The sequence below is a fragment of the Macaca fascicularis genome, chromosome 19 (assembly GCF_037993035.2).
Source record: "Macaca fascicularis isolate 582-1 chromosome 19, T2T-MFA8v1.1".
Taxonomy (NCBI): domain Eukaryota; kingdom Metazoa; phylum Chordata; class Mammalia; order Primates; family Cercopithecidae; genus Macaca; species Macaca fascicularis.
This window is the reverse complement of record NC_088393.1, coordinates 2,572,353-2,709,461: the sequence shown is the minus strand read 5'-3', so window position 1 is coordinate 2,709,461 and position 137,109 is coordinate 2,572,353. Positions and strand designations below refer to the sequence as shown.

The following is a 137,109-nucleotide window of genomic DNA, read 5'->3' as shown; positions in this document are numbered from 1 at the left end:
TCTTGCTCTGTCGCCCAGGCTGGAGTGCAGTGGCGTGATCTCCACTCACTGCAAGCTCTCCCGCCTCCCGGGTTCACGCCATTCTCCTGCCTCAGCCTCCCAAGAAGCTGGAACTACGGGCGCCCGCCACCACGCCCGGCTAATTTTTTTGTATTTTTAGTAGAGACGGGGTTTCATCATAATGGCCGGGCTGGTCTCAAACTGCTGACCTCAGGCGACCCTCTTGCCTCTGCCTCCCAAAGTACTGGGATTACAAGCGTGCGCCACCACGCCCAGCCCTAATTTTTGTATTTTTAGTACAGACAGGATTTCACCATGTTGGCCAGGCTGGTCTCAAACTCCTGGCCTCAAGGGATCCTCCAGCCTCAGCCTCCCAAAGTGCTGGGATTGCAGGCGTGAACCACTGTGCCCGGCTGCTTTTTGTTTTCTTTATGTGAAAAATGTGGGCATTGGGTGAGTGAGTCTCTGGGGTCCCTTCCAACGTGAAACGTTGTGGGTCCGGGGCCTAACGGAAGACCAGCTTTGGCTCGCGATTTGGTATTTTGCGCCTCAGGGAGGGGCCGACCCGGGACCCACAGGGTGAAACCTCAGCCCTGTGCCCCTCAGGCTGTGCTGCCACACCTCGTCCCTAGAGGGCACCGTGGCGCTAGGAAGGGACGGGCTCCTGTTAGGCAGAGCTGGGGATTGGGAACCGCCTTCCAGAGAGGCTGCTGTTTACTAGGTTGTTTGTTTGTTTGGAGACGGAATTTCACTCTTGCTTCCCAGGCTGGAGTGCAATGGCGCGATCTTGGCTCACTGCAACCTCCGCCTCCTGGGTTCAAGCAATTCTCCTGCCTCAGCCTCCCTAGCAGCTGCGATTATAGGCATGTGCCACCATGCCCAGCTAATTTTTGTATTTGTTTTTGTTTTTGTTTTTTTGAGATGGAGTCCCTCTCTGTCACCCAGGCTGGAGTGCAGTGGTGCCATCTCAGCTCACCGTCACCTCCGCCTCCCGGGTTCAAGCGATTCTCCTGCCTCAGCCTCCCGAGTAGCTGGGATTACAGGCATCCACCACCACGCCCAGCAAATTTTTGTATTTTTAGTAGAGACGGGGTTTCACCATATTGGCCAGGCTGGTCTCGAACTCCTGACCTCAGGTTATCCCACCACCTCGGCCTCCCGAAGTGCTGGGATTATAGGTGTGAGCCACCACACCCAGCCAAGATTCACCATTTCTAAATTTAAAATTGGCTGGGTGCAGTGGCTCACACCTGTAATCCCAGCACTTTGGAGGCCAAGGCAGCAGGATCACTTGAGCTCAGGAGTTTGAGACCAGCCTGGGCATCATGGCAAGACCTCATCTCTACTAAAAATAAAAATAAATTTTTTTTTTTTTTTTTTTTTTTTTTTTTGAGACGGAGTCTGGCTCTGTCACCCAGTCACCCAGGCTGGAGTGCAGTGGCGCGATCTCGGCTCACTGCAAGCTCCGCCTCCCGGGTTTACGCCATTCTCCTGCCTCAGCCTCCCGAGTAGCTGGGACTACAGGCGCCCGCCACCTCGCCCGGCTAGTTTTTTGTATTTTTTAGTAGAGACGGGGTTTCACCGTGTTAGCCAGGATGGTCTCGATCTCCTGACCTCGTGATCCGCCTGTCTCGGCCTCCCAAAGTGCTGGGATTACAGGCTTGAGCCACCGCGCCTGGCCTAAAATAAAAATAAATTAGCCGGGTGTGCTGGTGCATGCCTGTAGTCCCAGTTACTTGGGAGGCTGAGGCAGGAGGATCACTTAAGCCTCCAAAGTTGAGGCTGCCGTGAGCCATGATTGTGCCACTATATTTCAGCCTGGGCAACAGAGCAAGACCCTGTATCAAAAAAAAACAATTTGAAATTCAGTGGTGCTGTGGACAGTATATTCACAAAGTGATGCAAATATCACTGCTGTCAAATTCAAAACCATTCCATCACCCCAAAGGGAACGCCGTCCCCATCAGCACTCACTCCCATCCCCTCCCCAGCCCCTGACAAACACATCCACCCTCCATCTCTGTGGGTTGCCTTATTCTGGGCATTTCTTATCTGTACATTTCTTTCCAAGGTAATTCGTAATTATTTTTGGTGGTTAATATGAATGAGATATTTTTCCATGACACCTTTTTTTCCATTATACTTCATAAACGTGGAAGTCTGGTATATATAGGAAATCTCGTGATTTTGAAATTAATTTAGAAACTGGCTTCTTTTTTTTTTTTTTTTTTTGAGACAGAGTCTCGCTCTGTGGCCCAGGCTGGAGTGCAGTGGCCGGACCTCAGCTCACTGCAAGCTCCGCCTCCCGGGTTTACGCCATTCTCCTGCCTCAGCCTCACGAGAAGCTGGGACTACAGGCGCCCGCCACCACGCCTGGCTAATTTTTTGTATATTTTAGTACAGATGGGGTTTCACCGTGTTAGCCAGGATGGTCTCGATCTCCTGACCTTGTGATCCGCCCACCTCGGCCTCCCAAAGTGCTGGGATTACAGGCGTGAGCCACGGCACCCGGCCATTTTTTTTTTTTTTTTTTGAAACGGAGTCTCACTCTGTCACCCAGGCTGGAGTGCAGTGGTACAGTCTCGGTTCACTGCAAACTCCGCCTCCTGGGTTCAAGAAATTCTCCTGTCTCAGCCTCCCGAGTAGCTGGAATTATAGGCACCCGCCACCACACCCGGCTAATTTTTGTATTTTTAGTAGAGATGGGGTTTCACCATGTTAGCCGTGCTGGTCTTGAACTCCTGACCTCAGGTGATCCACCCACCTCGGCCTCCTGAAATGCTGGGATTACCACGCCCGCCCTGAACTGTACACATTAGTGGGAGAATTTTATAAGGTGTGAACTATGTCCCCATAAAATTGCTATAACAAAGATATAGACTGGCAGAAGCAGAAGCTTAGGCAAAGTTTATATGTATATATATAATTTTTTCTTCAGACAGGGTCTTGCTCTGTTGCCCAGGCTGGAGTGCAGTGGCACAGTCACAGCTCACTGCAGCCTCAACTTCCTGGGCTCAGGTGATCCTCCCGCCTCAGCCTCCCAAGTAGCTGGGCCTACAGGCATGTGCCTCCATGCCAAGCTGATTTTGTTTCTTTTTTGTAAAGATGAAGTCTCCCTCAATTGCTCAGGCTGATCTTTGACTCCTGGCCTCAAGCGATCCTCCCTCTTTGGCCTCCCAAGGTGCTGGGATTGTAGACGTGAGCCACTGTTCCCAGCCAGCATAGGTATATCAAATAAAGCAAACCAGGAGGAAAAAGCAATTGCAACCTTTTTTTTTTTTTTTTTTTTTTTTTTTGAGACGGAGTCTGGCTCTGTCGCCCAGGCTGGAGTGCAGTGGCGTGACCTCGGCTCACTGCAAGCTCCGCCTCCCGGGTTCACGCCATTCTCCGGCCTCAGCCTCCCAAGTAGCTGAGACTACAGGCGCCCGCCACCACGCCTGGCTAGTTTTTTTTTTGTATTTTTAGTAGAGACGGGGTTTCACCATGTTAGCCAGGATAGTCTTGATCTCCTGACCTCGTGATCCACCTGCCTCGGCCTCCCAAAGTGCTGGGATTACAGGCTTGAGCCACCGCGCCCGGCCTTTTTTTTTTTTTTTTGAGATGGAGTCTCACTCTTTCACCCAGGCTGGAGTGCAGTGGAACAATCTTGGCTCACTGCAACCTCCGCCTCCCATGTTCAAGCGATTCTCCTGCCTCAGCCTCCTGAGTAGCTGGCACTGCTAGCACCCGCCACCACGCCCAGCTAATTTTTTTGTATTTTTAGTAGAGACAGGGTTTCACCATGTTGGCCAAGCTGGTTTTGAACTCCTGACCTTGTGATCCACCAGCCTCAGCTCCCAAAGTGCTGGGATTACAGGCATGAGCCTCCACACTTGGCCAGCAATTGCAATCGTAATGATCAAGGTGAATCAAAATGTATATGGGACAGGCCGGGCGCAGTGGCTCATGCCTGTAATCCCAGCGCTCCCCGGCACCCACACATCCCCTCCATGCCTCTGGATGGGCCTGTCCTGGACAGTTCATAGAAATGGGATCACACATTGCATGGCCTTCTGAGTCTAGCGTCTGTGACTGAGCATGATGTCCTCCAGGTTCACGCTGTGGCTTGGCTCCTGTTGGTCATGGGATAACGTTCCAGCATGGATGGACCACGCTATGCCCAGCCATCCCCTCCTGCCGGGTGTTCAGGCCGTGCCGTCCTCTCAGCCGCTGGGCATCAGGTGTCCATGTGTGCACTCGGCCTGTGTCCCACGTGGGTGTTTTGTGTGGCTGCTGTTTATGCTCTGTCTCTGCTGACCTTCTGGTGCCGCCGCCAGGTGGCCGCCCCGGGGGCGTGGCCCACGTTCCTCGGTATTTCTGGAGCTGTTTGCCCTTCTTTCCAAGCCAGAGAAGCAGATGGGAAACCAGAGCAGCTGCCCTCCTTGTCCCCACTGCAGGCCTCGCGTCACTGGATGGGATCCTGCTCCCAGGAAGGCCGGAGGGAGAAGGGCTCCATCTGTCTGTCCTGGAAAGCGGCTCTGCGCTGCCCCACCTCTGCCGCCAGGCCACTGTGTCCTCGTGGCTCTGCTGCCAGCCTCAGGGATCCCCTCTGAGCTTTGACCGCAGGCAGAGGTTGGACCTGCCTTTCCGGGCAGGTGACCCATGACACTCCTCTACTTTGTGGGATAGAGGGACATGGGGTCAGGTGTGGCTCCCTGGACCCCTCAGCCCAGACCCCCAGCACCGATTCACCAAATAATTGGAAACCGCTTCTTATCAGGCACAGGCTGTGGCCCTGGTCCTGACCTCAGCGTGTCATCAACAGAAGGCTGACTGAGGCCCCGTGGCAAGGTCCCTGGTAGGTCACATCGCCGGGAGGGGGATGCCAGCCCTGGGTCACCACAGCTGCCCTTCCCGTTTCTCTCCACCTGCAGTCGGTGTCCTGGCATTCTGGAAGCAACGTCCCCTGCCTGCTTCTCCCGCTTGGCCGCAGGGCCACAGGGCGCTGTGACTGCACAGGAGGCCTCAGAAGGAGGGGCAATTTTTAAAATTCTATTTGTTTTATTTTATTTTATATTTTATTTTATTTTATTTTATTTTATTTATCTTATTTTTGAGATGGAGCCTCGCTCTGTCGCCCAGGCTAGAGTGCAGTGGTGCGATCTCGGCTCACTGCAACCTCCACCTCCCGGGTTCAGGTGATTCTCCTGCCTCAGCCTCCCAAGTAGTTGGGATTACAGGCGTGTGCCATCACACTGGTCTAATATTTTTATTTTTAGTAGAGACGGGGTTTGGCCATGTTGGCCATGTTGTGCCCGGCCAATGTCATCTGTTTCTTTTTACTTTTTTAAATATGTGGGTCTTGAACATTTACACACGTGTTGGTCAACATCCATGGAGAAGAGATGGAACACACAAGCCTTCAGGGAAATGCAAATAAAAACCATCACCAAGATGATGTCACTCAGAAACTGGACAATAGCTGCCAGCACGGTGGCTCAGGCCTGTGACCCCAGCACTTAGGGGGGAGGCCAAGGTTGGCGGATCACCTGAGGTCAGGAATTCCAAACAAGCCTGACCAACAAGGTGAAACCCCATCTCTATGAAAAACACAAAAATTAGATGGGGATGGAGGCACTCGCCATAATCCCAGCTACTCGGGAGGCTGAGGTGGGAGGATTGCGTTAGCCCAGGAACTCGAGAGTGCACTGAGCCGAGATCAGGCCACTGTACTTAAGCTTGGGTGACAGAGCAAGACCCTGTCTCAAAAAAATAAAATAAAGCTGAGTACTGTGGCTCACACCTGTAATCTCAGCATTTTGGGAAGCTGAGACCAGTGGATCACTTGAGATCAGGAGTTCAAGAGGAGCCTGGCCCACAAGGTGAAACCCCGTCTCTACTAAAAGTACAAAAATTAGAGAGGCCGAGATGGGTGGATCACCTGCGATCAGGAGATCAAGACCAGCCTTTAACATGGTGAAACGCCGTCTTTACTAAAATTACAAAAATTAGAGAGGCCAGATAAGTGGATCACCTGAGATCAGGAGTTTGAGATCAGCCTTTAACATGGTGAAACCCTGTCTCTACCAAAAATGCAAAAATTAGCTGGACATGGTGGCAGGCACCTATAATCCCAGCTAGTCAGGAGGCTGAGGCAAGAGAATTGCTTGAACCCGGGAGGTGGAGGTTGCAGGGAGCCGAGATCGCACCATTGCGCTCCAGCCAGGCTGACAGAAGCAAAACTTCACCTCAAAAAAAAAAAAAAATTAGTTGGGTATGGTGGTGCCTGCAATCCCAGCTACTCAGGAGGCTGAGACAGTTGAATTGCTTGAACCCAAGAGGCAGAGGTTGCAGTGAGCTGAGATTGCACCTCTGAGCTCCAGCCTGAACGACAGAGTGAGTCTCTGTCTCCAGAAAAAAAATTAGCTGGGTGTGTTGGTGCAGCTACTGGGGACGCTGAAACACAAGAGTGCTTGAACCCGGAGGCAGAGGCTGCCCGGAGCTGAGATCGTGCCACTCCACTGCAGCCTGGGCCACAGAGTAAGTCTGCTTGTGTATTTCTACAATGAAGAAAACTATTGCAGAAAAAAAAGTCAAAGAGAAATGCAGACCTTTAAAAGGTCTATCTGGAGAGAAGCAGGAATGAGGAACTCGTGGGGTCCTGGGCTGGCCGCAGACAGGAGACCCCAAGGTCCCAGCAGGAGGGCAGTACTTGGTGAAGATGGGGTCCAGGCTCTTGCCAGGAAGCCTGAGACACTCTGTGGTCGGCTAAATAACAGTCCCCAAAGATGCCCATGTCATTCGCAGGACCTGTGAATGTACCACTTCCCATGGCCAGAGGGGCCACCCCCATTCTTTTAGGCCAGCCTGGCAGGGGTGCCGGGCTTCCAGCCTGTCCTCGCCCTGAGGGCTGCCACTGGCACACTCCAGACTTGGGATGTAGAGGGTGCCAGACGGGTGGGTTGGTGGGGCCACCTCCCCTGCTGTCTACACCGTGGGTCCTTCAATCTCATTTCCTGGCCCTCACTTGTGATTCATTGATCAGGGCTACAGTGGAGAGTGAGGCCTGCCTGGGGTGAGGGGTTGTGGCTGTGGCTGCTGGATGTCCGATCCTGACCACCTGCCTCTGTGCTTTGACTCAGTTGCACAGCGCCTGGGCCTTGGGGGACCAACCCTCCCACCCCCTCCAGTAGGGGTCCTTGGAAGGAATGTTTCCTGGCCACAGAGGAAGAGGTGTTGGTGCAGGGCCAAGGCGTGCGGCTCAGTCCTGCTCATCCAGGCCTGGTCACTTTCTGGGGTCCCCCAGCCCCCCGGCTCCTCTGTGACCTTCAGAGAGACCGGTCGTTGCAGGGGGTCCTAGTACAAAACGTGGGCGCTGCATAAATGCAGGGGCGCCGGCCAGGGGAGCAGCGCCGTGATTGCACCGCCCCTACAACTGTCGCAGCTCCCCAGCTCTGAGCACCTGGAGTTTGAAACTGAAGCTCGGGAGACCCAGACCAGACCCAGAGTCACACAAACGGGCAAAAGAGGAGGACGTGGGGCTGGGCCCGGCCCGCTGACCTCCAACTGCGAGCTCCGCCCTCCATTCCCTCTGCCCCCCCGCCAGGCCCACTGACCCCCAACCCTGAGCCCTAGGCCTCCGCCCAGAACACAGTCGCGAGCGAGGTGTGGAGTAACGCGCACGGTCCCCTTAAGAGGCGCACGCCCTGCTAGGGCGCCCCGACAACAACAATTCCATTGGTTGGAGCGCGGCCTCTGGCCACGCCCCCACACAAATGTCTGGAGCCCTATTGGTCCAGAGCCCGGGCCCCGCCTCCCTCGCCCTATGAGCCCGGGCGCCGCGCCAGGTTCGCTGACGCAAACGCGTTGCCTCGGCAACCGCTCCCCGCCCCCGGGGCAAAGGGGCCCCGGCCCCGGAACCAGTGCGCAGGCGCGCGGCCGCCGCAGGGGAGGGGGTTCCCAGGGCGCGCGGCCGGGACCCCAGACTCCGTGCTCTGCGCCACGCCCGTCACCCCGGGGCACCGTGCGGGGGGTGCCCAGAGCCCCGGCCGCCCGGAGGAGGAGGAGGCGGCGACGCCCGGGGACGGGTCTGGCGCGGGTGCGGTCGGCGGGCGGGGAGGGAGGGCCCGACCCGTTGCTCCGCGGATTTCAAAGGCGCGGGGTCACACGCCCAGCAGCCGATCAGCCCCGGCATTTGGCGACGCAGCAAATCCAGCCCTGCGGGGAGGGGGCCCTGTCCCTGCGCCCGTCCCATGCCCAGGCTGCAGGGCCTTGCCCGCCCGCAGCCGCATCTCTCTGCCCCTGGCGCCTCCCAGGACCTGTGACAGTCCGCGGGGCCTGGCCGGGGCTGCCCTGGCCTCAGCATTCTCATCTGCACAGTGGGAGCTCAGGAAACCACCGCCTGTGTGAGCCTCCTGGGGCTGTGCAATGAATCACACACGTGCAGGGGCTTGAAACGACCCACATCTGTTCTCTCACGGTTCTGGAGGTCAGAAACCCGACACGGGGGCCTCACTGGGCTAACATCAAGGTGTGCGCAGGGCTAGTCCCTCCTGGGGGCTTCCGGGAGAATCCAGTTCTTGCCTTTCCCAGCGTTTAGAGGCGCCCACATCCTTCAGCTCGGGCCCCTTCCCACTCACAGCCAAGGGCAGCCTCTTCCAGTCTCTCTCTGACTCTCACCCCGCTGCCCCCTCTCATGAGGACCCTGTGAGGACACTGGGTTCCCCAGTCATCCAGGGTGATCTCCCCTCTCAAAATCCTAACTCAGTCCCACCTGCAGCGTGCGTTTCACCTTGGAAGTTCCATGTCCGTCCCAGGATGTGCACCCTGAAACACCCCCCAAAAAACACCTAAGGCCTTGTGTCCGGGTGGGGTGGCTCACCCCTGTAATCTCAGCACTTTGAGAGGCTGAGTTGGGTGGATTTTCTGATGTCAGGAGTTCGAGACCAGCCTGGCTAACACGGTGAAACCCCGTCTCTACTAAAAATACAAAAATTAGCCGGGTGTAATCCCACCTACTTGGGAAGCTGAGGCGGGACAATTGCTTGAACCTGGGAGGCGGAGGTTCCAGTGAGCCGAGATCCTGCCACTGCACTCCAGCCTGGGTGACAGAGCAACAGTCTGTCTCAAAAAAACAAAACTAAGGCCTTGTTGGGGAACAGATCAGCTGGGACCAGGGCACAGGGCACCAGGCTCCCCGTGTCCCTCTGAGAGCCATCTGGGTGTCTTCTGGGCTCCACCCCCAGGTAATAGGAGGAGGAGACGACACCAGGTGACCAGCAGAGTGCTTTGTTCACAGTCACTGGGGCAGGGCGTTGGCCTTTGGCCATCTCCTAGGCCAGCCCAGCCCCACACTTCCCTGGGGACTGTGCAGGAGCTGAACCCCAGGGAGGTGGGGCATGCACGCTGCCTCTGATACCACTCCGTCAGAGCAGGGTGGATGGCCCCGTGGCTGCCCCGGGCTCCTGGCCAGACACCCACAGCCAGGGCAGGTGGGCAGCCCCGGGCTCCAGGCCACACCTGCCGTGCCCGCTCCCTGCCCCCACTGGAGGACCGCGGGTCCTGGCTGTGTCCCCAGGCAGGCCTGCTGAGCCACTGGAGTGGAGTGAGTGTGAGTCAGCCGGCAGGAAGGGACGCTTGCGGCCACTTGCATCAGATGTTCCTGCCGCGTGGCCCCATGGCCAGAGGTCTCAGCCCTGCAGGGGTCCCGAAATGACCCTGCCCATGGCCCTTCATAGCAAGGGACGCCCCTTAGGCTGTGGTTCTGGTCCCTGGAGGGCCAGGCAGGTGGGACTGTGAGGTGGGGTCTCGTGGCACCCACTGCACTTGCAAGAGTGTGCAAGTGTGCACAGCCTACCCCCACCTCTTCACTCCCACACGGGCCCATGGCTGAGCCTGCAAGGACCCAGGCTTGGGGCCTCTCCCAGGGACACCTGCCTCCACCAGGCACACAGACACACGCCCCGATCTGCTCACACTCAGACCACCCACACCAAGTTTTTTTTTTTTAATGTTGTAGGGGAAAGGTCTTTATTGTCACCCCCCCGGAGGGTTGTCCGATACAATACGGACACCAAGCTAACTTTGAATTGAAGATAAACAGTGAATAACTGGGCCTGGCGTGGTGATCCCAGCACTTTGGGAGGCTGAGGCAGGAGAATCATTTGAGGCCAGGAGTTCAAGACCAGCCTAGGCAACATGTTGAGACCCCCCCCCCCATCTCAGAAAATAAAATTAGCTGAGCGTTGCCTGGCGCGGTGGCTCACCCTTGTAATCCTAGAACTTTGGGAGGTGGAGGCGGGCTGATTGCCTGAGCTCAGGAGTTCGAGATCAGCCTGGCCAACATAGCAAAACCCCATCTCTACTAAAAATATAAAAATTAGGCCGGGCGCGGTGGCTCAAGCCTGTAATCCCAGCACTTTGGGAGGCCGAGACGGGCGGATCATGAGGTCAGGAGATCGAGAGACGATCCCGGCTAACACGGTGAAACCCCGTCTCTACTAAAAAATACAAAAAAATAGCCGGGCGAGGTGGCGGGCGCCTGTAGTCCCAGCTACTCGGGAGGCTAAGGCAGGAGAATGGCGTAAACCCGGGAGGCGGAGCTTGCAGTGAGCTGAGATCCGGCCACTGCACTCCAGCCTGGGTGACAGAGCAAGACTCCGTCTCAAAAAAAAAAAAAAAAAAAAAAAAATTAGCTGGGCATGGTGGTGCGCGTCCCAACTCCTCAGGAGGCTGAAGCATGAGGATCACCTGAACCTGGGAGGCGGAGGTTGCTGCGAGCCGAGATCGAGCCACTGCACTCCAGTCTGGCAACACAGCGAGACTCCGTCTCAAAAACAACAAGCAAACAAAAAGCCTCCAGACAATGGAACCCCCCATAGGATCCCTTGCTGCACACACCCCGCCGGGCCCTAAGAGGGGTGGTCAGGGTGGGCTGTATAGCCAACCTGCCTCCCCGGGCTCAAAGGAGATGGGGGAGGAAGAGGCCCAGGGCTGGCAAGTCAGGACCTGCCTGGGCACCTCCTCTGGGGCTTTGGGGACACCCTACATCCAACACAGGCTGAAAGTCGCTTTGCATTCTGCAGAACTAAAGAAAAAAATAAAGAAAAAAGAATCACTCTACAGAAATGAGGAAACGCTCAAGGGCTGGCAGGAGGCAAACAGGTCGCCCCCAAGGAAGCGGGCGCTCTACACCTTTGGGCTGAGGCCTGCCAAGGCTGCTCCATGACCAGGGGCAGGACCGGCCACCTCTAGGAAGCTGCAGGACCCAGGGCAGGCTGAGCCTATGGGCCTCCATCCCTCCGGAGTCTCGCAGTGGGGTGGGTGGTGCGGCCTCCACTGTCACCAAGCGTCTGTTGTCCCAGGAAGTAAGCAGGAGTGTGTCCCTCTCCTGGATGGAAGGCCATGCCACCCAGTGGCCGTGGGACCTTTAGGAAGTACCCGTGAGGGCGGGAGGTGGCTCGGGGGTCTGGGTCACCCCGGGGCCGGCCTGCAGGGAACAACTCAAGCTCATCCCTGAGCCTTCTGTGTGCCCCAGGCCACTCTGCCAGGGCCCCAGAAGGCCGCGGGAGGTGGGACCAGTGGTGGGACAGCTGGAAAGGAACTGGGCTTGCTGGGGGTCTCCTATGGGAGAGGAGCATGGGGCCAGCATGGCCCAGACAGCTGGGATCTCCAGTGCGGGTTGCTGGGTGCACACTGGGTGTCTGTGGGGGCCGTAAGTCGGGGTCAAAGATAGAAATTGGGCAGAGCCAGCTCAGTCACAGGTGAGTCCTGGAGCTGTGAAGATCCCGGAGCCCGTCCCCCCACCCACCACACCCTCAGGTCCGTCACCCACCTGTGTGGCCAGTTCTGGCTCCGTTCCATCAGCACCTCCCTGGGCCTGACCTGCTCCCAGTGCACCCAAAACAGGTTCTGGGCTGGGGTCGACACTCACCTGTCCCAGCTAATGAGGCTAGCTGGTGACGAGGTGAGGTGGGGCTGGGGTGTCCCGGGAGAAGCCACCAGGCCTAGCTTGGGGTGGGGGAGCCCACAGGGTTCAGGGCATGTTCTGACCCCTCCTTAAAGGAGCCACAGCCCCTCCCAGCCAAGATCAGGTTCACCTTGGCCCCACAGGCTTGGCTGGGCCCTGCCGTGACCTCCTGGAAGAGGAAGCCACAGCCGAACCCCTAGTTAGGCCTGGTGAGGGCTCCAGGGTGGGGGACCTGGGGGGTGAGGAGAAAGAAAGAAGCCACCTGCTAGGCTGGGCGTGGTGGCTCACGCCTGTAATCCCAGCACTTTGGGAGGCTGAAGCAGGCAGATCACCTGAAATCAGGAGTTCAAGACCAGCCTGCCCAACATGGAGAAACCCCGTCTCTAGTAAAAATACAAAAATTAGCCAGGTTGATGCTGTGTACCTATAGTCCTAGCTACTTAGGAGGCTGAGGCAGGAGAATCGCTTGAACCCGGGAAGTGGAGGTTTCAGTGAGCCGAAATGGTGCCATTGCACTCCAGCTTGGGTAACAAGAGCAAAACTCCGTCTCAAAAAGTAAAAATAAAAATAAAAAAAGAAGCCACCTGCTGGAGATGCTGCCCCCCCCCAACCTTGGCCAAGTCCCAGGTGACCTGGAAGCCATTCCAAGCCACCCCAGGGCCAGGCAAGACACTGTGGTACAGGGTGGTGGCCGTGCCAGGAACGCCGCAGGGGGAGCCCACTGGAGAGTGGGAGGGACGTCAGTGCGTGGGGGGAGTGGGGGTCTCTGTCCTTGTGTCTAGGGGGCATGGGCATTTTCAGGTGTGGATTTGGTAGCGGTGCGGCAAGGTGCTGGGTGCTGGGGCGGCAGGGGTTGAACTGCAGCAGGAGAGGAGGAGAGAGGAGGGAGAAGGGGAGGAGAGGAGGGGGAAGGGGAGGAGAGGAGGGGGAAGGGGAGGAGAGGAGGGGAGGGGAGGAAGAGGAGGGGAGGAAGAGGAGGGGAGGAAGGAGAGGGGAAGAAGGGGAGGGGATGAGGGGAGGAGAGGAAGAAGCAGTGGAAGGGAGGAGAGGAGGGAGGATGGGGAGGAGGAGAGGGGAGGAGAGAGAGGAGGACAGAGGGGAGGGGAGGAGAGAGAGGAGGATAGAGGGGAGGAGAGGAGGGGAGGAGGGAGGAGAGAAGGGGACGAGGGGAGGAGGGAGGAAGGGGAGGAGAGGAGCCAGAGCTCGGCTCCAGCTGATGCTGATTCCAGCCCACAGCCACACCTCATTTCCTGTTTGTCCTCCTTCTGGGGCCAGCGTCTCCCAGGCCCTCCTCCTCACTCTGGTGCTCCTCCAGGGCAACCCTGAGCTCCCTCCCAGGCTGGCTGACCCGCCCTGCAGTCATGGAGCTGCTGTCCTGGCCCCAGGCCCTGCCTGTCCCACCCACCTACCTCCGGGCTGGCTAGTGCCCACCCTCACTGCCCCAGCCCAGACCACACTGCGGGAGGACCGGACTGAGGAGACGGTCACCCGGGGCACGGACCAGGCTTCCTGCCTCCTGCCAGAGAGGCTCTTCCCCGCCCCAGGCAGGTGGAGGTCTGACTCCCAGGGCCCCAGCTGGGAGTGGGGGTGGGGGCAGGGGGCGAGGCTGGCAGGGGTGGCCAGCCTCGTAGGGCCCCCAGGGGCTGGCACAGCTCACAGCAGGGCAGGGCCAGGCACGGCCCACACAGGCGGGTGGGTGACCCTCCCCTTCTCCAGGGGCTACTGGCCATCTCGTGCCGCCAGCCTGGGCCTGGCTGCCTGTCCAGGGCTGGTCTAGGGAGAAGGTCGACTAGAGAGGACTCTACCTCTGCTGGGGAGGAAAGGAAAGGAGAGGGTGCCAGCGCCCATCCCTGTTGGTACAGCCGCCAGCACGCCGAACAGTCCCGCTCAAACGTCCAAACTGTTGAGGCTGACAAACCCCTTGCTGATTATTTGGAAAATACTGAGTTTTCTCCCTGCTCACACCAGACATCAGATAGAGGCCCCATGGGGCGGACAGCATAAACCAGGGGGAACCCCGCTGCTGGGATTCACCTCCTTTCTCTCTCCCCACTCAGGGTGTGGATTTCAATGTCTGCAGCCTCCTGGGACCTCACCAGGTCAGAGCATCATGAGATGCAGAGTTTCTTGGGGGGTCCATAGAATCCCCTAAACCAGGGGGTCTCACCCAAGGCAGATCCTGTCCCCAGGGGACACTGGGCGACGCCTGGGGACATCTGTGGTTGTCACAATACTAAGGGGAGACCACGGTTTCAAAATTCTAAACCAGTCAGGCGCAGTGGCTCATACCTGTAATCCTAGCACTTTGGGAGGTCAAGGTGGGCGGATCACAAGGTCAGGAGTTCGAGACCAGCCTGGCCAAGATGGTGAAACCCCGTCTCTACTAAAAATACAAAAACTGGCCAGGCGCGGTGGCTCAAGCCTGTAATCCCAGCACTTTGGGAGGCCGAGGCGGGCGGATCACAAGGTCAGGAGATCGAGACCATCCTGGCTAACACGGTGAAACCCTGTCTCTACTAAAAATACAAAAAAATTAGCCGGGCGTGGTGGCGGCGCCTGTAGTCCCAGCTACTCAGGAGGCTGAGGCAGGAGAATGGCGTGAACCCGGGAGGCGGAGCTTACAGTGAGCCGAGATCGCGCCACTGCACTCTAGCCTGGGCGACAGAGCGAGACTCCGTCTCAAAAAAAAAAAAAAAAAAAAAAATTAGCCGGGCGTGGCTAACTCAGTTCCATCTGCAGAATCCCTTTCACCTAGGAAGTTCCCCTGGCCATGCCCGGCCCAGGATCTGCACCCTGAAAGACCCCCCTCAAAAGAAACGAAGGGCTTGTTAAACGAAGGGCTTGTTAAACGAAGGGCTTGTTGGGGAACAGATCAGCTGGGACCAGGGCACAGGGCACCAGGCTCCCCGCCCATGTCCCTCTGAGAGCCATCTGGGTGTCCTCTGGGCTCCACCCCGGGGTAATAGGAGGAGGAGGAGGAGAGGAAGCCAGGTGACTGTCCAAGTGCTGGCATGGAGTGGGTGGAGGCCAGGGATGCTGCTCAGCTCCCTGCAGTACCCAGGACGGCCCCGCCCCAGAGGATGACTGAGCCTTGAGCGTCCACAGGGCCAATGGGGAGGAACCCTGGGTGGAACATCCCTAGAGCCGGAGGTCGTCTTCCTGTGTCTGAGCTTCCTCAGTTTTCCTGATTGCTGCGTGAGGCTTTTTTTTTTTGAGACTGAGACTCGCTCTGTCACCCAGGCTGGAGTGCAGTGGCGCGATCTCAGCTCACTGCAAGCTCCGCCTCCCGGGTTCACGCCATTCTCCTGCCTCAGCCTCCCGAGTAGCTGGGACTACAGGCGCCCGCCACCACGCCCGGCTAATTTTTTGTATTTTTAGTAGAGATGGGGTTTCACCGTGTTAGCCAGGATGCTCTCAATCTCCTGATCTTGTGATCCGCCCGCCTCGGCCTCCCAAAGTGCTGGGATTACAGGGCTGAGCCACCGCACCGGGCCATTTTTTTGTATTTTTAGTAGAGACGGAGTTTCACTATGTTGGTCAGGCTGGTATCAAACTCCTGACCTTGTGATTCGCCCGCCTCGGCCTCCCAAAGTGCTGGGATTACAGACGTGTGCCACCGCGCCCAGCCTGCATGAGGCTCTTGATGGCTCCCACCTACTGGGGCTGTGGGAGGGGGACAGGGCCCAAGGCAGGGCCTGGCTGTGGTGCTGGGAACGGGCCTGCCCCTCTGGCTTGGCTCCCAGATCAGCTTTTCCTGTCTGGTGCCTGAGCCTGGCTGGACAGAGAGCCCAGACACGGGCTGAGCCTTGGTTCAGGTCTGCTTCTTGTAGTCAGGTTGAATGTTGAACCCATGTGGGTCCACACTGAAGGATGGACATAGCTCCACACCTGCACCAAGGACAGCGTATACACAGCCGCACACCAGGAAATGGTCTCACTTCCTCTGTGGACTGAGCTGAGTACCCCTGGAAAAACCCGTCTATGTCCTAACCCTGGTACCCGCGAACGAGAAACTATTTGAAAATAGGGTCTGGAACCAAGATGAGATCACACTGAGTGGGCCCTAAGTCAATGACTGGTGTCCTTAGAAGAAGAGGAGGCCGGGCGCGGTGGCTCACACCTGTAATCCCAGCACTTTGGGAGGCTGAGGCGGGCAGATCACTTGAGGTCAGGAGTTCTTCGAGACCAGCCTGCCCAACATAGTGAAACCCCCATCTCTACTAAAAATACACACAAAAAAGTTAGCTGGGCGTGGTGGCACGTACCTGTAATCCCAGCTACTTGGGAGGCTGAGGCAGGAGAATTCCTTGAACCTGGGAGGCAGAGGTTGCGGTGAGCCGAGATCGTGCTGTTGCACTCCAGCCTGGGCAACAAAAGGGAACTCCATCTCAAAAAAAAAATGAGAATAGGCTGGGCGCGGTGGCTCAAGCCTGTAATCCCAGCACTTTGGGAGGCTGAGACGGGTGGATCACGAGGTCAGGAGATCAAGACCATCCTGGCTAACATGGTGAAACCCCATCTCTACTAAAAAATACAAAAAAGGTCGGGCGCGGTGGCTCAAGCCTGTAATCCCAGCACTCTGGGAGGCTGAGATGGGCGGATCACGAGGTCAGGAGATCGAGACCATCCTGGCTAACACGGTGAAACCCCGTCTCTACTTAAAAAAAAAAATATACAGCCGGGCGCGGTGGCTCAAGCCTGTAATCCCAGCACTTTGGGAGGCCGAGACGGGCGGATCACGAGGTCAGGAGATCGAGACCATCCTGGCTAACACGGTGAAACCCCGTCTCTACTAAAAAATACAAAAAACTAGCCGGGCGAGGTGGCGGGCGCCTGTAGTCCCAGCTACTTGGGAGGCTGAGGCAGGAGAATGGTCTAAACCCGGGAGGCGGAGCTTGCAGTGAGCTGAGATCCGGCCACTGCACCCCAGCCTGGGCGACAGAGCAAGACTCTGTCTCAAAAAAAAAAAAAAAAAATACAAAAAACTAGCCGGGTGAGGTGGCGGGCGCCTGTAGTCCCAGCTACTTGGGAGGCTGAGGCAGGAGAATGGCATAAACCCGGGAGGCGGAGTTTGCAGTGAGCTGAGATCCGGCCACTGCACTCCAGCCCGGGCGACAGAGCGAGACTCCGTCTCAAATAAATAAATAAATAAATAAATAAAAATAAAAAGAGCAGACAGCAGGCTTAGTGGTTCGTATCTGTAATTCCAGCACTTTGGAAGGCCAAGGTGGGAAGGTCCCTTGAGGTCAGGAATTCTAGTGCAGCTTGGGCAACACAGTGAGACCCCATCTCTACAAAATGTTTAAAAATCAGTAGGCAAGGTGCCGTTGTCCCAGCTACTCAGGAGGCTGGGACAGGAGGATCGCTTGAGCCCAGGAAGTTGAGGCTGCCATGAGCTATGAATGTATCCCTGCACTCCAGCCTGGGCGAAAGAGTGAGACCCTGTCTCAAAAAATAGTAAAATAGGCCAGGCACAGTGGCTCACTCCTGTCATCCCAGCACTTTGGGAGGCCGAGGCGGGTGGATCATGAGGTCAGGAGTTCAAGACAAGCCTGGCCAACATGGTGAAACCCCATCTCTACTAAAAATACAAAAAATGATCTGGGTGTGGTGGCACATGCCTGTAATCCCAGCTAGTTAGGAGGGTGAGACAGAAGAATCACTTGAACCCAAGAGGCAAAGGTTGCAGTGAGCTGAGATTGTGCCACTGGACTCCAGCCTTGGTGACAGAATGAGACTCTGTCTCAAAAAAAAAAAAAATAAATAAAAAGGTAAAATAAGAAGAAAAGACACAGACACAGAGGAGGAGGCAGAGACTGGAGCGATGTGGCCACCAACCGAGGACCACCAGAGCCCCCAGAAGCTGGGAGAGGCAGGAGGCATCCTCCTAGAGTCCTCGGAGGAAGCAAACAAAGCTCTGCCCACACTTCTAGACCTCTGGGTTCCAGGACTGTGAGAGCATACATTTCTGTTTTTTTTTTTTTTGAGACGGAGTCTCGCTCTGTCGCCCAGGCTGGAGCGCAGTGGCCGGATCTCAGCTCACTGCAAGCTCCGCCTCCCGGGTTTACGCCATTCTCCTGCCTCAGCCTCCAGAGTAGCTGGGACTACAGGCGCCTGCCACCGCGCCCGGCTAGTTTTTTGTACTTTTTAGTAGAGACGGGGTTTCACCGTGTTAGCCAGGATGGTCTCGATCTCCTGACCTCGTGATCCGCCCGTCTCGGCCTCCCAAAGTGCTGGGATTACAGGCTTGAGCCACCCCGCCTGGCCCATTTCTGTTGTTTTAAGCCTCCTGGTTTGTGGTTCTGTGTTACAGTGGCCTCAACAGGCTCACACAACCACACAACCCCTACGTGAGCGCAGGCGCGTGCACACACACACACACACACACACACTCTCATCCTTTCCTCAAAGCACTATTTAGTCGGCACCCTCCGTGAGCCAGGTCCGGGCAAGCAGGTCTAGCAGCTCCACCCCAGCTGGCACCTGGAGCTAACGTGTGTCTGTGTGTGTGTGTGTATGAACCCACACACACACAAGCACGCACAATAAGGGGGGCCGGGGAACCTGGTTTTCTGTCCCCCCATTGCCAAGAGTCAGGGCAATGCCAGGCGCTGGGCTGCATTCTGGCTGGGAATCCCCCACAGCCTCCTCACAATGCCCCAGGGGTGGCTAAAGCCAGGCCCCCCAGCCATTGTGGCCTGAGAGCCGTGGCCTTCGCAGGCAGGGGTTCCCAGCTTCAGGTCAGTGGGGCTCCAGCCTCTCTGAGCTCAGGGCCTGGTTGGGGGCTGTGCGAAGTTTCTGGAAACCCCTGCAGAAGAGGAGACCACAGTCCACCCACGGTAGGTGAACCCCCACTCCTTGTGTGCCCAAGGCCTCAGGCCTGGGGAGGACTTTGAACCAGGATGCTGTGGGTTGGGGGACTGGCAGCTCAGGACGGGCTGATTCTATCTAAGCCCGGTTTGGGGCCCCAGCCAAAACGGGACTGTGTTTTACTTCCTGTCCTGGCCACCATCCACCCCTTGGGCTTTTTCCCAGTGAGTCTCAGGTCCCAGTTCTCCCTGAAACGCCATTCGAGGACAGAGGAAGGGTCCTTCACAGATCTCGGTCCCCACCCTCTACTCTGGTTCCTGCCAACCACAAAGCAAACTCAGGGAGCTCACTGCTCCCCAGGCAGAGTGGCCCAGGGGAAACAGAAAGGTGGTGGTGGTGGTGGTGGTGGCTGGTCCCCCAGCACTAGAAGGGAGTGGCTGGGACTCCAAGCGTGCTGGTGGTGCACGAGGTGGACAGCTGGAGCCAGCATCGGAGAACTGCAAGAGGGAGCCATGGCAGGTTCTAGAGCGAGGGCATGACCCAAGGGAGTGGGGGTATCTTAGGCCCGGGTCGACAGGCCGAGGGAGTTGCCCTGTGTGGGGCCAGGCGACAGGACTCAGCCCAGTGCCCCGCAGGTCCCCCGTGTCCCGCCAGCCTCAGGTGGCAAAGACAGGCCAGCTCCGGGCCGTGCAGCATGGGCGCTACGGGGTTCCGCAAGACCCCAGTTCGCCGCACTGCGCAGGCGTAAGCTAGCCGTTTCGGACACGGCCTGCCGCCGGAGAGCGCAGCCGCACTGGGCTCCCAGAGAGTCCACTTCTGGCTCCGCCCACGTCGTGCGCAGGGGGCGAGGCCGGGCGGAGCCTGCGTCGGAGGCGGGGCCAGAGCGGATCCAGGCCTATAAAGGTGGCGGCGGCGGCGACGCGCCCGGCTCCTCTCAGCGGCGGCGGCCCAGGAAGAGGGGTCCGCGCTGGCGGCGGTGGCGCTGTTCCCCGCGCGGTCCGCGGAGCGGGGTCCGGGCTGCGCGACGTGGGGCGGCGGCGGCACTGCGGCCCCGGCCCGAGCCCGACCCCGGTGAGTGCGAACCACAAGGCGGCCCCGGGGACCCCGACCCGGTAGCGGGAAACGGGCCCCGCGGAGCCCCCGCCGCCCCCGCCCGGTCCGCGCTCCCGGCAGGCCGAGCTCGGCTCACCGCCCTCCCTTTGTCTGCTCCCGCCCGCAGGGTCCCCTCCTCGGCCGCCCCCCGTCCGGCCGCCCGCCCTCGGGCCGCCCCCCGGGCCCTCGGTCCCCTCCCCCGCTGGCGGGGCCCGGACAGAAGATGGTGCAGAAGAAACCAGCCGAACTTCAGGGTTTCCACCGTTCGTTCAAGGTGAGGCCCGGGGTCGGTTTGGGGGCGCTCCGGGCTGGACCACCGGAATGGCCGGCGTGGGGGGCGCGCGGCTCGCCCCTAAGATCGGCTCCCGGGGCTCGTGCTTGGCCCCCGCCCTACACCCGGGGCTGCCCGGTCCGGCCATGCGCTGAAGCGGGGTCGGTATGCGAGGATGGGGGGTCAGCAGGCCGCAGTCCTCTCCCCAGCCTTGGCCACCGGGTCCTTCCTCCAGGATCCCCAAGTGAGGCTGGGAGCAGGAGCCCCCTCCCCGTCAGGGGGCCAGGCCATGTGTCCCCTGCAAGCCCCTGCCGGCTGTGTTCTGGGGGGTCAGCAGGCTGCAGTCCTGTCCCGGTCGCTGCATGTTGCTTATGGGGGGTGTACCCTGCAAGCCCAGCTGGTTGTGCCCTGGTGGGGAGAGGTCAGCGGGCCACAGTCCCATTCCCACCTCCGTGTGGCTTCTGGGGACTTCCTTTCAGAATCCCCAGGCCGGGCTGGTCAGGTGCACCCACCCCCGGGGGGCCTGTGCTGTGGGGGAGGGGAGGGGATGTCCCCTCAGCCCTGCACTTTGCAGACACCCCAGGCCCAAGCGCTGTTTCCTGTCGGAGCGGGAAGTTTCTGCGCCGCCCGGGCGGTGACTGCTGTTGAGTGCTGGTTTCAGATGAGCAAATCTGGGGGGGAAGGGGAGGGCAGGTGCTGGGCAGGGGCCCCGCAGGACCTGGCCCAGGGGACGCAGTGATGTCAGCCAGCCCGCCCCACCCCGCAGGCCGGGGTTATGTAATCGCTTCACTGGGCTTCCTTGGGCAGGGACCTGTTGCCCGGTAGGGAAGGCAGGACTGGAGAAGGGGGGAGAGAGAGAGTGTGTGTGTGTGTATGTGTGTCTGTGTCTTGTGTGTACACACGCGCTGCTCCAGGGTGGGAGGAGCAAGGGGAAACTCTGAGAAGAATTCCCAGGTCTGTCCAGCCAGCACCCCAGGGCACCACTCACCCCTGCCATCCATGCCCAGTTTTCCCCTAGGGCAGCAGGCCTGGCACCATCAGAGTGTCGGGCTGGGCGGGAAAGAGGAGGACCTGACAGCGCAGTGGTCTTTTCCCTCCTGGGGTCAGGCGTGAGCTGATACAGGGTCAGTGCATGGGGCCAGCCAGGCAGCCAAAGCACACTTGAACTTTCTAGATGGTTCCAGCCGCCTCCTGCCAAGGCCTGCTGACTCGAGTCCCGCAGCCAGACCTAGAACAGTGGGGCCAGGACCGCCCACACTGCCCGGGACTGTGGGCCGGCCTCTGCATGACCAGGGCAGCCCGGTTGGGAGCTGGGAAGGTGGGCATCTCGGTGGAGGAGGGCCTGGCAGGCAGTCCTGGCTGTGAGGTGTTTCTCCAGGTGGCCGGGACCGGTTGCTCTAGGAATCTGCCCCCACAGCCCCCACCACTCACGGCTGCTCCCTGGACTGGGGCCACGTCTCCTGAAATACCCTCCCTGCCTCCAATAGGCAGCAGCCCAGCAGGAAGGCACGTCTACAGGCGCCTTGGGTTTCTTTCCGTTTGCAGACAGGAAAGTGAGGCTCCGAGACGGCAGGCGTGTGTGCCCGGGGTTCCCATGTACATGGGCGAGGAGGCCGTGGAGTCTCATGGTGGAGTCTCATGGTGCCCCTCCGCCGTGGTGGCTCCGGCTGTCCATCTGTAGCTTTGCTGAGTTGCAGGCTGTGGCTGGCACGGAGGAACGGTGGCCAGAGAAGGCCAGGGGCTCACGCTTGGCTCTGTGGCCCCTCAGGTCCTTTCACTCTTCTGAGCTCCCACAAGTTGGGGGCAGCTGCCTCCTGTCTCACCCGTGACAGACCTCGGGGCGAGGTCACTAGGCCAAGGTCAGACAGCAGGTGAGCGCCAGTCTGGCCTTAGACCCTGGTCACCGGCCTTGTGGTGGCTGCCCCGGGGCCACCAGGGGCCTCCAGACAGGAGCCTTATGGGAGTGCTGACTCCCCATGGGGGCTAGTTGGAGCCCCCCTTCCCTCCTCCCCCAGCAGCCTCCTGGCAGCTATCTGCCCAAGCCAGGGTGGGTGGGGAGGCAGGAGGGCAGCTTGGCCCTCGGCCCCTCCCAAACTCTGCCTTCTGGCCTCCACCCATCTGCTGGCCTCGGGTCTCCCATGGGCTCCACTGGAGTCTTCTGCTGAGCCCCACTCAGGCTGTCTGGGGCCCGGACAGGGGCAGTGACCTGGCCCAGAGCACCCAGCATCCTCACTGGGACTGGGACCCCCACCACCTGTGCAGGCCCCTCCCGCATGGTTCACCTGGACAGGTGAGGCTGAGTGAGAGCTCAGTAGTACAAGGAACCTGACTGGGCCTCAGTTCCCCAGCTTCAAAGGCCTGGCCCCTTGTAAAGGGCCGGAAGTCCCCATGCTGGGCCACGCTCTGTGGAAACGTGCATATGTTCCAACCATCTTCCACGGGGGCAAAGTCTACGTAACCTGCACTGTTCCTGCCCCCGGTCAGGGTCTTGCTCCCACGTTCCTGGGGCTGGGTCGTTTCTTGACCCAGCCCCAGCCTGCCCAGAGCAGCAGGCCTGGATTTGAATCCTGGCCGCCAGGGCCCAAGGCGGGTTCCTTAGCTGGGTACCAGGGCCCACCAGGGGCTCCCTCCAGGAGTGTCTGGCACTGAGATGGGAGTGCAGGATGTGGTCTGGGCAGGGCCTGGCACACTCGCGCCTGAGGTTGCCTCTCCCGTGAGCCCCCAAGACCGGTACAGCACCGTGTGTACTGACTCAGTAACTGGTAGCTGCCAGGTTGGGGGGCTGGAAGCAGATGAGCCTCTGGTGGGTGAGGGTGGGCTTAGACGCACAGAGCTGCGGAGGGAAGGTGTGCCGGGCAGCCACGGGACACGGGCGGAGGAGGGCAGGTGCCCAGGCTTGGGTGGGGCAGAAGGCACGGGTGATGGAGGCAGAGCCCCCACCTTCAGCAGGCACCAGAGCACCAGGCACTGAATTCTCACCCCGCCAGCCCCAGGCACTGAGCAAAAGGGAGGGGAGCAGCTTAGGGGAAGGAGAAGTGGTGGTGTGCCATTTTACATGGGGGAAACTGAGGCCCAGGGAGGAGGACTGAGCTTCCCTGAGATGGTCCAGGAGGCCGTGGGAAAGCAGGCACAGCCACCAGGCTGGCAGCCCGCCCAGTGACTCACCTCCCTCCCTCTGCCCCGCCGCCTTTGATCCGCACAACCCGCCCCAGAGGTCAGCCATCCCCATTCTGTGGACAAGCAGACGGAGGTGCAAGACATGGCTTGGGCCCCACCGTGACTCAACCCTGGCATCAGAGGCAGGGTTCCCAAGAGCCATCTGCTCGTGTCTGTCCTCTCCCCGCAATGCACCCCTTTCCCAGAGGCCCCCAGGGCTCTGTGGGTGGGAGGAGGTCTTCCCCACGGCCCCATGTCCCTGTGGCCCATGTCCCCGCGGCCCCGTGGAGGTTGGGGCCCGTCTTTATCTGGGGTGGGGCTGTGCTGGGCACTGCAGGGTGCTGAGCAGTGTCCCTGGCCTCCACCCACTGTATGCCAGGAGCTCCCCCAACCAGCCACAACCACAGATGTCCCCAGACATGGCCCAGTGTCTCCTGGGGGACAGAATCACCACCCGGGTTGGCAGATTCCATGGACCCCCCCAGGAGACTCTTCATCTCCTGCTCTTTCCTTGCTGAGGTGCTAGGAGGCCCAACACCTTCCCCATGTGGCCACGCCTGTGATCCCAGCACTCCGGGAGACGGAGGCAGGAGGATTGCTTGAGTCCAGGGGTTTAGATCCCAGCACTCCGGGAGACGGAGGCAGGAGGATCGCTTGAGTCCAGGGGTTTAAGACCAGCCTGGGCAACATAGCAAGACTTTATCTCTACAAAACATCAATTACAACAAAAGAAATCCACACACACACTGAGTGTGGGGCAGCGAGGAGGTGAATGCCAGGAGCTGGGGGTCCCCCGGTTGATGCTGCCCGCCCCATCGGGAGCTGATCCTGGTGTCGTGTGAGCGGGGACCGAGTTGATTTTTTCGTCATGCTCAGCACAGGGCTTGTCAGCCTGGGCGCTGTGGCACTGGGGCAGGAGAGGTCTCCCTGCTGCGTGGGGAGGGATGGGGTCTGAGTGCCTCTCCTCTCCTCTCCCCTGCAGGGGCAGAACCCCTTCGAGCTGGCCTTCTCTCTAGACCAGCCCCACCACGGAGACTCTGACTTTGGCCTGCAGTGCTCAGCCCGCCCTGGTGAGGGGCCTGAGGGGGAGGAGGGCACGGGGCAGCCGCTGTCGCCGCCATGGCAGTGGCCAGCCCCTGCAGGGGGGTGGGGACCAGCCGGCCAGGGCCATGTCCTGAGCCCCCTGGGCGTGCCTCCTGGAACAGACATGCCCGCCAGCCAGCCCATCGACATCCCGGACGCCAAGAAGAGGGGCAAGAAGAAGAAGCGCGGCCGGGCCACCGACAGCTTCTCGGGCAGGTTTGAAGGTGAGCAGGGATGGCGGGCATTGGGGGAGCCGGGAGCGGGGGACAGCCGGGGTCCCTCTCACGCCCGCCTCGCTGCCCGGCAGACGTCTACCAGCTGCAGGAGGATGTGCTGGGGGAGGGCGCTCATGCCCGAGTGCAGACCTGCATCAACCTGATCACCAGCCAGGAGTACGCCGTCAAGGTGGGCCCGCGGCCGCGCCCTGGGGAACCCAGCGCCATGGGATGAGTGCGGGGAGTGGGGGGAGGTGGAAACTGTGTGGCATTCCGGCTCCCCGTCCTAGAGCCAGGAAGACCAGTGTCTAAAAACGGCCACCGGGCCCTGAGTCCAGTCGGGAATGACAGCGGCGGGAGTGGCCCTGTCTGGTACCAGAGTGGCCACCCAGAGTGGCGGCTTCAGTCAGAGGCACTGTGCCCACTGGGTCCCCTGGGCAGTCCCTGCCTCTGAGCCATCCCTGAGGGTACGTGACAGTTTGGTTTCAAGGATCAAAATACAACGTCATATCCCAGGGCCCAGAGGGGCTCTGCGTTTGGAGAACCTCAGTGCAGGCCCGTGAGAGCCCCGTGTCACCCTAGCCCCAGGCGGCTGCCAAACCCAGGGTGTGACCGAAGGGCTGGGAGCAGGAGCTCTGTTGAGGCCCTGGTTGTCACCCTATGACCTTGTGGGCTGGTTGGATCCTGTATTCCAAGAAATCTTCCAGACTTCCCTCGTGACCTGGCATGCGGCTCCGGGGCTGGGTGGGGTCCCGGGAGGGCTGGCTGCCTGGGAAAGAGGGCCAGGTGTGCCCTGGCGAGCAGGGCTGGCCAGGAGCCTGTGGGTCCTGGTGGACGGCCAGGCCAGAGCTTTCCTCTGAAGAGGAGGAGGTGGAGGAAGAAGAGGGGTGGCCAGCCTGGGGAGGTTACTGGCCGGGTGCTGGGACCACAGTGGCAGCAGGCGGGGACAGGCGCAGTACAGTCCCTGCCTCCTGGGAGCCCCCAGGCAGGCCAAGGCGATGGTGCAGGAGCACGAGGCCCCTCCGGAACACTTCTGCACAGCAGGCGTCCCTCTGAGCACAGTCCTCTCCTGGCGGCCCCACAGGCATCCTTGCTTCCTGTTGTTTGACAGATAGGGACACTGAGGATCGGGGGTTAGGTAGCCTGACTCATGCTGTGTGGCCTCTGGGGGTTCCTAATTGGTGTCTCAGAGCCACCTCCCTGGTCTTCTTGCCACCTTGACCTGGTGTGGTCAGTGCTGGGATCTGGAGAGCCTGGGGGACTTCCTGCTGGAGGTGTTGGCCACTGATGTCCAGGAGTTGGTCCGGCCAGGTGGCAGGGGGAGGAGGAGGTGTCCTGGGCAAGTCAGGCGAATCGCTGGGACCTGTGAGTCTGAGGAGCATTTCATTCTACGGGGACTGGGGTGTGGGCCCTCTGCCCTCAGCGGGAGTCATGCTGCGGGAAGCTGCCTGGGGGTCCCCCGGTGCCATGAGGCTGCTGGCTGGATGCCGAGCCCCTAAGCTGGGACCTCAGAATAGGCCCCTTCCATGCCAGGAGGGGCTGCGCCCCCTCCCTGAGGCAGCATTCTAGCCGGCCACCTCAGGGACAGGACGAGGTTCAGTTTTATCCAGAACCATCTGCAGTGCCTGCTGGGCTCAGCTTTTGGCAGTGGCCTGGGCGGTGGTATTTCAGGACACCCTGGCATCCAGTTGTTCTCTTGCCCCTCGCTGGGGCAGCTTTGTTTCTCAGTGTAGACACGGGACTGCAGAGACAGGAGCCAGGGACTCGAGTGGAATGCCACATCCCCACTGCGAGCAGGCCATCGCAGTGGGCAGGGAACCCTGGGCAGAGTGCTCAGGCAGCCAGCCACCCGCCCAGTGAGAGGGGCTAGCGTATCCAGCCTGGGAAGAGGGTCCCAGCAGGTGCCAGGTCGGGAGCTGCAGACACCTCCTGACCCCACCTCTGTGAGTGAAGGTGGTGGGGAGCAGCTGGAGCTGCTGGGGACAGTGGGGTGGCTTCCTGAGGCTCTGGGGCTCAGGGAGGCTGGATCCACCAGTGGCTGGGGCAGCCAACCAGGGCGGGCCCCAAACAGATACTGGCTGAGGCGATGGGTAAGTGTCTGCCCAGGCTGGCTCGGAGCCGGGGAGCAGGACTTGGTGCTGTGACCACATGTGAGGTGGGGCCTGGTGGGCTGGCAGCCAGGTGTCCTGAGGCCTCCCTAGTTCTATGGGTCACCAGGGATCCGCCTTGTGGAGACAGAGGACTACAGCTGACTGTCTCTGGGTCAGGAAGGGTGGCCACCCAGGGCAGGGGACCCTGACATCCTGCGGGGGTATTTTGCAGAAGGCCCAAGTATGTCTCTGAGGGCTGTCAGGGTCACAGGTGGAGAGCAGCCCCCACTGGCTTTTTTTTTTTTTTTTTTTTTGAGACAGAGTCTTGCTCTGTCACCCAGGCTGGAGTACAATGGCACGATCTCAGCTCACTGCAACCTCCACCTCCCGGGTTCAAGTGATTCTCCTGCCTCAGCCTCACAAGTAGTTGGGATTACAGGTGCCCGCCACCGTACCCAGCTAATTTTTGTATTTTTAGTAGAGACGGGGTTTCATCATATTGGCCAGGATGGTCTCAATCTCCTGACCTCATGATCCACCTGCCTCAGCCTCTGAAACTGCTGGGATTACAGGCGTGAGCCACCGCACCTGACCTTTTTTTTTTTTCTTTCTTTCTTTCTTATCCTTGACTTGCAGTAAATTCCAGGCCCTCCTAGGCGAGCCCAGCTTTCTATCTCTTTTTTTTATTTTTTATTATTTATTTACTTATTTATTATTATTATTTTTTAATTTATTTATTATTATTATACTTTAAGTTGTAGGGTACATGTGCATAACGTGCAGGTTTGTTACATATGTATACTTGTGCCATGTTGCTGTGCTGCACCCATCAACTCGTCATTTACATCAGGTATAACTCCCAATGCAATCCCTCCCCCCTCCCCCCTCCCCATGATAGGCCCCGGTGTGTGATGTTTCTATCTCTTTTTTTTAATTTAGAGACAGGGTCTCCCTCTGTCACCCAGGCTGGAGTGCAGTGGCAACATCATAGCTCACCACTAACTTAAAAAACATTTTGGGGCCGGGCGCGGTGGCTCACACCTGTACTCCCGGCACTTTTGGAGGCCGAGGTGGGTGAATCACCTGTAAGTCAGGAGTTCAAGACCAGCCTGGCCAAAATGGTGAAACCCCATCTCTACTAAAAATACGAAACAATTAGCTAAGTGTGGTCGCAGGCTCCTGTAATCCCAGCTACTCAGGAGGCTGAGGCAGGAGAATCGCTTGAACCCGGGAAGTGGAGGTTACGGTGAGCCGAGATTGTGCCATTGCACTCCAGCCTGGGCAACAAAAGCGAAACTCCATCTTTTTTTTTTTTTTTTTTTTTTGAGATGGAGTCTTGCTCTGTTGCCCAGGCTGGAGTGCAGTGGCCAGATCTCAGCTCACTGCAAGCTCCGCCTCCCAGGTTTACACCATTCTCCTGCCTCAGCCTCCCAAGTAGCCGGGACTACAGGCGCCCGTCACCACGCCCGGCTAGTTTTTTGTATTTTTTTTTGAGACGGAGTCTTGCTCTGTCACCCAGGCTGGAGTGCAGTGGCCGGATCTCAGCTCACTGCAAGCTCCGCCTCCCGGGTTTACGCCATTCTCCGGCCTCAGCCTCCCGAGTAGCTGGAGTTTTTTGTATTTTTTAGTAGAGACGGGGTTTCACCATGTTAGCCAGGATGGTCTCCATCTCCTGACCTCATGATCCGCCCGTCTCGGCCTCCCAAAGTGCTGGGATTACAGGCTTGAGCCACCGCGCCCGGCCGAAACTCCATCTTAAAAAAAACCAACAACAACAACAACAACAAACATTTTGGAGGGATGGGGTCTGGCTGTGTTGCCCAGGCTGGTCTTAAAACTCCTGGGCTCAAGCGATCCTCCTGCCTCAACCTCCCAAAGTGCTGGGATGACAGGCGTGAGCCCTGCTTTCTAGAGTTGCAGGGTGTAAGTGTGGTGAATTCCAGCCGTGGCAGTGGAGTTTCTGGCCCCTTCTCAGCTGTGAGCGTCCCGCCAACCCAGGTGCTGTGTCCTCTTGCCTGTTCCAGATCATTGAGAAACAGCCAGGCCACATTCGGAGCAGGGTTTTCCGGGAGGTGGAGATGCTGTACCAGTGCCAGGGACACAGGTAGGTGAGCCACCCTTGCCACAGCACTGGCCTGAGCTGTCTTTCAGTGGATGAAGGGCCTGAGCGCCACATCACCCCCAGCAAGCATCTGTAGGGCACCCACTTTCCCAGGCCCTGCGTTCCCCTCCCTGAAGAAGACTGGCTGGCAGCCCCAGGCGGGCAGCGTGAGGCCGGCCTATTGCCCAAGTCCCAGCCTCCAGTGGACCAAGAGGGTGGGCCCCTCCTAGGCTGAGCAGCAGGTACCCAGGGGCCTCAGGAAGCCTCAGCTCCTCTCCTGCCTCCCACCCCCCCCCCAGGAACGTTCTAGAGCTGATTGAGTTCTTTGAGGAGGAGGACCGCTTCTACCTGGTGTTTGAGAAGATGCGGGGAGGTACCTGGGGGCTCCAGGCTGTGGGGAGGGAGGGAGCTGGGAGGTATTATGGGATGGGGGCCTAGTGCCACCTGCAGGAGGGGGCTTGTGGGGTTTGTGTCCTGCCCAAATGGTGGCTCAGGGGTAAGGCCTTTGGGCCAGAGGAAGCCGGTGTTGGGGCGTCCCCTCCAAAGTGGAGGTGGGTGCGGGCCTTGCGGGGACTCTGAGGTGACCTGTGTGTTCCCCCTGTCCTGCTCTGCCCTGCCCAGGCTCCATCCTGAGCCACATCCACAAGCGCCGGCACTTCAACGAGCTGGAGGCCAGCGTGGTGGTGCAGGACGTGGCCAGTGCCTTGGACTTTCTGCACAACAAAGGTGGGTGGTGAGCCCGCCTTGAGTCCCCTAAGGCCGCCTGCCAAGGACTCCTGGAAGCCCCCCAGCCCCTCACCCCCTCGTGGTTCTGTGGCTTCTCCCCCAGGCATCGCCCACAGGGACCTAAAGCCGGAAAACATCCTGTGTGAGCACCCCAATCAGGTACGCCAGCCCGGGCAGAGTGGCCCCGCGGGAGGGGTGGCCGCGTGGGACCCCAGGCTCACGGCCCTCTTGGCCCCTCCCAGGTCTCCCCCGTGAAGATCTGTGATTTCGACCTGGGCAGCGGCATCAAACTCAACGGGGACTGCTCCCCTATCTCCACCCCGGAGCTGCTCACCCCGGTGAGGGCCCGCGGGCAGTACTGGAGGCTCGGCTGCCTGCTCTACGGTTGCATAACCTCGCGGAGCCTGGGCCGCTCCGCAGTTCCAGGCCGCGGAGCTCGGGCTTCCGCTTAGCAACAGCCGCTGATTGGTTGGGCGGGATGACGCGGCGGGGCCTCGATTAGGCGCCCCCACCCATCGGTGTTTGGACGGGGGGGGCGGGGCGGGGGCGGGGCGAGCTCTGCACCTGCTGATTGGGCGGGGCGCGTTCCCGGCAGCCGCTGATTGGTCGGGTGGGGCGGGGTCCGAGCCGGCTGGCGCAGGTGACCCGCAGTTACCCGGGCTCCCACGTGATGCCGGGAAGCCCCGGCTGACGCGCCTCTCCCCCGCCCGCAGTGCGGCTCGGCGGAGTACATGGCCCCGGAGGTGGTGGAGGCCTTCAGCGAGGAGGCCAGCATCTACGACAAGCGCTGCGACCTGTGGAGCCTGGGCGTCATCTTGTACATCCTGCTCAGTGGTTACCCGCCCTTCGTGGGCCGCTGTGGCAGCGACTGCGGCTGGGACCGCGGCGAGGCCTGCCCTGCCTGCCAGGTGCGGCGGCCCGCGCACCCTCCTCTCCTGGGCACCCTCCTGTCCTGGACACCTTCTTCCCCTGGGCCTGCCCTGCGCACCCCCTAACCCCAGGGGACCTGCCCTGGGCACCCCCTAAGTCCAGGGGACCTGCCCTGCGCACCCCCTAACCCCAGGGGACCTGCCCTGCGCACTCCCTAAGTCCAGGGGACCTTCCCCCGACCACCCCCTAACCCCCGGGGACCTGCCTTGTATGCCCTCTAACCCGCTGGGACCTGCTCTGTGGCTCCCCAGACCCCCGGGAACCTACTCTGTACTCCCCCTTAACCCCCAGGGACCTGCCCTGTGTGCCCTACTCCCTGATACCATCCACAGGGCAGTGCCGCCCTGTCCTCCAGTTTCCTGAAGGCTTTTCAGGTTTGCCTGCCCAAGGGAAAACGCAGACAGGGTTCAGAGAGCTGAGAGGTGGAGTGATGTTCCTGGTTTGGGGGGATCAGGCTCAGACTGCCTGCCCGCTGCTTAAGGCTCAGCATCTGTGGCCTGTGGCCCTTGGAACTAGGTCCTTCAGAGCTGCCTTTTTGTAAATCCAGCTCCACTTGGGTAGAGCCGACTCTCCTGGTCCGGCTCCCAGTCCCCTCCGCCCCAGGTGTGCATGGTCAAGGGTCTCCTGGTGGTTGGGGTCCTGATGGAGCCACATGTCAGTGCACAGTATCCAGCTCCTTGGGCAGATCTAAGCTCCTCTGTGTCCTGTGTCCCCAGAACATGCTGTTTGAGAGCATCCAGGAGGGCAAGTATGAGTTCCCCGACAAGGACTGGGCCCACATCTCCTGCGCTGCCAAAGACCTCATCTCCAAGCTGCTCGTCCGTGACGCCAAGCAGAGACTGAGCGCTGCCCAAGTCCTGCAGCACCCCTGGGTTCAGGGGGTGAGTGCCAGCCCCAGGGGCGCCAGGGAGGGTATGGGAGGCTGCAGGGTGGCCTCAGAGCAAGCACGGGAAGCCCCGAGGGTGTAGCCTGGCACTCTGAGATGCATTGAGGCCTGAGCACAGGCTCTGCCCTGGGATGAGGGTTGCAGCGGAAATCCCCGCCACCCACCTATGCGCGGTGCCCGCTGGCCAGGCAGGCAGCTCCCAGAAGAAGCTACTCAGAGAACCTTCCTGGAGGGTGGTGGGGACCTACACTCCGCAGCAAGCTGCAGTCAAGCAGACGGCGAGTCCAGCTCACAGAGACCCCAGCCTGTCGTCAGTTTCAGGCCCAGGCTCTGCCCCCACCCTTCCCTGTGTGGCCTCCGATCCAGGCGGAGTCGGGTGTTTCTCCTGCCAGAGGTCATCTGAGCCGAGCTGCCACCCCAGGGAGTGGGGATTTACTAAAAATAGAAGCTGGGGTCACTCTGTGTCCCCAGGCGAGGGGCTGGGGGCCTCCAAACTCCTTCCAGAAGCATCCAGAGACTCGTGGGTTAAGAGGGGGGCGGAGGTGGGTTTGGGCTGGGAACAGCCGGGAGAGGTAGAGCTTGGGGCTGTACTCTCCACTCTCACTGGGTCCTGCAACACCAGGCCTCAGCCTGGCCCAGCCTCGGGTTCCCTGGGCAGGTGGACATGGAGCCTCGCCATAGAGACCTTGGGACAGGGACTTGGCTCCCGGGGCACCCAGGTGCCCTTCTGGTCTCTCGTGGGGTCCTGGTGATGGGATGGGCACGGCATCCCTTGGCCAGACACCCCACCCGGCACCCCAGGCGGCCCCAGCTGCTCTCCAGCCCTGCCCCCTGCCCGCTTTCGTTGCAGTGCGCCCCGGAGAACACCTTGCCCACTCCAATGGTCCTGCAGAGGTGAGGCCTGCAGGGGTGCTCGGGACCCCCAAGTCCAGGGGGCGGGGTTTCCAGGCTAAGACACTTGGGAAAGACCTGGAGAGCTGCTTTGGGGTCAGGGATGCAGGCAAGCCTGGTAACTCAGTGGAGATCCCGGTGGGGCCCTGGCACTCAGAGGAGCCCCAGGGTTGGGGTGGGAGGAGGGCATGAAGCCCCTTCCCCCAGGGCCTTGCACAGACCCCAGCGGTCCCGTAAGGGATGCCTCCTTGGTGACCACCTACCCCCACCCCATTTCCCAGGAACAGCTGTGCCAAAGACCTCACATCCTTCGCGGCCGAGGCCATTGCCATGAACCGGCAGCTGGCCCAGCACGACGAGGACCTGGCTGAGGAGGAGGCCGCGGGGCAGGGCCAGCCCGTCCTGGTCCGAGCTACCTCACGCTGCCTGCAGCTGTCTCCACCCTCCCAGTCCAAGCTGGCGCAGCGGCGGCAAAGGGCCAGCCTGTCCTCGGCCCCCGTGGTCCTGGTGGGAGACCGTGCCTGACCGTCCCGTCTCTCCCCTTTGTACATAGGTCGCCCATCCCCCAATCAAATCTAAAGGTTTTAAGCTATCGCCAGCCGCTGTCCTGCGGGCTGCCCCGCCTCTGGCTGGATTCCCAGGCACTAAGCTCAGCTAGGGGGGCGTTTTATAGAAGGTTTTTGCTTTTGGGTTTTTCTTTCCCGTTTCTACCCCTCCCCCTTATTTTTTCCTTCGGACGGTTAAAAGCAATGCAGGCAACCGGGGAGGTGAGCAGAGGGTATGTGGCTGGGCTTGTCCCCTTCCCGGCCCCCAGCCCTGCTCACCTGTACTGTGAAGCCCCCAGGTCACCTGTACTGCCCGCCATCTGCCCACGTGGCTTGCAGTGACTCAGGAGAGCAGACCACAGCGTTCGCCATCTTCCAGAGCTGGGGAGGGGCCCAGGGCCCTGCCCCTGTGTTCCCTCCCAGCCCGCAGTATTTCAGGGACAGGCTCTTCCCCTCTATCCCTCACCCTGAGAGCACCCCTGGTGGCTTGGTTGGGGAGGGAGGACCTGCCTGTCTCCAGAGGGGCCAGGCAGGCAGGTGGAGGGCAGCCCAGCCACCCGCCCCATGGGATCCCCCAGCCCTTCACCCGCGCCTGCCTTGTCCCCATGATAGTTGACAATCGGGGCTTCCTGCAAGGCCTGTCTGTCTGCCCAGGACTCCTGGTGGCCAGATTCGGCCTCCAACCTTGACCTTAAACTGCAGCTGACCCCAGGGGCTCGCCGCTGCCCCTCTCCACCGCTCCAGGGCCTGAGACGGCAGGAGCCCCGCCCGGCCTGAGGCTATTTCCACCGAAGCAGGCAGAGGAACTGGACAGGCACTGTCAGCCAATGTGGGGGGTCCTGAAGACACCCCCTTGGGGCAACCGAGTGCCCCTTCTCAGGGCTCAGTCTGACCGTGGCCACGTCCTGCCTCGCGCCGCCCCTCGGGCCTGGCCTGGAAGCTCTGTCAGCTCCGTCCTTGTCCTTAGAGCTGGGCCCGGACCCCAGGGTCTGGCCGAATCCCCACCCCCAGGGCAGCGTTTTTGGTCTGCCACCTTCAGGAAAATGGCCGCGGCCTTGGCCCCCCTTCGGGCACCCAGGAATGGAGGGGCCTGCTCAGTCCCCCCACCCTCCACGCTCCAACCCCTGGGGGCTGCGGAGCCTGCCGCCCCTCCCTGCGGGTGGGGACGTTCTATGCAATACAGGGTTCCACTTTGGAAGTGTGCGGGGCTGTGCTGCGGGGGCAGCTAGGGTCACCACCCGCCCTTCCCAGCCCAGTCCCCAAACTCCACACCTGGGGCAGCCCCCTCTGGCTTCTAAATCCGCAGTCGGGATTCCTTGTGTTTAGTTTTTTAGTTGTTTTTTTTTTTTAAGGAAAAAAAAACATCGGTTGACTTTGCTTCCCTGTTGTTGAAGAATACTTGAATGTCGGGGGGTCTGGGGGTGGGGGCCTCGGAGACCGTCCGCCTGGCCCTGCTGCCCCTCCCGAATCTCGTACGATGGTCACAGTCCGGTGGCCGTGGGGGTGCTCTGCCCTCCCTGGTCCCCACTGCCCATATCTGTGGACTGCCCCTTCCAAAGACCCCTGGGGGGTGGGGCAGGCCGCCCACCCCCCTCCCCCATCATGTCTCACCCGTCAGTGATTCTATGTTTTGTAACGGGGGATTCTCTGCCTTTTTGTATAAAAGAACAAGCAAACAGACCCCCGCCCGCTGCAGGCGCCCACAGCCATCCCGTCTGAGCTGCTAGCAGCTTTTTTTTTTTTCCTGAAGGTGGGACAGTCACTTCCTCCTCCCTCCCCACCCCTGTCGCATCCATGTGCGACCTGGAGGACTGGTCAGAACCATTACTGTGAATGAGTGAAGATCCTGGAGAACCCTGGGCCCCAGGCCAGCTCCCAGCGCTGGGGGACAGTGAACGGCAATGTGTTAATGTTACGATGTTTTTAAAAGACAAAAAAAAAAAAAAAAACCTCAAAGTTTTTTTTAAGTGGGGGAAAAACATCCAAGCACTTTAATTCCATTGTACCAGGTGAACTGACGGAGCTCAGAAGTTTTCCTTTACACCAACTGTCAATGCCGGAATTTTGTATTCTGTTTTGTAAAGATTTAATAAAAGTCAAAAAACCTGCTGTGTGTGCCTGAGTTCAAGTTTTCTGTCACTGCATAAGGAGCCGCCCCCAACCTATTGTTGCAAAACCACGTTGTTGGCAGTGGTGCTGAGTCAGGAGTTTTGAGGTAGTGGCTCCTGTGGGGTCTGTCTCTGCCCCAGGATGCCTGGATGCACCGCTGGGAAGACAGCGGCCAAAAGCTGAGCTCGGCTGGGCGCGGTGGCTCATGCCTGTAATTACCCAGCACTTTGGGAGGCAGAGGTGGGCAGATCACGAGGTCAGCAGTTCTAGACCAGCCTAATCAACAGGGTGAAACCCCGTCCCTACTAAAAATACAAAAATTAGCCGGACATGATGGTGCACACCTGTAATCCCAGCTACTCAGGAGACTGAGGTAGGAGAATCACTTGAACCCGGAAGGCGGAGGTTGCAGTGAGTCAAGATCGCGCCACTGCACTCCAGCTTGGGCGACAGAGCGAGAGTCCATCTCTAAAAAAAAAAAAAAACGGGTGTGGTGGCTCACACCTGTAATCCTGGCACTTTGGGAGGCTGAGGCGGGCGGATCACAAGGTCAGGAGATGGAGACCATCCTGGGTAACAAGGTGAAACCCCGTCTCTACTGAAAATACAAAACAATTAGCCTGGCATGGCGGTGGTCGCCTGTAGTCTCAGCTGCTGGGGAGGTTGAGGCAGCAGAATGGCGTGAACCCAGGAGGTGGAGCTTGTAGTGAGCCGAGATCGCGCCACTGCACTCCAGCCTGGGTGACATAGCAAGACTCTGTCTCAAAAAAAAAAAACGGACAGGCTATCAGCCGGGTGCAGTGGCTCATGCCTGTAATCCCAGCACTTTGGGAGGCCAAGACAGGCAGATCACTTGAGGTCTGGCCAACATGATGAAACCCTGCCTCTACTGAAAATACAAAAATTAGCCCGATGTGGTGCAACATGCCTGTAATCCCAGCTACTCAGGAGACTGAGGCACAAGAACACAAGAATTGCTTGAACCTGGGAGGCGGAGGCTGCAGTGAGCCGAGATGGTACCACTGCACTCCAGTCTGGGCGATGAGCAAGACTCTGTCTCAAAAAACAAAACAAAACAAAACAAAACAAAAAACCCAGGCGTGGTGGTGCATACCCGTGGTCCCAGCTGCATGGGAGGCCGAAGCAGTTGGACAACTTGAGCCCAGGAGGTCGAGGCTGCAGTGAGCCGTGATCATGCCACTGACTCTAGGCTGAGTGATAGAGTGAGACCCTGTCCTTTTTTTTTTCCGAGACGGAATCTCACTCACAGCCCAGGCTGGATGGAGTGCAGTGGTGCTATGTCTCGGTTCACTGCAACCTCCGCCTCCTGAGTTCAAGGGATTCTCCTGCCTTAGCCTCCTGAGTAGTTGGGATTACAGGTGTGTGTCACCACGGCCCAGCTAATTTTTTGTAATTTTTTTTTTTCCTCTTTGAGACGGAGTTTCAATCTTGTTGCCCAGGCTGGAGTGCAATGGTGTGATCTCAGCTCACCGCAACCTCCACCTCCCAGGTTCAAGCGATTCTCTCACCTCAGCCTCCCGAGTAGCTGGGATCACAGACATGTGCCACCATGCCCAGCTAATTTTGTATTTTTAGTAGAGTCGGTTTTCTCCACGTTGGTCAGGTTGGTCTCGAACTCCCGGCCTCAGGTGATCTGCCCATCTTAGCCTCCCAAAGTGCTGAGATTACAGGCGTGAGCCACCATGCCCAGCCAATTTTTTGTATTTTTTTTTTTTTTTTGAGACGGAGTCTGGCTCTGTCGCCCAGGCTGGAGTGCAGTGGCTGGATCTCAGCTCACTGCAAGCTCTGCCTCCCGGGTTTGCGCCATTCTCCTGCCTCAGCCTCCCGAGTAGCTGGGACTACAGGCGCCTGCCACCTCGCCCGGCTAGTTTTTTGTATTTTTTTAGTAGAGACGGGGTTTCACCGTGTTAGCCAGGATGCTCTCGATCTCCTGACCTCGTGATCCACCCGTCTCGGCCTCCCAAAGTGCTGGGATTACAGGCTTGAGCCACCGCGCCCGGCCAATTTTTTGTATTTTTAGTAGAGACAGGGTTTCACTATGTTGGCCAGGCTGGTCTCAAACTCCTGGCCCAGTGATCCAGCTGCCTCGGCCTCCCAACGTGCTGGGATTACAGGCGTGAGCCCCACACCCAGCCAGGGCTCAGCTGCGAGCTGTGAACGGGGACCAGCGCCTGCAGGGAGCCTCCCCGTGTGGCTTGGGCTCCCTCACAACATGGCAGCTGTGTTCCCAGTCCGGTCTCCAGTAAGCAGGGTTCCAAGCGAACAAAGCAGAAGCTGCCAGGCTGACCTGCTGGGAAGTCAGGCGGCGCCACCCCGGCCACCTTCTCTGGTTTCACAGGAGGCGCGAGGCCCGCCCAGGTTCAAAGGGAGGGGGAGGGCAGAGTCTCCTCCTGGGAGAGGGTGACAGACGTTGTTGCCGCTACCTTGAGACTGTGAGACCTAACAAGTCCTAGTAATTCTAACCTTCCGCGCATGGCCGACCCCTGCCTGCTCTAGGGTTCACTCGCCAAGCTATTATTAAGTTTTTGTTGCAGTCAGGACTCTGTGCTGGGGCTGGTGGCAGAGAAGATGAGCTGGACGGCTAAGGGCTGACCTCACATCCCGGGATTGGGTGTAGACCAGGAAGGGCTTCCTGGAGGCGGGAGCGGAAGGAGGACAGCGAAGCCTGATGGTTAAGGAGGCCAGCCTGGGCTGAAATCCCAGCTGTGTCCAGGCTACTGTGTGCCTCAGTTTCTGGATCCAAGCGGGATCCAAGGGCAGCCAGGTGAGCTACAGGCTGGTAGCGCAGGGCAGCGACGAAACCCAGCAACAAAGAAACCGATGACGTCGCCGGAGGGGGCGGGACTTGGGGTCTGGGAATGGGGGTTTATAATTTGGAGGCGGAGCCGTGGACTTGGAGGGCGGAGCTTGGAATCTGAAGGGGCGGGGCCTCGTCTGGGTCGAGGTTTGGGGCCTGGAGGGCCGGGGCATGGGGGAGGTTCCCAGAAGGGGCGGGGCTTGCGTATCGGGTGAGGTCTGAGGCCTGGAAGGCAGAGACTTACGGCCTGGGGGGCGGAGCTTTTGCCCAGAGGGGCGGGGCTTATGAACTGGAGGTCGGGGTGGAGCTTGTGTCTGGGGCCAAGTCTGGGCCTGGAAACGCGGGGCTTGAGGTCTGGAGGGGCGGGCTTTGGAAGCGGAGCGGGTTGGAGGCCAGAGAGATGGCGCTCAGGACGGGAGGGTTCCCTGCCCTGCCCCAGGAGCCTGCGTGGGAGAAGGCGTGAGGAGGGGAAGGAAGGTTATGGTACCCGCACACCGAGAGGCTGGAGCGCGAGAGTAAGCACCGTGTGGGGGACACACTCGACCACGGCGGGGGAGGGGGCTGCACCCCAAAGGCAACAGGGAACCCAGGCAGCATTTTATTTTTTCGGATAACCGTTTTACTGTGATAAAACTCAGCACCTGGCCGGGCGCGGTGGCTCACTCTCCTAATCCCAGCACTTTGGGAGGCCGAGGTGGGAGGATCACCTGAGGTCAGGAGTTTGAGACCAGCCTGGCCAACACTGAAACCCCATCTCCACTAAAAATACAAAATTAGCCTGGCGTGGTGGCAGGTGCCTGTAATCCCAGCTGCTAGGGAGGCTGAGGCAGGAGAATCGCTTGAGCTCAGGAAGCTGAGGTTGCAGTGAGCCGAGATTGCACCATTGCACTCCAGCCTGGGCAACATAGGCAGACGCCTCAAAAAACAAGACAAAAAAAAAAAAAAAAAACTCAGCACCGTAATTCACCCACTTCGTCTAAAATTCAATGGTTTTTTTTAGCACATGTAAAGTTGTGCAACCTTTGCCTCTAATCCAATTCTGCAACATTCTCATCCCCCGGGAAAGCAAGCCTGTCCCATCAGCAGTCACCGCCTCTCCCCACCTCCCCAGCCCCCGGGGGCCACTAGTACACTCTCTGTCTCTGGGGATTTGCCTGTTCTGGACTTTTCATGTGAATGGCCCAGGGATGGATTCCAGCTGGGCCTAGAGGAGGAGGGCTCCTGGGAGACCCAGTTGGAGCAGAGACCACAGCCATGGTCAGGAGGGGCCCAGCCCTGCAGGGCTGACTGCTGGGGGAGGTGAAGGGTGGGCCGGGCACTGGGGGGGTCTGTCACCCCCTGCAGGGCACTTCGTGGCCACCCCATGGTCCTGACTGAACCCCACGACCCATGCAGTCCAGTCCTTCTAGCCCTGTTCTGCAGCTGCAGTGGGAGGGAGGGGCCAGGGTCCTCTGCTAGCTTCCCCCACAGCCTCAAGGCACAGACTGGAAATCGAGGTTCCGAGCTGTCCCCTGGAGCAGGGGTTATGGAGCTGGCAAGATAAGGACTGCCAACCCGGGCCTCAGTTTCCCCATCTGGAGAACAGAGGGCTGGGCCAGATGAGCACAGGGTGGGGTCTGGCCTCTACCCTTGACAGTAGCAGCCCCCAGAAACCCACAGGGCCCAAGCCCCCAGGTTTTCTCTGGGTGCTGCAGCCAACCTGGCTGAGCCTCATCCAAGCTGCGGACAGCACTCCCTCCTCAGCCCCATCCCTGGGGTCTCTCTTCTCTCCTGGCTCTGGTCTTCCCTGTCTTCTCCTCCTTTCCCCCCATCACACCCTTTGAATCTCAACTCCCAAGTCTCCTCTCAAAATCACCCCCACTTTTGTCCTCCCTGCAACTGCTACCCCAGGCCAAGGCCCCAGACTCCTTGCTGACCTTCCAGCTCCCATTCCTGCCTCTGCCTCCTTTCTCCTAGTGAATTAAAACCAATCATGGCGCTCCCCTGCTCTAATACCTCCCATGGCTCCCCATTGCCCACAGCACAAAAACAAAGTGCTCTTGGTTGCCCTGGCACCTAGTTTAGGTTCAAATAATAATAATAATAATAATAATTTTATTTAGTCTGGGTGCAGTGACCCACACCTGTAATCTCAATACTTTGGAAGGCTGAGGTGGGAGGATAGCTTGAGCCCAGGAGTTCAAGGCTCAGGGCTCCCAGCCTCCAAGCCTCCCCCTCAAACCCTGCCCTCCTCTCAATTTCTCCGGCCCCAGTTGCTTCTGGATGCAGGGTCTATGCACCTGCTCCCCCTTCCAGCGGGGCCTCCCCAACATCCTTTGCACTTGGTTTCTCCCCTGCACCCTTCAGCCGCGGATCTGGGAGCACTTCTGCAGGTGCTCCCTAGGAGTTCAGGCGACGTCACAGCCCGCATGACCATCTGTGAACGTTTCTCGCCCTGGGTTACTCATCCGCCACACTGGAAGGTGGGCTGAGCTCAGCTGTCTCCTCCTTTGTCCTAGTTTGTGACCTCACACATAACAGATTGAATGAATGAATGAATGAATGAATGAATGAAAGCGCACAGACGGCCCCACCCGGCCATCCTCAGGGCTCCCTGGCCTGCTGTCCTTCTCCCTTGCCCAGCCTGGCTTGTGTGTAGAAGTGTGGGAGGTCCAATAGGCCAAGTCACTTCCCTCCCGGGTGGCACCGAGCCCCGCCCGGCCCTGCCAGGCCCCCCCGCTGACCGCTGCCTGCCCCCGGCCGCCTGCCAGGAACAGCTTGTCTTCTGAGCTGCTGCTCTCAATCCTGTTTTTGTGGTTTCCTCTCTGCCAATCCCGCCCTCTTCCAGTCTCTTCTTGTAGAGTGGCAGGAAAATTCTGGAGCTGGAGGAACTGGGAGGCTTTCACAGGCTGTGACCGAGGCCACCCCCAGCCTCCAGAGCCCAGTCTGCCCCTCTGTGAAGGGAACCACCAGCTCTGGCTCACAGGTGCCCAGGCCAGGGTTTGCGCATGTGTCCCACCGGGTCAGGGGCGGGAGCAGACTGAATCCTTCATGGCAGAATCACCTCTACATTGCAGCAGTGATTCGGGATCCTTTGAAAAGACAGCAGCACATGGCCGGGCGCAGTGGCTCACGTCTGTAATCCCAGCACTTTGGGAGGCCGAGGCGGGTGGATCACGAGGTCAGGAGTTCGAGACCATCCTGGCTAACATGGTGAAACCCCGTCTCTACTAAAATTACAAAAAATTAGCTGGGCGTGGTGGCGGGCGCCTGTAGTCCCAGCTACTTGGGAAGCTGAGGCAGGAGAATGGCGTGAACCCGGGAGGCGGAGCGGAGCTTGCAGTGAGCCGAGATTGTGCCACTGCACTCTAGCCCGGGCGACAGAGCGAGACTCCGTCTCAAAAAAAAAAAAAAAAAAAAAAAAGACAGCAGCACACACACAGATTGTTGGAGAAACCAGGTGTGGGGTGCGGACTGTGCGGAAACCCTGTGACCTTCACAATTTCTTCGAAACCCAGAGCTGTTCTTTAAAAAAAATACGTATTTGGCCAGGTGTGGTGGCTCATACCTGTAATCTCAGCACTTTGGAAGGCCGAGGCGGGCAGATACCTGAGGTCAGGGGTTCGAGACTAGCTTGACTAACGTGGTGAAAACCTGTCTCTACTAAAAGTAAAAAAATTAGCCGGGCATGCTGTCGGGCACCTGTAATCCCAGCTACTCAGGAGGCTGAGGTAGCAAAATCGCTTGAACCTGGGAGGCGGAGGTTGCAGTGAACTGAGATTGCACCACTGCACCCCAGCCTAGGCGACAAGAACAAGACTCTGGCAAAAAACAAAACAACAACAACAAAAAAAACCTTTTTTCCCCATGCCAATAGCGCTCCTGCAAACATGGTGAACGTTCCGAAAACCCAGGTTCTTTTTTTTGTTTTTGAGACGGAGTCTCGCTCTGTTGCCCAAGCTGGAGTGCAGTGGCGTGATCTTGGCTCACTGCAAACTCCGCCTCCCGCGTTCACGCCATTCTCCTGGGGCTACAGGCGCCTGCCACCACGCCCGGCTAATTTTTTGTATTTTCGGTAGAGACAGCGTTTCACCGTGTTAGCCAGGACGGTCTCAATCTCCTGACCTCGTGATCCACCTGCCTCCACCTCCCAAAGTGCTGGGATTACAGGCGTGAGCCACTGCGCCCGGCCCCAAGAGCCTTTCTGTAAGAAGTGTGGCCAGCACCAATCCCACAAAGGGAGGCGGCGCTAGAGGGGCAAGGACTCTCTCTGTGCCCAGGGAAAGTGGCCTTACCACAGGAAGCAGAGCGGCTGTGGTAGGCAGACTAAGCTGATTTTCCAGAAAAAGCTAAAACCACGAAGAAAATTGTGCCGAGGTGCAACTGCCTTGAGCCCTACTGCGGCGAGAGACAAGCCTGAGTTGGGAGGATATAGACCGAGAGACCGAGAAATAGTCAAGAAACCTGTTCACAGGCCGGGTGCAGTGGCTCAAGCCTGTAATCCCAGCACTTTGGGAGGCCAAGACGGGCGGATCACGAGGTCAGGAGATCGAGACCATCCTGGCTAACACGGTGAAACCCCGTCTCTACTAAAAAATACAAAAAACTAGCTGGGCGCGGTGGCGGGCGCCTGTAGTCCCAGCTACTTGGGAGGCTGAGGCAGGAGAATGGCGTGAACCCGGGAGGCGGAACTTGCAGTGAGCTGAGAGATCCGGCCACAGCACTCCAGCCCGGGCGACAGAGCAAGACTCCGTCTCAAAAAAAAAAATAATAAATAAATAAATAAAAATAATAATAATGGCTGGGCACAGTGGCTCATGCCTGTAATTCCAACACTTTGGGAGGCTGAGACCAGTGGATCGCTTGAGGCTAGGAGTTTGACACCAGCCTGGGCAACATAGTGAGACCTCCATCTCTATTGTTAAAAAAAATAAAGTAATAATAATAATGAATTCAAGAGTCAACAGGATCAAGTCTGCATAGGGTCTGGAACACAATAAGTGCTCAATAAATGTGTTGAGGATTGGCCAGGTGCGGTGGCTCACGCCTGTAATCCCAGCACTTTGGGAGGCTGAGGCGGGCGGATCACAAGGTCAGGAGTTTGAGACGAGCCTGGCCGACATGGTGAAACCCCGTCTCTATTAAAGAGTACAAAAATTAGGCGGGCATGGTGGCTCACGCCTGTAGTCCCAGCTATTGGGAGGCTGAGGCAGAAGAATCCCTTGAACTCAGGAGATGGAGGCGGCAGTGAGCCGAGATTGTGCCACCGCACTCCAGCCTGGGTGACAGACCGAGATTCCTTCTCAAAACAAAAACAGAATGTGTTGAGGGTTGATTTATTGCCCCAGGGCAGGGAGGAGGCCAGCAGGATCTCTCTCCTCCCTCTGCAGAGTGGAAGGACGCACACACATTTTATTTCCTGCCATTGTCACGAACCACAGGGATCCCTCCTGCTGAATCAGCCCCTTTCATTCTGGCCTTTAATTGTCCTCTTGCCAAAGGCAACCCTGTGGCGTGTCCTGGTCTCTGCCTCACCCTGAAGAATGAGAAACCTATTTAAAGTGAAGTGTGATGGAATCAAGTCAGACGTGACCTACCTCCTTGGTCAAAGCTGGGTAGGCCGGGCGCGGTGGCTCACGCCTGTAATCCCAGCACTTTGGGAGGCCGAGGCGGGCGGATCACAAGGTCAGGAGATCGAGACCACGGTGAAACCCCGTCTCTACTAAAAATACAAAAAATTAGCCGGGCGCGGTTGTGGGCGCCTGTAGTCCCAGCTACTCGTGAGGCTGAGGCAGGAGAATGGCGTGAACCCGGGAGGCGGAGCTTGCAGTGAGCCGAGATTGCGCCACTGCACTCCAGCCTGGGCGACAGAGCGAGACTCCGTCTCAAAAAAAAAAAAAAAAAAAAAAGCTGGGTTGGGGTAAGCTTGCGGGAGGGAGGGTGGGAGGGCTGGCTCCCTGTGTCAGGGATGCCTGGGTGAGCTGGGGGACCCGCTGACACAAGTGTTCCCATCCGGGGTTTGGGTGGCCCGATAGAAGCTGGCACCCCTAGGTTGGAACCTCACTGACTCCCCAGGGGCACCTGCCCTATTCATTCCATTTCTTTTTTTTTTTGAGACGGAGTCTCGCTCTGTCGCCCAGGCTGGAGTGCAGTGGCCGGATCTCAGCTCACTGCAAGCTCCGCCTCCCGGGTTTACGCCATTCTCCTGCCTCAGCCTCCCGAGTAGCTGGGACTACAGGTGCCCGCCACCTCGCCTGGCTAGTTTTTTGTTATTTTTTAGTAGAGACGGGGTTTCACCGTATTAGCCAGGATGGTCTCGATCTCCTGACCTTGTGATCCGCCCATCTCGGCCTCCCAAAGTGCTGGGATTACAGGCTTGAGCCACCGCGCCCGGCCCTTTATTCATTCCATTTCTAGCTGTGTTCGTTCCTTCTATCAAGCAAACATTTCACTCCCTGCCACGCAGGGTTTGGGGTCTGTGGGCAGCCTTGGGAAGATGCCCTGGGGTACATTCATCCCACCACCCCAAGGGAGACTCGGTTTCCCCGTATGAAGTGTGAGGGCAACAGCTCCAGCGCTCCCCTGCCTCAGTTTCCCTTTTTTGAGATAAGGACTCATTCTGTCACCCAGGTTGGAGTGCAGTGGTGCTGTCATGGCTCACTGCAGCCTTGACCTCCCATGTTCAAATCATCCTCCCACCTCAATCTCCCAAGTAACTGTGACCTCAGGTGTGCGCCACCACACCCAGCTAATTTTTGTAATTTTTTGTAGAGATGGGGTTTCACTATGTTGCACAGGCTGGTCTGGAGTCCCTGGGCTCAAGTGATCCCCCTGCCTTGACCTCCCAAAGTGCTAGGGTGACAGGTGTGAACCACCATGTCCTGCCTCAGTTTCCCTTTTGTGAGCACCTTTTGCGAAATGGCAGAAGGTACAGACACCAACAAAGAGGGCTTGTCGGCCAGGTGCGGTGGCTCACGCCTGTAATCCCATAACTTTGGGAGGCTGAGATGGGTGGATCATGAGGTCAGAAGTTCAAGATCAGCCTGGCCAAGATGGTGAAACCCCGTCTCTACTAAAAATAGAAAAAATTAGCCGGGCGTGGTGGTGGGTGCCTGTAATCCCAACTACTCGGGAGGCTGACACAGAGAATTACTCGAACCCGGGAGGCAGAGGTTGCAGTGAGCCAAGATCGTGCCGCTGCACTCCAGCCTGGGCGACAGAGTGAAACTCCGTCTCAAAAAAAAAAAAAGAGGGCGTGTCTGGGCCAGGCACGGTGGCTCACGCCTGTAATCCCAGCACTTTAAGGGGCTGACGTGGGTGGATTCAGTGAGCCCAGGAGTTCAAGACCAGCCTGGGCAACATAGTGAAACCCCATCTCTTAAAAAAGAAAAAAAGAAAAGAAAAAGTAAAGGGGGTTGGTCAACCCCCACAGCCTTGGTTTGGGGGGCCACAGACGCCTCAGGTTCCCAAATCCCCTTCCATAGACATGTGGAAAGTGCCCAGCTTGGAGTCAGTGAGTCCCTGCCGCCCCCCAGCCGTCAGAAACACAAACAGGGTTGCAGCATTTTATCAGTATGGTAAAAGTGTCACCTGGCCAGGCGCGGTAGCTCACGCCTATAATCCCAGCACTTTGAGAGGCTGAAGGTGGATCATTGTCAGGAGTTTGAGACCAGCCTGGCCAACGTGGTGAAACCCATTTCTACTAAAAATGCAAAAATTAGCCTGACGTGGTGGTGCACACTTGTAGTCCTAGCTACTTGGGAGGCTGGGGCAGGAGAATTGCTTGAACCCTAGGAGTTTAAGCAATTAGGAGGTAGAGGTTGCGGTGAGCTGAGATCACGCCACTGCACTCCAGCCTGGGAGACAGGGCAAGACTCCGCCTCAAAAACAAAACAAAAACCAAAACCAAACCAAAGTGTCCCCCCTTGCAAGGAGGCTACATGATGAGGTGGGTTGCAGCCCTGGCCACTCTGTACAGGGGCTCATTGGCCAACTTGACTCACCCCTGCAGAGTCCCTGGTCCTTCACCCAGCAGTCCTGCCCTCCCAGGAATGACTTCATCCCTCCCCTGTGGGCCTAGGGCCAGGCAGGCAACATTAAGAAACCCTCAAAATTAGCCGGGCGAGGTGGCGGGCGCCTGTAGTCCCAGCTACTCGGGAGGCTGAGGCAGGAGAATGGCGGGAACCCGGGAGGCGGAGCTTGCAGTGAGCTGAGATCGTGCCACTGCACTCCAGCCTGGGCGACAGAGCGAGACTCCGCCTCAAAAAAAAAAAAAAAAAAAAAGAAACCCTCACAGCCACCACTTCCAGCCAGGACACAGGGGAGGCAGGCAGGGCCCTTGCCTGGGCACGAAATGTAGGCGGAGGGTCACCAGCAGCATCGTTCCTCAAGATAATAATAGTCAAGCTTGGTGGCTCATGCCTGTGGTCCCAGCACTTTCGGAGGTCAAGGCCGGAGGACTGCTTGAGCCCAGGAGTTTGAGACCAGCCCGGGCAATGTAGTGAGGCCCCATCTCTACAAAAAATAAAAAATTAACTGGGTGTTGCCAGGCGCGGTGGCTCAGGCCTGTAATCCCAGCACTTTGGGAGGCCGAGGCGGGCGGATCAGGAGGTCAGGAGATCGAGACCATCCTGGCCAACATGGTGAAACCCCGTCTCTACTAAAAATACAAAAAAACTAGCCGGGCGTGGTGGCAGGGGCCTGTAGTCTCAGCTACTCGGGAGGCTGAGGCAGGAGAATGGCGTGAACCCGGGAGGCGGAACTTGCAGTGAGCTGAGATCTGGCCACTGCACTCCAGCCTGGGCGACAGAGCAAGACTCTGTCTAAAAAAAAAAAAAAAAATTAGCCGGGTGTGGTCATGTGTGCCTGTGGTCCCAGCTACATAGGAGGTTGAGGTGAGGGAGAAGTAACTGAGCCCAGGAGTTTGAGGCTGCAGTGAGCTGTGATCATGCCACTGCACTCTGGATCATGTTTCAAAATATATATATATTTTGTAATTGAATTTTTTGCTGTAATGATTGGAAACACATGCAGTTGTAAGAAATAACACTGTGCCGGCCGGGCGCGGTGGCTCAAGCCTGTAATCCCAGCACTTTGGGAGGCCGAGACGGGCGGATCACGAGGTCGGGAGATCGAGACCATCCTGGCGAACACGGTGAAACCCCGTCTCTACTAAAAAGTACAAAAAACTAGCCGGGCGAGGTGGCGGGCGCCTGTAGTCCCAGCTACTCGGGAGGCTGAGGCAGGAGAATGGCGTGAACCCGGGAGGCGGAGCTTGCAGTGAGCTGAGATCCGGCCACTGCACTCCAGCCTGGGTGACAGAGTGAGACTCCGTCTCAAAAAAAAAAAAAAAAAAAAAAGAAATAACACTGTGCCTAGTTTCTTCCCAATGGTAACATTTTGCAACAGTCTATTACAGTGTCGTAACCTGGCTGTTGGCATTGACACAATTCACCCACTTTATTCATACCTGGACAGTTTGTTTGTTTGTTTCTTTCTTTCTTTCTTTTCTTTCTTTTCTTTTCTTTCTTTTATTTCTTTCTTGATGGAGTCTCGCTCTCTCGCCAGGCTGTAGTGCAGTGGCATGATCTCGGCTCACTCCAACCTCCGCCTCCTGGGTTCAAGCGATTTTCCTGCCTCAGCCTCCCAAGTAACTGGGATTACAGGTGCACACCACCACGCCCGGCTAATTTTTGTATTTTTAGTAGAGATGCAGGTTTCTCCATGTTGGCCAGGCTGATCTCGAACTCCTGACTTCAGGTGATCCACCTGCTTCGGCCTCCCAAAGTGCTGGGATAACAGGTGTGAGCCCCTGCGCCTGGCCAGACCTGGCCAGCTTCACTTGTGCCCTTGTGTGTATGTGTCTGGTGTGTGAGTCTGTCTGGTGTGTGTGTGTCTGGTGTGTGTGCGTGTCTGGTGTGTGTGTCTGGTATGTGTGTATCTGGTGTGTGTGTGTGGTGTCTGTGCATGTCTGGTGTGTGTGTCTGGTGTGTGTGCGTGTCTGGTGTGTGTGTGTGTCTGGTGTGTGTCTGGTGTGCGTGTCTGGTGTGTGTGTGTGTCTGGTGTGCGTGTCTGGTGTGTGTGTCTGGTGTGTGTGTGGTGTGTGTCTGGTGTGTGTGTCTGGTGTGTGTGTGTCTGGTGTGTGTGTCTGGTGTGTGTGTGTCTGGTGTGTGGTGTGTGTGGTGTGTGTGTGTCTGGTGTGTGTGTGTGTCTGGTGTGTGTGTGTCTGGTGCGTGTGTGTGTGTGTCTGGTGTGTGTGTATCTGGCGTGTGTGCTTGTGTGTGTGTGTCTGGTGTGTGTGTGTGTCTGGTGCGTGTGTGTGTCTGGTGTGTGTCTGGTGTGCGTGTCTGGTGTGTGTGTGTGTCTGGTGTGCGTGTCTGGTGTGTGTGTCTGGTGTGTGTGTGTCTGGTGTGTGTCTGTCTGGTGTGTGTGTCTGGTGTGTGTGTGTCTAGTGTGTGTCTGGTGTGCGTGTCTGGTGTGTGTGTGTGTCTGGTGTGTGTGTGTCTGGTGTGTGTGTGTCTGGTGTGTGTCTGGTGTGTGTGGTGTGTGTGTGTCTGGTGTGTGTGTGTGTCTGGTGTGTGTGTGTGTCTGGTGCGTGTGTGTGTGTGTCTGGTTGTGTGTGTGTCTGGTGTGTGTGTATCTGGCATGTGTGCTTGTGCGTGTCTGGTGTGTGTATGTGTCTGGTGTGTGTGTGTGTCTGATGCGTGTGTGTGTGTGTCTGGTTGTGTGTGTGTCTGGTGTGTGTGTATCTGGCGTGTATGCTTGTGCAGGGCACTGGTGGTATAATTTAATAACAGTCCGTTTACCCTTTGTTCTTGGAAATAAAAGTGCATCAGACTGAACCGTGCAACCCAGGGGGCTGAATGGGCGGTAATCTCTGGCTGGGCCTCCTAATCCGGACTCTGGACCCTCCATGTGAGCCCGGGCTTCTCTCCACCCCGGGCCTCACCATGGTCATCTGTAAAATGGGGTGTGGGCGGGTGATTGTACCAGGAGACGGCCTCCTCCTGTCTTCTTTTTTTTTTTTTTCCTTAGATGGAGTCTCGCTCTGCCGCCCAGGCTAGAGTGCAATGGTGCCATCTTGGATCACTGCGAACTCTGCCTCCCAGGTTCAAGGGATTCTCCTGCCTCAGCCTCCCCAGTAGCTGGGATTACAGGCATGAGCCACCATGCCCGGCTAATTTTTTTGTATTTTTAGTAGAGACGGGGTTTCACCACGTTGGTCAGGCTGGTCTCGAACTCCTGACCTCAGATGATCCACCCGCCCCGGCTTCCCAAAGTGCTGGGGTTACAGGCGTGAGCCACCGCACCCAACCTCTTTCACTCTCTTTATCCTTTCCTCTCTCCCTTCCTCCTGCCCTCCTATCATAAAAGAAGTAACATATATTTGGTATACTGTGTGTCAGGAACTGTCTTAGTTTCCAGAATGAAAATATAGGCACTGGGTGCAGTAGCTTACACCTGTAATCCCAGCTCTTTGGGAGGCTGCAGTGGGCAGATAACTTGAGGTCAAGAGTTCAAGACCAGCCTGGCCAATGTGGTGAAACCCCCGTTTCTACTAAAAATACAAAAACAAACAAAAATTAGCCGGGCGTGGTGGCAGGTGCCTGTAATTCCAGTTACTCAGGAGGCTGAGGCAGGAGAATCACTCGAACCCGGGAGGTGACAGTTGCAGTGAGCCGAGATCCGAGATCGCGCCACTGCACTCCAGCCTGGGCAACGGAGTGAGACTCTGTCTCAAAAAGAAAAGAAAAGAAAAGAAAAACAAAAAAAGAGGTTTATGAGTCTAACATCAGAGATCCTGTAATCAATTCTTTTTTTTTTTTTTTTTTTTGAGACAGGGTCTCGCTCTGTCACCCAGGCTGCAGTGCCATGGCCTGCTCTTAGCTCACTGCAACCTCAACCTCCCCAGCTCAACCAATCCTCCCACCTTAGCTTCTAAGTAGCTGAAGCCACAGGCACGTGACACCACTTCCAGTAATGTTTTCAAATTCTTTGTAGGGACAGAGGCTTGCTGTGTTCCCCAGGCTGGTCTGGAATTCCTGGGCTCAAGCGATACCCTGACTCAACCTCCCAAAACACTGGGATTACAGGCTTGAGCCACTGTACCTGACCCCAAATCAATTTTTTTTTTTTCTTTTTTTGAGACGGAGTCTCGCTCTGTCGCCAGGCTGGAGTGCAGTGGCGCGATCTCAGCTCATTGCCACCTCCGCCTCCCGGGTCACACCATTTTCCTGCCTCAGCTTCCCGAGTAGCTGGGACTACAGGCGCCCGCCACCTTGCCTGGCTAATTTTTTTTTTTTTTTTTTTTGTATTTTTAGTAGAGATGGGGTTTCACCGTGTTAGCCAGGATGGTCTCAATCTCCTGACCTCGTGATCTGCCCATTTCAGCCTCCCAAAGTGCTGGGATTCCAGGCGTGACCCACCGCACCCGGTCCCCAAATCAATTCTTCAACAGTGTTAGAGTCCTAACATCAGAAATCCTTTCTACAGAAGCAACAGGATACACGTTCTCAGAGTCCAGAGCTCTGTGTCTGTTAGCACCAAAGAAGTGGGCCAGAGTGCAGCCTGCGTCATGCTTCCTTCTACCTGTGCTTCTGCCCAGAACCTAGCGTGCAATTTGTGTCAACCCCATGGGGGTGGTTTCAAAAGCAACCATTTTATTTTGCTCAGGATTTTGTAGGTCAGGAGTTTAGGAAGGGATCAGCTGGGTGGTTCATCCCGCCTAGGCAATATGTCTTGGATCCACGCAGCGTTGGCTGAGGCCACTGGGAAGGAGGATCCACTTGAGTTGGCTTCTTTTTGTTTGTTTATTTGTTTTTTTTTTTTTTTTTTGAGACGGAGTCTCGCTCTGTAGCCCAGGCTGGAGTGCAGTGGCCGGATCTCAGCTCACTGCAAGCTCCACCTCCCGGGTTCACGCCATTCTCCAGCCTCAGCCTCCCGAGTAGCTGGGACTACAGGCGCTGCCACCTCGCCCGGCTATTTTTTGTATTTCTTAGTAGAGACGGGGTTTCACCGTGTTAGCCAGGATGGTCTCGATCTCCTGACCTCGTGATCCGCCCATCTCGGCCTCCCAAAGTGCTGGGATTACAGGCTTGAGCCACCGCGCCCGGCCTGTTTATTTGCTTATTGTGTTTTTTTTTGAGACAGAGTCTTGCTCTGTTGCCCAAGCTGGAATGCAGTGGTATGATCTTGGCTCACTGCAAGCTCTGCCTCCCAAGTTCAAATTATTCTCCTGCCTCAGCTTCCTGAGTAGATGGGAAGATTGGATTACAGGCATGTGCTACCATGCCTGGCTTTTTTTTTTTTTTTTTTTTTTTTTTTTTTTGAGACGGAGTCTCGCGCTGTCACCCAGGCTGGAGTGCAGTGGCCGGATCTCAGCGCACTGCAAGCTCCGCCTCCCAGGTTCACGCCATTCTCCTGCCTCAGCCTCCCGAGTAGCTGGGACTACAGGCGCCCGCCACCTCGCCCGGCTAGTTTTTTGTATTTTTTAGTAGAGACGGGGTTTCACCGTGTTAACCAGGATGGTCTCGATCTTCCGACCTCGTGATCCGCCCGTCTTGGCCTCCCAAAGTGCTGGGATTACAGGCTTGAGCCACCGCGCCCAGCCTTTTTTTTTTTTTTTGAGATGGAGTCTCCCTGTGTCACCCAGGCTGGAGTGCAATGGTGCGATCTCAGCTCACTGCAACCTCTGCCTCCCGGGTTCACGCCATTTCTCCTGCCTCAGCCTCCCGAGTAGCTGGGACTACAGGCTCTCACCACCACGCCCGGCTAGTTTTTTTGTATCTTTAGTAGAGACGGGGTTTCACCATGTTAGCCAGGATGGTCTCGATCTCCTGACTTTGTGATCCACCTGTCTGGGCCTCCCAAAGTGCTGGGATTACAGGCGTGAGCCACGGATCCCGGCCTTTTTTTTGTATTTTTAGTAGAGACGGGGTTTTGCCATGGTGGCCAGGTTAGTCTCGAACTCCTGACCTCAGGTGATCTGCCTGCCTTGGCCTCCCAACAAGGAGGCTTCTTCAGACACGTCCAACCCCTCTGTGCTCCCTGGCTTCTCTCTGTTTTCATGGCTGGCATGTTCCACCCTTCATGGCTTTTCACACACATTGAGGTGGTCACATCTCTTTTTTTTTTTTTGAGACGGAGTCTTGCTCTTGTCACCCAGGTTGCAGTGCAATAGCACAATCTCGGCTCACTGCAACCTCCGACTCCCGGGTTCAAGCCATTGTCCTGCCTCAGCCTCCCGAGTTGCTGGGATTCCAGGCGCGCGTCACCACGCCCGGCTCATTTTTGTTTTTGTTTTGGTGGACCTCAGGTGATCCACCCGCCTCAGCTTCCCAATCTGCTGGGATTACAGGCATGACCCCCATGCCCAGCAGTCACATCTCTTGCATGACACATGGCTTCCATAAGCACAAGTGACCTCGGAGAAAGGAAGCAGGAACTTTGAGGCCAGGGACTGACGCAGTCACTTCCATCATCTTCTCTTGGTCAAAGCCAGCTCAGATTCAAGGAGCTGGAAGAATGATCTCAGTGTCCTGATGGGAAGGAAGAGACCAATGGCTGCCTTCTTGGAACCAAGCGACCGCCGGGTGTGCTGAGGCAGTGTCCTTTAGACCTCAGGTGGGAGATGCCCACCTGGGATCTGGTTTACCTGCACACACCTTACTCTCCTGTAAGGACTTAACACCAGGGGCTCACGCCCGTAATCCCAACACTTTGGGAGGCCAAGGTGGGAGGATCACTTGAGCTCAGGAGTTTGAGGCCAGCCTGGGCAACATGGTGAAGCCCCATCTCTACAAAAAAATAAAAAAAAATTAGCCATGTGGGGTGGTGTGCACCTGTGGTCCCAGGTACTTGGGAGGCTGAGGCAAGAGGATTGCTTGAGCCCAGGAAGTCAAGGCTGCAGTGGGTGAGCCATGATTGTACCACTGCACTCCAGCCTGAGTGACAGAGCAAGACCCTGTCTCAGGAGAAAAAAAAAAAAAAAGGAAGAAAAAAGAGAGAGAGAAAGAAATAAAATGAAGGAAGGAAACAAGGAAGGAAGGAAGGAAAGAAAGAAAAAGAAAAAGAAAAGAAAGAAAGAAAGAAGAAAAAGAAAGGAAGGAAGGAAGGAAGGAAAAAAAGGAAAGAAAGAAGAAAAAGAGGGAGGATGGGAGGGTGGAAGGAAGGAAGGAGAGAGGAAGGAGGAAGGGATAGAGGGAGGAAGGAAGGAAGGAATGAAAGAAAAGGAAAGAAAGAAAAGGAAGGAAGGAAGAAAGAAAAAGAAAGAAAGAGAAAGCAAGCAAGCCAGGTGCAGCGGCTCATGCCTGTAATCCAACACTTTGGAAGGCTGAGGTGGACGGATCACCGGAGGTCATGAGTTCGACATCAGCCTGGCCAACATGGTGAAACATCATCTCTACTGAAAAAAAAAAATACAAAAATTAGCCAGATGTGGTGGTGTGCGCCTGTAATCCCAGCTACTCAGGAGTCTGAGGCAGGAGAATGGCTTGAACCTGGGAGGCGGAGGTTGCCGTGAGCCGAGATTGTGCCACTGGACTCCAGCCTGGGCAACAGAAGGAGACTCCATCCCCCACCAAAAAACAAAAAATATTCAAAGTCAGGCGCGGTGGTTCACACCTGTAATCCCAGCACTTTGGGAGACCAAGACAGGGGAACAATCACTTGAGCCCAGGAATTCAAGAGCAGCCTGGGCAACATGACATAACCCTGTCTCTACTAAAAATACAAAAATTAGCTGGGCGTGGTGGCGCACACCTGTAATCCCAGCTACTTGGGAGGCTGAGGCAGGAGAAGCACTTGAACCCAGGAGGCGGAGGTTGCAGTGAGCCGAGATCGTGCCACTGCACTTCAGCCTGGGTGACAGGGTGAGAATCCATCTCAAAACAAAAGAAGGCAGATTTACATTACGTGTATTTTATTTACCACTACAACAAAAAATGAAGTATAAACCACCCACAGGTTGATTTCCAGCTCTGTTGCTGGGAGGCTGTGGCTCTGCCCGCATCTCTTCACTCCTGGCTCACAGCCATCACCTCCAATGCAGCACACTGGACAGGTCTCTGGAGGGTCTTGCCCTGGCCATTAAATGCTACAGGCCAGAGGAGTCACACCCCTTCTGGGTAGAACTGTTCAGGTGACACAGCTGTCAGGAACTAGGCACACAGCCCTTCATTGCCAATGAGAGTACCTGAAATCCACAAGGAAGAGCCTCACTGCTTGCCCCAGCCGGGGGCTGGGCCAGGTGGCCAGGACATGGCTGTCCCCAGGCATCCGCCAGCATTGGCTTTTCCCTGCAGCCAGGGAGAGGGGCTGGTGGGCAGGGCTTGCAGAGAAGGGGGCTCAGGGCCAGCACTTGAAGGGCAAGGAGAGCCCAGTGAGACAGAGAGGTTGACATGCCCCCTTCTGTCCTGGCCGCAATTCAATCCAAAGGTCTCTGCTTTATTTCCTCCAGAGGCTTGGCTTATCTTATCTTCCCTTCTCTTATCTCATGAGGAAGTCTCCCTCCTTCACCCAGGATGGGGTGCAGCGGCGTGATCTTGGCTTGCTGCAGCCTCTCCCTCCCAGGTTCAAGGGATTCTCCTGGCTCGGCCTCTCGAGTAACTGGAATTACAGGTGCGTGCCACCACGCCCAGCTAATTTTTTTTTTTTTAGACGGAGTCTCCCTCTGTTGCCCAGGCTGGAGTGCAGTGGTGCGATCTTGGCTCATTGCAAGCTCCACCTCCCGGGTTCATGCCATTCTCCTGCCTCAGCCTCCTGGGTAGCTGGGACTACAGGCGCCCGTCAGCATGCCTGGCTAATTTTTTGTATTTTTTTAGTATTTTTTAGTTTCACCGTGTTAGCCAGGGTGGTCTCGATCTCCTGACCTCGTGATCCACCCGCCTCGGCCTCCCAAAGTGCTGGGATTACAGGCGTGAGCCACCGTGCCCAGCCTTAATTATATATTTTTAGTAGAGATGGTGTTTCACCATGTTGGCCAGGCTGGTCTCAAACTCCTGAACTCAGGTGATCCGCCTGCCTCAGTCTCCCAAAATGCTGGGATTGCAGCTATGAGCCACTGCACCCGGTTCCTAAGTTGGCATATTTTGACATGGCATATTCTAATCTCCTTCAGTTGCTCCCTCTAAATTTTTTGTGAACTCTTTAAATATTTTCGTCCACATCAGGTCTTTCTGGTGTGCATAATATTCCTGAATGAAAGTCCTAGGCCGGGCGCGGTGGCTCACGCCTGTAATCCCAGCACTTTGGGAGGCCGAGGCGGGCGGATCACAAGGTCAGGAGATCGAGACCACGGTGAAACCCCGTCTCTACTAAAAATACAAAAAATTAGCCGGGCGCGGTGGCGGGCGCCTGTAGTCCCAGCTACTCAGGAGGCTGAGGCAGGAGAATGGCGTAAACCCAGGAGGCGGAGCTTGCTGTGAGCCGAGATCGCGCCACTGCACTCCAGCCTGGGCGACAGAGCGAGACTCCGTCTCAAAAAAAAAAAAAAAAGAAAAGAAAGTCCTAGTGTTGGCTGCCATGGTGGTTCATGCCTGCAATCCCAGCATTTTGGGAGACTGAGGCAGGAGGATCACCTGAGGTGAGGAGTTTGAGACTAGCCTGGCCAACATGGTGAAACCGTGTCTCGACTAAAAATACAAAAACTAGCCGGGTGTAGTGGTGGGTGCCTGGAATCCCAGCTATTCAGGAAGCTGAGGCAGGAGAATCGCTTGAACCCGGGAGACGGAGGTTACGGTGAGCCGAGATCACACCACTGCACTCCAGCCTGGGCAACTGAGTGAGACTCTTTTTTTTTTTTTTTTGAGACGGAGTCTCGCTCTGTCGCCCAGGCTGGAGTGCAGTGGCCGGATCTCAGCTCACTGCAAGCTCCGCCTCCCGGGTTTACGCCATTCTCCTGCCTCAGCCTCCCGAGTAGCTGGGACTACAGGCGCCTGCCACCTCGCCCGGCTAGTTTTTTGTATTTTTTAGTAGAGACGGGGTTTCACCGTGTTAGCCAGGATGGTCTCGATCTCCTGACCTCGTGATCCGCCCGTCTCGGCCTCCCAAAGTGCTGGGATTACAGGCTTGAGCCACTGCGCCCGGCCCGAGACTCTTTAAAAAAAAAAAAAAAAAAAAAATTAGGCATGGTGGTGCGCGCCTGTGGTCCCAGCTACTCAGGAGGCTGAGGCAGGAGGATCGCTCGAGCCCAGGAGGTGGAGGCTGGAGTGAGCTGTGACTGCACCACGGCACTCTAGCCCTGGAAGATAGAGTGAGACTGTCTCAGAAAAAAGAAAGAAAGAAAGAAAGAAAGCCAGTCTGAGCATCCTGGAGCCAGAGGAGAGGAAAGGGGGCCGTGGGAGGGAAGAAAATGACATCACACCGTCCTGGCCAAGGATAGTTTTATTGTATGAAATGCACACATCTCTAGAAATGAATGGAAATCCAGCCATCAGCTTGGTGACTGGCGCCCTCTAGAGGCCACCACCGCATAGACAGGGCTGGGATTGGTTCCAGAAACCCGGGGAAAAACTCAAAAACGCTCAAAACACAGTGCCAGGGACTGGGGCAGGTGTTGGCTCAATAGCCAGCAAAAAAATGAAATAAAATAAAATAAATAAAAATAGCAGTAACAAAGAACAAAAAGGCTCAGCAAGCTTCCCTTGCCACCCCTGTGGCTGAGGTGGGCTCATGTTTCTGCCCTCGCAGATAATCTCCATCTGTAATATGTTTAGGTCTAGTGAGAGGCATGGTTTACCTACAGCAAATGCACAAATCTTAAGTGTAGTTTGGTTAATTGAGGCACATACATGAACCTGTTTCACTCACACCCCTCTCAAAATCACGTGGGCTGGGTGCGTTGGCTCACACCTGTAATCCCAATATTTTGGGAGGCCGAGGCTGGCAGATCAGGAGGTCAGGAGTTCGACACCAGCCTAGCCAACATGGAAACCCCCCCGCCATTAAAAATACAAAAATTAGGCTGGACGTGGTGGCTCACCCCTATAATCCCAGCACTTTGGGAGGCCGAGGCTGGCAGATCACAACGTCAGGAGATCGAGACCATCCTAGCTAACACGGTGAAACCCCGTCTCTATGAAAAAAACAAAAAATTAGCCGGGCGTGGTGGCGGGCGCCTGTAGTCCCAGCTACTCGGGAGGCTGAGGCAGGAGAATGGCATGAACCCGGGAGGCGGAGCTTACAGTGAGCCGAGATCGCGCCACTGCACTCCAGCCTGGGCGATAGAGCGAGACTCTGTCTCACAAAAAAAACAAATCAAAACAGGCCGGGCGCGGTGGCTCAAGCCTGTAATCCCAGCACTTTGGGAGGCCGAGACGGGCGGATCACGAGGTCAGGAGATGGAGACCATCCTGGCTAGCATGGTGAAACCCCGTCTCTACTAAAAAGTACAAAAAACTAGCCGGGCGAGGTGGCGGGCGCCTGTAGTCCCAGCTACTCGGGAGGCTGAGGCAGGAGAATGGCGTAAACCCGGGAGGCAGAGCTTGCAGTGAGCTGAGATCCGGCCACTGCACTCCCGCCTGGGCAACAGAGCGAGACTCCGTCTCAAAACAAAACAAAACAAAACAAAACAAAACAAAAAAAAACAAATCAAAACAAACAAAAAAAATCTCCACATGGCCAGGTGGCTTACACCCGTCATCCCAGCGTTTTGGGAGTCCTAGTGGGAGGATTGCTTGAGCCTAGGAGTTCAGGAGCAGCCTGGGCAACAAAGTGAGATCCCATCTGTGTGTGTGTGTGTGTTAGGCAGGGCCTCACTTTGTCGCCCAGGCTGCAGTGCAGTGGTACAATCTCAGCCTCCCCATCTGTAGCCATCCTCCCACTTCAGCCTCCCAAAAGCTGGGACTACAGGCACGCACCACCACACCTAGTTAATTTTGTAATTTTTTGTGGAGACAGGGTTTCACTATGTTGGCCAGGCTGGTCTTGAACTCCTGAACTCAAGTAATCTGCCTGCCTCAGCTTCCCAAAGTGCTGGGATTACAGGCATGAGCCACCATGGCTGGCCTCCATCTCTTAAAAAACAAACAAACAAACAAACAAAAAAACACTTGAACATCTCAGCATTCTGTAAAGTTCACCCTTTCCTCAGACAATCTACTGTTTTGTTAATTTCCATCACCGTGGCAGGTATGTCTGTTCTGGAACCTCTTCTAGAAGGGACTGCACAGATGTCCTCTTTAGGGTCTGGCTGGAAATATGTCACTTTGCAAATGTATGAAATGAGAGATAAGAAAGCTGACATTTAGAGGCTGGCTGTGATGACTCCTGCCTGTAATCCCAGCACCTTGGGAGGCCAAGGCAGGCGGATCACCTGAGGTCGGGAGTTCAAGACCAGCCTTGCCAACATGGAGAAACCCCGTCTCTACTAAAAATACAGAATTAGCCGGGCATGGTGGCGCATGTAATCCCAGCTACTCAGGAGGCCGAGGCCGGAGGATCACTTGAATCCGGGAGGTGGAGGTTGTGGTGAGCCTAGATCGCGCCACTGCACACCAGCCTGGGCAACAAGAGCGAAACTCTGTCTCAAAAAAATATATATATATATTTGCTGGGCATGGTGGTGCACAGCTGTAATCCCAGCTACTCAAGAGGCTGAGGCAAGAGAATAGAATCGTTTGAACCCAGGAGGCGGAAGTTGTAGTGAGTTGAGGTCACGCCATTACACTTCAGCCTGGGCAACAGCGGGAAACTCTGTCAAAAAAAAAAAAAAAAGTAAAAGAGAGGGAGGGAGGGAGGGAGGAAGGAAGGAAGGAAGGAAGGAAAAAGCTGGGTTCAGTTGCTTGTAATCCCAGCATTTCGGGAATCCAAGGGGGAGGATTACTGAAGCCCAGGAGTTCAAGGCCGCAGTGAGCCATGATCCTGCAGCTGCACTCCAGCCTGGGTGACACAGCAAGACTTTATTTAAAAATAATAATAATTATTAAAATTAAAAATTAAAGTAGAAATTGGCCGGGTGTGGTGGCCCATGCCTGTAATCCCAGCACTTTGGGAAGCTGAAGTGGGTGGATCACTTGAGGTCAGGAGTTCGAGACCAGTCTGGCCCACATGGCAAAACCCCATCTCTACTGAAAATATAGAAATTAGCCCAACATGGTGGCAGGTAGTGCCAGCTACTCGCGAGCCTGAGGCAGGAGAATTATTTGAACCCTAGGAGGCCGAGGTTGCAGTGAGCTGAGATTGTGTCACTGCGCTCCAGCCTGGGAGACAGAGCCAGACTCCGCCTCAAAATAATAATAATAATAGTAATAAAATAAAGTAAAAATATCGATCTTGTAAATTATAACTCAAAACAATTGTAGCTGGCTGGACGTGGTGGCTCACGCCTGTAATCCCAGCACTTTGGGAGACCGAAGTGGGCAGATCACCTGAGGTAAGGAGATTGAGACCATCCTGGCCCATACAGGCAAACCCTGTCTCTACTAAAAATATGGGCAGGGCACGGTGGCTCACGCCTGTAATCCCAGCACTTTGGGAGGTTGAGGCGGGCGGATCACGAGGTCAGGAGATCAAGACTATCCTGGCTAACATGGTGAAACCGCGTCTCTATTAAAAATACAAAAAATTAGTCGGGCCGGGCGCGGTGGCTCACGCCTGTAATCCCAGCACTTTGGGAGGCCGAGGCGGGCGGATCACAAGGTCAGGAGATCGAGACCACGGTGAAACCCCGTCTCTACTAAAAATACAAAAAATTAGCCGGGCGCAGTTGTGGGCGCCTGTAGTCCCAGCTACTCAGGAGGCTGAGGCAGGAGAATGGCGTGAACCCGGGAGGCGGAGCTTGCAGTGAGCCGAGATCGCGCCACTGCACTCCAGCCTGGGCGACAGAGCAAGACTCCGTCTAAAAAAAAAAAAAAAAAAAAAAAAAAAAATTAGTCGGACGTGGTGGCGGGCAAGTCCCAGCTACTCAGGAGGCTGAGGCAAGAGAATGGTGTGAACCTGGGAGGCGGAGCTTACAGTGAGCCGAGATCGTGCCACTGCACTCCAGCCTGGGCAACAGAGCGAGACTCCGTCTCAAAAACAAAACAAAATTAGCCTTAGCCAGGCGTGGTGGCGGGTACCTGTAACCCCAGCTACTCAGGAGGCTGAGGCAGGAGAATTGCTTGAACCAAGAGGCTGAGGTTGCAGTGAGCCAAGATCACGTCACTGCATTACAGATTGGGCGATAGAGGGAAACTCTAAAAATAAAAAATAAATAAAAAATAATTGTAACTACCTCAACCACCCAACCATGGAGAACTGAAAATAGCATTATCACTTGAGTTTTCTTAATACCCTATTTTCTTTTTTTTTTTTTTTGAGACAGGATCTTGCTCTGTTGCCCAGGCTGGAGTGCAGTGGTGGAATCATACCTCATCAAAAGCTCAACCTTCCAGGCTCATGTGATGCTCCTCCTGTCTCAGCCTCTTGAGTAGCTGGGACAACAGGTACATACCACCACACCTAGTTTTGTTTTTTTTTTTTTTTTTTTGATATGGACTCTCGCTCTGTTGCCCAGGCTGGAGTGCAGTGGCACGATCTCGGCTCACTGCAAGCTCCACCTCCCAGGTTCAAGCCATTCTCCTGTCTCAGCCTCCTGAGTACCTGGGACTTCAGGCGCCCGCCACCACGCCTGGCTAATTTTTTGTATTTTTACTAGAGATGGAGTTTCACCATGTTAGCCAGGATGGTCTCGATCTCCTGACCTCATGATCCACCCTCCTCGGCCTCCCAAAGTGCTGAGATTACAGGCATGAGGTACTGCGCCCGGCCTTTTTTTTTTTTTGAGACAGCGTTTTGTTCTTGTTGCCAGGCTGGAGTGCAATGGCACGGTCTTGGCTCACTGCAAACTCTGCTTCCCGGGTTCAAGTGATTCTCTTGCCTCAGCCTCCCAAGTAGCTGGGATTACAGGTGCCGGCCACCACGCCTAGCTAATTTTCGTATTTTTTTTTTCTGTTGTTTTTGAGACAGAGTCTTGCTCTGTCACCCAGGCTGTAGTGCAGTGGCACGATCTCGGCTCATTGCAAGCTCCGCCTCTCAGGTTCACGCCCCTGCCTCAGCCTCCCAAGTAGCTGGGACTACAGGCGCCTGCCAACACACCCGGCTAATTTTTTGTATTTTCTTTTCTTTTTTTTTTTTTTTGAGACGGAGTCTAGCTCTGTCGCCCAGACTGGAGTGCAGTGGCGCGATCTCGGCTCACTGCAAGCTCCGCCTCCCGGGTTCACGCCATTCTCCTGCCTCAGCCTCCGGAGTAGCTGGGACTACAGGCACCCGCCACCACGCCCGGCTAATTTCTTTTTGTATTTTTAGTAGAGACGGGGTTTCACCGTGTTAGCCAGGATGGTCTCGATCTCCCGACCTCGTGATCCGCCCGCCTCGGCCTCCCAAAGTGCTGGGATTACAGGCTTGAGCCACCACGCCCGGCATTTTTTGTATTTTCAGTAGAGACAGGGTTTCACCGTGTTAGCCAGGATGGTCTCGATCTCCTGACCTCGTGATCCTCCTGCCTCGGCCTCCCAAAGTGCTGGGATTACAGTCGTGAACCACCACGCCTGCCTGCCTAATTTTTGTATTTTTTGTATAGATAGGGTTTTGCCATGTTGCCCAGGCTGGTCTCGAACTCCTGACCTCAGGTGATGTACCCGCCTCGGCCTCCTGAAGTGCTGGGATTACAGGCGTGAGCCACTGCGCCCAGCCTGGTTCCTCAATCTTTGTGGCACTTGTCTACCTTGACGTTATGTATATAGTAAGCGTTTTGGGGAAGTCCCAGCTCCGTCCACGCTGACCTGGAGAGGGTGCCGGGAGTCTGCTGAGTGTGAGAGAACGAGGCCTGCACTCCGCCCGCTCATCAGCAGCTTCCCGGCCTCAGGCTATGTCTCTGTACAGTGGAGCCCGTGCCACGGGGCGGACCCACCACCTGGGTCCGGGGTCTGGGATCTAGAAGCTGGGGTCTGAAGTCTGGGGTTGAGTCTGGGATCTAGGATTCAAGGTCCGAGGCCTGGGGTCCCGCACTGAGGTCTGTGCTCGAGTGTTTAGGATCCCCGGTCTGGAGTCCGGGCCCTGGACCCCAAATTCTGGACCTTGGTCTGGAGTCTGGGCTTCAGGTGAGGATGCTTAGGGAGTGGAGCAAGAGGGTCTTTCACCAGCCCCTCCCCTCTGCAGGCCCCTCCTCCTCTTCCCTCTTCTCTCTGTCCCTCCCTCCCCTCCCCTGCAACACCCTCCCCATTCCCCTCCCCTCCCTCCTCCCCTTTCCTCCCTCCTCCCCTCCCTCCTTCCCTTCCCCTCCCTCCTCTCCTCCCTCCTGCCCCCTCCTTCCCTCCTCCCTCCCTCCTCCCCTCCTTCCCTCCTCCTTTCCTCCTCTCCTCCCTCCTCCCCTCCCCTCTCTCTCCTCCCCTCTCTCCTTCCTCCTTCCCTTTCTCTCCCTCCTCTCCTCCCTCCTCCCCCCTCCTTCTTTCCCCTCCCTCCCTCCTCCTCCCTCCCTCCTCTCCTCCCTCCCTCCTCTCCTCCCTCCCTCCTCTCCTCCCTCCCTCCTCTCCTCCCTCCTCTTCCCTCCCTCCCTCCTCCCCTTCCCCGCCCGCGCCGCAGCGACAAAATGGCGGCGGGTGGGAGCGGCGGGCGCGCGTCCTGCCCGCCGGGGGTCGGGGTCGGCCCGGGCGTGGGGGGCAGCCCCGGGCCCAGCGCCAACGCCGCCGCCGCCCCGGCCCCCGGCAACGCGGCGGCGGCCGCCGCCGCCGCCGCCGCCGCCCCCGGGCCGACCCCGCCCGCCCCGCCGGGCCCCGGGACAGACGCGCAGGCCGCGGGCGCGGAGCGGGCGGAGGAGGCGGCGGGCCCGGGGGCGGCGGCGCTGCAGCGCGAGGCCGCGTACAACTGGCAGGCCAGCAAGCCCACCGTGCAGGAGCGCTTCGCCTTCCTCTTCAACAACGAGGTGCTGTGCGACGTGCACTTCCTGGTGGGCAAGGGGCTCAGCTCGCAGCGCATCCCCGCGCACAGGTGGGCGCCCCGACCCCGCCAGCCCCGGCCCCGACCCTCCCGGCCTGCTCCCCGGGCCCTGCACCTGAGGCCCTGCACCCCTGTGTTCCCGAGACCCCTGCACCCCTTCGGCCCCAGAACTCCTGCACCCCTCCGTCCCCGGGCCCTGCACCTAAGGCCCTGCACCCCTCTCTCCGCGGGACCGCTGCACCCCTGCAGCCTCAGGCCCCGAACCCAGCTCGGCCTGCACCTAACGCCCTGCACCCCTCTGTCCCTGGCACCCCTGCACCCCTCCGGCCCTGAACCCGACCCGGCCTGCACCCCTCCATCCCCAGACTCCACCCAGTTCCCTGGGCTCTGCACCCCTCTGTCCCTGCCACCCTGCACCTCTCTGTCCCCAGACCCCACCAGGCCTGCACTCTGGGCCTCTGCACCCCTGCATCCCCAGGACTCCCTGGATCCTCCACCCCTGGCTTGTGCCCCCAGCCTGTTCCCCGGGACCCCAGGCCCTGTACCCCTGGGACCCCTGCTCTCCTCCATCCCTGCACCCACCCAGCCTGCACTCTGAGACCCTCCGTTCCTGGGACCCTCCAACTCGGCTTGCACCTGGGACCCCTGGGCCCCTCCATCCTTGAACCCCACCCAGCCTGCACCCCAGGACCCTGGATACCCCATGTCCAGGACCCTCCACCCCTGGACCTGACCCCTCCCTGCACCTCAGGTCCCCAGACACCTCTGCCTCCAGATCCCCTGGCCCCTCCACCTCTGGCCGAAACCCCTGCCTGCACCCCGGGCTCCTCCATCCCTGGACCCCACTCGGCCTGCATTCCTGGGTCCCCTCCATGCCCTGGCCCTGCACCCCTACCCACCACCCCGGGACCCTCCAACCCTGGGACGTGTACTCCCATCTGCTCCTCCATTCCAGGACCCCAACCCACTGTCCCTAGGACCCGCATCCCAGGATGCGAGACTCCTTCACTCTCACCTGAGACCCCCACCATCCCCAGTCCTCACCACCTCAGTCCGTAACCCCCAGCCTATGACCCCAGAACTCCAGGACCCCTCCCTCCAGGGGTCCTGCTATTTCCTCCACCCCCACCCATGACCCCCAAGACCCCTTCCTCTTCCCCCACCATCCAGGGACCCTGTCTCTCCCACCCGCACCCCCGTGCCCCAAGACCCCTGGGCCGCTCCCTCCCTGTGTCATCCCCGCTGCCTCCAGAGCCACTAACCCCCACCGGAGACCCCCAGGCTCAGCACATGATCTCAATCAGGGACCCTCAAACCATGCCGCTCCCCTCCAGGGATACCTCTGCCTGCCCTTCAGTCCAGATTGTAGACTACTGCCCACAGCTACTCAGCCCCAGACCTCCACCTCAGCCAGAGACCCCTGGGCTGTGCCGCCTCCCACTTCAGTGACCACTCGCCTCCAGCTCCACCACTGCCAGGCTCCTGACCCTGGGCCCTGCCACCGCCTGTGCCACATCCTATGACCCCCTGCCACCAGGCCACCACCCTAGACCCCCGCCCAGACTCCCACCTTTCAGCCCTTCCAACCCAGAGACTCCCAGCTCTGGGGTCCCTCCCTCCCCAGCCCCCAGGCCTCCTTTCTGGGAAAGAAGCGGGTTTGGTCCAGTATCGGTCTCTGCCAGTGTGCCAGGCACTGGCCCCAGGCCCCAGGTTCCCCCCACTCCCGGGTCCCTCTTACCCTGCCCCTCATTGGCTGGGGGGGAGGCAGGGGCTGGGTTTTGTTGTTGCGGGGCCTGGAGGGGTTGGGTCCTGCCCTCCCTTCTGACCTTCGGGTGCTTTTGTTAACCTGATCTGGCTTCTTCCTGGGTGTTTATGGGCAGCTGGGTGTCTTCTGGCGGGCTCCTGCCCCTGGATGGTTCCGGGACCTCCTGTGGCTCGTGCCGTCCCTGTCGCTGTCCCTGTCTCTGTCGTCCTTAGCTGCTGGGCCTCCCCTAGCTTGGAGTGGGGGGCGGTGGGTTTGCCCCCTCCGCCTGTGTGGTCTTCGTGCTCTTTGGGGAGGGGCGGGTTGGTTGCAGCTGGAACTCACCCCATAGCAGGTTGGAGAACCCCAGGCTTTCTGTTTGAGGGGGCAGGTGGGGCCCCTTGAGCGCCGGCTGACCTTGGGACATGTACGCGATTGCACTTGAGGGACTGCTGGCTCGGTTGCAAAGTGGGGAGGATGGAGGCAGGACAAGGACCCCTTGGAGAAAAGTAGGCCAGGGGTCTGCCCCTGGGGGGCTCAGGAGAGGGCAGTGAGGCCCAGCGGGAGATGGCAGCGAGGTAAGGTGGGCGGGCCTGGAACAGCGGACCCTCGACATGGGGTTAGGGGTGTGGACCTTCACTCAGCTCAAATCTGAGTACAACTTTTGACTCCCACAAACTTAGCTAGGAACTTAACTAGGAACGGCTTCTCACCGACCGGAGGCCTTGTGAGGACACCTAGTCTGTGCACACCCGCTTCCTGTTCTCACAATAACGGAGGCTGGAGACCAGAAAATATACTCAGAAAAGCCTAAGGGACCAGGCGTGGGGGTCACGCCTGGAATCCCAGCACTTTGGGAGGCTGAGGCAGGTGGATCACCTGAGGTCAGGAAATTGAGACCAGCCTGGCCAACACAGTGAATCCCTGTCTCCACAAAAATACAAAAATTAACCGGGCATGGTGGCGCACGTCTGTAATCCCAGCTACTCAGGAGGCTGAGGCAGGAGAATCTCGTGAACCCAGGAGGCAGCGGTTGCAGGGAACAGAGATTGCGCCGCTGTACTCCAGCCCAGGCGACACAGTGACACTCCATCTCAAAAAAATAAAAATAAAGGACAGGCTGGGCGCGGTGGCTCACGCCTGTAATCCCAGCACTTTGGGAGGCCGAGGCAGGTGAATCATGAGGTCAGGAGTTCGAGACCATCCTGGCCAACACGGTGAAACCCCGTCTCTACTAAAAATACAAAAAATTAGCCGGGCGTGGTGGTGTGCACCTGTAATCCCAGCTACTCGGGAGGCTGAGGCAGGAGAGTGACTTGAACCTGGGAGGCAGAGGTTGCAGTGAGCCAAGACTGCGCCATTGCACTCCAGCCTGGGTGACAAGAGCGAGACTCTTGTCTCAAAAAAAAGGAAAAAAAAAAGTGAAAGGAGAAAACCTGTTTGCTGTTCGCACAGTGGAAGTGACCATCATGAAGGCCTCTGTCCTTGTGTTCATGTTGAGGGCTGAGGAGGAGGAGTAGGAGGGCGGGTCTCTCTGTCTCGGGGGTGGCAGAGGTGGAAGGCGAGGCAGGAGAGGCCGGCACCCTTGGGGCAACCTATATTGGAAACATTCATGTATCAGTGGACTCGTGCAGTTCAAAACCGCCTTGTTGAAAGGTCATCTGTATTTCCTGAGCATTTCAGGAGGGCTGAAAATGGAGAGGGGGCACTGACCTGGTCCAGAACGACCCCCTGAGCAAGTGATGTTGACGGGGAATGCCGTGCCCCTGGCTCAGGGATGGAAGGCCCAGAGCCCAGAGGAGCTGGGCAAGTGGGAGCCATGGCAAGGCCGGAGCAGGAGGAGTGAGGGAAGCCCTGTGGCCCAGCATGACCAGATCCGCGTTGAGGGTGGAATGCGCCGTGGAGGGGCCCAGGAGTGAGGCTGGGAAGCAGCAGCTGCAGACTCTAGGCGGGAGACAGCGGGGGGGCTCGGTGGGGATGGCAGAAATGAGGGGTAGAGGATGCAGGTCCTCTTTGGAGGAAGCGAGTTCCTGTGGCCAGGAGAGGAGGCAGCTTGGCAGGTGAGGGCTTGGGGGGCTGCAGCGGGGGTCCCCAGACTTCTGGCTGAAGTATCACAAGCCAGGACAGGCTCAGGAGGGACAAGTACTGGCTTGGATGTGTTTGCGGCACCTAGGGCTGAGAGGTCTGCAGAGCAGCGCGTCCCAAGTGCCTTGTGCCTCAGTTTCCATGCCTGTGAAACGGGGTCACTCAGACACGTCTGTCCCAGGGCTGTGGGAACAAACGGACCCGATGCAGTGCTGACAGCCACAGGCCACACAGCAGATAGAAAACAGCAGTTGAGGCCGGGCGCAGTGGTTCACGCCTGTAATCCCAGCACTTTGGGAGGCCGAGGCAGGTGGACACCTGAGGTCAGGAGTTTGAGACCAGACTGGCCAACATGGCAAAACCCTGTCTCTACTAAAAATACAAAAATTAGCCGGGCGTGGTGGTGCCCACCTGTAATCCCAGCTACTAGGAGGCTCAGGCGGGAGAAACGCTTGAATCTGGAAGGCAGAAATTGCAGGGAGCCGAGATCGCGCCTGGGTGACAGGGCAAGACTCCGTCTTGAAAAAAAAAACTGGGGGTACGTCGGTAAGAACTGGGGGTGCTGGAATAAAGCCTGGAGTTTAATGATGAGCGGAGAGGGGCCGGGGCCTTGCCGGCTGTGGGGAGAGCAGGTGGCCTGGACTTGGGCGTGGTCCCGGGCTGGGGTGCAGGGTGAGCTGAGACATGGCAGAGAGGAGGCTGGGAGCAGGCCTTGGCGGTGGCCCCAGTGTCTGGGACCGTAGCACAGGGGTTGGCATTTGTGCTGGAGAGGAGGCCAGGGTTGCACGTGGCTTCTAGGCTGTTCCCCGGTCCTAGATGTGCACCCGTCCCATCTCACCGCGTTGGAGCCTGGTACACAGTAGGCATGCAATGATTGTGCATGGAATGATCTGGGGGGGTTAAACATCTCATTCTCTCGTGGGGCTCCAAGGGAGGACTGAAGATCTCCAGGGTTGCACTTTGGTAGATGTACACATCGGCCGGTCCCATGAAGTTAGTATCTAAAATACCTTGTTTTTCTTTTCTTTTTTTTTTTTTTTTTGAGACGGAGTCTCGCTGTGTCGCCCAGGCTGGAGTGCAGTGGCCGGATCTCAGCTCACTGCAAGCTCCGCCTCCCGGGTTTTTACGCCATTCTCCTGCCTCAGCCTCCCAAGTAGCCGGGACTACAGGCGCCCGCCACCTCGCCCGGCTAGTTTTTTGTATTTTTTAGTAGAGACGGGGTTTCACCGTGTTAGCCAGGATGGTCTCGAACTCCTGACCTCGTGATCCGCCCGTCTTGGCCTCCCAAAGTGCTGGGATTACAGGCTTGAGCCACCGCGCCCGGCCGTTTTTCTTTTTTTTTGAGATCGACTCTCACCCTGTCACCCAGGCTGGAGTGCAGTGGCCGGATCTCAGTTCACTGTGATCTACGCCTCCTGGACTCAAGTGATTCTGGTGCCTCAGCCTCCTGAGTAGCTGGGACTACAGGTGCCCACCACCACGCCCGGCTAATTTTTTGTATTTTTTTAGTAGAGATGGGGTTTCACCGTGTTAACCAGGATGTTCTCGATCCCCTGACCTTGTGATCCGCCTGCCTTGGCCTCCCAGAGTGCTCAGATTACAGGCGTGAGCCACCGCGCCTGGCCAATTTTTGTATTTTTAATAGAGACGGGGTTTTTCCATGTTGGCCAGGCTGGTCTCGAACTCCTGACCTTAAGTGATCCACCCACCCCAGCCTCCCAAAGTGCTGGAAGTGGAAGCATGAGCCACTGCACCTGGCCTCCCCCCCCGCTTTTTTTTTTTTTTGAGACAGAATCTTGCTCTGTTGTCCAGGCTGGAATACAGTGGTGTGATCTCCGCATGCCGCAGCCTTCAGCTCCCTGGCTCAAGTGATTCTCCTGTCGCAGCCTCCTGAGTAGCTAGGATTATAGGTGCGTCCCACTACGCCTGGCTAATTTTTGTATTTTTAGTAGAAACAGTATTTCTGTCTTGTTGCCCAGGCTGGTGGTGAACTCCTGAGCTCAGGTGATCCACCCACCTTGGCCTCCCAAAGTGCTGAGATTACAGGCATGAGCCACTGCACCAAGCATAAAATATCTTTTTTTTTTTTTTTTTTTTTTTTTTTTTTTTGAGACGGAGTCTCGCTCTGTCACCCAGGCTGGAGTGCAGTGGCCGGATCTCAGCTCACTGCAAGCTCCGCCTCCCGGGTTCATGCCATTCTCCTGCCTCAGCCTCCCGAGTAGCTGGGACTATAGGCGCCCGCCACCTCGCCCGGCTAGTTTTTTTTTTTTTTTGTATTTCTTAATAGAGACGGGGTTTCACCGTGTTAGCCAGGATGGTCTCGATCTCCTGACCTCGTGATCCGCCCGTCTCGGCCTCCCAAAGTGCTGGAATTACAGGCTTGAGCCACCGCGCCCGGCCAACCTAAAATATCTTTATTCACTGTATCACGGAACTGTCATCAATGTAGTGAGGTCTAGATGTAGGACAGTCTGGCTGGGCACGGTGGATCACGCCTATTATCCCAGCACGTTGGGAGGCCGAGTCAGGCAGATCACGAGGTCGGGAGTTCGAGACCAGCCTGGCCAACATGGTGAAACCCCGTCTCTACTAAAAATACAAAAAATTAGCCTGGCGTGATGGTGGGCACCTGTAATCCCAGCTACTCGGGAGGCTGAGGCAGGAGAATGGCTTGAACCTCCAGCCTGGGCGACAGAGCAAGACTCTGTCTTTAAAAAGAAAAAAAAAAACTGCATACACAAAAATTAGCTGGGCGTGGTGGTGGGCACCTGTAGTCCCAGCTACTCAGGGAGGCTGAGGCCGGAGAATCGTTTGAACCCGGTAGGTGGAGGTTGCAGTGAGCCAAGATTGCACCATTGCACTCCAGCCTCGGCGACAGAGCGAGACTCTGTCTTGGAAAAAAAAAAAAAGGTAGAACAGTGCGTTCTGGGGTCTCCTGTTTCACTGACTGCGTTGTGAATGCTTATTCCCATAACACGTTTGATGATGGCTGCTTCACGTTATGTTTTGAGAACTGCTCACCAAATTCTTCCCAACTTTATTCTTTGTGAAGACTTTTCAGGCTGAGTGCAGTGGCCCAAATCTGTCATCCCGGCACTTTGGGAGGCTGAGGTGACAGGATCACTTGACCCCGGGAGTTCAAGACCAACCTGGCCAATATAGCGAGACCTCATTACTTGAACATGGTGGTGTGCGCCTGTGGTCCCTGCTACTTAGGAGGCTCAGGTAGGAGGATCACCTTAGCCTTGGAGGTCGCCGCTGCAGTGAGCCATGATCCCACCACTGCACTCCAGCCTGGGCGATAGAGTGAGACTCTGTCTCTAAAAATAAAATAAAATAAATCCGGGCACAGTGGCTCACGCCTGTAATCCCAGCACTTTGGGAGGCCGAGGTGGGTGGATCACCTGAGGTCAGGAGTTCGAGACCAGCTTGGTCAACACAGTGAAACTCTGTCTGTAGTAAAAATACAAAAATTACCCAGGCATGGTGGTGTGCGCCTGCTACTCGGGAGACTGAGGCAGGAGAATCGCTTAAACCTGGGAGGTGGAGGTTGTGGTGAGCTGAGATCGCACCACTGCACTCCAGCCTGGGCAAGAGAGCGAGACTCCGCCTAAAAAAAAAAAAAAATAGGCCGGGCGCGGTGGCTCACGCCTGTAATCCCAGCACTTTGGGAGGCCGAGGCGGGCGGATCACAAGGTCAGGAGATCGAGACCACGGTGAAACCCCGTCTCTACTAAAAGTACAAAAAATTAGCCGGGCGCGGTTGTGGGCGCCTGTAGTCCCAGCTACTCGGGAGGCTGAGGCAGGAGAATGGCGTGAACCCGGGAGGCGGAGCTTGCAGTGAGCCGAGATCGCGCCACTGCACTCCAGCCTGGGCGACAGAGCGAGACTCCGTCTCAAAAAAAAAAAAAAAAAAAAAAAAAAAAAAAAAATACCGGGCGCGGATCACCTGAGGTCAGGAGTTTGAGACCAGCCCGGCCAACATAGTGAAACCCTGTCTCTACTAAAAATACAAAATTAACCAGGCGTGGTGGTGGGCGCCTGGCATCCCAGCTACTCGGGAGGCTGAGGCAGGAGAATCACTTGAACCTGGGAAGCAGAGGTTGTGGTGAGCCGAGATCGCGCCACTGCACTCCAGCCTGGGCAACAAGAGTAAAACTCCGTCTCAAAAAAAAAAAAGTAGTTTCTCAGCTGGTCTGACACATTTACTCTTCTAGAATCAGTCACCCACATCCAACCATCTGTCCACCGTACAGATACTCATTGAAATACAATGCTGGCTACAGGAGGTGAATGTGACAGAAGAACATCTCCTTCCTTGTGAAACTTATATTCTGTGTTTTATTATTATTATTATTATTTTTTTTTTTTGAGACAGAGTCTCGCTGTGTCGCCCGGGCTGGAGTGCAGTGGCCGGATCTCAGCTCACTGCAAGCTCCGCCTCCCGGGTTCACATCATTCTCCTGCCCCAGCCTCCCGAGTAGCTGGGACTACAGGCGCCGCCACCTCGCCCGGCTAGTTTTTTGTATTTTTTAGTAGAGACAGGGTTTCACCGTGTTAGCCAGGATGGTCTCAATCTCCTGACCTCGTGATCCGCCCGCCTCAGCCTCCCAAAGTGCTGGGATTACAGGCTTGAGCCACCGCGCCCGGCCTATTACTATTTTTGAGACGGAGTCTCACTGTGTCGCCCAGGCTGGAGTGCAGTGATGCGATCTCAACTCACTGCAAAGCTCTGCCTCCCGGGTTCCAGCAGTTCTCCTGCCTCAGCCTCCTGAGTAGCTGGAATTACAGGCACCCGCCACCACGCCGGCTAATTTTTGTATTTTTAGAGACGGGGTTTCACCGTGTTGGCTGGGCTGGTGTCGAACTCCTGACCTCAGGCTATCCTCGGCCTCCCAAAGTACTGGGATTACAGGTGTGAGCCACTGCGCCCGGCCTGAGGTGGGAAGATCTTTTGAAGCCAAGCGTTTGCTACCAGTGTGGGCACCATAGTGAGACCTTGCCAATGTAAAACGAAACCAAAACAGGTAAAAGACCCAGGTGCCGGCAAGTTCACGTGAGGAGTCAGAGAGTAAATATTTCTGGCAGGCGATACTGTCTCAGTTGCAACTACTTAATTCTGCAGGACAGAAAGCCATAAATCAACAACATGTAAATGAGCAAGTATAGCCATATTCTAATAAAACTTTATTGGCCCGGTGCGGTGGCTCACACCTGTAATCCTGGCACTTTGGGAGGCCGAGGTGGGAGGATCACCTCAGGTCAGGAGTTCAAGACCAGCCTGGCCAACATGGTGATACCCCATCTCTACTAAAAATACAAAAATTGGCCAGGCACGGTGGCTCACGCCTGTAATCCCAGCACTTTGGGAGGCTGAGGCAGGTGGATCATGAGGTCAGTAGTTCAAGACCAGCCTGGCCAAGATGATAAAACCCCGTCTGTACAAAAAAAAACAAAAATTAGTCGGGCGTGGTGGCGGGCGCCTGTAATCCCAGCTATGTGGGAGGCTGAGGCAGGAGAATTACTTGAACCTGGGCAGCAGAGGTTGCAGCGAGCTGAGATTGCGCCACTGCAATCCAGCCTGGGTGATAGAGTGAGACTGTGTCTCAAAAAAATAAAAAATAAAAAAATTAGCTGGGCGTGGTGGTGGGCACTCGTAATCCCAGCTACTCAGGAGGCTGAGGCAGGAGAATCGCTTGAATCTGGGAGGAGGAGGTTGCAGTGAGCTGAGATAATGCCAGTGCACTCCAGCCTGGTTAACAAAAGTGAAAACTCTGTCTCAAAAAAAAAAAACAAAAAAAAACTTTATTTACAAAAAGCAAGTGGTGGGTCAGATTCACTCTAAGGGCCATAGTTTACCAGCCCCTGGCCTGATGGTGCCTGATGGTCTTGAGAATCAGTTCGTCAAGTGATAAAGGAATTTATCAAGGAGATTGGTCTTTCTAAAGACATAAATTACATGTTAAGGTTTTGATTTAGTTGTTTTACAGCTCAGTGGTGGGATCTTGGCTCACTGTAACCTCCAGCTCCTGGGTTCAAGAGATTCCCTTACTTCAGCCTCCTGAGTAGCTGGGATTACAGGCGCCCGCCGGCATACTAGGCTGATTTTTTTGTATTTTTAGTAGAGATGGGGTTTCACTATTTTGGCCAAGCTGGTCTCGAACTCCTGACCTCGTGATCTACACACCTCAGTCTCCCAAAGTGCTGGGATATCAGGTATGAGCCACTGTGCCCAGCCTGAAAGCTGTAGATTTTTGCCTTTTTTTTTTTTTTTTTGAGACGGAGTCTCGCTCTGTCGCCAGGCTGGAGTGCAGTGACGCGATCTCAGCTCACTACAAGCTCCGCCTCCCGGGTTCACGCCATTCTCCTGCCTCAGCCTCCTGAGTAGCCGGCATGTTTACTTTTATCTGCTTTGAACTATTTCTTCCTGAAGCCTTGTTAGGTTTAACAGTTTCTCTGTGGATTCTGTGGTCTTGTGCTCTGCAGTAGAGTATCCTGTAGTAACGGGATGGTTTGGATCTGAGCTGTCCAATACTAGACACTCATGTGGCCAGTAAGGACTACAGATGTGGACAGCGTGACCCAGGAATTGAATACTGAATTCAGCTGAATTTGGATTTGGATTTAAATAGCCATGTATGGCTAGTATTGACTCCTTGGACTCTTAGATTAAAAAAAAAAATTTTTTTTTTTTTTTGAGATGGAGTCTCACTCTGTCGCCCAGGCTGGAGTGCAGTGGCACGATCTTGGCTCACTGGAAGCTCCGCCTCCCAAGTTCACGCCATTCTCCTGCCTCAAACTCCCGAGTAGCTGGGACTACAGGCGCCCGCCACCTCGCCCGGCTAATTTTTTGTATTTTTAGTAGAGACAGTGTTTCACCATGTTAGCCAGGATGGTCTTGATCTCCTGACCTTGTGATCCGCCCGCCTCAGCCTCCCAAAGTGCTGGGATTACAGGCGTGAGCCACCGTGCCCGGCCTTTAAATTAAAAAAATTTTTTTTTAGAGACAGGGTCTCACTCTGTCACCCACACTGGAGTGCAGTGGCTCGATCATAGCTCACTGCATCCTCCAGCTCCTGGACTCAAGCAGTCCTCCCACCTTAGCCTCCCAAGTAGCTGGGACTACAGACATGCACCACCATGCTCAGCTAATTTTTTTATGTTTAGTAGAGATGGGGTCTTGCTATGTTGCCCAGGCTGGTCTTGAACCTGTGTGTTGAGGTGATCCTCCCAACTCGGCCTCCCAAAGCACTGGGATTACAGGCGTGAGCCACCGCGCCCTACCAAGTTTGGTATTTTTAGTAGAGACGGGCTTTCATTATATTGGTCAGGCTGGTCTCGAACTCCTGACCTCATGCACCTGGCTAAAAATTAATTTTAAGGGCCGGGCGCAGTGGCTCACACCTGTATTCCCAGCACTTTGGGAGTCCGAGACGGGCAGATCACGAGGTCAGGAGATTGAGACCATCCTGGCTAACATGGTGAAACCCCATCTCTACTAAAAAAATCCAAAAAATTAGCCGGGCGTGGTGGCGGGCGCCTGTAGTCCCAGCTGCATGGGAGGCTGAGGCAGGAGAATGGCGTGAACCCGGGAGGCGGAGCTTGCCGTGAACCGACATCGCACCACCGCACTCCAGCCTGGGTGACAGAGCAAGACTCCATCTAAAAAAAATAATAATAATAATTTTAAAAATTAGCCAGGCATGGTGGTGCACGCCCCAGTCTCAGGTACTCAGGAGGCTGGAGTAGGAGGATCTCTTAAGCCCAGGAAGTCAAGCCTGCAGTGAGCTGTGATCACACCACTGCAGTCCAGCCTGGGTGACAGAGTGAGACCCCTTCTCAAAAAAGAAAATGTTAAACGTCAGGGTCATTCCACTCCAAGGCTTTTATGCAAGAGAAAGGGAATCTAGGGCCTCACACAGCCTCGTGCATGAGTGCTCAGGGTGGCACGATTCACAGTAGCTCAAAACCGGAAATCCCGCAGATCAGCCGGTGAGTGCACAAACCAACCGCGGCCCACAGATTCGATGGAATTTGACAGTCAAAAGAATTCCTTTAGGCCAGGCGCAGTGGCTCATGCCTGTAATCCCAGCACTTTGGGAGGCCGAGGCGGGTGGCTCACTTGAGGTCAGGAGATCAAGACCAGCCTAGGCAACATGACGAAACCCTATCTCTACTAAAAACACAAAAAATAACCAGGTGTGGTGGTGCACGCCTGTTATCCCAGCTGCTCGGGTGGCTGAGGCAGGAGAATCACTTTTTTTGTAGAGATGGGGTCTTTCTATTTTGCTGAGGCTCGTCTCAAACTCCTGGGCTCAAGTAATCCTCCTGCCTCAGTCTCCCGAAGTGCTGGGATTACAGGCATGAGCCACGACTCCTGGCCTTATTTTATTTTAGATTCGGGGTATATGTGAAGGTTTGTTATGTGAACCCTAAATATTTGAGACAGGTCTGAAGTCAATTTAGAAAGTTTATTTTGCCTGGCTGGGCACGGTGGCTCACGCCTGTATTCCCAGCACTTTGGGAGGCCGAGGCCGGTGGATCACCTGAGGTCAGGAGTTTGAGACGAGCCTGAACAACATAGAGAAACCCCATCTCTACTAAAAATACAAAATTAGCCAGGCGTGGTGGCACATGCCTATAATCCCAGCTACTCGGGAGGCTGAGGCAGGAGAATCGCTTGCACCCGGGAGGCAGATTTTGTGGTGACCCGAGATCACGCCATTGCACTCCAGCCTGGGCGACGAGAGCAGAAACTCCGTCTCCAAAAAAAAAAACCACAGTTCATTTTGCCAACATGAAGGACGCGTGCCCGTGACAGCCTCAGGAGGTCCTGACGGTATGTTACCAAGGTGGTTGGGGCACAGGTTGCTTTTAAACGTGTTAGGGGGACATGAGACATCAGTCAGTATATGTAAGATGCACATTGGTCCGGTCCAGAAAGCGGGGAAACTCTTAACAGGGAGGGGCTTCCGGTCATAGGTGAGAGAGGCCATTACGTCGTTTTGAGTTTCTGATGAGCCTTTCCAAAGGCAGTGATGCATTTCTCTCTGAGCAGAGAGATGGCTGAGTTCTCTCTGTCCCTTGTCCACACGGAATTCGCTTGTGGACAGATTGGGAGGGAGGTATGTAGCCTTTTCATCTTGGTCACTGTCGTTTTAAGGAATAGAACGGAGGCCGGTTTGCCCTAAGCGGTTCCCAGCTTGATTTTTCCCTTTTCCCTTTGGCTTAGTGATTTTGGGGTCCAGAGATTCGTGTCTCTCTCTCTCTGTCTCTCTTTTCTTTCTTTCTTTCTTTTCTTTTTTTTTTTTTTTTTTTTTTTTGAGACGGAGTCTCGCTCTGTCGCCCAGGCTGGAGTGCAGTGGCCGGATCTCAGCTCACTGCAAGCTCCGCCTCCCGGGTTCACGCCATTCTCCTGCCTCAGCCTCCCGAGTAGCTGGGACTACAGGCGCCCACCACCTCCCCCGGCTAGTTTTTTGTATTTTTTTAGTAGAGACGGGGTTTCACCGTGTTAGCCAGGATGGTCTCGATCTCCCGACCTCGTGATCCGCCCGTCTCGGCCTCCCAAAGTGCTGGGATTACAGGCTTGAGCCACCGCGCCCGGCTCTTTTTTTCTTTTTTTTCTTTCTTTCTCTCTTTTTTTTTTTTCTGACGGAGTTTCGCTCTTGTTGCCCAGGCTGGAGTGCAGTGGTGGGATCTCAGCTCACCACACCCTCCGCCTCCCAGGTTCAAGCACTTCTCCTGCCTCAGCCTCCCGAGTAGCTGGGATTACAGGCGCGCATCACCACACCCGGCTAACTTTGTATTTTTAGTAGAGATGGGATTTCTCCGTGTTGGTCAGGCTGGTCTTGAACTCCCAACCTCATGTGATCGCCCACCTTGGCCTCCCAAAGTACTGGGATTACAGGTGTGAACCACTGCGCCTAACCTTTTGTTTTTTGAGACAGAGTCTTGCCCTGTCGCCCAGGCTGGAGTGCAGTGGCATGATCTCAGCTCACTGCAACCTCCACCTCCCGGGTTCACGCCATTCTCCTGCCTCAGCCTCCTGAGTAGCTGGGATTACAGGCACGCGCCACTGTACCTGGCTAATTTTTGCATTTTTTTAGTAGAGATGGGGTTTCACCGTGTTGGCCAGGCTGGTCTTGAACTCCTGACCTTGTGATCTGCCTCCCTCGGCTTCCCAAAGTGCTGGGATTACAGGGGTGAGCTCCTGCACCCGGCCTATGTGTGGCTAATTTTTAAACTTTTTGTAGAAAAAAAGGCAAGGTGGAGTCTTGCTGCATGGCCCAGTCTGGTCTCCAGCTCTTGGGCTCAAGGGATCCTCCTGTCTTGGTCTCCCAAACAAAGTGGTGTCTTTCTTCTGATGTTGATGTAGCCACTTCGGCTCTCGTGGTTTCATGGTTTCTCTTTTTTTTTGAGATGGAGTCTCGCTCTGTTGCCCAGGCTGGAGTGCAGTGGTGCAATCTCGGCTCACTGCCACCTCCACCTCCCGGGTTCCTGCCATTCTCCTGTCTCAGCCTCCCGAGTAGCTGGGACTACAGGCACCCGCCACCACGCCTGGCTAATTTGTAATATTTTTAGTAGAGACGGGGTTTCACCGTGTTAGCCAGGATGGTCTCGATCTCCTGACCTCGTGATCCGCCCGCCTTGGTCTCCCAAAGTGCTGGGATTACAGGCGTGAGCCACCGCGACCCGCCTTGGCTCTCATGGTTTCTCTTTGGGTGTAAAGGAAAATCTGTTTTTACTCGTCACAGTGCTTCTGGCACCAAGTGTGTGGGTTTTCCACAGCACGTGATTTCTTCATTCTTGTGGACACAAACTGGGCATCCTACTTAAATTGAGACGATCCCTCACACTCACCACCCAGAGTGGGCACAGACCCCACAGGTGCTCAGCTGAGCCCCATGCCACCCACGTCAGATGCCTGTTGCAGGGGCGGGTCCCCAGGTGACCCACGCTTCTCCCTGACTAAAATCAGGAGTCCCACAGCTCTGTCCTTGAGCTTGATAATTAGCCATAATAGCTCACAGAACTTCGAGAAATAGAGTTACCAGTTTGCCCATAATCGCAGCGCTTTGGGCGACGGAACTGGGAGGATCGCTTGAGCCCAGGCGTTTTGAGGCCAACCTGGGCAACATAGCGAGTCCCTGTCTGTATAAAACAGTTAACAATTAGCTGGGCTTTGTGGCTTGTGTGTGCTCCCAGCTACTGGGAGGCTGAGGTGGGAGAATTGCTTGAGCCCAGGAGGTTGAAGCTGCAGTGAGCTATGATTGTGCCACTGCATTCCAGCCTGGGTGACAGAGTGAGACCACATTTGTAAAAACTAAAAATAAAAATGAAATAAAGATTTAATAGAGGACATTTCTTCCAGGCGCGGTGGCTCACACCTGTAATCCCAGCACTTTGGAAGGCAGAGGCAGGCGGATCATCTGACGTCAGGAGTTCGAGACCATCCTGGCCAACGTGGTGAAACCCTGTCTCTACTAAAAATACAAAAATTAGCCAGGTGGGGTGGCAGGCGCCTGGAATCCCAGCTACTCGGGAGGCTGATGCAGGAGACTCACTGGAACTCGGGAGGTGGAGGTTACAGTGAGTCGAGATCATGCCACTGCACTCCAGCCTGGGTGACAGAGGGAGACTCCATCTCAAAAATAATAATAAATAAATAAATAAATAAATGGCCAGGTGCGGTGGCTCATGCCTGTAATCCCAGCACTTTGGGAGGCCGAGGAGGGTGGATTACTAGGTCAGGAGTTCGAGACCAGCCTGGCCAACATGGTGAAATCCAATCTCTACTAGAAATACAAAAATTAGCCAGGCGGGATGGCGGGCACCTGTAATCCCAGCTACTCAAGAGGCTGATGCAGGAGACTCACTGGAACTCGGGAGGCGGAGGTTGCAGTGAGCTGAGATCCTGCCACTGCACTCCAGCTTGAGCGACGGAGGGAGACTCTGTCTAAAAAAAATAAAAACTGGCTGGGCGCCGTGGCTCAATCCTGTAATCCCAGCACTTTGGGAGGCCGAGACGGGCGGATCATGAGGTCAGGAGATCGAGACCATCCTGGCTAACACAGTGAAACCCCGTCTCTACTAAAAATACAAAAAAAAACTAGCCGGGCAAGGTGGCGGGCGCCTGTAGTCCCAGCTACTCGGGAGGCTGAGGCAGGAGAATGGCGTGAACCCGGGAGGCGGAGCTTGCAGTGAGCTGAGATCCGGCCACTGCACTCCAGCCTGGGCGGCAGAGCGAGACTCCGTCTCAAAAAAAGCAAAAACAAAAACAAAACAAAAACAACAAGGACATCTTGCAGCCAGACGAAGAGGTTCACAGGTCCAGAGGGTATCCACCCACACCTGTGTCCTGTGGGCTCGGGGCGGCCACCCTCATGGCACGTGGACAAAATCACCAGCTTGGAAGCTCTGAGCTCTGTGGTTTAGGGCTCTTCATGGAGGTTTCATTGCGTAGATTAAATCACGGAATCATTGGCCCTTTGTGCACCATGCAGTTCTTTCGGTCTTTAACCTGTTTTCTTTTCTTTTTGAGATGGAGTTCCACTCTTGCTGTCCAGGCTTGAGTGCAGATCTCGGCTCACTGCCACCTTTGCCTCCTGGGTTTGTTTATTTTTTTTTTTGAGACGGAGTCTCACTCTTATAGCCCAGGCTGCAGTGCAGTGGCATGATCTCAGCTCACTGCAGCCTCTGCCTCCACGGTTCAAGCTATTCTTGTGCCTCAGCCTCCTGAGTATCTGAGATTATGGGTGCCACCACACCCGGCTAAGTTTTTGTATTTTTAGTAAAGATGGGGTTTCACCATATTAGCCAGGATGGTCTCGATCTCCTGACCTTGTGAGCCACCTGCCCCGGCCTCCCAAAGTGCTGGGATTACAGGTGTGAGCCACCGTGCCTGGCACCTCCTGGGTTCTAAGTGATTCTCCTGCCTCAGCCTCCTGAGTAGCTGGGACTACAGGTATCCACCACCACACCTGGCTAATTTTTTTCTTTTCTTTTTTTTGAGACGGAGTCTCACTCTGTCGCCCAGGCTGGAGTGCAGTGGCGCGATCTTGGCTCACTGCAAGCTCCACCTCCCAAGTTCACGCCATTCTCCTGCCTCAGCCTCCTGAGTAGCTGGGACTACAGGCACCCATCACTACACTCGGCTGATTTTGTGTATTTTTATTAGAGACGGGATTTCACCGTGTTAGCCAGGATGGTCTCGATCTCCTGACCTCGTGATCCGCTCGCCTCGGCCTCCCAAAGTGCTAGGATTACAGGTGTGAGCCACCGCGCCTGGCCCTGGCTAATTTTTGTATTTTTAGTAGAAATGGGGTTTCACCATGTTGGCCAGGCTGGTCTCGAACTCCTGATCTTAGGTGATCTGCCCGTCTCAGCCTCCCAAAGTGCTGGGATGACAAGCATGAGCCACCACACTCGTCCCCCATCCTGCGTTCTGTCTCTCTGAATCTGAGGACTCTGGGCACCTCCTAGGAGTGGATCACAAGGATTTGTCCTTCTCTGCCTGGTGTCTCTCATAGAGCGTGACATTCTCAAGGTGCATCTGTGTCAGGTCCTGCATCAGAGCCTCGTTTCTGTTTGTGGCTGGGTCGTGTTCCAGCGCGTGGGTGGCTGCGCCGTGTCTGTCGATGGACACTGGTTGTTTCCCCTGCTCAGAGCTGGGAATCATGCTGCTGTGAGCATTTGTGGATGTGTTTTTGTGTGGCCGTGTGTTCTCGATTTGTTTGAAAGGGGAAGGGGTTACAGACACATGACATGGGGCCGACCGGGCCAGGAGTGGGGCTGGGTGCTCACAGTGGGCAGAGGAGGCAGTCGCGGTGCCCAGGGGTTGGAAGGCCCATGGGGGTGTTTCCAGGGAGGGGCTCGGTGTTGGAGGAGCCCCTGCCTTGGAGGCCGGCAGAGCTGCCTGGGGACCCGCCCATGTCAGGGGGGCTCCCTGATTCCCATCTGTGCATGCCGGGCCCACTTTAGTGCCTCCTGCTTTCTGCTTTTGAACCCTCCTCAAAGGTTTTCCCCACAGGAGACCAAGATGCATTTTTAAATCAAGAAAGAGAAGTCCCACGCACAGGTACTCTATTTCTGGAACATCATGTGGGAGGGAAGTGTTTGTCCTGGGTCACCAGCTGTGGGTGATGGTGGCGCAGGGCCGTGAGGCCTGGGCCGCCGAGGATGCAGCCAGGAGGGCAGACGGGCGGGTGGCAGTCCCAATGCCCACACACTGGGGGTCAAACTCAGTGGGTTCATCCTCTGCCAGTCCTGGAGCCCAGGATCATAGATCAAGGCGTCCCAGGGCAGTGCTCCCTCTGGAGGCTCAAGGGAGGATCCTCTTGCCCCACCCAGCTTCTGGGGGCTCCAGATGTCCTTGGCCTGTAGCCCCATCGCTCCAGTCCCTGCGTCTGTCTCCATGTAGATACCCACTCTGTTTCTTTTTTTTTTTTTTGAGACGGAGTCTTGGTCTGTCACCCAAGCAGGAGTGCAATGGCGCAATCTCAGCTCACTGCAACCTCTGACTCCCAGGTTGAAGCGATTCTCCTGCTTCAGCTTCCTGAGTAGCTGGGATTACAGGCGCCCACCACCATGCCCGGCTAATTATTGTATTTTTAGTAGAGATGGGGTTTCACCATGTTGGCCAGGCTGGTCTCAAACTCCTGACCCCAGGTGATCTGCCTTGGCCTCCCAAAGTGGTGGGATTGCAGGCATAAGCCACTGCCCCTGGCCTTTTTCTTTTTTTTTTTTTTTGAGACAGGGTCTTGTTCTGTCACCCAGGCTGGAGTGCGGTGGCACAATCTTGGCTCTCTGAAGTCTTGACGTCCTGGGCTCAAGCAGTCCTCCTGCCTCAGCCTCCTGAGTAGCTAGGATTGCAGTTGCTCACCACCATGCCTGGCTAATTTTCTTTTTCTTTTTTTTTTTTTGAGACGGAGTCTCCCTCTGTCGCCCAGGCTGGAGTGCAGTGGCTGGATCTCAGCTCGCTGCAAGCTCCGCCTCCCGGGTTTACGCCATTCTCCTGCCTCAGCCTCCCGAGTAGCTGGGACTACAGGCGCCCGCCACCTCGCCCAGCTAGTTTTTTTTGTATTTTTGTAGTAGAGACGGGGTTTCACGGTTGTTAGCCAGGATGGTCTCGATCTCTTGACCTCGTGATCCGCCCATCTCGGCCTCCCAAAGTGCTGGGATTACAGGCTTGAGCCACCCCGCCTGGCTAATTTTCGATGTTTTTGTAGAGATGGGGTCTCACTATGTTGCCCAGGCTGGTCTCAAACTCCTGGGCTCAAGCGATCCTCCCGCCTTGGCCTCCCACATGCTGGGATGACAGGCCTGGGCCACCGTGCCCGGCCCATGTCTCCTCCTTCCAAGGACACCAGCCACTGGTTAGGGCCCACCTTCCCCGGCACCTTCGTCCTGACTCATGGTGTTAGCACGGGCCTATTTCCACGGGGCGTCGCATTCCGAGTTTCCGGGCGGATGTGGACGCTGTGGTCGGGGTCCGTGTGGAAATCACTGCCTTGGTTTCTGACCCTACTCTTGGGCGCAGTCAAGCCCTGGGCTGGACTGGATGGGCTGAGGGCCTGCGGGGCGGCACGCGTGGTGGGAGGAGAGCGAGGAGCTTCTCCCCGGAAGGCGGGGGCTTTCCCGGGCGCTGTGTGGAGGTCGCCCAGAGGGCCCTGGAGGTGGAGCGGTGCAGGAGTGAGAAGCAGGTCCCATCCGGGCGGAACCACCTGCAGCTCCGGAGCTTTCTGGGCGGGGAGAGGCTGTTCAGAGCCGGCGTTTGCTGTGGTGGGAGCCGTGGAAGGGGACAAGTGGGGAAGAGGTGACGCAGGGACCGCCACGTCCTGGGGCAGGTGCTCCGCCGCGCGACTTCGCGAGCGTCTATGAACCCGCCCTGCGAGTGTCTGTGTACCCGCCCCGCGAGTGTCTGTGCACCTGCTGAGTGTCCGGGACCCCCTATGCTGTGTGTGGTCTCAGCCCCCTGGGAGGCCATCATGGCGGCAGGCCCTGGGGACCGTACATGCACAGCATAGAGTGGCGTCCTGAGCCTGGGAGCCATGGAGTCCTCCGCGCCCCATACAGACCTGGCCAAATGCGGCTTCATAGCCGGCTCTTGTGGAGGCTCGGGAGGCACCAGCAGCCTTCCTGTGCCCACCACACCCTCCTGCCTGTTGCGATATGGAGGATCTGAGCCACTGAGTGGGTCCCATAGGGAGCCTGTGCTCCACACGGGGCAGAACCCACAGCGTCCTCACAGCCACCGCTTTCCCAGCTGGGGCTGCCCCTGGTGCCTCCTAACGCTCCTCCCATGCTCCTGCTGTTCCCTGGGCCTTGATGCCCTTCCCCACCGGCGTGGTGGCTCAGATGACCCCACAAGGCTTCCCTGGGCCTTGTGTTCCGAATAGGACCACGCTCCTCTCTCTTCCCTCACTCAGTGGGGGCTGTTCGGCCACTTGGTCCTTGTCTGTCTCCCTCAGGCCAGGCCCTGTGCCTGTAGCTGACTCCCTGGGAAAGTGTGTGCCCATGAGGGAATGCGTGAGCGGGAAAGTGATAGAGAGTAGATGAATGTGTGAATCAGTGAGTGAATAATGAGGCTGAATAAGTGGATGAGTGCATGTGGGAATGAATGAATGTGTGTGTCAATGGGTGAATGAGCGAATAAATTCACGTGTTGGATGAATGAGTGAGCGAATGAGTGCGATGAATGAGAAAGTGAATGAATGAGAAAGTGAATGAATGAATGCGGGTCATAAATGAGCGTGTGAATGCACGCCCATGGGAATGAATCAGTGGGTCAATGAATGCATGTGTGGATGAATGAGTGAGTGTATGTGTATGAGTGAGTGAATGTACATGGAAATGAATGAGTTAATGAATGAACATGTGAATGAATGAGCGAGTGAATGAACGCATCTGTGAATGAATGCATGCATGCATGTGGGAATGCGTGAATGCGTGCCTGACGCCTGGAAGGAAAGAGGATGGTGAGGGCTGGCAGAGTGTGAGGCCCTGTGTGGTCCAGGGCATGGTCCCAGCCCTGTCTGTCCTTGCCGTGGGTCCATCTGCATCACCCTCCTGCTGTCCCAGGCCCCTTCCAGAAGCCTCTGCCATCAGGGGGCCTGGCACATGCCTGCTGGGGGCTGGTGGGGACCCCTGGTGGGGTGGTCATCCAAGATACCGGGCAGGCCCTCCCCACCATGGGGTGGCGGCCATGGGGTTAACCAGGGCCTCCTCTCTCCCGTGCCAGGTTCGTGCTGGCTGTGGGCAGCGCCGTCTTTGATGCCATGTTCAACGGGGGAATGGCCACAACGTCCACAGAGATCGAGCTGCCCGACGTGGAACCCGCTGCCTTCCTTGCACTGCTCAAGTAACGCTTCTGGATGCTTCCTGCTGGGGAGCCGGGTGCGGGGAGGGGGACCTCAGAGAACGCAGACCCTGTCTGACACCACCTCAGAGGCCCTGGCTTGGTGGAGATTTCTAGAACTGTGTTCCTGTGCAGTGAGGGGTTCCAGAGGCACCTTTTTTTTTCTTTTTTTTTTTTTTTTGAGATGGAATCTCGCTCTGTTGCCCAGGCTGGAGTGCAGTGGTGTGATCTCAGCTCACTGCGACCTCCGCCTTCCTGGTTCAAGTGATTCTCCTGCCTCAGCCTCCTAAGTACCTAGGATTACAGGCGTTCACCACCACACCCAGCTCATTTTTATGTTTTCAGTAGAGACAGCGTTTCTCTATGTTGGCCAGGCTGGTCTCAAACTCCTGGCCTCAGGTGATCCACCTGAGAAAAAAATTTTTTTTTTTTTTATTTGGAGTAGCACTCTGCCACCATGGCTGGAGTGCAGTGGCTTGATCCTGGCTTACTGCAACCTCTGCCTCCTGGGTTCAAGCGATTCTCTTGCCTCAGCCTCCTGAGTAGCTGGGATTACAGGTGCCCGCCACCACGCCCAGCTAATTTTTGTATTTTTAGTAGAGACGGGGTTTCACCATTTTGGCCAGGCTGGTCTGGAACTTCTTGACCTCAGATGATCTGCCTGTCTCAGCCTCCCAAAGTGCGGGGATTACAGGCGCGAGCCACCAGGCCCGGCCTTTGCTTCTATTTTTGATCGGCCCAACTTCTGATCTGTATTCAGTGTGGGCCACTGGCTGGCATCGTGTTCAGCGTGGTGTGGGCCCCTCGCTGGCATACAGTAATGTTGTCCATGATTATCCATGAGCCTAACTAGTGTGTGGGGTTCTGTGATCACCCAGAAATGGTCGAGGTTTTCGGTGGGGCCTGAGGTGGGGAACCAAGAGTTCCTCATGGAAAAGGCACCCAAGGAGGAGACACCCAGCTCCCAGTGCCCTCTCCTGGGGCATCCCGGGAAGAACGAGACAGGCCGTGTAGACGCTTCCGGGTGTGTGCTGTGTGGATGGGTTCAGCCTCTTGTTTTCATGGGTGACTGCCTTGCCAAGTCATGTCCCTAGGTCAGAGGGCAACAGACAAGGGCTAATTCTGGAAGGTTCCTCGGGGAGCCTGATGTGGGGCGTTTGGGCCCTGCAGGCTCAAGGGCAGGCGGCCAGGTCTGAGTGGTCCTCTGACGCTGTTCCCTGGGGGCGGGCATGGCGGTCCCATCTCATGGCTACCCGCGTTGCCTCTGCAGGTTTCTCTACTCGGACGAGGTGCAGATCGGCCCGGAGACGGTGATGACCACGCTATACACCGCCAAGAAGTACGCGGTGCCAGCGCTGGAGGCCCACTGCGTGGAGTTCCTGAAGAAGAACCTGCGAGCCGACAACGCCTTCATGCTGCTCACGCAGGTGGGCGGGGCCGGCACGGGGCGGGGCCGGCACGGGGCGGGGCCGGCACGGGGCGGGGCCGGCACGGGGCGGGGCCGGCACGGGGCGGGGCCGGCACGGGGCGGGGCCGGCACGGGGCGGGGCCGGCACGGGGCGGGGCCGGCACGGGGCGGGGGCGGGGCCAGGCCTGGCTGGAGGCGGGACGGGGTGGGGGCGGGCACGGGCTGGAGGCGGGACCGGGGTGGGCCCTGGAGGCAGCAGGATCCTGCCTGGTAGTAAAATGTGTTTTGTGCCGTGCGCTGTGGCTCACGCCTGTAATCCCCGCACATTGGGAGGCTGAGGCGGGCGGATTACCTGAGGTCAGGCGTTCCAGACCAGCCTCGCCAACATGGCGAAATCTCGTCACTACTAAAAATACAAAAATGAGCCTGGAGTGGTGGCGGACACCTGTAATCCCAACTAGTCTGGAGGCTGAGGCAGGAGAATCGCTTGAACCTGGGAGGCGGAGGTTGTAGTGAGCCGAGATTGCGCCACTGCACTCCAGTCTGGCAACAAAGCGAGACTCTACCTGAAAAAAAAAATGTGCCTTGGACTTTTCTGTGATAGTTTAAAAAGTTATTGGCAGGGTGCGGTGGCTCATGCCTGTAACCCCAGCACTTTGGGAGGCCGAGGAGGGAGGATTGCTTGAGGCCGGGAGTTCTAGACCAGCCTAGGCAACATAGGGAGACCCCATTTCTACAAAAAACAGAAAAAAGATACAGGCTGGGCATAATGGTTCATGCCTGTAATCCCAGCACTTTGGGAGGCTGAGACAGGCAGATCACCAGAGGTGAAGAGTTTGAGACCAGCCTGGCCAACATGGTAAAACCCCATCTCTACTAAAAAAAAAAAAAAAAAAAATTGGCCCGGCGCGGTGGCTCAAGCCTGTAATCCCAGCACTTTGGGAGGCCGAGACGGGTGGATCACGAGGTCAGGAGATCGAGACCATCCTGGCTAACATGGTGAAACCCTGTCTCTACTCAAAATACAAAAAACTAGCTGGGCGTGGTGGCGGGCGCCTGTAGTCCCAGCTACTCGGAGGCTGAGGCAGGAGAATGGCGTGAACCCGGGAGGTGGAGCTTGCAGTGAGCCGAGATCGCGCCACTGCACTCCAGCCTGGGCGCCACAGCAAGACTCCGTCTCAAAAAAAAAAAAAATTTTTCATAAATTAGCCAAGCATGGTGGTGCATGTCTGTAATCTCAGCTACCTGGGGCACCAAGGCAGGAAGATTGCCTGAGCCCAGGAGGTTGAGGCTGCAGTGAGCGGAGATGGCGCCGCTGCACTCCAGCCTGAGTGACAGAGTGAGACCCTGTCTCTCAAAAAAAGTAAAATAATTTTTTTTTTTGAGACGGGTTTCTCTTGTTGCCCAGGCTGGAGTGCAATGGCATGATCTCAGCTCACTGCAACCTCCGCCTCCAGGGTTCAAGCGATTCTGCTGCCTCAGCCTCCAGAGTAGCTGGGATTACAGGCCCCCACCACCACGCCTGGCTAAAGAAAAAGAAACAAAAAAAAAAGAGAGAGCTTTCCGTCTCTCTCTAAGGAAATGTCAGGTAGACAGAGCAGGGCCGGGGATCTCAGGGGACCCCAGTTGGGCTCTGTGCAGCCCAACGGGTGGGAGCTGGGGAGGTCGTGCAGGCCAGGGAGGCTGAGAGGAGGACATGGGGCCAGGACAGTTGGACGGCCGCTTGCGAGCTGTGAGCTCCTGGTCGGGGGTGGAGGGCGGCCAGAGGGGACAGCAGCACTAGGTCCTCCAGTGGGCTTCGGGGGTCCAGCATCCTGGAAAAGACCCAGAACCTTCTCCCTCTCCAACCTGGCAGGTCAGATGCAGAGGATCCGGACTCCCAGAGGGCGGGGTTTCTTGTCCGGGTCATCTGTGGTCGTCTAGCTGGAGGGGCCTCTGCCTGACCTGAGAGGTGCCTGGAGTTCATGCCCCGAGCTTTGTCTTGTGGCTGCCTCAGCCTCCCTGCTCCTAAAACCACTGCAAACCCGCTTGAGAGGTGTCCTCAGGGGGAATGCCTGCAGAAAGGCCTGCCCGCGTCCCTGCTGGCATAGGCCCTTCCAGCACCTTCCACTAACAGCCTCAGTTTCCCTAAGAGCACAGGCGATGTCCAGCTCTGTCACCTGTCAGGAGTCATGTCTGCTGTGTGTCTTGGGATGGAGGTGCCAGGGACACAGCCCCTCCCACCACAGGTGGCCAAGGGCGTGTTGTGATCCGGAAGCTTCACCGGGTCGACCCTGGCCGCCTCACCTCTGCCTGCCACTCGGGGTCCTGGGCCCTGCTGCCCCCCAAGTGCAGCTGCAGTGCCCCTTTTGCCTAAAGCAGCAGGCCCTGCCGACAGTGACCTGAGCATCTTTTTCTTCCTTCCTTGGCCTCTGAGGTCCTGAGAGGGAACTCCCCGACTCTCCCGCCCCACTCAGCGGTCACACGGGGGTCTCTGGGCCCACGGCAGGGCCAGCCTGGTGGCTGAGACCCCAGTGACTCCTGGCCACGCTCGGGAAGGCCTGTGCGGTCAGGGCTGCATTTGAGCCAGCTCCACACTGGGGATCTGCCGAGGGCTGGGTGCTGATGTCCCCGCCACGCCCCCATCAATGTGTCTCGCCAGGCGCGACTCTTCGATGAACCACAGCTGGCCAGCCTGTGCCTGGAGAACATCGACAAAAACACTGCAGATGCCATCACCGCAGAGGGCTTCACCGACATTGACCTGGGTAAGGGTCCAGGGGCCCAGGTGTGGGAATCCCAGCAGGGCCTTGGCAGGAGGGTCTGGGGATCGACAGTGGGAGCTTTGGGCCTGGGGGTTCCCTGGGGGAGCTGCACAGGTGAGCTGGGGTCTCACCACTTGCAGTGGGTCAGGAGCTCGGGTCCAGCACAGCCCCAGGGGAGTCTGGGGCCTTGGCCAGGAGGCCACAGGCCAGACCCCACCATCCCAGCTGATGGTGACCGTCTCGTCCTCCGACGGCCCATGGTTTTGACTTTGTTGTTAAACAGCTGTTGTCAAAGCTACTCAAGTCTGTCCTTGTGGCTAAAAGCAACCACAGCCTAGGAAAATGAAGGGGCATGGTCATGTGTCGATAAAGCTTTATTTATAAACACAAGCACAGGGCCAGGTTTGGGCCACGGGCCATAGTTGCCAGCCCGGCTTTAACTGTTGGTCCTCACGTTAGTCTCCCTGCCTCCTGCAGGGTGGGCAGGGTGTCATGTTCACACAGCCCCTTCCTCCACCCCGCAGACACGCTGGTGGCCGTCCTGGAGCGCGACACACTGGGCATCCGTGAGGTGCGGCTGTTCAATGCCGTTGTCCGCTGGTCTGAGGCCGAGTGTCAGCGGCAGCAGCTGCAGGTGACACCGGAAAACAGGCGGAAGGTTCTGGGCAAGGCCCTGGGCCTCATCCGCTTCCCACTCATGACCATCGAGGAGTTTGCTGCAGGTAACAGAGCTCAGGGGCTCAGGGCCTGGCTTGAGGGGGGAGTGGCACACAGGTGGGCACCTGGGTACCGAGGATAGCGCCCCCAAGTTCACCGCAGAAAGCCTGGCCGATGCCTGGAGTATAAAGATAGGAAGAAACCTGGCTTGTGAGGGCACGTCCACAGGGCCGTCTATTAGCCCCGGCCTGGCTGCTCTGTCCCCACTGTACGCATTGCCAGTCCCCCGCCCGCCATGTCCATCCAGCTGTGTTTTGGTGGCATCTCCCCAGGAGGGAAGGGAGTCCCCGTCTCGGGCTCTTGTGCTACCTGCTGGTGCAGGTACCAGTGTCCATGACAAGCCCAGGAAGGCTCTGACATGGCCGGGAGAGCTGTAGTGCTCCCATGAGTGGGCCTTGGGGTCCCCTGCTGCAGGGCCTGGCCTCTAGGGTGACGTGAGGGGCAGCCCTAATGATGCCTCCTGCCCTCATGTGGCTGCTCACTGCCTGACGCCATCCAGCTCTGGAGCAAAACAGGCCTGGAACGTTCCGTAAGGGGCTGGGACAGAGCCCTGTGGCTGGTGCACACTCGCCGTCTGGCCTTCCCCAGGTCCACATGGCCCCTGCTCTCACTTGACTGAAGGTCGCCAGACTTAGCAACAGGGTCTCAGTCTGTCACCCAGGCTGGGGTGCAGTGGTGCAGTCACACCTCACTGCAGCCTCCACCTCCTGGGCTCAAGTGATCCTCCTGCTTCAGACTCCAGAGTAGCTGGGATCACAGGTGCCACCACCACACAAGGCTTATATTTGTATTTTTTGTAGGGACAGGGTTTTGTTATGTTGCCCGGGCTGGTCATGAACTGGGCTCCAGCCATCCTCCCACCTCGGCCTCACAAAGTGCTGGGATTATGGGCGTGGGCCACCAAGCCTGGCCAGATACATACTTTTTAAGAATACAATTGTTGATCAGCCAGGTGTGGTGGCGGGCGCCTGTAATCCCAGCTACTCGGGAGGCTGAGGCAGGCAGGAGAATCGCTTGAACCCAGGAGGCAGAGGTTGTGGTGAACCGAGATCGTGCCACTGCACTCCAGCCTGGGCAACAAGAGTAAAACTCCGTCTCAAAAAAAAAAAATTGTTAGCCAGCCTTGGTCATTCTCACCTGTAATCCCAGCACTTTGTGAGGCCAAGGTGGGGGGGAATCACTTGAGGTCGGGAGTTCGAGATCAGACTGACCAACAGGGTGAAATCCCATCTCTCCTGAAAATACAAAATTAGCTGGGCGTGGTGGCGGGTGCCTGTAAACTAAGCTACGTGGGAGGCTGAGGCAGAAGAACTGCTTGAACCCAGGAGATGGATGTTGCAGTGAGCCAAGATTATGCCATTGCGGCCGGGCGCGGTGGCTCAAGCCTGTAATCCCAGCACTTTGGGAGGCCGAGACGGGCGGATCACTAGGTCAGGAGATTGAGACCATCCTGGCTAACACGGCGAAACCCCGTCTCTACTAAAAACACACAAAAAAAATTAGCCGGGCGAGGTGGCGGCGCCTGTGGTCCCAGCTATTCGGGAGGCTGAGGCAGGAGAATGGCGGGAACCCGGGAGGCGGAGCTTGCAGTGAGCTGAGATCTGGCCACTGCACTCCAGCCTGGGTGACAGAGCGAGACTCCGTCTCAAAAAAAAAAAAAAAAAAAAAAAAAAAAGATTACGCCATTGCACTCCAGCCTGGGCAACAACAGCAAAACTCAGTCTCAAAAAAAAAAAAATTGTTAACATTGTTTATTCGGTTTTGATACTCAGCCTTCCTAATTCACTTAACCCATAATGGTCTGTTTCTCGCCAGTTATTAAACTGTGCGTTGGGCTGGCTTGCAGCTGAGGGATGCAGAATTGAGCCCACCTTGGCCGATGAGTGATTAGGTCTCAGGTGGGCGGGGCCGCTCTCATCAGAGCAGAGGATGCTCTCCGTGTCCCGGCACTCCTGGGGGTGGATGGTGGAGCCCCAGTTCTGCCCCTCCCAGCCACCCCTCCCTGCCCAGAGCCCCTTCATATCCCATGCATGGCCCTTCTGCCTGTCACCTCTCCCCACCTGGATTAAGAGCCTGGCTCTTGGAGCCTGCCTGGGCTGTGCTAACCATCAACCCTCGGGGCGTAAGCACTTTGGAAGGTGGCCGCCTAGGCCCCACCGTGGAGAGGAACCCCCAAGGCTGTTTCTAGAAGCCAGGGCTGCAGGCTGTGGGGTACAGGCCTATGGGGGAGCTGCAGTGACCCTTCCCAGCCAATGGCCCTGAGAGAACAGGCAGTGGAGCCCCCCCCTCCCACAGTGAAGTCACGGGTGGTCCCTACGACGGGGCCAGACCCTGAGACATCACCCCTGAGTGAGCGTATCTGTCAGCCTCTGGTCTCTGCCCTGGGACCTCTCTCTAAAAGCCCAGGCAGCAGGGGCCATGCTGGTCCCCCGGGGAGGGGCTGCCGAGGTCCCTGCACCTTGAAAGTCCGACGCAGCCATCTTAGGGAGAAGGAGCGTGTCCTTCCGGGCCCTCCCCCACGCCCTCACTGTACCACAGGCCCAGCACAGTCGGGCATCCTGGTGGACCGCGAGGTGGTCAGCCTCTTCCTGCACTTCACCGTGAACCCCAAGCCGCGAGTGGAGTTCATTGACCGGCCCCGCTGCTGCCTGCGCGGTAAGGAGTGCAGCATCAACCGCTTCCAGCAGGTGGAGAGTCGCTGGGGCTACAGCGGGACCAGTGACCGCATCAGGTGGGGCTCGGGGTGCAGGTGGGGGACGCTGGGCATGGGGTGGAGGACTCAGGGATAATGGGGGGGCGGGCATGAGGTGGAGGACTCAGAGATGATGAGGGCGGAGGGGGGTCCGGGCATAGGGGGTGGAGGTCTCAGGGATGATGGAGGCAGGGGAAGGACGGGCAAGAGGTGGAGGACTCGGATGATGGGAGTGGGGGGAATTCGGGCATGGAGGTGGAGGACTCAGGGATGATGAGGGCGGAGGGGGTCCAGGCATGGAGGTGGAGGACTCAGGGATGATGTAGATGGGGGGCAAGTGTAGGGGTGAGAGAACTCAGGGATGATGAAGGCACAGTGTGGTGTTACTGGGCATGGGGGTGGAGGACTAGGGGATCATGGAGGCAGAGTAGGGGGGCGGGCATGGGGGTGACAGGACTCAGGGATGAGAGAGGTGGGGGGGGGGGTGGGCCAGCCCCAGCTCACCTTAGGCTGTCCCTGGGCATCCACACGGCTGCCTGTTATCTGCCACGGCAGGTTCTCAGTCAACAAGCGCATCTTTGTGGTGGGATTTGGGCTGTATGGATCCATCCACGGGCCCACCGACTACCAAGTGAACATCCAGGTACCCGTCCCAAGCTGCCTCCCCAGGCCCTCCCGAGGCTGCACTCCGGCCCATGTCCTGTCCCCACCTCCGTGGAACCCTGGCCGAACCCCCGGCCCTGGTCCCTGCACTGCCCACCCTGGGCAGGTGGGCTGGGCCTCGAGGGGTCCCTGTCAGCCCTCCCCAGGCCTGAGCCTCCCACCTCCCTGCAGATTATTCACACCGATAGCAACACCGTCCTGGGCCAGAACGACACGGGATTCAGCTGCGACGGCTCAGCCAGCACCTTCCGCGTCATGTTCAAGGAGCCGGTGGAGGTGCTGCCCAACGTCAACTACACGGCCTGCGCCACGCTCAAGGTGTGCCGCTGGGGAGTGGGGTCCCTCCGTGGGAGTCTCTGGCCCATCCTGAGGCCCCCAGGACACAGCCGACACTCTCCAGACGTGGCCACCCTGGCCCAGTTGGGGCCTCGCCCTGTCCACACCTGGGGCATCCCGGCCTGGAGGTCCTTGACCTCACTGTACCCCATCCCCACAGGGCCCAGACTCCCACTACGGCACCAAAGGCCTGCGCAAGGTGACACACGAGTCGCCCACCACGGGTGCCAAGACCTGCTTCACCTTTTGCTACGCGGCCGGGAACAACAATGGCACATCCGTGGAGGACGGCCAGATCCCCGAGGTCATCTTCTACACCTAGGCTGTCCGACAGCGCCACCGCCCTCCCTGTGTGGGGAAGGCTGGGGCCCCGAGGCCATCTTCTACACCTGGGCCACCCGACACCGCCCTCCCTCTGGGGGACCACTGGGGCCCCGAGGTCATCTATACCTGGGCTGCCCTGCCGTCGCCCTCCCTCCATGGGGACAGCCGCAGCCCCAGGCCATCATCCGCTGCTGGGGCCCCCCACGTGGTGCCAGGCCCAGTGTTCCCCCGGGCCATCTGTCCAGTCCACGCCACCTTTCTCAGCATCAGGAAGGGGTTGCCCTGCGTTCACCACCACGAGTGTGGCTGCTGGATCAGGGCAGCCGGGGAAGTGGCCGGGTCAGTGGCCAGGCCCTGTGGAGACAATCCCTCAGGACTGGGGACAGGGCTGTGCTGGCCTGGGCCAGGGCCCACAGGCCCGCCGCTCAGGGCGCCTGCCCACGTCGTCTGACGGCGGTACGCGGCGTCCCCACGTTTCTTCACTGCACATTGCAATGCATTTGCGATTCCCATTTCTCTGCTAGGAGCCAGCCTGGTGGCACCACTCCCAGAGCCATGGGTTCCAGACCTTGCATTCCTTTAGTTCCTGTTTATTGGGACACTGAGGCCCCACCTGTCACATGCCCGAGGCCACCCAACCCCAGCCTGCAGGGTGTTCCCACTGCCTGGATGCCGGCCTGAGTTCCGCGTGGGATTCAGGGTGGTGATGGCCCCTGCTGGATAGGCCTAGCCCTGGCCCAGGTGGTGAGCGGTTTGCAGTGTCCGTTCTCATCCACCTGATGGGCCCAGCCAAGGGCCCCGCTGACCAGCCTCCCTGGACAGCCCTCGCGGCCCCTGCAGCCCAGCATGGGACTCAGACCCTGTGCCCCAGAGCTCCCCTGCTGCAGGATGGGGCTCCAGCTGGCCCCGACCGGGTCCAGGGGCACTGCTCGCCTGTACATACCGTTGCCCTAGCCCGCCTGGTGCCGCGGGAGCCACCCCCAGGTGCTGGGGGGGCACAGCCCCTCCCCACCCCAGGCCACGCCCCCACCCACCCTGCGTGTTTCTGCCCTGTGACTCCTGGAACCTGCGTCTTCCCCGAAGCCATGGGAGGGGTGTCCTCCTCCGACCACCCCCAGATGATTTTTTTAAATAAAGAAACAAACACACCTGCCCTGAGCGCATGCTGCTTCTCTCCCCTTCGCTCTGCTTCGCTCCCCTTCAATCTCCGCCCCGCTGTCCAGGCTACAGTGGGCGAGGGATGTCGTGTGCTCTGGAGAGAGGCCCTGAACCCCGGGTCTGGTTCGCCAGCACCGCGAGACCCTCCTCCTCGAGTACCCACAGCCCATGCTTAAGCCCGGGAGGTCGGGACTGCAGTGAGCAGTGATTGCACCACTGCCCTCCCACCTGGGCAAGAGCAAGACCCTGACTCAACACCTCCCCCCAACCCAAATGCAATGGAAGTGTGTGCCGATTTACACTTGGGGAGGTCCTGCTAGCTGCTGGGGGACCGTGGATGTGAGGGACAGAGAGAAAGCAGGAAGTGCTCAGTTCTGGCCTTGATGGCCGGAGGAGTCACGCCGTTGGCTGCTGCCTCAGGAGCACACATGCAGGGCAAGATAACAAGAAACCCGGCAGCAAGGCCGGGCGCGGCGGCGGCTCACACCTGTAATCCCCACACTTTGGGAGGCCAAGGCAGGTGAATCACCTGAGGTCAGGAGTTCAAGACCAACCTGGCCGACAAGGCAAAATCCCGTCTCCACTAAAAACACAAAAATTAGCCAGGTGTGGTGGCGGGCACCTGTAATCCCAGCTACTTGGGAGGCTGAGGCAGGAGAATCGCTTTAACCTGGGAGGTGGAGGTTGCAGTGAGCCGAGATGGTGCCACTGCACTCCAGCCTGGGCGAGAAAGCAAGACTCCGTCTAAAAAAAAAAAAAAAAAAAAAACAGCAGCAAACAGTTGCCAGGATGCTGAAGGCTGAGCAGATTTGCACAGTGTGCGCTGCCGGGAAGAGGCAATGGAGATGGAGCCTGGCGGGGTAGGGGGCCTTGCTGAACACCCTGAGGGCCAGGCGTGGTAACTCACACCCGCAATCCCAGCACTTTGGGAGGCTGAGGCAGGACTGCTTGGAACCAGGAGTTTGAGCCTGGGCAACACAGCAAGACCCCATCTCTATAAAAATACATATTAGAAGGACCTTGGGCTTCTAATGAAGACATCGGAAGGGCCACACACCAGGAGCTAGGGCAACACCCCTGGGGGAGGACAGAACTGAAGCAAGCCCTCATCACTCCAAAACAAAACCCTGGTGGGGTCTCAGCGAGCTGCTGTTACGCTGGCCCCTGCCAAAAGAAAACACAGCCCTGTGAAGACACATCAGCACCAGCTTCCACCATCTGTCATTTATAACATCCAGCATCCATTCAAAAATGACAGGCTGGGCGCGGTGGCTCACGCCTGCAATCCCAGCACTTTGGAAGGCCAAGGCAGGTGATCACCTGAGGTCACGAGTTCGAGACCAGCCTGGCCAATATGGTTAAACCCCCGTCTCTATAAAAATATAAAAATTAGCCAGGCATGATGGCGGGTGCCTGTAATCCCAGCTACTTGGGAGGCTGAGTCAGGAGAATCACTTGAACCTGGGAGTCAGAGATTGCAATGAGCCGAGATTGTGCCACTGCACTCCACCCAGGGAGACAGAGAGAGACTCTTGTCTCAAAAAAAAAAAAAAAAAAAAAAGCCACGTGTGGTGGCTCATACCTTGTAATCCCAGCACTTTGGAAGGCCGAGGTGAGCAGATCACGAGGTCAGGAGATCAAGACCATCCTGGCTAACAGGATGAAACCCTGTCTCTACTTAAAAAAAAAAGAAAAAAGGCCAGGCGCGGTGGCTCAAGCCTGTAATCCCAGCACTTTGGGAGGCCGAGACGGGCGGATCACGAGGTCAGGAGATCAAGACCATCCTGGCTAACATGCTGAAACCCCGTCTCTACTAAAAAAAAAAAAAATACAAAAAAAAAAACTAGCCGGGCAAGGTGGCAGACGCCTGTAGTCCCAGCTACTCAGGAGGCTGAGGCAGGAGAATGGCGTGAACCCGCGAGGCGGAGCTTGCAGTGAGCTGAGATCCGGCCACTGCACTCCAGCCTGGGCACCAGAGCCAGATTCCATCTCAAAAAAAAAAAAAAAAAAAAAAAATTAGCCGGGCATGGTGGTGGACGCCTGTGGTCCCAGCTACTTGGGAGGCTGAGGCAGGAGAATGGCGTGAACCCAGGAGGCGAAGTTTGCCAGTGAGCCAAGATCTCACCACTGCACTCCAGCTTGGGCAACAGAGCAAGAATCTGTCTCAAAAACAAACAAAAAACATGCAAGGTGAAGCACAGCGACTAAAAAAATGGACAAACAGAACAGAGATACGTGGCACAAAGGGTCTAATGTATGTGTAAGTGGAGTCCCAGAAGGCGAGAGAACGCTCAAGGTATATGATAGCCATGAATTTTCCAGAATGAATGAAAGACGTTGACCCACATATCTTTTTTTTTTAAGACGGGGTCTTGTTCTGCTGCCCAGGCTGGAGTGCAGCCACTGCGCCTGACCAACAAACTTTGTCAGCAGGGCACGCTGGCTCACGCCTGTAATCCCAGCACTTCCGGAGGCCGAGGCGGGCGGATCACTTGCGGTCAGGAGTTCGAGACCAGCCTGGCCAACATGGTGAAACCCCGAGTCTACTAAAATCATAAAAATTATCCAGGTGTGGTGGCAGGCGCCTGTAATCCCAGCTACTCGGGAGGCTGAGGCAGGAGAACTGCTTGCACCTGGGAGGCGGAGGCTGCAGTGAGCCAGAGATCATGCTGCTGTACTCCAGCCTGGGTAACACAGCAAGACCCTGTCACACACACTTTGTCAACCTGGAATGCCACTCCTGGCAAAAACATCCTTATTAAGAAAGGTGATGCCAGGCGTGGTGGCTCAAGCCTGTAATCCCAGCACTTTGGGAGGCTGAGATGGGCAGATCACGAGGTCAGGAGATCGAGACCATCCTGGCTAACACGGTGAAACCCCCGTCTGTACTAAAAAATACAAAAAACTAGCCAGGCGAGGTGGTGGGCGCCTGTAGTTCCAGCTACTTGGGAGGCTGAGGCAGGAGAATGACATAAACCTGGGAGGCAGAGCTTGCAGTGAGCTGAGATCGGGCCACTGCACTCCAGCCTGGGTGACAGAGCGAGACTCCGTCTCAAAAAAAAAAAAAAAAGAAAAGAAAGGTGAAATCAGTATTTTTTTCAGGGAACGAAAAGCTGAGATAATTGGTAATTTGTTAGCGCCAAAGCTGCACTCGGCCCGGCATGGTAACTCACACCTGTAATCCCAGGGTCACTTGCCCACCTCATCCTCCTAAAGTGCCTGGACAACAGAGCCAGACAGGCAACCCTATCTCTACCTAAGAAAAAAAAAACACCCAAAACAATTAGCTGGGTGTGGTGGTGCATGTCTCTGGTCCCAGAGACTTGGAAGGCTGAGGTGGGAGCATCGCTTGAGCCCGAGGTCGAGGCTCCAGGGAGCTATGACTGCAACTGCACACCAGCCTGGGCCAGATCCTGTCTCAAAACAAAACAAAACTAACAAAAAGCAAGCTGCACTGTAAGAAATACTGAAGAATTTCTTCAGGCTGAAAGGAAATTATCCCAGATGTAATCTCTGATCAGCAAGAAGAAATGAACAACATCAGAAAAGGATGAACATGTGGGTAAACAGATAAAACACATGACAGGCACTCCTTATCCCCAAGCTACTGCTGGGAAAACCATCGATGGGATCAGCCCATTTCTCTCTTGCCATCTGACTCTTGCAGGTGCATTATTTCTGCTTTGTCACAACGTATTACAGTGATACTGGTCTTCCACCCTTGGTCTCACCTTTAAAAAAATTATTTTCAGCCAGGCGCGGTGGCTCAAGCCTGTAATCCCAGCACTTTGGGAGGCCGAGACGGGCGGATCACAAGGTCAGGAGATTAAGACCATCCTGGCTAACACGGTGATACCCCGTCTCTACTAAAAAATATAAAAAACTAGCCGGGCGAGGTGGCGGGCGCCTATAGTCTCAGCTACTCGGGAGGCTGAGGCAGGACAATGGCATAAACCCGGGAGGCGGAGCTTGTAGTGAGCTGAGATCCGGCCACTGTGCTCCAGCCTGGGTGACAGAGTGAGACTCCGTCTCAAAAAAAAAAAAATTATTTTCGCCAGGCACAGTGGTTCACGCCTGTAATCCCAGCACTTTGGGAGGCCGAGGCTGGCGGATCACCTGAGGTCAGATCGAGACCATCCTGGCTAACAGGGTGAAACCCCATCTCTACTAAAAATACAAAAACAAAATTAGCCAAACGTGGTGATGTGTGCCTTGTAACCTCAGCTACTCTGGAGGCTGAGGTGGGAGAATAGCGTGAACTTGAGAGGCGGAGCTTACAGTGAGCCCAGATCGCGCCTCTGCACTCCAGCCCGGGTGACAGACTGAGACTCCGTCTCAAAAAAAAAATTTTTTTTTTTTGAGACAAGGTCTTTTTTTGGAGAGGGAGTCTTGCTCTGTCGCCTGGGCTGGAGTGCAGTGGCACGATCTCAGCTCACTGCAACCTCCGCCTCCCGGGTTCAAGCGATTCTCCTGCCTCAGCCTTCTGAGTAGCTGGGATTACAGGCATGTGCCACCACGAATGGCTAATTTTTGTATTTTCAGTAGAGACGGGGTTTCACCGTGTTGGCCAGACTGGTCACAAACTCCTGACCTCAGGTGATCTGCCCACCTCAGCCTCCTAGAGTGCTGGGATTACAGGTGTGAGCCACCGCGCCCACTCTGGTTTAATTTTCCCAGATGTACGTTCCATGTGGGAGGTTCAGGTCTTTTTCTGCAAAGCTTCCTTAGACAAGAGTCTTAAATGCTCGCTCTGTTTCACCTCTTCAAAGACTCAAACGCCAGCCCTTCTTGGCCCATCTTCGGGATTCTGTGCCGTGTTCCGCAGTTAACCGTCTTCTTTCATCTTGTTTTCCTGCCCTCAGTGCCTCTCCTCCGATTTTAATGAGGGTCTTGGGCACCTTGCAATTGATTCATTTCCAAAAGCAATTCTTTTCTGATGTTTTCTTCCTGAATTCGTTTTCGGAGGGCTGTCCATTTCTGTGCTTAGTTTCTGAGTCTCTGATCCGGGATGGGTTTCCGGTCTTCAGTGCTTCCTAGAAGGGACCTCTGCCCCTTCAGCTTCTTGGTGACTTGTCTGGGAAGGGTGAGCTTTCTTGGCTGTCGCTGGAGGAGTGCACAGGAGTTTCCTCCCTGCCGCACCCTCTGCTGCCTTCTCCCCCCTGAAGCCTTGCAGGAGACGAGTGGGTGGCGACAAAGACCCCACGTGGCATTCGGGGGCTTCTGCCTCCACTCCCCTTGCCAGTGCAGCTGCAGCGTGGGGAGAAGGCATGGGACGGAGCCAGGGCTGGCGCCGCCACGGTCTTCACCTGCCTGAAGGTTCCACTGTTCTTCCGGGAGCTACTGCTGATTCCCTTCACCGTGCCGTGGGCCCCCACGGGGATGCTTTCCGCCCTGCTGCGTGAACACAGGGAGTCAAGGAGGCCTTCCGCTGGCAGAGGCAGCCAGGACCTTCCTGCCTGGGCCCCGCCACTGAGCTTTTCGGGTGTATTTGTGTAGCATCAGAGAACGGGACCCCCAGGGCCACAGCTGCATGTATGTGACTTCCCCTTTCCATGGTACACCAACACTCGTCTCCTGCCCTCTCCCCAGACAGAGCCCAGCTCTGCCCTCTGCTTCCGTCTTCCTTACCTTCTGCCTCATGAGTTGGTTTCTGTTACCGGAGGCCGCCAGCCACTCCCGGACTTGTCCTGGATGGGCAGGATGGGGATGGAGACGCTACCCGTTCCAGGTCAAGCTTCGTGGAAAGTCCAGACACTACACTTGGGTTTGGTTTCATTTTTCTTTTATTTTTTAAAAAAAGCCCCTAAATTCTATGGCTTCAAGGGAGCATCAGAGAAACGTAAATGCCATTTCTGTACACTTGGTAAAGCAAAAACTAGACTCACAGCCACCGCCCTAGGCACGGCCCCAAGCTGCTTCACTCTGCCCAGCAGCCTCCAGGGCACCCCGCTGGGGGACCGCCCGTCAGTCCAGGGCCGCCCCAGGCCCCTGCACATACACCCGCGGGGCTGCGCCGGGGCTTTAAGGCGTTTTGTCTCCGACTGCTTGCCGGGTGGCGGAGCACAGAGGCAGGAAGCCCTGTGCCCACCCGCCCCACGCAACAGGGCCCAGGGCCGAGCAGGGCGACACCAGCTGGTCCTCCCACCTCAGGTTCCAGGCGCCGGGGCACAGCCTCCGGAAGCAAGTGCGTTGAGAAGCACCAGCCTGGCAGCGCCCGCCCGCCCCTCGCCAGGGCCAGGCTGGGCAGAGGCTGCAGTGGCCGTGCCCGCGGCACCCGAGCTTTGGTGCAGCATTTTGGTTGGGGAGCCGGCTTCCGCCGCGGGCCCACCCCTGCCTTCCCCTTTGGTTTCAGGGAGGCCTGAGGCACGGCCTCACCCCTGGCAGCAATGCCTCTCCCCTCCCAGGAGGGCCTGGGCAAGACAGCCCCACAGCACCCTCCAGGCCGGGCCTGCCCTCCCCTCGAGAAAACGGCCTTTGGATCGAGGGAGACAAGCTGGACTTTATGACGCTAACGGGGGCGGCTGGCGGGGCCAGGCCGGGCCTCAGCCGGGGGCCCCCAGATCACACTACTCACTTCAGCAAAGAAACGGAGGGCAGGGTGGGGGCAGGTGGGCCTCTGTGTTTTTCCTTTTTTCCTTGTTTTAAATAGTTAATGCTCTTGGAGGGGAGGACTAGACACAGGTGTAGAAATTTCGGCCAAAGTCTTACGTGAAGGAAGTGACCCCACGTCCCGGGGGTGGGGCCGCCGGCTGAGCCAGGTGCGGCCCCTGCAGTCTGCGTTCTGGCTTCCGGCCAGGGTCTGGCCCTGGGCCGCTGTGGGTGGGCCCCGAGGGCCTCGCACAAGCTCTCGCCCCAAGGGGCTGCGCGGAGAAGATTCAGGGGGCTGCACGCGCCCGGGGTCACTTGTGTCGCTGCAGCGATTTTCTCTTTCTCCTCTTGAAGAAACAGCAGCATCTGGGGAGGGAGGTGGCACAGGTAGGAGGAGCGGGGTGCGGGGCGGGGGCAGCCCAGGCCTCAGGCCCTCCCACCCCCAGGGGACCCCCACCTCCCCAGAGCCTTACTTGGTTTCATCGGCCACCTCCACCTCTGCAGGCGCCGTGATGGGGGCATTGGAGTGACCAGCCGTGGGGTCGTCCGCGTTCAGCTCCCCGTTGGTGGAGTTCAGCGCCTGGCGGGGGCAGTAGGGGGTCACGCTGGCCGCCCGTGCCCCTCCCTGGGGCGTCGGTCCCGCCCGGGCCTCACCTGGTTTTTGCTGTGCGGCTGGCCTTTGTCCCGGAGCTGAGGCTGGGAGGGCAGGTCGGTGTGGACGGTGCCGATGGGGGTCGGCTGCGGGGGAATGAGCACGACTCAGGATGGGCTGCAGTGCCGGTTCCCATCTCCTGCAGGGCGGTTTCCTGGTCCCCTCCCCACACACCGGGGCCCCCCACCTACCAGGGGCTTCCCGGCCCAGTCGTACTCATAGTCGAACACGAAGCCGCTGCGGTCGAAGAGGTCGGTGAAGAGCTTCCGCAGGTAGTCATAGTCCGGCTTCTCGAAGAAGTCCAGGCGCCGCACGTAGCGCAGGTACGTGGCCATCTCCTCTGCAGAGAGAGTGCCAGCGGGGCCTCGGCGGGGGTGGGGGCACGGGGTGGGGGCGGGGACGCAGGGACCCCTTACCTGGGAAGTTCTCGCAGAGCACCTCGATGGGCGTCGCGCGCTTGGTGTCCCCGATCTTCTGGTATCGCTCCTTGAGCGTGTCGGCCTGCGGGGGTCCGCGGTCAGCCTTGTTCCCGGCCTGTGTCCCCGCCTGCCCGCCCGGCCCCCGCGCCCACCTTGAGCCCCTGCCAGGGGAGGCTGCCGCGCAAGAAGTACATGAACATGTGGCCCAGCGCCTCCAGGTCGTCGCGGCGGCTCTGCTCTGCGGGAACAGGGGCGCAGCCTCAGCGGGGCCCGGGCGCCCGCCCCCCGCCGCGCGCGCGCAGCTCACCCTTGCCCAGGTGCGTGTTGATGCTCATGTATCGCGCCGTGCCCGTCAGGCTCTTGTGCTCGCGGTACGGGATGTGCTTCTTGGTCTCGGGGTCGATGTACTCCTTGGCCAGCCCGAAGTCGATGATGTGGATGGCGTGCTGCCGCTTGGTCCCCGGGCGGCCCACCAGGAAGTTCTCGGGCTTCACGTCCCGGTAGATGAGGCTCTTGGTGTGCACGTACTCCATGCGTGTGATCTGCAGAGGCAAAGCGGTGTCGGCCAGGCCCCTCCCCGGCCCACGCGCTCCCTCCAGAGCCACCCTCTTCCCTCCGAGTCCCGCCCGCCCGCCCACCGCGCACCAGCTGGATGGCGATCATCAGCACCGTCTTGAGCGTGAAGGTCCGGTCACACAGGTCGAACAGGTCCTCCAGGCTGGGCCCCAGCAGCTCCAGCACCATGGCGTTGTACTTCCCGCACGGGCCGAAGTAGTAGACCTGAGGGACGCCCTCTGCGGCGGAAGACAGACGCAGGGGCGTGCGGCGGCGGCCCCCTCCCTGCCCCTGCGCAGCCCCCGCCCCACCCGCGGGCTGCCCGGTACCTGTGGCGCTGAGCTGCTTGTAGAACCGGTACTCCAGGTGCAGCTGCGGGGCCCGGGACTTGATCGGCTCCTGGGGGCACAAGCGCGAGTCACCGGGGACACTGGTTGCTGCCCTGAAATCCCTGGGGGTATGTCAGCGGGGGTGGGGTGGAGGGGCCGACTCACCAATTTGATAGCCACGTATTCATTTGTATAGAGATTCTTTCCTGTGGGGACACAGAGCATCAGCACCCTGGCGCCGGGCCCACCTAGCCCCCACCTTCCCAGCCCACCCCCCAGGAAGGAGGCAGGAGGGGATCCCTGAAGGACCAGCCTCCAAAGGGCACCCCTGCCCAGCAGCCGGGCCTGGGCCCAGCCTGCCCGAGCATGGCACTGGGGCCTGCCAGGTCCTCCCCACACCTGCACCCTGCCCGTGTGGTCACTGCCTCTGTGTCTGCCACTCCTCCCCCTCTCCCCACCACCTCCCCAGTCCAGGACGTAAGTGGCACTGGGGAGTTTCTCACGGCTGCAAGGGAGCCCCAGGGGCTCCACACTCCTCCACCCCTTTCTCAAAGACACCCCCAGGGCACAGCATCCCCCGCATGCATGCCGGAGGCCCCCAGGTGAGCCCCCGCACAGCTGGACAGGGACCCGTGGCCCACATGGGTTAGAAAAGAGGAGCCAGGTCCTGTCCCCTGGGGTCACCAGCCACACAGAACTTCCAGGGCTCAGTCCCATGAAAGGGCAGAAGGCACAAGGCCCATAACCTTTTTTTTTTTTTTTTTTTTTTTGAGGTGGTCTCGCTCTGTTGCCCAGGCTGGAGTGAAGAGGTGCGATCGCAGTTCACTGCAGCCTGTCTCCTGGGCGCAAGCCATCCTCACACCTCAGCCTCCCAAGCAGCTGGGACTGCAGGTGCACACCACCACACCCAACTACTTTTTGTATTTTTAGTAGAGATGGGGTTTCTCCAAGTTACCCAGCTGGTCTTGAACTCGTGAGCTCAAGTGATCGGCCTGCCTCAGCCTCCCACAGGGCCGTGATGACAGGCGGGAGCCCGTGTACTGCCCAGGGTGCAGCTTTTTACCTGTTACACCCCCTGAGGAAGGAGGAGGCCCGCCCTTAACACAGGGAAGCTCTGCAGGGGCAACTGTGGAAGCCGGCCTGGGAGGGGCGCATAGCCCCACCCAATGTGGTGGCTCAGCACCCGAGGGGTCAGACCAGCGGTGAACAGGCTGGATCCTTGCAAGCACACATGGCACATGGCCCTGGAGGGCTCCCCACGGCAGCTGAGCCAGACAACAGGCACGAATGTGTCCGGCACCCATGTGGCTCCAGCCCAGGATGGCACTGGGGCCACAGCTACCATCTGCTGGGCGACCTGTCCCGCGGCATGACAGGACACCACGTGGGGCAGCCCCATCTCTCAGGCACTGTCGGGCTGGGTCCCCGTGTTGGGTCTGCAGTCGGCTGCCTTTGCCTGAGCAGCATCCACGGCAGAAAGAGGCCTCCGTCGCCGGGCGCGGTGGCTCACACCTGTAATCCCAGCACTTTGGGAGGCCAAGGAGGGCGGATCACCTGAGGTCGGGAGTTCGAGACCAGCCTGGCCAACATGGAGAAACTCCCGTCTCTACTGAAAATACAAAATCAGCCGGGTGTGGTGGTGCATGCCTGTAATCCTAGCTACTAGGGAGGCTGAGGCAGGAGAAGTGCTTGAACCCGGGAGGTGGAGGTTGTGGTGAGCTGAGATCATGCCACTACACTCCAGCCTGGGCAACAAGAGCGAAACTCTGTCTCAAAAAAAGAAAGAAAGAAAAAAAAGAAAGCAGCCTCCACTTCCTCCCGGCCTGCTGCAGCTGGACTGGCAGGGTGGCCGTGGCGACAACGGGTTTGGAAACCCTGCTAAGGTGGATGCAAAGCCCCAAAGCCTGCTGGCTGCGCTGCACACGGTCATGACCTCACAGTCTGAGGCTGGGGTCCCACCTGGGCCCTGAGAGCCTCTTCCTCCCACTAGTGCCCCAACCCGGATGTGCCCTGCAGCACGGGAACTGCCGGGGCCCCTTCCCGCATTGCCCCGTCCATAGCACTGCCAGGGCTCTATTTCGGCAGTTTCCAATCAGCTTGTCAATTTCCCTAAACAGCCTCAAGAATGTGGCATCTTGAGGGGGCAGGATCATAAGGACGAGTAATGACCAGGCGCCTCCCTCCAGTCCTGAGCCGGGGACCAGGGTTGGTCCCTGCGTTTTCAGAACAAATGGGCTCCCTCCTTTCCCCAACATGTTATTCGGAAATTCTCCTCGTAAAACAATAGGAGCCGTGCCCCGAATACCCAACATTCACCGCCGAGGCCCCAGAACTAAACCTGCCACATGGTCCATCCTCACAGTTACCATCCACCGGTCCATCTTATTTTTAGAGGGACTTCAAAGTTTTTTCCTTTTTGAGATGGAGTCTCATTCTGTTGCTCAGGCTGGAGTGTAGTGGCATGATCATGGCTCACTGTAACCTCTGCCTCCTGGGTTCAAGCAATTCTCCTGGCTCAGCCTCCTGAGTAGCTGAGATTACAGACAGGCACCAACAACCTGACTAATTTTTGTATTTTCACTAGAGATGGGGTTTCGCCATGTAGGCCAGGCTGGTCTCGAAATCCTGACCTCAGGTGATCCGCCTGCCTCGGCCTCCCGAAGTGCTGGGATTTAGAGGCGTGAGCCACTGTGCCTGGCCAGATTTCAAAGTTTTAGAGCTCAGGACACTGCCCCAGATTTGGAAGTTTTAGAGCCCAGGACACTGCTCCCTGAATCTTTTTTTTTGAGACGGAGTCTCGCTCTGTAGCCCAGGCTGGAGTGCAGTGGCACGATCTCAGCTCACCGCAAGCTCCGCCTCCTGGGTTTACGCCATTCTCCTGCCTCAGCCTCCCGAGTAGCTGGGACTACAGGCGCCCGCCACCTTGCCCGGCTAGTTTTTTGTATTTTTTAGTAGAGACGGGGTTTCACCGTGTTAGCCAGGATGGTCTCTATCTTCTGACCTTGTGATCTGCCCATCTCGGCCTCCCAAAGTGCTGGGATTACAGGCTTGAGCCACCACGCCCGGCCTGACCCCTGAATCTTGCAGCTGCAAGTTCAGCCCAGCGTCTGCGGTCCCTTCCCCTGAATCCGAAAGCTGCAGGTTCAGTCCAGCGTCTGCGGTCCCTTCCACTGAATCTGGAAGTTGCAGGTTCAGTCCAGCATTTGTGGTTTTCCTTCCTGCGCTGCTCTTTGGAGGTGGGATTCACAGTGGGATGCCCGTGTCTCCAAAGTCCTGTCTGGTGAGCGCTGGCAGCTGCCCGCTCCTGAACCAACCCAGTCCTGCTGAGAGGGAGCGCGCCCTGCCCCTCAGCCATCCCCCCTCCCCCTCTCAAGAGGCTGCCACTGCGGTGGGCTCCTCGCCGTATCGCGCGGCGTGTGCCTGCCTGGCGCTGCGCCCCGGCTCACGGGGAGGACGGGGTTTGGCGTGCCCATTCGCCCTTGCGGCACACCCTGCCGTCTCCAGTTCTGACTCCCCAGAGCGGAGTTCGGCGAACACGGCTGTGCAGCTCTTCCTGCGGGCAGTTGTCCCCTTCTCTGGCAAAGTGTCGGCCACGTGCTGACCGCCACCAAGGGCTGAGCTGCGCTCCCCCAAAGGAAGAGGCCAAGCCCTCGCCTGTGTGCTGCGCCGTCCCTCCGCTGTCTGTCGATGTATCATCCGGCTGTGGTTCCCTGACACTTAGGCGGATGCTCGGTCTTGCCCAGCCTGGCTGGCCTCATGCTTTTGGCAGTGTCTTGATGAGCAGACCTTCGAAGCTCTGATGCCTCTGATGGTGATGTGGTCTTTCCCGGCTCTTCCACTCTGCACTGGGGAAGAAACCTTCGCCTGACCCCACCGCTGTGTGCAGACGGCATTTCAGAGACCTGGGTGTGCGCTGGGCGGGTGTGGCAGCATCTGAGGCCTGTGGATCTCAGACGCCTGGAGGAGGTCGGGCGCTCTGGGCTCTGAAAGCCGAAGGGGCTTCTCCGGCAGTACTCGCGGTGCACGCAGAGGGCAGGAGACCCCATGGGGCCTGGCAGAGAACAGCTCCAGAGAGGCTCAGGAGGTTCCGGGGGACACACAGGCGGGAGGATGCTACACCTCCAACAGCCGGAGCGCGGGGTCCTCCCTGGATTCTCTGACTTCAGCTGAGAACCCAAAAGGTCCACAGCTTGGCGCAGAGCTTCCTGGCCTTGGAGTCACTCATGTTTACCCTCGGCCCTGCCCCAGCAACACTGAAACCAACCCTGACAGAAACAAGGTGAGCCACAGGGACAAACCCAGTGCTCAAGCTGGGAGACCGCACCCTCCACACCTCATGGCACACACCACGGCCACACCCACTGAGGCTGTCCCACAGGTGAATGAAGGGGGTGCGACCGTGACAAGCGAGAAAGTCAGCAGCAGCACAGACGTCATTCCACACAGTGCTGTGTCTTTGATGCACCCCCCCAAGGGTCATGTGTTGGGAACTGGGTCCCCAATCCAGCACTGTTGGGGCTGGGTCACTGCCCTGGTGGATGGATGAATGCCATCAGCATGCGAGCGGGCTCCTGATTAAAGGGCAAATCCAGCCCCCTCCGGTCCTTGCCCTCCTGCCTTCCACCACGGGATGACACAGCAAGAAGGTCCTTGCCAGACGCCATCCTCAATCTGAAGACTGCCAGCCTCCAGAACACTGAGTCTGTCAATTTCTGTTCACTATAAATGACCCAGTCAGGTGCGGTGGCTCACACCTGTAATCCCAGCACTTTGGGAGGCCGAGGCAGGCGGATCACAAGGTCAGGAGTTCCAGACCAGCCTGGCCAACACAGTGAAACCCCATCTCTACTAAAAATACAAAAATTAGCTGGGAATGGTGGTGTGCGCCTGTAATCCCAGCTACTTGGGAGGCTGAGGCAGGAGAATCACTTGAACCCGGGAGGCAGAGGTTGTGGTGAGTCAAGATCGTACCACTGCACTCTAGCCTGGGCAACAGAGCAAGACTCCATCTCAAAAAAAATTTTAAAAGGCCGGGCGCGGTGGCTCAAGCCTGTAATCCCAGCACTTTGGGAGGCCGAGACGGGCAGATCACGAGGTCAGGAGATCAAGACCATCCTGGCTAATACGGTGAAATCCCGTCTCTACTAAAAATACAAAAAACTAGCCGGGCGAGGTGGTGGGCGCCTGTAGTCCCAGCTACTCGGGAGGCTGAGGTAGGAGAATGGCGTAAACCCGGGAGGCGGAGCTTGCAGTGAGCTGAGATCCGGCCACTGCACTCCAGCCTGGGCGACAGAGCAAGAATCCATCTCAAAAAATAAATAAATAAATAAAATAAAAAAATAAAATAAAATGACCCAGTCTATGGTATTCTGTTATAGCAGCACAAAATGGACTAAGAAACAGCACAAACATGTTCAAAGATGTAAAGGAAAAGATGGCCAAAATCAATGTGCACATGGGAAATCTCAGCTGAGATCGAATGGAGAATCATACGGAACTGAAAAATGCCACTAAGCGATCAAAGATGCACCGCATGGACTTCCAGGGTTGGAGGCTGTAGAAAAAGAGTAAACTTACAGCAAGCAGCAGCAGCCGCACAGCCTGACACCAGGAGAATAGAGACTGAGGGAAAACAGCCAGGGCCGAGGGACCTGCAGACAGCGCCAAGCACTTGCGTCACACGCAGAAACAGAACCCAAGAATGAGAGCAAGGCTGGGCCAGTCCAAAACTTCCGGGGTCAGCCAGGCATGGTGGTTCACGCCTGTAATCCCAGCACTTTCAGAGGCCAAGGTAGGCGGATCACCTAAGGTCAGGAGTTTGAGACCAGCCTGCCCAACATGGTGAAACCCCGTCTCTACTAAAAATACAAAAAATTAGTTGGGTGTGGTGGGGTGCACCTGTAATCCCAGCTACTTGGGAAGCTGAGGCAGGAGAATTGCTTGAACCTAGGAGGTGGAGGTTGCAGTGAGCTGAGATTGCGCCATTGCACTCCAGCCTGGGCAGAGCAAGACTCTGTCTCAAAAAAACAAAGCAGGCCAGGTGCAGTAGCTCACGTGTGTAACACCGCTTTGGGAGGCCAAGACAGGTGGATCACATGAGGTCAGGCGTTCGAGACCAGCCTGTCCAACATGGTGAAACCCCATGTCTACTAAAAATAGAAAAAATGGCCAGGCGCGTTGGCTCACGCCTGTAATCCCAGCACTTTGGGAGGCTGAGGCGGGCAGATCATGAGGTCAGGAGATCAAGACCATCCTGGCTAACACAGCAAAACCCCGTCTCTACTAAAAATACAAAAAATTAGCCGGGTGCGGTGGTGGGCACCTGTAGTCCCAGCTACTTGGGAGGCTGAGGCAGGAGAATGGCGTGAACCCGGGAGGCAGACCTTGCAGTGAGCCGAGATCGCGCCACTGCACTCCAGCCTGGGCGACAGAGCAAGACTCCGTCTCAAAAAAAAAAAAAAAAAGCTGGCAAGCTGGCATCACCCATGTGTCACTCTCACCTCTCACCTGCCTACGGGGACCTGCACTGTTCAGCGGCCTGCAACCACCGCTCAAGGACAGGACCCACACAGTCATCTGGGTCCCCAAAAGCCATATCCCGCAGGCTGCAGGTCACAGGGCTGTGCCAGGTGTGTGTGTGCAGATGTGCCTGTGTGCACATGGTTGTGGCTGTGCGTGCCTGTGTGCATGTGCTTTAGTGTGCACATGTACGTGTGTGGGCATGTGTGTACACATCTGTATGTGTCTGCACGTGTGTCTGAGTATGTGCGCACACACACAGGGTTGGGAGGCCACAGCTACCGTCGGGAAAAGCTCACTCTCTTGGCTGAGAAACGGAGCCCGGGGCCTCCCGAGCCACAGGCCATCAGACAGGCAGTGAGGCCCAAGCCCAGCCTCTGCGCAAAAGAGTGGAATCCCAGCAGCCTCCCCAAGGGCTGGGGTGGAATCTGGTTCGGGATGGGGTCTCAAACGGGCCTCCTGGGGCCCCGGGTGCAGCCAATGGGAACACTGAGGCAGCCAACAGTGACCCCGACAGCTGCGCTCGCCTGGGAGAAGCTGCTTGACTCAGGACACACACTTCTGCCACGTAACTGCCTGCTGAACCCACTTCTGAACAGTGGCAACTACCATTCATCCCTATTTAACAGGTGGGTAAACTGAGGCAGGAGGTGGGAAGCGGGGTCACAAAACATGCCTGGGGTCCAGGTGGCTACTGCCCATGCTCCTGCACCCCTGGGCGGCCACTCTTGAAGGTGCAACCACAACATACCCACTGCCTGGGCCTCAGTTTCCCTCATCTGACAACCTCATTGGGCCGAGGGGCCGGATTCCAGTACTGCCTGCCGTGGGTGCCCACGTGAGGCTGATCCACTGCCGTGGCCTCCCAGACCTGCCCATCCTGCGCCCTTTCCCAGAGACCCCGACTCCCACCACGACAGACATTGACCGGGGGTGCACTTGGGTCTTCCGGACAACCCCAGAAACAGACGCCAAATGCCCTCCCGCAGGAGCTCAGGCGTTGGCCGTACAGCCAGCAGCACCAGGAATGAATTTAATATTTCTGGGGATGACCCGGCTGCCTGGCACAGCTAATCACGAACTGCGACTGGCCCCAAACGTGCTCAGAGCTCCCCCAGGCCTGGTGGTCATCTTCAGGCACCCCCACCCAAGGGAAGGCGCCCCTGGCCAGTAACAGGCTCAGTCCTCAGCCCTGCTCCTCACGCCTGCCCGGGCAATCAGATCGCAACCCGGGAGAGGTCAGTGTGAGCAGAAGGCATGGAGCCAGGTGGGCCTGGTGCGGCGTTTTACACGGTGAAGCTGGGAGTGGCACACAGCAGCGTCATCACCACAGAACAGTCACTCCAGTCACCCGACGCTGGCTCCGTGCTGGCGCCTGCGGTTAAGGCCAGGGCTTTGCCCAGCACGGACATGGGCTGTGGAAGTCATTCATGACTTAATACTCGGACTCCTTGCGGCATGGCCTGGCCTGCTCTGGGCCACCTGCCTCCCAACTGAATTGTTTCCCGAAAAGGAGACAGGGCCAGAAACCCACTGTCCCCATGGGGCTTCCTCGAAGGGAAGTGACACTCATACCACGATGGACCGATGATTCAACACATGCCAGTGACCCGGGGTGGCCTCGCCGGAGGCTCCGGTGACCCCGTGTGGCCCCGCCGGAGGATCCCGTGACCCGGGGTGGCCCCACTGGAGGCTCTGGTGACCCCGTGCGGCCCCACTGGAGGCTCCGGTGACCCCGTGCGGCCCCACTGGAGGCTCCGGTGACCCCGTGCGGCCCTGCCAGCAGCCTCCCACCCCATCAGCCACGAGCAGGGCCTCACCTAGGCGGAGCTCCCCGAAGTTGCCGCAGCCGATCTTCTTGCCGACGCGGAAGTTGGGGCCCACCATCAGGACCCCCGAGCTGGTCCCCGAGCTCCGGATGCCGTGGCTGCTCCGGCCCCCGCCGGCCTTGGACATTCTCCGGCCCTCCTCTGTCTCCCCTTTCCCTCCTTTCTTGTCAAAATCCATAAGTTTGTGATACCCTGGCCTCTCCACGGTGGCTCTGCTGCCGTGCAAATCCCAAGTCTCTGGAAACCTGAGGTCTTGGCTCCTCTGTGGCTAGAACATCACCGCGGCTGGCGGGCGGGCGTGGGCCCGCGGCTCCCGGCTACTGAGACGCAGGCACTGGGGCCGGCCAGGCCGCGGTGCTCATCTCAGTGGCCTTGGGGTGGCTCTCGGGGGCAGGAGACATTCTGTTGACAGGTCCCACCGCCTCAAAGCTCACGGCTCACAGCTGTGGAGAAACAGAGGCACAGGTGAGCGCCGGCGAGGACACGGGGCGGAGGCCACAGAGGACGCAGCCAGGGGGCTGCCGGGCTGGAAGGAGCTCTGAAGGCCGGGACACGACAAGCACTGTCCGTGCCCAGAACGCGGCTGGGAAGCACGTGCCACATGACATTAGAGGCCAGAGGTCTCGGCGTGGCTGCCTAGAGACTAACAGGGTAGGGCTCAGGGGCCTTTCTGTGAAGCGAGATGGGTGGGTGGGTGGCACAGGTGGGAGAACGTACTGCTGGGAGGGCATGACTGCCCATCCCGGGGAGAGGCCCTGAGGATCCTGAAGCCAGGGGTCAGTCCCACCCCCAGACACAGAAGGGCCACACAACAGTCCCCATCTCCAGGCCCAGGGCTGCTCTGAGAAAGAGGGAGGGAGGCAGACGACAGCAGGCAGACCTGAGGCAGGGACACGGAAGCCACAGAGCTGCCCCTGCCCATGGCGGCCAGGGGACACTGAAAGTGGGGAGAGTGGACCGGAGAGCAGGAGGCCCCAGCGAGCCGTAAGCTGCTGCAGGAATCCCCACGGCCTGACCCAGGCTCGGGTCGTTCTCCAGTAGCCACTGGTGGAGCGGGGCAGGCTGGACACCACTCGGGGCTGTGACAATGCCAGGGTGGGTCCCACCCAGCCCCTTCAGTGCAGAGCGGAGCTGAGAAGGGTATGGCGGGGCCTGAGGGAGGCAGGTGAGGAGGGGCCACGGGTGCACAGCCATCGCCGAAAATGTTAGGACAGGAACTCCCAGCTGAATAAGCCACAACAGAAACAAAGGCACCAGCGTCACAAGCACTGCCCCACTGCACGTGGCAACCGTGTTCTGGTACGAGAAACACCCTGAGGTGATCGCAAGCGTGCCTTGGGGTTCCACACGGCAATAGCCACTCAGATGTTTTCGTTTCCTGGTGCGCACAAAAGTTACGTTCACAGTGTACCACGGTATGCGGACACACTTTAATTAAGTGGGGCATGGTGCCGCAAGCCTGTGGTGCCAGCTAGTCGGGAGACTGAGGCGGCAGGATCGCTTGAGCCCAGGAGGCGGAGGCTGTAGGGAGCCATGATCGTACCACTGCACTCCAGCCCGGGTGATACAGCGAGACCCCATCTTAACTAAATAATAGAGAAATAAAAATACTTTACCGCTAAACAACGCTAACGATCGTCGGACTGTGAGTGCGCCCTAATCTCCCTGGAGGAGGGTCTTGCCTCGACGTGGACGCCGGCTGACTCATCGGGGCAGCGGCTGCCGGAGGCGAGGGCAACTTCTTAAACTATGACCACAAAAAAGTCGGCCGCAGCAACTGACTCTTCCTTTCATCAAAGATTTCTTTGTGGGGCGTGATGCCGTCTGATAGCATTTATCACCCACAGCAGAACGTCTTTCAAAACTGCAGTCGGTCCTCTCGACCCAGCCGCGGCTTCGTCAACTGAGGTTCCGAGCTATTCCAAGTCCTCTGTCCTCATTTCCACCAGGTTCACGGAACCTTCACTGGGACTACAGAGCAGCTGAAGCAACTCCCCTGCTCACCCTCAAGAGGCAACGCCTCGGCTGGGCGCGGTGGCTCACGCCTGTAATCCCAGCACTTCGGGAGGCCGAGGCGGGCAGATCACGAGGTCAGGAGATCGAGACCTGGCTGACCAACATGGTGAAACCCCGTCTCTACTAAAAATACAAAAAATTAGCCAGGTGCGGTGCCGGGCGCCTGTAGTCCCGGCTACTAGGGAGGCTGAGGCAGGAGAATGGCGTGAACCCGGGAGGTGGAGCTGGCAGGGAGCCGAGATCGCGCCACTGCACTCCAGCCTGGGTGACAGAGCAAGACTCCGTCTCAAAAAAAAAGAGGCGGCCGGGCGCGGTGGCTCAAGCCTGTAATCCCAGCACTTTGGGAGGCCGAGACGGGCGGATCACGAGGTCAGGAGATCGAGAGACGATCCCGGCTAACACGGTGAAACCCCGTCTCTACTAAAAAATACAAAAAAATAGCCGGGCGAGGTGGCGGGCGCCTGTAGTCCCAGCTACTCGGGAGGCTGAGGCAGGAGAATGGCGTAAACCCAGGAGGCGGAGCTTGCAGTGAGCTGAGATCCGGCCACTGCACTCCAGCCTGGATGACAGAGCAAGACTCCGTCTCAAAAAAAAAAAAAAAAAAGAGGCAACTCCTCACGTGTGAAAGTTTCTTGTGAGATGGCAGCACTGCAGTCACATCTCCAAGTTCCTCTCATTCTAGCTGTCTTCCTGCTTCTAAAACCTCTGCAGTTCCTCCTCCATGGAAGTCCTGAACCCTCACAGTGATCCTTCAGGCCTGGGATCAACTTCCTCCAAACTTCCACGAATCCTGCCATTTGACCTCCTCCCATGGATCACACGTGTCCTGCACGGTCTCTAGAATGGCAAATCCTTTCCGGGGGTTTCAATTTACTCAATTTCCCCAGCTCCATCAGAGTGATTGCTCTCCACGGCACCTACAAGCACCCAGAGTCTTACAAATGTATTTCTCAATAATGAGAGTTGTGGGCGGGTGCGGTGGCTACTGCCTGTAACCCCAATACTTTGGGAGGCTGACCCAAGTGGACTGCTTGAGGCCAGGAGTTCAAGACCAGCCTGGGCAAGCAACACAGGGAGACCCCTATCTCTACAAAAATAAAATCAAAATTAGCCAGGCATGGTGGTGTACACCTGTAGTCCTAGCTACTTAGGAGACTGAGGTGAGAGGATCGCTTGGGCCTGGGAGGTAGAGGCTACAGTGAGCTGTGATTCTGCTTCTCCACTGCAGCCTGGGCGACACAGTGAGACCTTGCCTCAAAAACAGTGAGACTTGGCCGGGCACTGTGGCTCATGCCTGTAGTCCCAGCACTTTGGGAGGCTGAGGTGGGCAGACTGCTTTGAACTCAGGAGTTCAAGACCAGCCTGGGGAACATGGCGAAACCACCCCCCTACACAAAAATATAAAAATTAGCTGGGCGTGGTGGCACGTGCCTATAGCCCGAGCTACTCGGGAGGCTGAGGGAGGACAATTGCTTCAACCCGGGAGGCGGAGGATGCAGTGAGCCGAGATCATGCCACTGCACTCCAGCCTGGGTGACAGAGCAGCACCGTGTCGTTCATAAATAAATGAATGGATGGCATGTCAAGGAGTCATCCTGATTTCCAAGTCAATGAATGATTCATTGATCCACGGGCCACAGGCTGGATGTTGCGCTAGCAGGAATGGAAACACTGATTTTTTTTTTTTTTTTTGAGACAGAGTCTCGCTCTGTCGCCCAGGCTGAAGTGCAGTGGCATGGTCTCGGCTCACTGCAAGCTCCGCCTCCTGGGTTCCCGCCATTCTCCTGCCTCAGCCTCCTGAGCAGCTGGGACTACAGGCGCCCGCCACCACGTCCGGCTAATTTTCTGTAGTTTTAGTAGAGACGGGGTTTCACCGTGTTAGTCAGGATGGTCTCGATCTCCTGACCTCGTGATCCGCCCGCCTCGGCCTCCCAAAGTGCTGGGATTACAGGCGTGAGCCACCACGCCCGGCCAGAAACACTGATCTTGTGCGTCTCCACCAGTGCTCTTGAGTGACCAGGTGCACTGTCCGTGAGCAGTCATATTTTGAAAGAAACTTTTCTTGAGCAATAGGTCTCAAAAGTGGGCTCCAAATATTCCGTAAGCCAGGTGCTAAACAGATGTGCTGTCACCCAGGCTCTGTTGTTCTATTTACAGAGCTCAGAATAGATTTAGCATCATTCTCATGGGTCCTAGGATTTGTGGAATGGTAAAAAGCCCTGGCGTCACCTTAAAGTCACCAGCTGCATTAGCCCCTAACAAGAGGGTGAAGAGGGTGGGCCTCTCCTTGGAAGCCAGGGAACCGCTTCTCCCACGCGAGGAAAGTCCTGGGTGACATCTTCTTCCGGCAGACGGCTGCTGCTTCTACACTGAAAGTCTGCTTATCGTAGCCACCTCCATCAGTGATCCTGGCTAGATCGTCTGAATGCTGGCTGATGCCTCTCCAGCCGGACTTCACGCTTTTCACCTTGAACTTGGGTGTTTTTTTTTTGACACAGGGTCTCAATCTGTCACCCAGGCTGAAGTACCATGGCGCAATCACAGCTTGCTGCAGCCTCAACCTCCTGGGCTCAAGCCATCCTCCCACCTCAGCCTCCAGAGTAGCTGGAACTACAAACACACACCACCACGCCCAGCTAATTTTTAAACAGTTTTTTGTAGGCTAGGTGCAGTGGCTCATGCCTATAATCCCAGCACTTTGGGAGGCCAAGGACCAGCACTTTGGGATCACCTGATCCAGGAGTTCGAGATCAGCCTGGCCAACCTGGTGAAACCCCAACTCTACTAAAAATACAAAAATTAGTTGGGCGTGGTGGCAGGCACCTGAAATCCCAGCTACTTGGGAGGCTGAGGCAGGAGAATGGCATTAACCTGGGAGGTGGAGGTTTTAGTGAGACAAGATCATGCCACTGCACTCCAGCCTGGGCAACAGAGCAAGATGATTTTGTCTCAAAATTAAAAAAAAAAAAAAAAAAAAAAAAAAAAAAAAAAAAGGCCAGGTGCGGTGGCTCACGCCTATAATCCCAGCACTTTGGGAGGCCGAGACAGGCAGATCACGAGGTCAGGAGATCAAGACCATCCTGGCTAACACGGTGAAACCCTGTCTCTACTAAAATACAAAAAAAAAAATTACCTGGGTGTGGTGGCGGCGCCTGTAGTCCCAGCTACTCGGGAGGCTGAGGCAGGAGAATGCTGTGAACCCGGGAGGCGGAGCTTGCAGTGAGCCGAGATCACAACACCGCACTCCAGTCTGGGCGACAGAACGAGACCCCGTCTCAAAAAAAAAAAAAAGAAGATTTGTAGAGGCTGGCCACGGGCTCACACTTGCAATCCCAGCATTTTGGGAGGCCAAGGTGTGGGGATCACTTGAGGTCAGGAGTTTGAGACCAGCTTGGCCAACATGGTGAAACCCCAACTGTACTAAAAATACAAACATTAGCTGGGCGTGGTGGCGCATGCCTGTTAATTCCAGCTACTCAGGAGGCTGGGGCAGGAGAATCACTTGAACCTGGGAGGCAGAGGTTGCAATGAGCCATGATCGCAACACTGCACTCCAGTCTGGGTGTCAGAGTGAGACACTGCCTCAAATAAACAAAAGAGGCCGGGCACGGTGGCTCACGCCTGTCATCCCAGCACTTTGGGAGGCTGAGATGGGTGGATCACAAGGTCAGGAGATCGAGACTATCCTGGCTAACACAGTAAAACTCTGTCTCGCCGGCGCAGTGGCTCACGCCTGTAATCCCAGCACTTTGGGAGGCCAAGGCGGGCGGATCACGAGGTCAGGAGATCGAGACTATCCTGGCTAACATGGTGAAACCCCATCTCTACTAAAAAAAAAAAAAATACAAAAACCTAGCCGGGCGAGGTGGCGAGCACCTGTAGTCCCAGCTACTCGGGAGGCTGAGGCAGGAGAATGGCGTGAACCCGGGAGGCGGAGCTTGCAGTGAGCTGAGATCCGGCCACTGCACTCCAGCGCGGGCGACAGAGCGAGACTCCGTCTCAAAAAATAAAAATAAAAATAAAAATAAAACTCTGTCTCTACTAAAAATACAAAAAAATTAGCCAGGCATGGTGGTGGGCACCTGTAGTCCCAGTTACTTGGGAGGTTGAGGCAGGAGAACAGCGTGAACCTGGGAGGTAGAGCTTGGGTGACAGAGCAAGAATCCGTCTCAAAAAAAAAAAAAAAGAGGCCGGGCACGGTGGCTCAAGCCTGTAATCCCAGCACTTTGGGAGGCCGAGACGGGCGGATCACGATGTCAGGAGATCGAGACCATCCTGGCTAACACCGTGAAACCCCGTCTCTACTAAAAAATAGAAAAAAACTAGCCGGGCGAGGTGGCGGGCGCCTGTAGTCCCAGCTACTCGGGAGGCTGAGGCAGGAGAATGGCGGGAACCCGGGAGGCGGAGCTTGCAGTGAGCCGAGATCCGGCCACTGCACTCCAGCCTGGGTGACAGAGCGAGACTCCGTCTCAAAAAAAAAAAAAAAAAGAAAAAGAAAAAATCAATGGGCTACAATAAACTCACAAGAGAGTACTGTATATTTTATTTTCGTGAAAAATTTATAATAAAGCACCATGTTATTCCCTGTCTCTGTGGATGGGCCTGCCCTGGACATTTCACAGAAATGGGACAACATACGGCGTGTCCTTCTGTGTCTGGCGTCTCTCGTGGAGCCTGGCGTCCTCGCGGTGCATGCACGCCGTGGCCCGAGTCAGAGCTTCTTCCTTTCGTGGCTGGGTTGTGTCCCAGTGCATGGAAGGCTGCACTATGTCTCCTCCTCTGCTGATGGCCATCTGGGCTGTGGCCACCGCCCGGCTGCTGGAGTCCGCTGCTGTATCTGCGCACGGCTTCTGTGTGGCCGTGGGTTGCTGGATCAGATGGGAGCTCTGTGTGTGTTTGAGGAGCCGCCAGGCCATCTCCACTGTGGCTGCGCCGAGTTACACTCGACCTGCCGCTCCCGAGGGTCTGACTCCCACACACCCACCCCGACTCTTCTGTGTGCGTTGGATTTTGGTTTCAGACAGGGTATGGCTCTGGCGCCCAGGCTGGAGCACAGTGGTACGATCTCAGCTCACTGCGACCTGTCTCCCAGGCTCAAGCAATCTTGCCTCAGCCTCCCGAGTAGCTGGGACCACAGGCATGGACCCCCATGTCTGGTTTTTTTTTTTTTTTTTTTTTGTAGAGATGGGATCTTGCTATGTTACCCAGGCTGGTCTCAAACTCCTGGGCTCAATCTTCCCTCCTCAGCCTCCCAAAGTGCTGGGATTACAGGCGTGAGCTGTGGTGACCCCACTCCTGTGCACGGCCATGCCGGGGATGTGCCTTTTTCTTTTTTACATGGAGTCTTCCTCTTTTGCCCAGGCTAGAGCGCAGTGGCACGATCTCAGCTCCAGGCTAGAGCGCAGTGGCACCATCTCAGCTCCAGGCTAGAGCGCAGTGGCACGATCTCAGCTCCAGGCTAGAGCGCAGTGGCACGATCTCAGCTCCAGGCTAGAGCGCAGTGGCACGATCTCAGCTCCAGGCTAGAGCGCAGTGGCACAATCTCGGCTCACTGCAACCTCCGCCTCCCAAGTTCGTGCAATTCTCTGCCTCAGCCGCCTGAGTAGCTGGGACTACAGGCGCCCGCCACCACGTCGGGCTAATTTTTGTATCTTTAGTAGACACGGCGTTTCACCATCTTGGCCAGGATCGTCTTGAACTCCTCACCTCATGATCCACCCGCCTCAGCCTCCCAAAGTGCTGGGATTCCAGGCGTGAGCCACTGCACCTGGCTGGGGTGTGCTTTTAATTTGCATTTTTTTGGCTGACTCCTTGTTTAGTTTTGGATGTGAGTTTTCTCCACTGGACTGAGTCACAGCTGCAGCGCTGTGTTGGTGCTGGACACGAGGGAGGTGGCCGGGGACACCGATGGGACCGAGTGGCATAGCTGAAGAAGGGACGGCAGTCAGTACCCCTCACCCCTGCTTAGTGGCCAGCAGATTTCTTAAGTTACCAACTCTCTTTACTGCCCAAACATCCAGAAACACCCACGCACGGCTAACCTAGTTTCTCTAAACCAGACCCATATTAAAATTTAACTTCCTTCCTGGGCGTTTTGGGGGAGGAATCTCCTCGTGTGCCCTGGGAGAGGGATCCGTGAGACGCAGCCCCCACCCCCCACCGCAGCTCATGTCTTCCAGCACAGGGACTGGGCGCCATCCTGCTTCGGGGCACCCCTAGTTCCAGACAGCACCTCCACACCTCACGGCCAACGCTGGGGCCCCTCCCAGGCTCCACTGTCCTGGGATCCCCCACCAGCAGGGCCTTCTGGAGAAATGGACAGCAATGGCCTGGAGTATAGACTGCTGGGCACTGCCCGCGAGGCTCCTCAGCATGGGCTGGAGAATCGGGGTGACGCGTGCACCCCAGCCAAGAGGGACACCCAAGGCAGCCCCATCCAACGCCTCTGTGTGGGGGAATGAGCAGCGGCTCTGACGACTGAGCTGGGCTCAAGTCCTCAACCCGACACGGCCAGGTTCTGACCGCAGGGACCGCCCCATCCACGCCCCTCCACAGCCACGAGAGCCACAGGGAACAGCGAGAATGCCACAACCGTGACAGCTGGGGCTGGGGTCACATTGGGCTGTCCCGGTCACAGCCCGTCCATCCATCTGTCCTTCCACTGCGGCTGCCAACGGGGCGGACAGGGGGACTTGCACAGAGAACCACCATGGAGGAGTGATGCATCCACAGGAGATAAACTGGAGCCCAGCGCCTCCCCCCGCCCATGCCCCGACGCACACCGGCCCACACCTGGATGAGCTGCCAGCATGGGAACACTCTCCTTCTTCTGGAAACCCTCGCGGCACCCGCAGGGAGCGGGCGTCCGCAGGGAGGGGGCGTCCGCAGGGAGGGGGGCGCCCGCAGGAAGGGGGGCGCCCGCAGGAAGGGGGGCGTCCGCAGGAAGGGGGGCGCCCGCAGGAGGGGGGCACTGAAATGTCTGTGCCTGCATTTTGTTTTGTTCTGTTTTGACACAGAGTCTCGCTCTGTCGCCCAGGCTGGAGTGCAGTGGTGCGATCTCGGCTCACTGCAGCCTCCGCCTCCCGGTTTCAAGTGATTCTCCTGCCTCAGCCTCCCAAGTAAGCTGTGATTACAGGCATGCACCACCACGCCCGGCTAATTTTTTGTATTTTTGGTAGAGACAAGGTTTCGCCACGTTGGCCAGGCTGGTCTCAAACTCCCGACCTCAAGTGATCCGCCCGCCTCAGCCTCCCAAAGTGCTGGGATCACAGTTGTTAGCCACCGTACCCCGCCTACTGTTAGATTCTCCATCCCGCAAGAAAGCACAACCACATGCAAGTACACAGACACACACACACAGACCGTCAGAGCCGGCTGTGAGATCCCATACGGCAAACATCCCGAGGGGACACTGCCCAAGAGGCACCCCTGCCCGAGGCCAGCCTGCTCGCGCCACACTGCCTGCCTTTCTCGACTAGGGATGGAGACTGCGCAAGAGGCAGCGTCCTGGACACACAGGCCTCAGCTCTCCCCTGCCAGAAAGCAGCAGGACATGGGGCCATCTTGGGGGAGTGCGTGCAGAAGCGGGGTGGGGAGCGAGGAAGGGGCAGGCGCCGTCCAGGGGGTCTTCCCGTGGGCTGAGGGCGAGAAGGCCCCAGGTCCCGGACGCACCTATCTCCTAAGCAGCAGGACGCCTTTTCTTCCTACAAGCCCCTGCGGGAAGACCCTCTGCTGTGGGAGGGTCAGGACTGGCACTTAGGGAGGACAGGGGAGCTCCAGACCCCTACGTGGGGCCCTGGACACGGGTGGGGGCTTCTGTCCGCCTGGCTTCTCCCAGGTTATGCCCTTTACAACAGCAGGGAACAAAGTCTCACTCCCCAGTTCTGAGAGTCCTGCTGGAGGACCGTGGACCCAAACAAGGGTCGTGGGAGCCGCAATGTGTAGCCAGGGGTGTGGGGACCCAGGGTAGCATTAAAGGTTGGGCCGGTGCTGGGGGACCCAGGGTGGCATTAAAAGGGGGGCGGGTGCTGGGGGCCGAGCCGCTGCCTATAGGGTCTGTGCTACCCCCGCAGGCAGGTGTCCAGGCAGCTGAGACACCCCGATGCCGCGTCAGGAAAAGACGTCGCGCCCACTCTCGCTGCGAGCCCCAGAGCTCCGGCCCCTTTCCAGACAAGCGAGTGGGGACACTCAGACCTCGGAGAGGGAGCCGCCAAAACCCTCGCTGAGGACAAGAGGCTGGAGGCCACCAAGCGGAACCTGAAAAGCAAATGCCACCGACTTCACGAGGAAAACAAATCCATCCCTTCTCGCCGTGAGGATGAAAGTTTCCTCTATCAGACGGCACGGATGGAGCCACGGCCTCGTGAAGAGCTAAAGGCACCGAGCTGTGTGAGTTACACAGCTAGCGGGTACTGCCCGAGCGTCACACCTCAGTTATTAACACAAAAATCAACTCTCACTGGGAGAGGACAGAGACGCAGACCAGGAAGCCACGTCGGGGGGGACGCTCGGGACCCGGAGCCACAGCTCATACCCACACTCAACACCAGCCGCTGTGGCCCTGGGAGGGGAGACAGTGCCTGGGAGAGCTGAGGCCCTCTCGACACCTGGCAGGAGCCGGGCAGCTCTCCCGCCCTGGAGCACCAACCCCGCAGCCCCCACTGCTGAGCCCTCAGCACGGCCCTGCCAGGCTCCTGTTCCCCCAACATACACACTTGGGGCCCAGAAAGGACCAAGTGAGGCCCAGCGGCCTCGGAACCGCCAGGGAGGAAGCCGCGCTCTCGACAGACCTCAGGGGCACAGGCTTTGGTAGAGGCGGTGGGAGTCCCAATCGCCCCTCAATTGCAGGCAGGGCAGGCTGCGCTGTGCTTCCGCGGCCCCCGACCCGCTCGGGAGGAGCCCCTTGCTCGGCCACCGACGACCCTCAGGTGCCCCGTCAGGAAGTGGGCAGGGCCGTCGTCAGGACGCGTCCCAACACCTGGCTTCCAGACAAGACGGGCGCGTGCCTCCAACCTCTCCCTGCACACAGGGGAAGCACGTAGTGACAAGAGGCTGGCTCTGCTGTGTGCCCCAGAGCCCCAGGGGGCCCTCACCAGTGGCCATGCCACACACACAGCACCCACTCACTGGGCACCCACCCCGGGGTGTCTCCATGGGAGATCCTGTAGCTGCTCAGATGCGACCAGGCACCCTCAGAGGCCCCTCTGTGCCCACGTCCGCAGTCACTCGGGGTCCTGAGCACCCTCCAGTCTCTGCCTGTGTGGTGAGCTGTGAAAGGGGCCTGGCGTGTGAAGCGCGCCCCAGGTGAGGGGACATGGGGGACCTGCAGGGGCAAAGGCATCTGCTCGGCTCCCTCAGTGAGGACGGACACGAAGTGGAGACGGAGGCGCCTGCGTTCATTGTCCCTCCTAACAGCAAACCCAAGGTCTCCCACACGCCCGGCCACCCAAGCTGCTCGGGGCAGCCCCCCTTCTCTTCCAGGCTGCTCTCTGCTCACCACTTGGTTTGCACGAGCGCCTGGTGCATCCCGAGACATCTCTCCCCCAGCTCCACTTCCGTCTGTGGTGCCCACGTGACCTCCCGGGCACACACTGCTTCTCATCCTTCTGGCCTCCAGGCTGGGCAAGGCCCCCTCCTGGGCGCGGGACCACTCGCTTGCTCTCCATCTAGGCTAGCCCTCCTGACACAGTGGCCTCGAGCCTGTGGGGCTGCCAGGAGGGAGGTGGGGCCTGCGTCCAGGTTGCTTTTCTTTCTAGCCATCCCTGCCACACCCGCTCCCACAGCTGGGGGCACCCAGAGGCCCAATCCCGCCCACCAATCTCCAGGTGGCACCGTTTAAGCCACACAGCATCAGGACACGGCCGTCAAAGGCGGGCACCACCACCAGCCTTCCCTCTGCAGAATCCCCCACCTTCTCCCTCCTTCTCTCTTCCAGGTGAGCCGCTAGCATGGTCAGTTTCTTCTGCTAAGAAACCATAAGTGATGGCCGGGCGCGGTGGCTCACACCTGTAATCCCAGCACTTTGGGATCACGAGGTCAAGAGATCGAGACCATCCTGGCTAACACAGTGAAACCCCGTCTCTACTAAAAATAAAAAAAAATTAGCCAGGCATGGCGGTGGGCACCTGTAGTCCCAGCTACTCGGGAGGGTGAGGCAGGAGAATGGCGTGAACCCAGGAGGCGGAGCTTGCAGTGAGCTGAGATCACACCACTGCACTCCAGCCTGGGCGACAGCGAGACTCCATCTCAAAAACCAAAAAACAGAAACAAAAAAACAGTCTCCCATCCCCAACACTCAGGCCACCCAGATGGGACTGAACACGCCCCACTCAGCCCCTCCGTGGAGGGTCAACACCAACCACTGAAACAGCTGAGGCCTCAGGGTGGGCACCTGTGCCGCAGCCACAGCTGCCGGGTCCGAGTACAGAGCGGCCTCGAGGGCTGGGACCCATGGTCTTCTGTTTTTTGAGACAGGATCTAGCTCCATCGCCCAGGCTGGAGTGCCCTGGCACAATCTCAGCTCACTGCAACCTCCGTCTCCCGAGTTCAAGCGATTCTCCGGCCTCAGCCTCCCGAATAGCTGGGACCACAGGTGCTGCCACCTCGCTGTCTGATCTGGACTCAACTCTGTGTGTTCCGGCTTTTCACCAATTCCCATGCCAGCTGCAGATGACAAGCCCCACCCCCGAGAACCTCCAACATGGGCACGGCCCTGCTGGGTCCACCCACTGCTGGGTCTAGGGCCCCACTGCTCCTGGCATCCCCTGGAAGCCTCCCTGTGTGACCCCCGGCCCCTCGTCTGGGTGGTGACCATCACCTCTCAGGTCCTGGCTCCCAGAGAGGCTCGCGGCACCCCTGCCCCATGACCTGGAGTCAGGACGATGAGAAAGGGGCAGGCCCTGCACTCAGGGACGCAACACCGTTGGGAGCTGGGGTGAAGGCCGGCCCAGGCTGTGTGCCGACCCCGCTCCACCCGGCCACCAAGCAGGCTGCCCCGCTGGCGTCTGTTCTGATACAGTGGTCCTGGGTGTTGCGGCCCAGGCAGGTTGGGGCTGCTGCTTTCTCCCTGGGTCCCTGGACGAGCACCAGCCTCCCTGTGCCCAGCCTCAGGGCCGGAAGCAAACCCCACTGTGCCCTGCAGAGCTGAGCACTAGGGCCAGGAAGCCACACAGATGCACACCCGACTTTGCAGATGGAGCCCGGGGCGGGCAGCAGCCTCCTCTGGTGACAGGAGTGGCACGGGTGTCCACTTCACACTCCCTGCACACTCAGGGCTGGATTACGCCTCCAAGCACCTCACGACAGCCCCTGTGAGGGGGTCACGGGCAGACAGCAGAGGGAAAGCCCAGCCACACACACCCTAAGCCTGACACGGACGGAGAAACCCCTGCCCTGGGCACCACCCCGCCCCGCAGAGCCTCGCCCAGATACACGCCCACCCCGCGAAGTCTTGTCTCAGCCTCAGTGGGGGCAGTGACCTGCAGCGGGTGGAGGGCAGCCCAGTGCAAAACGGGAGCGCTGCCTGCACACCTGCTGCCCACAGTGGCCCCCAGCCCATGTCCCCCACCTCAGGACTGGCCCCGACAGTCACTGCCTGTGCCTGAGGCCTTCACAGCAGCAGGAGTGCAGTCAAGAGGACAGGCAGGGCTGCCACCCTGTGCCACGGTCCATGGGCACAGGGCGGGTACCCAGCTCCCCATGCCCCTACAAACAAGAGCCGCCACCCCAAGACTCAGCCGCTTCTGAGGGCGCAGACCACTCCCGGGAGGCAGTAACCACTCGGTCGGGGCCCAGCACCCGTCCGTCACCAAGGAAGAAGAGCCTGGCCTCTCCTGGGGTGCTCCGAACCCCAGGGGGTGCCCGAGGGAAGCCAGACAAGGCCGGGGCCTAAAAGGAAGCAGGGATGTGAAGGCCGGGTACCCACCGTGCCCATGCAGGCCTGCGGGTTGGGGGCCTGTCCTGCCACGCCTGAGGGCCACAGCGAAGAGCAATGATCTCGGGGAGGGAGAAGGGGACGCTGATCCTCACTCAGCCTCCACCCAACCCACACGGCCACAATTCCAACCCAACAGGAGAGCGCCGGCTCAGGGTCACACACCAAGGATGGCTCCCGGGCACCAAACGGGACTGCAGCCATCCCCACAGGGGCTGCTCTCATGGCCGGCTCTGGGCCAGAGCCGACCCTCCCTGTCAGCTCCCACCCCCTTCCCCAGCCCTGGCCTCAGGCCTCTACCTGCCCTGTTCTTCTCGGGGTCCTCCATCTGGTCTGGACCCAGGGCCAGTTCCCTGGGGAGGGCCCTGGCAGCCCCCTTCTCTGACTGTCTCCACTCAGTGATGTCACAGTCCCTGGACTGACATCACCACACAGCCCTTAGCCCAGAGCCCAGGGAAAAGCTGAGGGGAGGCCAGGGACCTCGCTAGGCTGGGCAGGTGCAGGCCACCCCCGTCCCAGTGCCCTCAGAGACACCTAGACTCATGTGGACCCGGCCGTGGCCCCTTCTGGGCAGCGCCATCCAGGCTGGCCCTGCCCTCTGACCTGGGGCCGCAGGGGCTGGCCACCGTGGGCTCGGTCCCCCGCCACCCTGATGCATCTGCACCCCAAGGAAAGAGAATGCGGAGTTGCAGCGCCCCAGGACCCACGAGCCCCCGAACACCAGGGCAGCACATACTTCCAGTCCCAGGGCCAGAGCAGAGCGGGACCAGGCCCAGCCCGGTGACACAGGGCAGACGGAAGGGCGCCCTCCAAAACAGAAGAGCCCAGGAGCTGCCGCGGCCGGGACAAACCAACCGCAGGCTGACCTAGGCCTGCAATGGGTTTAACGCATTGGGTGCAAAAGAGAAACACCCCACAAATCAGGGAGAGAAGGGAAGCTGCCCACGCCACGGGAGGAGGCTGAGGAGTGAATGCCGGGGCCGGGCGGGGCCAGTCCTCACAGCACTGTGGAGACCAGACCGAGGGCGACTGTCATCACCACGAAAAGGCCTCGTCCACGGCAGAAGCCAACCTCACCACACCGATTGCACCAGAGATGCCTATGAGGAGAGCCGGCCTCCGAGAACGCGGCTGAGCCGTCACAGGCCACCGTCAGCAAAGGCAAGGACCCAGGTAAAGAGCACAGGAGGGCCATGAGCAACCACAGCACGGCGGCCTGGACAGACCCTGACTGGGGGAGGGGGCGAGGCTGCGCAATGGTAGCTGGGACTGGACCCTGTTGGGGAGTGGCGGGGGGGCGGCGAGGCTGCACAGGGACCCCTATCCCACAGGAGGTCAGTCTTGCCCTGGTGATGGCACAGACCACAGGTGAGGGCCACGGGTGGAGCTGACTCCAGGGAAAAGCTGGCCCTCACCCAGAGCTGCACATCCCACTGGCAGCCTTGGCGGAGGGCACTGTCCCTGCAACTTCTCCACATAGGGGCAATTTTCCCAAAATTCAGATTATGCAAAGGGAGGCGCGGCTGCCATGGACTCCAGGGCCTCAGACACCATCAACAAAAGCAAAGGGGACACATTCGCATCAAATCCATCACAAAGACGGCCTTCGAGACTCTGGGGGAAGTGAGAACACCGAGGCACAGGCCCCCATGGCGCACAGGCCCCCACGGCGCACAGGCCCGCACGGCGCACAGGCCCGGAAGGCGCACAGGCACGCACGGCGCACAGGCCCGCACGGCGCACAGGCCCCCACGGCGCACAGGCCCGGAAGGCGCACAGGCACGCACGGCGCACAGGCCCGCACGGCGCACAGGCCCCCACGGCGCACAGGCCCGCACGGCGCACAGGCCCGCACGGCAACCCTGCTCCGCCTCAGCCTCAGTTCTGGTTCCTGCACCCTGGCCCGGGGGCAGAGCTGACCCGGTCTTGCCAGGGGGGCAGGGGTCCCCTGGCCCCAGGTGGTGCCACAGACAGCGGGGAGAAGCACTCAGGCAGAGTCAGGCACCCCACCAGGAAAGAAAGCTCCCACGGCAGGTCCCGGGGCTGGGTGGGACCCTAGGGACCCTGGGTGGCTCCCATCGGAATCCTGCTAGGTCTGGGAGGACACTGGTCCTTCCAGAAGCGTAACCACAAACAGCCATGGAAAACCTGGGTGGGCTGCGTTTCTACATTTCCTTTTCTTTTTTTTTTTTCCAGATGGAGTCTCACTCTGTCGCCCAGACTGGAGTGCCTTTTCCCCTCACAGCGTGGGAGCCAATGGGTGATGTCCCACCCTGGTTTCCCTCCACCCGAAGGCAGTCACCTTGGTCGCCGGCTCCTGCCTCTGCGATGATCCCCACGAGGGCTGCAGAGTGGAGGGCACAGCGAGGTTCGGCCTCATTCCCCGGGGAGCCCCAGGCGAGAGCTTGGTCCTGGGGAGCTGCCCAGGTCTTTGCCATCTCCTGGCCTCCATCCAGTCCCTCACAACTTGGCTCCTGGCCCTGTGCACCGAGCGATGACTGCTAGGCCCGTGCGCCTAAGAGTCAGGCCTGTATTCACTTCAGCTTTTATTAAGGACTTTCAGGGATTGGCTTTTTTAAATCATCGCCAAATATATTGTTATTAAAAGGATATGTACACTTTGGGAGGCCGAGGTGGGCGGATCACTTGAGGTCAGGAGTTTGAGACCATCCTGGCCAACATGGTGAAAGCCTGTCTCTACTAAAAATACAAAATTTAGCTGGGTGTGGTGGTGGGCGCCTGTAATCCCAGCTACTCGGGAGGCTGAGGCAGGAGAATCGCTTGAACCTCCTGGAGGCTGCAGTAAGCCGAGATGGCACCACTGCACTCCGCCTTGGCGACAGGAAGACTCTGTCTCAAGAAACAAACAAAAAAGAAGGTTGAACACATGGAAGCATTGCACCCTCTGTCACCCGGGCAGTCTCAGTGCCCAGAGGCCGCAGATGACACACACACTATCAGTGTACTAGCGTCTGCCCCCTGGGCCCTCGTCCAGCCCTGCACTCACCGCCCACGGAGGAGCCAGCGTGTCCTTGCTGTCCTGCAGTGACCACCACAACCCCTTTCACACAGAAGGGTTGGGCTATCCCCCAAAATGACATGCCAAGTCCTAGCCCCCAGTAAACAGAAACGCGGCCTTATGTGGAAATGAGGGTGGCCCCAGTCTCACCAAGTCTCAGCTTAATGTCATGTTTCACGATGTTGAGTCAGAAACAGCAGAGAAGAGGAGGGTGGGGAGGTGGACTCTGCTTCCTCCCGCCCAGCCTGCGAATCCTGGGGACACCCAAGCATCCCCCGTCCTGGCCCACTGGGAGGCTGCACCCCCCAACTGGGACCCCCGTCCCATCATACACAACACAGCTGGCGCTGCCCTCTCAGGGAGCCCTGGAGGACCAAGGGCACACAAGCAGCCAGCCTCAGGATCTGGCAGGGTCTGAACTGGAAGACATCACATGGTCCCAGAAGGCCCCCATCTTTGATTTTTATAAATCGGCCAAATGGCAGAAAATGTTGCCTCCCCAGGCACACGGTGTCTCCTCTTGCCTCCCCTCATTTCAACAGCAGGGGACAGACACAGACCACCCGCCTGGCCAGCTCTCTGACCCCCACGGTCTCCCCTGAAAACTGGGCACATGGCTCACCCAGGGACCTGGGGGGGCACCAAGGCAAACACACGCCCAGCTCACCCAAAACTTTCCAACACACGCCGCCACAATGCCCCCAGAGCCCCCACCTGGAGGGTGTCCAGCAAAACTCCCACAGCCCCTCCCTCCTAGATGCCCCAGAGCAGGTGACACCTCCCTTCCAGAGGCCAGGCCCCGCCTGACGCTGGCGGGAGGGAGGCCGTGGGGACGGGCGCTGGTGGCCTCTGGGGCACGAGAAGGCGCCTTCGTGTTTGGTGGGCGGCAGTGGATTTAGGCCAGGCCAGCCCAGGAAGACCCGTCCGTCCCGACATGGAAGGAGGCTTTGGCTGTTTCTAAGCGCACCCCCTCCTGTCTTCGGGGGAGTCTTGGACAATTTTCCCTGAAAAGCGGCCAGTACTCATCTCCTAGAATCTGAGGTTTGGGAAAGAACGCCTTCTTCAGATGTTGCTGTAACGTTCAAGCTCTCCGACATTGCTGGGCTCTCTTTCGCTACTTAAAAATAAACACTGGGCCGGGCGCGGTGGCTCAAGCCTGTAATCCCAGCACTTTGGGAGGCCGAGACGGGCGGATCACGAGGTCAGGAGATCGAGACCATCCTGGTTAACACGGTGAAACCCCGTCTCTACTAAAAAAATACAAAAAACTAGCCGGGCGTGGTGGCGGGCGCCTGTAGTCCCAGCTACACGGGAGGCTGAGGCAGGAGAATGGCGTGAACCTGGGAGGCGGAGCTTGCAGCGAGCTGAGATCTGGCCACTGCACTCCAGCCCGGGCGACAGAGCGAGACTCCGTCTCAAAAAAAATAAAAAAAATAAAAAAAAAAAAACACTGATGGCCGGGCGTTGGTGGCTCACGCCTGTAATCCCAGCACTTTGAGAGGCCAAGGCGGGCGGATCACGAAGTCAGGAGATCGAGACCATCCTGGCTAACATGGCGAAACCCCGTCTCTACTAAAAGTACAAAAAATCAGCCAGGCGTGCTGGCGGGCGCCTGTAGTCCCAGCTACTCGGGAAGCTGAGGCAGGAGGAGAATGGCGTGAACCCAGGAGGCGGAGCTTGTAGTGAGTGGAGATCGCGCCACTGCACTCCAGCCTGGACCACAGATTGAGACTCCATCTCAAAAAAATAAAATAAAATAAATAAATAAATAAGTAAATAAGCATTGATTTTTGTGGTCTTGAAAGGCCAGGGCCCCCAGCACTTTGGGAGACCGAGACGGGCGGATCACAAGGTCAGGAGATCGAGACCATCCTGGCTAACACGGTGAAACCCCGTCTCTACTAAAAAATACAAAAAAGCCGGGCGCGGTGGCTCACGCCTGTAATCCCAGCACTTTGGGAGGCCGAGGCAGGAGAATGGCGTAAACCCAGGAGGCGGAGCTTGCAGTGAGCCGAGATCGCGCCACTGCACTCTAGCCTGGGCGACAGAGCGAGACTCCGTCTCAAAAAACAAAAAAACAAAAAAACAAAAAACAAAACAAAAAAAAAACAAAAAAAAACTAGCCGGGCGAGGTGGCGGGCGCCTGTAGTCCCAGCTACTCGGGAGGCTGAGGCAGGAGAATGGCGTAAACCCGGGAGGCGGAGCTTGCAGTGAGCTGAGATCCGGCCACTGCACTCCAGCCTGGGCGGCAGAGCAAGACTCCGTCTCAAAAAAAAAAGAAAGGCCAGGGCCACCTGGATGATCCTGTGGGGCCGGGGCCTGTCGGTCACTCTACGGACACTGGATGCCCCCGGCCTCTGAACTTGCTGTGGCGAAGGTCATGGGCAGCACATCCATCTGTCGGTCCCACTGCCCGTGCTCGTCACAGGGTGCAAGATCTGGCCCTGTGCCTGACACGGTAGCGGGGACACCAGGCACATGCAGGACCCCTGGCGTTCTAGACGGCGTGGGGATCAGGACAGCGGAGTCTCTGAGGCCCTGCAGGCCAGAGGAGCGTCCGGCCCGAGGACGGGAGAAACGCCGGAGAAACCAGGTCCCTGCAAGAGGAGGGGAGTGGTCATCGCCGTGCAGAGATCCGGTCCCCAAAACCCGGCAGGGGACAAACAGTACAGCTGCTATGGATGGCGGTCGGCGGCTTCTCAGATGGTCCAACCCGGAGAGGCCGTGTGACCAGCGGTTCCCCGCTAGACGTCCGCCCGAGAACCACCACGCGGCCATGCGGGAACCGGACACGGTTGCTCGCAGCCACCACACGCGGATGCCACGCAAACATCCATCACGGAAATAAGCGCGTGGCCAGCCACGCACCGGAACACGACTCAGCCACGAACAGGAGCGAGGCTCGGACGCGGGCCACTTGGCTCAGTGAGAGACGCCAAACACGCAAGGTCTCGGCCTGTGTGATTCCACCCCAGGAGGTCCCTAGAACCCTCAGAGTCACAGAGACAGAAAGTAGGATGGGGGTGCCAGGGGCTGGAGAGGGCAAGGGAGTGAACGTTTCACGAGGACAGCGTCTCAATCTGGGAAGGTGGGAAGGTTCTAGAAAGGACGGTGTGGAAGGCTGGCTGCTGAAAGGGCCGGGGCTCCCTTTGCAGGTGATGAGAACGCTCTGGAATAAGAGGTGGTGGCTGCACACATACAGGAGCCTTGTCCACGGCGGGTCTGAACTGACAGGTCCACTCGGACGCGGATTTTTCCCAATAAAGGCTGCCCTGAGGACGCCGGCCTCTCCTGGCTCCCTCCCACTCTGCCACCCGAGACAGCGAGACCCACCCTCCCCTCCTCAGTCCTCAACGTGAGCACGACGAGGACAGAGGCTTCCCCGAGCGTCACTTCCACTGCGCGGAGAGCAAACAGGGTCTATCTTCTTTATGCTTTTCTCGACACGTTCTGGTCTCCAGCTTCCCTCACTATGAGAACGCAGCACCTAACACAATACACGAGGCGTGTGAGCATGGACCGCATGTCCTCCCAAGGCCTCCGGTCACCAGCAGGCTGTGGGCAGCGGAGTCTGGAGGACTCGAAAGCTACACGAGGGTATTTTACTGCATGAGGGGCTGGAGCCCTAAACCCCACCCTGCTCAAGGGTCAGCTGTACAAAAATCACTTATGTGCACACGTCGCTGAATTCTACCGAATGTGGATTATGTTTCGACCAAAAAAAGTGGCTCATGCTCTGAGGACCATACCCAAATAAGGCTGGTAAGAGAACAGTGAGCTGGGTCAATGTGATGGGATCGTTAATTTTTTTTTTTTTTTTTTTTTTTTTTTGAGAGGGAGTCTCGCTTTGTCACCCAGGCCACGGGCGAGGTCCAAGGGGCAGCGGAGGTCCCTGACCACTTCCAACAGGACAGCCATGGTACACCCAAGACGCAGGCAGCGAATCCCACACAGCACCCCTCTCCGCAGCGTACAGGCCTGACCAGCGTGATGGCACGGCATGTACACACCTGTGCGGACGCCGCCAGGGCACACGCACACCACCCCTGAGGCCACAAGCCTCGGCCAAGCCCACCTGCAGGCTCCAGGGCTCTGGCTGGAAACCCCTCAGCGCACCCACCCTCAGAGGAACTCAAAGGCACACCCAGCAAGTCAGAGGCAGACACGGGCCAGGCCCTGTCCTCATGCTGGTCCCGTCCTGGGAACTGACCGCAGGCAGAGCCTGGGCATTGGCGCCAGCCGCCCGGCCCCAGGACCACTGGAGCAGAAGCCTGAGGGGCACGGCCACCGCAGACAGGACAAGCCCTCACACACTTGCCATCCTTCTTGGGGATGGAGGTCAGATGGGAAGGGGCAGAGGTCATCGCAGATGACATGAGCATCCTGGAGTCACCGGGGAAACAAAGTCCCTAAGGAGGGCGGGTCCCGCCAGCAACACAGCCCACAGCACCATGGCCAAGGGGGCAGGACTGGCCATGAGGCCTCACAGGTGGGGACTCTGTCCACGAATCCAGACCAGGACTTGGGGTGCCTCACTCCAGAGGGTGAAAGTTTCCAGATAATTGAAGGATTACCTTGAAGCACAACTTTCTTCAAGGATCCAAAGGGCAATCACGCATCAACGAAACATCGCTGGAGACAACAAAAAACCTCTTAGATTTCCTCTGCCTTTTACATAGCGACAGGGCTGGGCGCAGGGACTCACGCCTATAATCCCAGCTATGTGGGAGGCTGAAGCGGGTGGATCACCTGAGGTCAGGAGTTCAAGACCAGCTTGGCCAACATGGAGAAACCCCGTCTCTACTGAAAATACAAAAACTAGTCGGGTGCGGTGGCGCTTCCCAGCTACTCAGGAGGCTGATGTGGGACAATCGCTTGAATGCAAAAGGCAGAGGTGGCAGTGAGCCAAGATCGCGCCACTGCACTCCAGCCTGGGCTACAGAATGAGACTCCGCCTCAAAAAAATAAATAAATAGGCCAGGCGCGGTGGCTCACAAGATCAGTAGTTTGAGACCAGCCTGACCAACATGGTGAAACCCCATCTTTACTAAAACAATACAAAAAAATTAGCCAGGAGTGGTGGTGCACGTCATCTCAGATACTCAGGAGGTTGAGGCAGGAGAATCGCTTGAACCCAGGAGGCAGAGGTTGCAGTGAGCTGAGATCGTGCCACTGCACTCCAGCCTGGGCAACAGAGCGAGACTCCATCTCTAAATAAATAAATGAATAAATAGCGATGGGCCCGCCCTGGTCTGGGACCCCCGAGCCTCATTCTGGTGTTCCTAGCCCCTCACTTTGAGCCCTCGCTGAGGTGGCACAAAGGGATACGCCCCACCCCGCCAGGCTAGTCCAGTTCCTGGACAGACCCATCCAGCAGACGGCTGCATCCATGTGCCAGTCACAGGGACAGCACAGTCCCCTGGACCCAGAGCCGGTAGAGAGGATGGGGAAGGTGGTGAGGCCCATCCTCTGCCCGCAGGGCCACCACCCCTCGCTGTCACTGCTCCCACTGGCACAGCGGGTAACCAGAGGAGCACAGGTGTGGGAGTCAGTAACTACCACTTCCTCCTCTACCCAAGGAGGCCAAGTAGGCCTCGACTTCCTCATCTGTAAAATGGGCGCTCCACCCACTTCGCAGGAAGCCCCAGAGCACCGGCCCCACGAGAACTTCAGAATGAGGAAGAGGCAGACGCGGAGCCTCCCAACCTGGGGAGCCTCCAGACTGCAGGCCTCACTCAGACGGCCTTGTCCAGAGGCTGCCAACCAACAAGTTCTCTCGCGTGGCTGCCAGCGGAGCATCCGCAGATCTGTGGGGCGGGGGAGGCAGACCTGGCATGCCTGACACCAGAGCTCGATCCAGCACGCGCGCAGCCACTGAGCCCTAGCTGGACACAGGACTTGAGGCTGACCTGAGGACAAAGCCCACAGCTGCCCGCCACCACCGCAACACTAACCAGGACTCGGGCCAGGGCCTCCTTCACATAGGCCCTGTGTCCTCTGGGTTCAGAGAAAGTCAGCCAGCCCCACATGCCAGCCTGCCCACTGCCACCCGAGGCCCGCAGCCCCTGCCAGTCTGTGACCGGCCCTGGGCCTCAACAGCACCCAGAGCGCTGTCTCCACCCACCACCTGCCCTCCGCCAGGCCTCAGTCAAGGCCTTGACGGACCATGAGCCCCCGGGGGGCTGAGGCAGCTCGATGGGTATGCAGAAAGGAGGCAACATCACTCCAGATACCCCAGGGCAATCCCGACTGTCCCTAAGCTCAGCTTCGGTCTGTCCCAGTGGCTCTGTAGACACATCTGCTGGGGGGCTAGGGCCTGCCTCTCGGGCGTGCACTGACCCCCTCAACCAGTCCCCACAGACACAGTGTCCCCCCAGACACAGTGTCCCCCCACCGTGCCTGGTACACCAACAGGACTACCCTAATCCCCAAATTAATGGCTGGTGTACTGGCTTCCCCTAAGCTTGTGATGAGCAACAGGAACTTTCAATTAAAAAAACCCTCACCTACTTCCTTTGTAGCCCAGAGTAATTACTGTATCATTAAAAAGGAGGCGAAGAAGAAAAGAAGAAACCCGAATCAGCAATTCCACAAAATCCATCCGCACCAAGTGCTGCACCATCACAGGCCGTCCTGCAAACGGCCTGGCTCCGGACCTGCCCAGAGTCCAGGCACTGAGGTGCTGGTCCCTCATCCCCTTCAGAGGAACTAGACAGGATCAAATCAGACAGGAAGCCCCTTTACACACAAGGAGGTCCGACAGCACTACAGACCAGTTGGGGTTTTGCCTCCCACCGGGGTGAAGGGAGCAGAGACAGCTCCTCTGACATCTCACCCCATTTGCCCGCCGCACAGTCCTGCAGAACATAGGGGTGGCCTCTCACCCCCAGACCTGGCCCTTCCACTGGGACCCTGTCCAGACCCCGCTCCCCTGCATGCAGGTCTCCAGTTCCCTCCCATCTGTGCAGGAGCAGCTCTCAGAGCTCACCGTGGGGGGCTGAGCAAAACACTCTGGGCCCTAGAGACGTCAAGGCAGGCGTGCGCGTGCCTGCACACACTCCCAGGACTGCGTGCCTGGGAAACTCATCAGTCAGCCCGGCCCAAAGCGTTTCAGAGCGTTTCGTTTTGGTGGAGATACAGGAGAAAACAAAACAAAGTACCGGTGACAACCGCGAACTTCCCCCTTGCAAACCTGGGGGCCCTGTCACACAGTCTGTCCTCTGCACAGAGGCACCCCAGGCTGGGCCGGGCTGTGCAGGGCAGAGTGGCCCAGGGTGCTTCCATCCCCAGCTGCCACCCAACCCCCAGTCCCCTCCCTAATCCGAGCTCCTTTCCGCGGAGGGACGCCTGGGTTTTCCCTCCAGATGGGAGCCTTTGTACCTTCCTGCTCAGCTCCCTCACCCACGAACTACCAGGGCCTCCGGGAACCAGGAAACACCAAGGAGGCTCCAGCACGTCCTGGGGTGGGGAGGCAGAGCCCCACCACATGGCCGTGTGGACGGCCCCGGAGCCCTGGGCCACACGGTGGAGCATAACAGGGAGAAGATGCTGGACTCCACCTACACAGACAACCCTCCGGCCCGCTTCCTACAAACAATGCCATCCGGAGGCCACAGGAATAAGAACCAGATGTCCCAAAGCCATTCTGGCTCAAGACGCAACAGTCCCCGAATGTCCTCTCAGCCCCCACGCCCCCCAACGGGAAAGTCTTCCCGTACGAAAGTTGGGAGAGAGAAGCCAGGCGGGGATCGGGGATCGGTGAGGCCACCGCAGGCCCTGTTCAGACATCTCACCCTCCCTCCCTGATCCGTGCGTTTCCGGAAAACAAAGCCGGTGGCCACAGCGGAAGGGGGAGGGGGCAGCGAGCCCAGCCGGGAGTTCCCAGGCAGTGCCGCAACAGGTCCCTGCGGATCAGACCACCTTCCTCTCCCCACCATTCCCCTGCTCTCCCCCCTCAAGAGCTTTAGGACCACAAAGTGAGGACTGGGACACAGCTGCGTGGGGAGGGGCCAGGCCAAGACAGGAGTAGGCAATGGGGCCAGGTGGGAAGGGGCCTGCAGACCAGAACGCGGGGAGGCATAAGGGACACGGGTGAGTGGGCGGTGGGCTTGAGCCCTGGGTGGGGGAAGAAAGCGGGAGGTGGGGTGCGGACTAAAAGCTCAGCGGAGGGCAGGGGAGTTGGAGCACGGCAGTCACCGGGGTGCACAGTGGGGAGTCACTGGAGCGGCGGGGGCAGGGTCTGGAGTGTGAGGGTCACTGGGGAGGCAGACTCCTGAGTGTGGAGGTCAGCGTGGGGCTGTGTCTGGAGGTCCTGACCGCGGGTTCAGAGGGGTTGGGGGCGCTGGAGTCCCGACTGAAGGGTCAGCGAGGAGTTGCGGTGGTGGGGCCCCGAGTGTGGGGGGTCAGCGTGGAGGGCGGTTAGACAGGGTGAGGGCGCTGGGGTCCGGAGTGCGGGGTCGGCAGGGCGCGGGGGGGGCAATGAACCCTGAGTGTGGGGGCGGGGGCGCCAGGGGTCACTGGGGGCGCCGACGGCCAGGGAGCAGGGGGTGTGGGGGCCGGTGCGGGCGCGCGCGTCGTTACCTTGGCTCCGCCGTGGCCGGACCCGCGGGCAGTGTCTGGGCGGCCGGCCCGGCTTCAGCAGCGCAGCGCGGACCCCCGCTCCGGACCCCGCGCCCGCTCGCGCTCCGGCTCCGGTGCCCGCTCGGGCCCCCGCTCCGGCTCCCGCGCCGCCTGGGCCGGCCTCCGCATGTTCGGGACTGGAGGCGCCGGGCTCGCCGCGCTCCGCCGCGCCCGCTCCGGGGCCCGCGCGCCTTACGCCGCCAGCGTCGGCCAGCGGGGGGCGGCGGCCATACGCGCCCCACTGCGCAGCCGCGGCGCCGGGGGCGCGCACCGCAGACGTCACAGCGCAGGGCGGGGCCAACGCCCGGCCGGGCGTCTCTCGCGCCGCTTTGCGACAACGGATGGCGCCGCGCGACGGCCACCGCGCTTTGCGGCCGTTACGAGGCCGCTGGCCCGCTGACCGCGGGGTACACCGAAAGCGCGTGGCCGCGGGGACGCGCGCGGGCAGCGAAGGGAGTCGAACGGTTTCCACACCTTCCCGGGGGCGGAGCTTCCGCCGCCCGCCCATCCCCGCCCGCTGTTGCCATGGCGACGCGTGGCTGGTCGCCCTGGCACCGCCCGCCGCCTTGTGTGTTACGTCACAGTCTCGCCACCTGACGTCACGGACGGGCGGCGCCGCGGGGCGTTCCGTGCGTGGGGCGGTGGCGGGCGCGGCGCGCGAGGCCGCGAGGTTTCCGGGGCAGGCGCTGGAAGAGGCGGCTGGCCAGGAAATGAGCTGGTTAAGGGCAAGAGGGTTTTTCCATCTGACTTTCCTGAGCCAGGAGGGGAAAAAGTTCTAGAATAACTGCTCCGTGCCCAGGGGGAGAAAAGCGGTGGCCTGGGTGCCCCTCCTCCTCCACCGTGACAT

General features: G+C 57.9%; 4 protein-coding genes and 1 long non-coding RNA gene across 13 annotated transcripts; 3 read left to right on the top strand and 2 right to left on the bottom strand.

Moving 5' to 3' along the window:
• Nucleotides 1-19,683: 19,683 nt before the first annotated feature.
• Nucleotides 19,684-34,852, top strand: MKNK2 (MAPK interacting serine/threonine kinase 2). 3 transcript variants are annotated; one of them, XM_045381193.3, is made up of 14 exons: nt 19,684-19,828; nt 19,977-20,123; nt 24,259-24,346; nt 24,482-24,583; nt 24,667-24,764; nt 28,689-28,768; nt 29,065-29,138; nt 29,387-29,491; nt 29,595-29,650; nt 29,734-29,829; nt 30,205-30,399; nt 31,138-31,302; nt 32,158-32,201; nt 32,480-34,852. In XM_045381193.3, exons 2-14 carry the CDS (start codon nt 20,073-20,075, stop codon nt 32,721-32,723), a joined length of 1,398 nt encoding a protein of 465 aa, XP_045237128.1. In that variant the 5' UTR covers nt 19,684-19,828; nt 19,977-20,072; the 3' UTR covers nt 32,724-34,852. The 3 variants fall into 3 exon arrangements, with proteins under 3 accessions (XP_045237128.1, XP_065391468.1, XP_045237129.1); XM_065535396.2 differs by having other exon boundaries at nt 34,494-34,729; XM_045381194.3 differs by lacking the exon at nt 32,158-32,201.
• Nucleotides 34,853-38,019: 3,167 nt separating this feature from the next.
• BTBD2 (BTB domain containing 2) lies at nt 38,020-93,780 on the top strand. Of its 5 annotated transcripts, none has more exons than XM_065535127.2 (10): nt 38,020-38,185; nt 83,627-83,746; nt 85,014-85,170; nt 86,560-86,739; nt 87,793-87,898; nt 88,420-88,617; nt 91,151-91,343; nt 91,860-91,947; nt 92,139-92,285; nt 92,464-93,780. In XM_065535127.2, the coding sequence occupies exons 1-10, from the start codon at nt 38,151-38,153 to the stop codon at nt 92,623-92,625; spliced, it is 1,386 nt and encodes a 461-aa protein (XP_065391199.1). In that variant the 5' UTR covers nt 38,020-38,150; the 3' UTR covers nt 92,626-93,780. The 5 variants fall into 5 exon arrangements, with proteins under 5 accessions (XP_065391199.1, XP_073881380.1, XP_045236515.2 ...); XM_045380580.3 differs by lacking the exon at nt 38,020-38,185 and adding an exon at nt 62,204-62,612; XM_074025279.1 differs by lacking the exon at nt 86,560-86,739.
• Nucleotides 88,252-90,147, bottom strand: LOC141409181 (uncharacterized). Its single transcript, XR_012428205.1, has 2 exons — nt 89,535-90,147; nt 88,252-88,730 (listed from the first exon to the last, which is right to left on the bottom strand). It is a non-coding gene; the product is annotated as an uncharacterized lncRNA (long non-coding RNA).
• A 5,770-nt stretch (nt 93,781-99,550) lies between the features above and the next one.
• On the bottom strand, nt 99,551-136,458 carry CSNK1G2 (casein kinase 1 gamma 2). 3 transcript variants are annotated; one of them, XR_010583225.2, is made up of 12 exons: nt 136,224-136,458; nt 110,668-111,119; nt 102,494-102,534; nt 102,329-102,398; nt 102,090-102,238; nt 101,752-101,986; nt 101,597-101,682; nt 101,442-101,526; nt 101,242-101,365; nt 101,028-101,111; nt 100,847-100,953; nt 99,551-100,739 (listed from the first exon to the last, which is right to left on the bottom strand). XR_010583225.2 is itself a non-coding variant. In XM_005587440.4 (12 exons), exons 2-12 carry the CDS (start codon nt 110,852-110,854, stop codon nt 100,685-100,687), a joined length of 1,248 nt encoding a protein of 415 aa, XP_005587497.1. In that variant the 5' UTR covers nt 110,855-111,119; nt 136,224-136,458; the 3' UTR covers nt 99,551-100,684. The 3 variants fall into 3 exon arrangements, 2 of the variants coding, with proteins under 2 accessions (XP_005587497.1, XP_065391200.1); XM_005587440.4 differs by having other exon boundaries at nt 101,217-101,365; XM_065535128.2 differs by having other exon boundaries at nt 101,217-101,365; nt 102,090-102,398.
• On the top strand, nt 125,596-126,956 carry LOC102137328 (uncharacterized protein CSNK1G2-AS1-like). The gene is given in 3 exon segments (XM_045380843.2): nt 125,596-125,797; nt 126,127-126,247; nt 126,821-126,956. Coding segments are annotated over 3 exon segments (459 nt in total).
• Nucleotides 136,459-137,109: the final 651 nt, after the last annotated feature.

What these genes read in the sequence shown, in the direction of transcription:
- CSNK1G2 (XM_065535128.2), bottom strand. Translation starts at nt 110,854, where the DNA reads ATGGATTTTGACAAGAAAGGAGGGAAAGGGGAGACAGAGGAGGGCCGG. An exon ending in TGATGATCGCCATCCAGCTG is followed by an intron (nt 101,987 to 102,089) that starts GTGCGCGGTGGG and finishes TTGCCTCTGCAG; the next exon opens with ATCACACGCATGGAGTACGT. An exon ending in GCTCTGCGAGAACTTCCCAG is followed by an intron (nt 101,366 to 101,441) that starts GTAAGGGGTCCC and finishes CTCTCTCTGCAG; the next exon opens with AGGAGATGGCCACGTACCTG.
- MKNK2 (XM_045381193.3), top strand. Translation starts at nt 20,073, where the DNA reads ATGGTGCAGAAGAAACCAGCCGAACTTCAGGGTTTCCACCGTTCGTTC. An exon ending in GTTTGAGAAGATGCGGGGAG is followed by an intron (nt 29,139 to 29,386) that starts GTACCTGGGGGC and finishes TGCCCTGCCCAG; the next exon opens with GCTCCATCCTGAGCCACATC. An exon ending in ACTCCAATGGTCCTGCAGAG is followed by an intron (nt 32,202 to 32,479) that starts GTGAGGCCTGCA and finishes CCCATTTCCCAG; the next exon opens with GAACAGCTGTGCCAAAGACC.
- BTBD2 (XM_045380580.3), top strand. Translation starts at nt 62,215, where the DNA reads ATGGCGGCGGGTGGGAGCGGCGGGCGCGCGTCCTGCCCGCCGGGGGTC. An exon ending in CATCGAGGAGTTTGCTGCAG is followed by an intron (nt 88,618 to 91,150) that starts GTAACAGAGCTC and finishes ACTGTACCACAG; the next exon opens with GCCCAGCACAGTCGGGCATC. An exon ending in ACTACCAAGTGAACATCCAG is followed by an intron (nt 91,948 to 92,138) that starts GTACCCGTCCCA and finishes ACCTCCCTGCAG; the next exon opens with ATTATTCACACCGATAGCAA.